General features: G+C 34.0%; 8 protein-coding genes and 1 pseudogene across 10 annotated transcripts in view; 2 read left to right on the forward strand and 7 right to left on the reverse strand.

Moving 5' to 3' along the window:
- Positions 1–779: 779 nt before the first annotated feature.
- Positions 780–21,132, forward strand: LOC138329798 (uncharacterized). Its single transcript, XM_069277093.1, has 4 exons — positions 780–866; positions 7,477–7,934; positions 13,628–13,913; positions 17,442–21,132. The coding sequence occupies exons 1-4, from the start codon at positions 780–782 to the stop codon at positions 17,685–17,687; spliced, it is 1,077 nt and encodes a 358-aa protein (XP_069133194.1). The 3' UTR covers positions 17,688–21,132.
- A 527-nt stretch (positions 21,133–21,659) lies between these two features.
- Positions 21,660–37,549, reverse strand: LOC138329737 (glutathione hydrolase 1 proenzyme-like). Of its 3 annotated transcripts, XM_069277026.1 has the most exons (14): positions 37,399–37,549; positions 36,848–36,925; positions 32,894–33,112; positions 32,511–32,608; positions 31,187–31,303; positions 30,239–30,440; positions 29,427–29,587; positions 28,621–28,767; positions 28,071–28,210; positions 27,401–27,588; positions 24,147–24,216; positions 23,731–23,871; positions 22,956–23,069; positions 21,660–22,449 (listed from the first exon to the last, which is right to left on the reverse strand). In XM_069277026.1, exons 2-14 carry the CDS (start codon positions 36,883–36,885, stop codon positions 22,306–22,308), a joined length of 1,779 nt encoding a protein of 592 aa, XP_069133127.1. In that variant the 5' UTR covers positions 36,886–36,925; positions 37,399–37,549; the 3' UTR covers positions 21,660–22,305. The 3 variants fall into 3 exon arrangements, with proteins under 3 accessions (XP_069133127.1, XP_069133126.1, XP_069133128.1); XM_069277025.1 differs by lacking the exons at positions 36,848–36,925; positions 37,399–37,549 and adding an exon at positions 34,028–34,530; XM_069277027.1 differs by lacking the exons at positions 36,848–36,925; positions 37,399–37,549 and having other exon boundaries at positions 32,932–33,069.
- A 6,178-nt stretch (positions 37,550–43,727) lies between these two features.
- Positions 43,728–46,764, forward strand: LOC138329799 (uncharacterized). Its single transcript, XM_069277094.1, has 4 exons — positions 43,728–44,596; positions 44,945–45,456; positions 45,546–45,768; positions 46,563–46,764. Exons 1-4 carry the CDS (start codon positions 43,728–43,730, stop codon positions 46,762–46,764), a joined length of 1,806 nt encoding a protein of 601 aa, XP_069133195.1.
- Positions 46,765–48,576: 1,812 nt separating this feature from the next.
- On the reverse strand, positions 48,577–52,575 carry LOC138329801 (uncharacterized). The gene is made up of 5 exons (XM_069277095.1): positions 52,490–52,575; positions 52,256–52,398; positions 51,783–51,878; positions 50,383–50,491; positions 48,577–48,649 (listed from the first exon to the last, which is right to left on the reverse strand). The coding sequence occupies exons 1-5, from the start codon at positions 52,573–52,575 to the stop codon at positions 48,577–48,579; spliced, it is 507 nt and encodes a 168-aa protein (XP_069133196.1).
- A 12,121-nt stretch (positions 52,576–64,696) lies between these two features.
- Positions 64,697–68,045, reverse strand: LOC138328826 (uncharacterized). The gene is made up of 5 exons (XM_069275556.1): positions 67,688–68,045; positions 67,263–67,405; positions 66,777–66,872; positions 65,572–65,680; positions 64,697–64,844 (listed from the first exon to the last, which is right to left on the reverse strand). Exons 1-5 carry the CDS (start codon positions 67,756–67,758, stop codon positions 64,781–64,783), a joined length of 483 nt encoding a protein of 160 aa, XP_069131657.1. The 5' UTR covers positions 67,759–68,045; the 3' UTR covers positions 64,697–64,780.
- Positions 68,046–79,882: 11,837 nt separating this feature from the next.
- LOC138328828 (uncharacterized) lies at positions 79,883–83,189 on the reverse strand. The gene is made up of 5 exons (XM_069275557.1): positions 82,867–83,189; positions 82,442–82,584; positions 81,970–82,065; positions 80,766–80,874; positions 79,883–80,038 (listed from the first exon to the last, which is right to left on the reverse strand). The coding sequence occupies exons 1-5, from the start codon at positions 82,935–82,937 to the stop codon at positions 79,975–79,977; spliced, it is 483 nt and encodes a 160-aa protein (XP_069131658.1). The 5' UTR covers positions 82,938–83,189; the 3' UTR covers positions 79,883–79,974.
- Positions 83,190–121,081: 37,892 nt separating this feature from the next.
- On the reverse strand, positions 121,082–124,204 carry LOC138328833 (uncharacterized). The gene is made up of 4 exons (XM_069275561.1): positions 124,130–124,204; positions 123,900–123,941; positions 123,629–123,694; positions 121,082–121,499 (listed from the first exon to the last, which is right to left on the reverse strand). The coding sequence occupies exons 2-4, from the start codon at positions 123,911–123,913 to the stop codon at positions 121,082–121,084; spliced, it is 498 nt and encodes a 165-aa protein (XP_069131662.1). The 5' UTR covers positions 123,914–123,941; positions 124,130–124,204.
- Positions 124,205–132,680: 8,476 nt separating this feature from the next.
- On the reverse strand, positions 132,681–134,035 carry LOC138328830 (uncharacterized; annotated as a pseudogene).
- A 2,561-nt stretch (positions 134,036–136,596) lies between these two features.
- The window catches only part of LOC138329898 (uncharacterized), a 20,434-nt gene continuing 12,851 nt past the window's right edge, over positions 136,597–144,179 (reverse strand). Inside the window, exons 6-7 of the mRNA XM_069277185.1 lie at positions 143,590–143,897; positions 136,597–143,351 (exon numbers count right to left, since the gene is read on the reverse strand). Coding sequence (XP_069133286.1) covers positions 142,784–143,351; positions 143,590–143,897 — 876 coding nt within the window. The 3' untranslated portion in view covers positions 136,597–142,783. The remainder of the gene's footprint in view (positions 143,352–143,589; positions 143,898–144,179) is intronic.

The following is a 144,179-nucleotide window of genomic DNA, read 5'->3' on the forward strand; positions in this document are numbered from 1 at the left end:
CAATAAAAACTTGTACTCTTGTACTCTTCATTTAGCTTTCCGTCTTACATATATATTGCCTTCTTCGTGATAAGATAAATATCGAAACCTTTCACCTTTAAGTCGCGAGTTCGAATGCTATGTGGGGCAGTGACGACCACTGGTCGGTGGGTGTTAGGTATTGGCTGTTATTTCAAAGTTAAACAAAATTTTAAAAATATATAGAATTTAAAGGGTTTCCATCATGTTGTAAATGTCATATTCATCAAAATCCATAAATAATTAAGAATCGTCAAGATTCGCAAAAGTACAAGAAACAAACCTACCGCAAGAAATTGAGTTAGGAAAATATACCTAAAATACAAATCACTAGAAGTTGTGAAACATACATTACAGGTAGTTATAAGTTTCATGGAAGCTGTTTGTTATTTTGATATCGACAGTGCAATCCAATGGCATCACTCGTAATATGTCAACCTCGACTTCTCGAATGGCAGCGATATGGTTATTAGTCATCCGTTTTAATGTTGCTTCTGCAGTGATGACACGTCTTATATACATATGCAGTTCATTAATTAGTATATTGACTAAAAGATTGTCCTCCGCCATATTATGCTTGTCCGTGTAATATTTATAATCAAAATGATTTTACTGTTCCCTTTATGCCTGTTATGCATTTAGATGAAATAAAACATGTAAAACTTGATACACGAGGCAACGTCCATCATGTATTGCAGTTAGTAATTATATCACGCCAATTAATCAAAGTTTCATAATATATATAATATATAATTATATACATGATACACCACAGAGGACAGTCTCAGATCGTACGATCCCTCAGTTCAGCGTATACATCAGGCCCAGAGAAAACTGTCACAAAAAAGGTATAGGCAGTTATTTTTGCTTTTAGACAACGCATCGGCTCTTTATGCGGTATTGTAAACGATGTTGTTTTCACGAGATCTATACAAAGTTTTATGTAATTCTGCGTAAAAGGACCTCTTTCACGAACAATGGAATTTTGCCCATGAACCAATTTTATTGAAATTAAATGTAATATGTAGCAATATAAATGCAAACCCTTGAAATACGTTAAAAAAATTCAAAAGGTCCCAGGGGCCTGTGCTATGGCCAAATTAATGTTGCCCAGTAGAGGTGTATGACAGGGTTCCCTTTTTGATCCAAAATGGTATAAAAATAATGTTTTATGTCATAAAACTGTATTATTTTCTGAAGAGTATAAATAATTACATATTATGATCACAAATATGTAGGCAAAATGGGACAAATAAAATTTTGGCTACATTTTAAAGACAGAAAATATCGAAATTTTGGGTGTTATTTTCGGCCATGTCAATTATTAACAATGGTGATTCACCCACTTCCAGTTTGAGTGCACCAAAAATATTTTCTAAAAAGTTGGCTCATTACCTGAAGTGAATATTATGAAAATTTCAGAAAAATTGTGGACCGGTAAATTTGTTGTTTAAAGGTTATAATATAGCATAGTCTATTTTTAGTAACGTTACATAATGTTAAGAATATGCTTATTTTGGATCATTTATCACGAATCTAATGGTGTCAACATTAATGTATAATCCAATACTCATCTGTAACGCTTGATATGATTTCAAAATGATTTATTTAGTGACACTTTGTAGAAAAATTAAGTTTTACATAATCAAAATTACGAAACATTTGGGTGTTTTATGACCACAATAAGCTGTTTTGCATTTGAAGTATCTTCACTAATATGTCCTGTTCTAATGATTTATTTTGTAATAATAAAGCATATTTACAGTGAAGAGAGTGATTAAAATGGGATTCTGTAACTGTGTGGTTTGAGAGGGAAGAGTTACCAGGTTACAGGGTCATGTTACAAACCTACAGTAGTTCAATTATTTGCAGGGCTAACACTTCTGATTAATATTTATGTTGATTCATGCTAAAAAATGTAAATCTCATCACTTTAACATATCGTTTTAGATTTTAAGTTTATTTTTTTCGGGAAACTCATTGATGTATCATTTCAGATTTAGATACATTAATGGCATATACTTCTTTAATCTTGCAAAATAACTAACTGAATGTAGCAGTTTTAATAATGAAAATAGACATTACCTGTAAGTAGATCATCAAAACTTGATTTATCATTATTGTCAATAATCATATTTGAATTCCATGTTAGTATTATTATATAATTAGAAAATTAAACAGCTTTACTGAGTAATAGACTCAAAAGAAAGGCTTCGATCACAGTACATGAACATGGTGTATATCCCCGTGGTAAAGAGTGTGTGGCGATGAAACCGTTTTATTCAATACTATATAAACTGACTTTGAGTTTAAAATTATATGAGTTTTATAAGTAATTGTAAAGTAATCCGTATGGACAAAAACATCTCTAAAAATCTTAATTGGCGGATATGGTATTAATCGTACAGAGATAATGGAGAAACAGTCAAACAGGAAATGAGAGTGTCTGATCAAACTGGAAATCATTTAAACGCAGTGTATTGCATATACTTTATGTTACTTAGCTTTGTGTCACGTATAAATTTATTTATTTGGATCCCCCTGACATGTATAATTCATGTTGTGATAACCAAATTTCTTATAAAATCATTTTTTTTTACCTGAAATGATAAACCTTATGCCATTTTGATTGATAGTATGATGTGTTTACGATACACAAAGCTAATTATGAAAAATAAAACTGTGGACCTCAAAAACTTTTGACTGTTTCATTAACCATAAAAGATGCTGTTATTTTTTTATCTGAAAAAAAATTCTTAGTTAACTTTTATGGAATTCATGAAAATTCTAAAGAAAATTAAAAAAAAAAAACTCGAAATCAAAATTCAGTTGATTGATCACAAAATGTTCTGAACAATCTAAATATTAAACTGCTAAGAAATACTTATATAGTAAAATTAATACATTTTTGAACGAAAAAAAAATCATATATCAATTTGTCTATGTTTTTTTTAAACAAAAACTTGTAATGGTGTGATTTGATGCCAATGCCAACACTTTGAAAGCACAATATTTTGAAAAAACAACAATCACTGTGGGTACCCGTACACCGGATATTGGTATCGACGAGGCGAGGCCTGTCGCAACAAGGATACGTTTTACAATATTTGCACAATTCTAATGTAATTAATGTATCTGTAACTATTGTCCAGTTCAAGCTTATTATGTATCGCGTCCGTATGCGATCTGTCTACCCCCAGCGTCATATATTTATTGAGGAATAGACAGGAATCCAGGGTCACCTGTAGGGGGTACCGCAATGAAATCGACTGTGAACTATTGTTCGTGATATTGAATAACTAGCTTGTTCCAGGTTACAATTTTTGGGTTGTATAGACGGGTTATGATGGGAAGTTCATGTTGAGGCCAATTTCGTACTGTCGTGGCCACGGATGTTTCAACAAGACGACTCAAAATTTAGCTTGTGTACGGGGGCTTGTTAAACTAGTGTACGGGGGCTTGGTTTATGTGATAAAACTGGTGTACGGGGGCTTGGCATAACTAAAATGACAAACTTAACAATATGTTTAAAACAATTAGCGTCTAGTCGTCCAAAAGACAGATGTAAAGTTTTCCTTTGACGTCTAGGTGTTCGTAGATCTCGTGTAAAGATGATGAATGTTGGTTAGTCTGTAGATTTTGTATACAATATCAGTTTGTTTGTTTGCTGGCAATTTTGTTAAATTCTTTAACGGAGGGGATCATTTTGAGGGAGGAATGTACTCGTATTAACCATGTAGCGCAATAAGAAATACAACTTCACCTGGTGGAAATGTCATAATGTAATAGTAATAGTAAATTTTACTATTAAATTGTAAACCATGGCTAAGAATACGTATTTCCATTTTTTCTTTTCGTTTACAGGTGCTGGCCGTTTACATTTGTTTTTACTGTCCGGAAAAATTTCGATACGTTCCGTATGGCTACCTGCCACCTGATTGAATGTCATAGTGACTTGACATTAGAGCTACGTCGACGGGAAAATAATAAGAAGCGCGTGCATACTCATCACACCCGAGCTCTGTAGAGAGGAGGGCAAAACAATACCTGTTATTGACAAGGTCGGAAAAATCCACATTTCTAGGAGAGATGTTGTACCGAAAGATAGCCCATTCAAGAAAGATATCTAAAGATAATGTTTAAAGATGCTCCACCGCTGACAAGTGGTATATTTTCACTATGAAAATCGGGAGCAGACGATTTAGTATTTTTCTTCAGTTATAAAAGTTACTTACTTTACACCATTACCACCATTGAAAAGTTTGAGCTTTTAATTTTACTTCAAGTTAAAAATATGAAAAATAATTAATTGTTTCCCGAAAAAAATCCGTGACACTATATTCTATATGGAATGAAGTACTGATTGCGTATGCACCAAAGGCGAAATAAATTATTTTATATTATTTTTTTGTGTTAATTAGGCATATATAAACACGATTAAATACCAGTTATTGTTCAAATGATGAATGTCATTTATGCTCTGTCGGCGGTGGAGCATATAAATACTTTAATACTTTTTGTTGCCCAGGCTTAAATTAATTGAAAAGAGCAGTTTTTTGCCTGAATTGATCAAAATCAAAATGAATAATCATTCTACATTGCGTATCGTTTCAATCAGTAATTTGATTAATCATATAGAACGTTATATATTGCTATTTAGAAAGAAATATTTGACTTAAAAAGCTGCGTTTCTCAACTCATCAATCAATTTTCCGTACAATCGTCAACCAAGCTGCCGTACAATCAACATCCAAGCCCCCGTACACTTGATTTTTAACAACAAGCAAGCCTCCGTACACAACGTGATTTTCACTTATTTATTTCGTAATCTTCATGACCTCAAATTTGTCATCGGGGCGTGAGATGCTTTCATATGACGTGAATTAGCCATAGAAAATGAATTCCGTTATCAGGAAAGCATTAAATATCTATATCAGTGATTTATTTTAAACCGTCTTTTTCACTGCGGTACCCCCTACATGTGACCCTGGATTCCTGTCTATTCCTCAATAAATATATGACGCTGGGGGTTGACAGATCGTATACGGACGCGATATGTAATAAGCTTGAACTGGACAATAGTTACAGATACATTAATTACATTAGAATTGTGCAAATATTGTAAAACTTATCCTTGTTGCGACAGGCCTCGCCTCGTCGATACCAATATCCGGTGTACGGATACCCACAGTGACAATATACTACATATATGCACTAATATACGGCATGTGTGAAAATTGGTAAAAACTTAATTCTCTTACATAATAATCTACTCCCACCCATTTTTTTCTAGATTTTGTTATTATTTTACTTTATATGCCTTTCAGCTGTAAATAAAAATAATATTTCTGAGAATGCAGTTGCAATCATCATCTAGCTTGAAAAGTGAATGATAATGCCCTAAATATTCCGAAATACTTTGTTATTGTGATTCAATATTTTGACTATTCTACAATATATAGGTTATAAAATCATATATTAATTAAAATTTAATGTAACTAATGAGTATTGAATAAGATTAAGAAATTAGTTTCTTTGTTTTCTCAATTTTATGATTGAAAAGGGCCGTGGTGCAACCACGGTGTAATACTGCTAAAAATAGACCTTGCCTCATTAAGACCTTTAAACGACAAATTTACCGGTCCACAATTTTTCTGAAATTTTCACAATATTTACTTCAGGTAATGAGCCAACTTTTTAGAAAATATTTTTGGTGCACTCAAACTGGAAGTTGGTGAATCACCATTGTTAATAATTGACATGGCCGAAAATAATACCCAAAATTTCGATATTTTCGATCTTTAAAATTTAGCCAAAATTTTATTTGTCCCATTTTGCCTACATATTTGTGATCATAATATGTAATTATTTATACTCTTCAGAAAATAATACAGTTTTATGACATAAAACATTATTTTGATAACTTTTTGGATAAAAAAGGGAACCCTGTCATACACCTATACTGGACAACATTAATTTGGCCACAGCACAGACCCCTGGGACCTTTTGAATTTTTTAAACGTATTTCAAGGGTTTGCTTTAATGTTGCTACATGCAACATTTAGTTTTAATAAAATTGGTTCGTGGGCAAATTTCCATTGTTCGTGAAAGAGGTCCTTTCAAAAGTAAACTAAAATGTTTCGCGAATAATTGTGCAAAGCGTAATAAACATATTTTATTGCAAAATGTGCAATGGGATTGGGCACAAGTTATACAACTTATATAAAGCCCGTTCCCAAAAATAATAAAACATTCAAATTACAGACAAGATGGCATTTACAAGAGAATATATACATAATATATAAAGTTGTATTTGAGATAGAGAGAGAGGGAGAGAGTGAGGGAAGAACGAGAAAGAGAGAGGTGGGGGAGGGAGAGAGCTATTTTATAACCAGTATGCTCCTCAAGATGTTAGTTTCAACTCGTAATATACTATTATTTTAAAATCTAAAATCTACCCCTCCGATAAAGACGACAGAAGTTCTAAACCACTTTTCTTAACTTTCGACTTCTCAATGTTCATATCATCCTGTCTTCGGTGAAACATACTTAACATTGCTTGATCGTGAAGTTATCTATTCTTCATGAATATATTGAAATTAACAAAGACTGTCAAAATATACAGTATATCAATTTATATACGCGAAAGTTAAAGTTATATGTGCCGTAACTGGGCGATAATTTTGACATGCTATTTTTTCGTCATTAATTTATTAAAAACCATAAGGTTTGATGAATAAAGCTGTAAAAATCATTCAAATGGCTTCAGATGACTTATAAACGTTAGTTATAACACAGAAATTTTGTACTGTAAAATTGTTGTTTTTATGCCTTAAATATGTTTAGATGAACATACGTGCAGAAGTCACTTTACAATTACTAAAAACATTGTAAAAATGTGTAATGAAATTGTAGACCACAATTTGGCTTCATGGTCTCACCGTATGTACTCATTTCACTTCACTATTGATGTAAATAAATGATTTTTGGCAGTACTGCCAAAAATCATTTTCAGCTCTTTTTTGTTCATGTAAAATTAAAACCTATGCATTGAAAGCACTGTAATTTTCAAAAAGTTGGTAATTTTTGGTGATGAATAACATATTAAAAGCTCACCTTGATCCGTGAGTATGAAAAATACGGCGCATATTACTTTAACTGGTTAATGGCATGTAAATGCTAAAAAGAAAGATCATGTTTTCATATCAGTAAAGGAAAGCGAAAAACAAACAAAAAAATAACTTCAGTACGGACTTTAATATAATTCAAATGTATAATGAATATGTGGTTAAATCATGTTTGCTTGTATTGTATCAATGTCTTTTTACACATTTTTTTTTAAAAAATACACCTAATGAAACAAATAACGCTGCATACAAGTAAATAAAAAATCCCCTCCCCCCGTCTGTTATCTTTTTAATCAGTATCTACACAGTTGTTATTTTCCTATTGTTGAAGGAGTTTCGTGGATGGGATGTGTGTACGAGACCTCATTCTGCCGATAGCTCTGGATACCTCAAGTACACCTCTGCCGAGACACGAGACATGATGCGGAATAGAAGCCAGTCTGCATGCGTGAAATTTGGCAATAAACGAGAGAAAGTTTTCATGAGCAAAGTCCAGATTTCCGGACCTCCTCGTGCTCAGTCGACGGTACTCAGAACTTACCAAGACGTGTCCGACGCTCGAGATGCTGTACAAAGCAAGTGGCATTTTGACCATACACCACGCGCACAGTCCACGAGACACCATGGTGATGACCGAACTGTTGAGTCGCCATCTCACACATCGGCAGGCGGAAGTTCAAACCATAATATTCCAGTACCGTGTCCATATGTCAGTTCCAACCCAGCCGACGCTATTTCTTATGAATTTGAGCATTCCTTGCTTGCACAAGACCACACCAAGAAATACAGGTAACTATAGCAAAACATCAACCTTTCGTTTTGTAGTTATCGTTGCTAACGTAACTCCTATCGAACCATGATAAAAAAAACCAATAAATTTTGTTGGACACGTTACTGAACATGTTTGGTCAAAACTCATTTAATAGACTATTGTTGTCATTGAAAAGTGTGAGCTTCTTATTTTATTTCAGAATAAAAGTATCCTCTCTTGCAAATTTTCCATATTTCTACATATTATTACTCTCTCAATTCTTTCACGAAATTAAAAACCATCCAATATAGTAACTTTATACTTATTTATATATGCCTTATTGCAAGTATAAATATAATTTCAGTGAAAAGACTTTTCTTAACCTTTTTTTTTTCAATTGTAAGTTTTAAATCTTTGTGTTTACAAGTGTGACCACTTAAGCATTATTTTTATACAGTGTCTTGAAAAGTCTACAATATCTGCATAAATATTGAATATAACAAAAAAGGAAATGTTAATATATAAAGTTAGAGTTTTGATATTACAGTAGATAATGATATTGCTGGTATAAATAAGGGGAGGTAACTCCTTCTACACAAGGTGAATTGGTAAATAAGGAGACAACTCCTATATGACAAAACCGTTATTATACCTTCCTCTCATTTTCTCATGTCACTCTCTATTCATACCGCAACTGAAGTTCTGTACATAGTAGTTCAAATTCTATATATAGTATAAATAATTCAGAAAGATTATGATATTTTGACTATGCTATGGCATTTGATAACATTTTGTACAGTTCCTTTTTTCTTGAATTTTGACATTTCAAATAATTCCCAATATTTTCTATAATAATGCTTTTAAAGATAATAAGTGCAGATTGGACACTTATATTCTTGTTTTGGTACTTCACAATATTTCTAACTTTCCATACTGTAAATTTAGTGCTGATAACAATTGTTTCCAATAAATCTTTCTCTTCATCTTCATAATTACCTAGCAGAAATTTTGCTTCATTACTAAATATATCAATAATTTTCTGTTTCCAAGTGATTTGATTAGAAATATTGTGTTTTATACAAGACAAGAGATTTTGGACATAATTACATGTATAAAATAAATGACACAGTGTTTCAGCATTTTCACAAAAATGACATTTTCCATCCGATCTATTCATTAACTGCAATTTTGTTTCAGTAAAAATGATTCTATGTAATAAATTCCACTCAAATTGTTTAATTTTTTGTGAAATAGCAATATACTGAAATTTTGTCCATATTATTTGCCAATTCTTTTTATCTAAATTACTGTTTTGGAAATATTCTTTCCATTTTACTTCTGCAATGGGTTCACAATCCGGCATCAGAATTTTTTGTATATATTTCTCTTTTAGCTTTTCAGAAGAAATTAGTGTTTCTTTATTCAATTTGTTGTTTTTAATAATTATTTTTAAATCAGAATTTATATACTGTTCAGTATCTTGAACATAGTTATCTCTGAGTATTTGTAAAAAATTTTGTGGAATTGAATTTTTAATAATAGTAAATTCTGCTATCCAGTTATTTTTTTTTGTGTAGCTTTCTTAGAAGTAGCTCACTATCAATGAACTTTTTTTCATCTTCATTCCAAATATCTTTAATTTTTGTCAGCTGTGACCGTAAAAAGGATTTAAAACATTGTGATTTACCATTTACCATTAAATTGGTATTTCTAAAAAGGTTTTGGTTCATAATTTCATTTTTACTAGTGGCAGGGATTTTGGTTCTGAAAGTTGACCATGCTTTGATACATTTTTGATAAAAGACAGGTATTCCACTTAAATCTAGTCCTTGTAGATTGGAGCAATTACATATAAAATATTTTGTGTTATGTATTTCATCAAACTTTTGTAGGAAGTGTTTCCCAAATGCATTCCAATTATCCAATTTTGACTGCAGTATCCTGTATGTAGTCTTCACATATTTACTTAATATAAAAAACATCAATATCTACCATATTAATTCCTCCTTTATTTTTATTGTTACAGCACGTTTTTTCTATTAACAAGATTAATTTTGCTATCCCATATGAAATTCCATACAATCAAGTTAATTTCATTTTTGTACTTTTCTGGGATACCTCTAGCTTCAATTTCGAAGCTTATTGTAGATAATATTAGAGACCTGATAATCAACACTTTACCTCCAATACTAAGGTTTCTAGTTTTCCATATTTGCACACAGTTTTTTATTTTTTGAACTTTATCCTTCCATAGATTGTCTATATCAATATTATATCCATGATGTATACCTAAAGTTTTGACAGAATTTTTTGTCCATTTTATCTTATCAAATACTGGTTTCTTATTTTTCCATTTCCCTAGATATATAGCTTCAGTTTTATCATAATTTATCTTTGAGCCTGATGCTCTCTCATATATTTTCAAATAGTTCAAAGGATTGTGTAATAGATTCTTCAGTTCTGTGAAAATGTTGCAGATCATCAGCAAATCCATTTAATTTTACTTCTGAATTATTGGTATTTGGTAATTTGATTCCTTTAATATCCGAAGTTGCTCGTATAGTACATGCCAGTGGTTCTGCTTGTAAAATGTACATTATTGGCGCCATTGGGCAACCCTGTCTCGCTGATTGATATAACTGAAAATATCTTGAAGTAAAACCATTTGTTTCTATACAAGTTGTAGCATTACCTACAAGCATTTTTATCCAATTACAATATTTAGGTCCAAAATTAAATTTTTCAAAGCAATGAAATATCCAATCCCATTCTATTCTATCAAAGGCTTTTTGTTGATCAATGAATACAATGGCTCCATTCTCTTCCTCAATATCACAATATTCAATTATGTCTTGTAATTGTCTGTTGGCATTCATGATATTTCTTCCTGGCACAAAACCCTTTTGGTCTGTATGTATAATTTTAGCAAGAAGAGGTTTGATTCTATTACTGATAACCTTTGCAATAATTTTATAGTCTGTATTTAATAGCGTTAGAGGCCGCCAATTTTTTATATCTTCTCTTTCACCCTTTTTGAATAGTAGCTTCAGTATTCCCTTCCCCTGAGATTTAGACATAGTATTATATTTAAATACATATTTTATTACCTCCAGAAATTCTTGCTTAATTATTTCCCAGTATTTTTTTGTAAAATTCTGCTATAATTCCATCCTCTCCTGGAGATTTATTGTTTTTAAGAGTTCTTATAGCTGAGTATATTTCTTCATCTTCTATATCTCTGTCTGTTTTCTCTTTATCATCTTCACATATTTTATTTTCAATGAATTGAGTTAAATATTCTGCATTCTCTTTATCCCATCCTTCTGTTTTAAAAAGTTTTTCATAGAAATTCACTTGTTCTTGTAGAATATTTTTTATTCCAGTTTTATAGTTCCCATCTGCAGATTTTATTCTATACCACTGCTTCTTCTGTGCATTATTTTTCTCTAAATTAAAGAAATAAGCTGTTGATTTTTCGTTTTCTTCAAAGTTTTGTATTCTTGACCTTATCCGTGCAGCATTAGCTTTGTTAGTGTAGTGTTCTTTAATACTTTTTTCTAACTTTTGAATATCTTCTCTGAAACCATTTTCTTCCCTTAACTTTTCTAATGTTTTCTCATCCTCTTTTATTATCTTATCTTTTGTACTTAGAATTTTTCCAATTTCCATAGACAACTCCTTTATTTGAATTTTAGTCACTTCCCACCATTCCAATATGTTTGTATATTTATTAATATTAGTAACCCAGGATCTCCAACAGTTTTTGAAAGCTTGTGAAAATAGTGTGTGTTCTAAAACTTTAACACTCATCTTCCAGTTTCCCGGTCCACGCTCTATTTCTTGTGGTAATAATTTAACTAATATCATATTATGGTCACTATATGGACAAAATTTTATACAGGGGTCACTGAAAAGGTGTCGCATCTTAGAAGGAGTGAACATATTGTCAATTCTTGATTCTGAATGACATCTCTTAAATGTAAATTTCTTCTTAATAACATATTGAGAACGCCATATATCCTCAAGATTTTTTTCACTAATCAGGATGCTTAATTCTCTTTGTCCTATATCTTGTTTGTTAAGTGCTGGTTTTCTATCTATGCTATTATCTTATTAAAAGTATCTTAATAAAATAATTAATTGTATCCCGAAAAAAATCCACGACACTATTTCCTAAATGAAAGGAGGATTTTATTTTTGCATTTCGTCTGTCATACCATTTGTTATTGTAGTTGGAGGTACCGGTATTAGAACTGGTGCCACTGTTAACATTGCAAATTCTATAAGTGAATTAATATAAACCACGTCATCTTCGCGTATACAATTGACGCGTTTTCTTTATATTCAACATATTAACATAAATTCGTGATTAAGGGTTCTTATGGACAATCGGACATTATTATTTGCGTTCGTATTCTGTCGCAAAATTACGCGAAAATTTGTATCCGGGAAATAAACTGGTTTATCTTTTATTAGAAATTAATAATACAAATAATATTACATAACTTTTGACACATTTGCATCATTTTAGAATTATCAGTATTCTATACATAGAGGTTACACAATGAGTGGTTGTTGAATATTGAATTTACTCCACATGAGTGAGTTATTTTTTAAAAGTTACAAAAGACACTCGCTAAAGCTCATGTCTTTTGTAACTCAAAAAAAATAACTTACGAGTGTGGAATAAATTCAATATTCAACAACCACGAGTAGTGTGACCTGTTTCTACCACAATCATATTCGTTTTTATCCCATAGAAATACGCAAGGATACGGTAACGTGAATTTACCGAAATATGCAAATAAGGTGTAGTAATATTTTCATTAGCAAAAAGACACTAATTAGTATTCAAAAGCCATCGCTTGGTAAAGAATCTATCGATGTCAAAATTCTTCTTAATTATTTTTGGAACATCTTTAGGGTTAAATAATACTAATTTAACGTCTTATTGAGTTCAAATCTTCATAGTTGCTTCCAGAAAATAAAACTCAATGTCGGACTGCATGCATACATATTACGGCATCGTCTATTACCCGCCAGATAATCATCAGGCCAAGATCAAGTTCGTGTCATACAGGTTAAATCTACGAAAATCATCAGTAAAATTCTTGTGCGTCAAAATGTATTATTAGACTACTTAAGGTCAATTTAACATATATGAAAACGTCACGTATTTTGACACAAGGACCACGACGCATACGCTTTCCAACAGCAGTCGGCGATCTCAACATAGAATGACGTCATTTGATTATTGATGACGTTGACAATGATGACATGACACTAAAGAAATAAGTAGTTCGGTCAAAGTTCACTGTGTCAGCCAATAAGAATGCGTACAGAGTTTATACCACGTGTGCATGGTATAAACAAATTGTTAATCAACAGCTGCAGTGTTTAACCCCCCTATGGTGGTAGAAAAAAAAGTTAATCGATGGCAGAAATACAGTGACGTCAGGATGATTCTTATCTGTCCGTATAAGAATCTTTGTAAAATGTAACATTATCGGCTGATACTTTAACAACTTCAAGATACCTTTAAAGATTGAGATGAAACTGCCTCGCCCCATAACTGAACATATTTTATCAATCCTCTTATGACTGAAATTTGAAATCATACCCCCGAATTAAGGACAGCTCTTCGATATTGCATGGGTGTGAATAGCTGGATGGATAAAATGAAATACTAATTAAGTTTGCCATGATTTTTGTTTTTGTTTTTGTCGAGTAGGGAGGACTATACCTATCGTAAACTGGAAGCGATCAGAAACATGGCCGCTTGTTCTAGTGTATTACGAATGAACGTTCCAAGTTCGTGTATACCGATCACTGTCCCAGTGTTCATGTCCCCGAACCAGGATAACAACAAATCTAAATCGCCTGTCGAAACGCCTCCAAACCGGAGTCCCAGTCCAAAAATGTCCACCACTACGGACGAGTGTACAGAAGAAAAGAACACACGTATCGGCATTAACTGCAAGAAAGCAATCATAAAGAAGCGCTTATCGAAACCTCAGGTATGTATTGTGCAAAGTATTCAAAACAAAAGTCACTTCATGACGATGATAATACAGAAAAATATTTCAATTGCGTCAGCTTTCAAACTGTTGGCGGGTTAGCAATTTTCGCTGTTTGTTCACACAAAAAGATTGGAACGATGAACATATGAGAATATGAAATTGTTGATGATTATGCGCCTAAATAAATTTGTGATTTAACGAAAGCAAAATAAATGTAATAAACAAAACATGAAGGTTTTCGAAGTAAAGGTACATTGTATTCATTTTAGAAAAAAAAAAAACCCCATTTGTAACTTATGGTATAATTGTGGAAATGATTACTGAAGCGTTGACTAGGTTCCATGGTTTTATTAGTCACCCGCTAGTGAAAATTTTGAAATAACATAATTTGTTCAAAGTTCATACAACAAAGCAATAACTAAGCGATAACAATAACTTGCCATAGAGTAGAAAATTGACGACAACACCTACTGTAAGCTTGTTTAATTAGCCGCATCCTTAGTAAATGTATATTGGATTGCGGATGGTTTAGTCCTACATATCGTAACGGAAATTTCAATAACCCCGTCTTCTAAAATACACTTTCATAAATTGGTGTCCCTGTTTCCGTGTAGAGGATTGGTGTCCTGTGTGTGGATGTAGTGAAGTGCGTCCTATAGGTGGGTGTCGCGGAGTACTCCTAAATGGGCTAATCACTTTCGAAATCAACTGTCTGAATATCAGTTTGTATATTATACAATTATATGTACGTGTTGTGTGTGTATCATCATACAGTGTCTGTGCAATTACTCTAAATAATTTTGATAAAAAGTTTTTTGTTATGTTACATTTGAACACCCCCTTCCCATTTTTAGCTGCAAACAGTTTCTTTATTCCCCAAAAATGTTATACATGAATGACTGCTTGGGTTGGGTCCCCGGATTCAGCATCCGTACACAACTGTCCTTTTACAAGAGGGTTCTCGTTCAACATTCACATATTCATATTCCGATATATTTTCTAACATTGAGATCAGACCCTGGGTTCAGTATCCGTACACAATTAGATCAGACCCTGGATTCAGTATCCGGACACAATTGTCCTCTTGCAAGAGTTCAACATTCATATATTCATATTCCGATATATTTCTAACATTGAAATCATTTAACTATTCATTTTTGATATTATTCATTGCATTTGTGATAATTTCAATCTGTTTGTCATCCGTACTGCAACAGCTGATGTCAGCATTTCTTCATTTATATACGGAACGTTTTGAAATATATGTAGCGAACAAATGTTTAGAACATTTCCGGCAATACCACATTGAAAAATAGATCTATATACAGTTGTACAATATCTTACTTTTGCGATTTACAAAAATGACACTTGCCATTTCAATGACCATATCAATTTTTTTTGATTCTGTATATATACAGTTATTTTGAATATGTTTCCATAATAATTCCCAATTAAACTGTTTTTGTAATTAGATTTCCCGATTTATTTTGCAGCTAGGACCTTCCTCAGGTTTACTATTTCTCGTTATCATTTTTGGTTTCAGACTTTTGTATCCTATCGGTTTGTTATCTTTCCCTATAATATTAAGATTGACGTCTATACTAGAGTAAACAAAATCTATCGCCCTCGTATTAATTCCTATGGGAACGTTCAATTATTGTATCGGACATTCGATTTTAAATCTTGCTTAAAAAGTTACACGATAAGTTTATTTTGTCTGCTAACGTGTTATAGATTTGGAAATTCTTTTCAAAATTATTTCTGCGTTCACATTATAAATATTTTATTGCAAAAATATTACTTTTGAGAAAATAAGGAAAGCAATTGGCTGTTTTATTGTATTGGGTGAAATAATTTCCGAAAATAAGCTGTTTTAGTATTCTGTTTTTGTTGAGAGTAGAGTGGCTGTTTTAGTATACTGTTTTTGTTAAGTGGTAAGAGTGGAGTGGCTGTTTTAGTATTCTGTTTTGTTTTGTTAAGAGTGGAGTGGCTGTTTTAGTAAACTGTTTTTGTTAAGTGTTAAGAGTGGAGCGGCTGTTTTAGTATTCTGTTTTTGTTAAGAGTGGAGTGGCTGTTTTAGTATTCTGTTTTTGTTAACAGTAGATTGGCTGTTTTAGTATGATGTTTTTGTTAAGTGTTAAGAGTAGAGTGGCTGTTTTAGTATTCTGTTTTTGTTGAGAGTAGAGTGGCTGTTTTAGTATTCTGTTTTTGTTAAGAGTAGATTGGCTGTTTTAGTATGATGTTTTTGTTAAGTGTTAAGAGTGGAGTGGCTGTTTTAATATTCTGTTTTTGTTAAGTATTAAGAGTGGAGTGGCTGTTTTAGTATTCTATTTTTGTTGAGAGTAGAGTGGCTGTTTTAGTATGATGTTTTTGTTGAGAGTAGAGTAGCTGTTTTAGTATTCTGTTTTTGTTGAGAGTAGAGTGGCTGTTTTAGTATTCTGTTTTTGTTAAGTGTTAAGAGTGGAGTGACTGTTTTAGTATTCTGTTTTTGTTAAGTATTAAGAGTGGAGTGGCTGTTTAAGTATTCTGTTTTTGTTAAGTATTATGAGTAGAGTGGCTGTTTTAGTATTCTGTTTTTGTTGAGAGTAGAGTGGCTGTTTTAGTATTCTGTTTTTGTTAAGTGTTAAGAGTGGAGTGGCTGTTTAAGTATTCTGTTTTTGTTGAGAGTAGAGTAGCTGTTTTAGTATGATGTTTTTGTTGAGAGTAGAGTGGCTGTTTTAGTATTTTGTTTTTGTTAAGTGTTAAGAGTGGAGTGGCCGTTTTAGTATTCTGTTTTTGTTAAGTATTAAGAGTGGAGTGGCTGTTTTAGTATTCTGTTTTTGTTGAGAGTAGAGTAGCTGTTTTAGTATGATGTTTTTGTTGAGAGTAGAGTGGCTGTTTTAGTATTCTGTTTTTGTTGAGAGTAGAGTGGCTGTTTTAGTATTCTGTTTTTGTTAAGTATTAATCGTGGAGTGGCTGTTTTAGTATTCTGTTTTTGTTGAGAGCAGAGTAGCTGTTTCAGTATGATGTTTTTGTTGAGAGTAGAGTAGCTGTTTTAGTATGATGTTTTTGTTAAGTGTTAAGTTATTAGGTCATTGGTGTTTGTTGTTGGTATCCTATTACATTTGTTATTTAACGTACAATTTCACTCTTCTTCTGTTTTCGGCAATGCTATTCAGAAGTAGTTTTCTCTTTATACATGTTTTTGATGCGTATATACTAATCATGCTGAATAATGATACGCCATTTGTATTGATGCAACATTCTAAATATCTATAATCTCTGTCACGTTTTGATTCAGTGATATACATATTGATCGTTGATTTAGTCAATACCGCTCTTGACGCAGACGTACCATTATTTGATATAATCCCATTCCCAACCAAACTCGTCCATTTTTACCCCATGTATATTCATCTGCTTTATTACAGTTTGTTTCCTTTTAAACTGTTCCAGTGAATTTCCCTTTTTCTTGATAACCACAAGAAAAAAAGAGGTTTTAGTATTTAGCCTTCATGAATGTCGACATGTTTTTATCTATTTTAGGTTGGAGAAATAGGAAGAAAGGTTCCTCATTATCTCCTTACTCAAAATGGTTCTCTGAAGATGGAATACTACAATAATCCAATGACGTTCGAAGTCCAGGAAAATGATAGATCTGCCACCAAACCACCTTCCCCTATCGTCTGTCGAACGCGCCCCACCATCCCTAGCAACGCCCATGGTAACATTTATCCCAGTTCTACCGATACTCACTCTTACGTCATCAAACGTCGTCAAGGTATCCAATGATGCCTGTAGAATATCCTACATATGTCTTTATTATTCTTGGATATTATTGATATTATTACGGACAATGTTCGATTTAACAAAAGGTGATAGATTTATAGAGCCAGCAGTGTAGCAAGAACGTACGAGTACTTCTGACTGTTTATATCCCTTGATGATTTTCTTAACTTTGTATTTTACGTGTTGAAAAATCCCAATTAGTTTTATTTCAATAACGCAAAATACATACAACTGTATCGAAATCTCATGACTTAGTAGTATTTAGGATTTATTCTTGTGCTAAGATAAGTGGACGTCAACGTTGATGTGTTTTTTGTATTTTACTATAATTGAAGAAATAGTTGTTTTTTATTGTTCACTGGTGTATGAACGGGATATTTTGGAAGATATTTTAAATAGTGTGACAGTGCATCATGCTGAAAATTCTGTCAAAAATGCCATTGATTCACTAGTGAACAACAGGATATGCATTACAATAATTGTAATCACAATAAGATATACTAGAACATGTTATAGATTTTACTCTATTCGTACGGATTGGATATTCAATAGCCGTTACATTCATTTTAATTATATAGAAATATTTTTGTTAATATTTATTTGTTAACAATAATGACCATTTCATAAAAGTCGACTTAACATAATGATCAAATTGGTGTAAACGATGAAATTGTTACGTTTTAGACAATAGATTATACATGTGTTGAAATTGAAGATGGTCACCATGTTGAAGAAGTTGACTAGTTACTTTCAGTAAGCAATAAAATAAATAAATTTTGAATTACAATTGTTAATAACTTTTGCACTTTGTAATGTGTTAATGTAATGCTGATAACATCAAATATACATGTTGTAAATCATATTAATCAATTATGTTTGATATTTTGTCCAATATTAGTAATGGATTTGTTTTCAATGGCAACCTTTGGATGGTTGTAATAAAACAATAGGTCTTCAAGATATTTCGAATCCCGATAATTTATTATGATAATTGAGATATGTCATTATATACAAATGCCAAGTATCTAAAGATGCTCCACCACCGATTGAGCAAAAACGATACTTATTTGAACAACACAACTAATACAAAGCTGCATATAAAATACTTCATTTTTGCTTTTGATGCATGTATCATCAGTTCTTAATTCCATGTATGACACAGTACCATGAAATTGTTTCGGGACGCAATTATAAAACAAGAAACTTTTCAATGGCGGTAATAGTGTAAAGTAAGTAAATTTTGCAGTTGAAGAAAACTACTTATTCGTCTGCTCTTGTTTTAGATAGAGAACATACCATTGGTTGGCGATGGAGCATCTTTAGTTATAATCACTCTGTCAATTCGGAACATGGCTGGTTTGATAGCATGGTGATTTATAAAATGCCATTGGTATCTTTGTTATGCCTTGATAACATAATTATTTTTGATCTTTTGTAAATGTATTGCTATTTATAAATAAGACTGATATATTTGTTACTAAAGAGACTAACCCATACAAAAATGTGTTTCCACTGCAGTGGTATATTGTTCAAAGTGAATAATTAACAATAATACAATTTTAAAACATTGATTGTTACCAAAGTGATATACAGTACTTAATATTTCTTGTTATGTGGCATTTCAGTTTGATATCAATAGTTTTTTCTAATCATAACCTATTTTTTCGCTTTTTCGTTTTTAATAGGTAAGGCTATTGTAGAAATACTATAAACGTTGGTATATGTTTTTAAGTGACATACATATACTACTGTGTATATCGATTTATTATATGGATTTATCATTTGATATTGGAATTCTTGTAAACATTGATTTGAACTTGATCCAATGCCGTTATGAAATATGTTCATAAAGTGGCGGAATGACTTAACTTCACACTTTGTCCCTACGGAATCATCAAAGTACTATGACTCTATTTATTTTTGGTGCGACGAATTGTCGACCTTTGATGCAAAATGACTTTTCATAGCAATGAAATATAAACAGTTTCTTGGATTATAACTAACAACTTCTAATATTTGCGAATTTAATCTTTCTCAAAATTAAATACCTTACGAAAACATCATATTGATTCTCGGTTCTGTTTTGAATATTTGTACAAGTATATGTTTATTGATTGGCCATAAATGAGGAACGATAAAGTTAATAACAGCAATGTAAAATTCTGTGAGTATTACTGCTGCTAATGATGTTCCATCAGACATACAATATCAAAAATAATACAATGATATACCCGCTATAAAATATTTCGCGTACATTGTATACCGTTATATTGTTCTTCTATGATCTATGTTCAACTGTTGGTAAAATTAGACAACAATATTGAAGTACACGAATCTGTCGGAATATTAGTTTCTTGCTTTAGATGAATAAATCCTATTGTAAATGTGTAGAAATAAGACTTGATAACGATTTGGAAACTTTTGATGAAGCATGTCCCACTTTTAAACCAATCCTTGTAGAAAACCTGACTGCACTGACCTCTTTCTAAATGAGTCATGAACTCTACATTGTTCAGAAACAATCGTACAACAATCATAACATCAAAAGCGGCCAGATTAAATGAAGACATACTTACAAACACCGAGATTCAACAACTGCTGTACTTATACTAAAGTGTCAGAAATCGTTACATATACTTTTATTCTCGATGTAACTACATCTACACATGATATATTAATATCTGACGCTGATTTTATTTGGAACTGCCAGTTATGTAACAGTACATTGTTTAAGTTGAATGTATAATCAAACATTTTATTTCACAAAATTTTTCGTTGTTCTCTTTTGTTAAAACTCTTAAATTAAACTTACAACATGCATGGTACCAACAAACAAAGAATGATCAAATAAATGTATATATTTACATATGCCCCTATAAAGTCAATGGGAGGGGAGTTGCGTTCGAATTAGCGTAATCGCAACTACGTATGAATACAAACGCAGTGCAGGTTCGGACTACTTCTAGTTCACGTCTCGATAAGATTTTGCGTCATAAGTTGACTGATTTCAAAAAGACAATAAAGAGTTTTTATTAGATCCAATTAAGTATGTATTTGACATCAAAACAAAAGATTTGTTCAAGCATTGTAACGGTAATAAACTACAAAATGAATCGCTGGTGGGGGCTACAACCGGGCGGAGGTTTTTTTTCTCATGAATGTTCGGGGAATCCCATAGTTACGTCAGATGTAGGCCTACATGTGTGTACGGTCACTCATTTCACCTAAATATACAGAACATCTTATTGTCGGTGAACAATTCTGGGAGCGTCTAAGCGAACAATAGGTTAACTGATCATATACAGGTTTCCAGAAAAAAAAAAAACATTACTGTAATTTACAGGTTAGCCTATCCGAAACAGTATCATCAGTTTTAAATAGCTCCATCTCATGGTCTTTGCATTCAAAATAGGCCTACACACACGCAAACACTTGTCTATCCTCCATACAATAAAATAAAAGTCATGACTATGAAGAATTTAGTCTAAATCGCGTTCTTAGACCGATACATACTTGACAAACATTCAGCAGCTCAACGGTCATACCATCAATAGGCTATATCACAGTAACTGTCCTTGGTTGAAAATCAAATATGGCGGCTACAACGATAAATACCGGTAGTCATTCCGCCTCAGTTATCTCTTTTTTATTCGAAATGGACATTATTGATATATTATCAAATTGAAAGAAAAAAAATAATTTGAAAATAATTGAAACGTGTCATTGTTGTATTTCAAACTAAACTGCAGCTACATATGTATAACATTCAACAATCGGAACTATATCTTCGATCATCGTGACTACCGTAGTTACCCAACTTAGCAACTATCACTGTTTTAAATTTGACGTAAAAGTGGATTTATTTATGTAAATATATAGATAGAACAGTGTTTTGATTGCGTTAAAGGTGGTATGAACGCAATGGGATACATACATTTTCTACATGTAGCGCTAACGCGCTACATTGAATATGTCTGTATCCCATTGCGTTCATACCACCTTTAACGCAATCAAAACACTGTTCAATCTCTATTTAATGTTGTTTTAAAGAAACATCAACCATCAATGTACATACAAGTAACTATTGATTGAGCATGTTGTTTCCATTGCATGTTTGCCGTTATTGCAAAACAGCATGTCTGCAGTGTACTGTAAAATAATTCTTCGGATAGCAAATTGTTTTTATCAAATATTTCCCTGAGTTATATAATACTTTGCCAAAAAGCTAAAGCAGTTTGTGCTGATGACACAGCGTTAAATAATAATTCATGTTCTCATGAGTGCAAATGGGGGCTTTTAAGGTTATATATAAAGGACTTCAGTTCAAATATGAATTTCCGGTAATGATAATTATTGTTCAACACTTTTTCGTACTCATTACAATGCAACAAATGACTATAAATTTTGCAGGATAGTACCAATTTTCCGCCTAACACTTTTCAAGCATTTCAATGTCATATTGTTCTTAGCTTAACGTCATGTACATGTACTACGCCATTGCTTAACTTGTAAATAATCGGATACAACATAGTGTAAGTGTTTGCAGTATTTCACATTCCGAAATGGATTTTGTCACTTGCATTAGTGTGACGAAACAATAATTTATTGTATCATGATAAATTTAAAAGTATATTTTTCTTTCGTCCGGAAACTCGGTGATTTGTCCAGTGATGGGATTTCTTTCGATTGCCTGCAAAACTGCCATATATCTTCCGAACTCATTGATGTCGTGTCCAAAGTTCAATGAAAGGGATTGAAGAATATCCTAAGTAAAATAAAAATGCCAACGCCCTAATTTCTTTTTATAAATAAATAATCATTGATCTATATCACTAAGATTATCTAAACAAGTATAACTCATCAAAAATCACCTCTTTTGTAAAATACATAAATAAATCAATAAAGTTAAATAAACGAAAAATAAAAAAATAAACTAATCAACTAACTGGCAATAGATTCTGATTTCCATGATTTCGCATGTAATACAATGTATGTAATTTTATAATACAGTATTCCGTCTTTGTATATTATATCAATTGTGAGGTCGTTGTTTGTTTTAGCGATACTCACGTTTTCTCTGAAAAGTATGACGTTACACTCGCACAAACATGACGTTACAATCAATATGTACTAGCAATGGCAAATAGCTTCGTTATATGCAGATACAAATTAAATTCTTGTTAGAAATATCCACATTTACATTGTGATCATTTGAATATTTTTTCCATTAATGAGTTATTTTAATTTTATAATTTTATAGTTGACTTTTACCTGTGGGAATCCAATTTCGTAGAAGAGTAGATTATTTTCAAGCTGGTGGAAAAATCGCTTCCGTCGCATAGCTTTTGCAAGGCTATCACCCATGAATAGTACATGGGCGGAAACCTAACAGGTAGTAGTAAAAACAACATTAAAAAAAATTAGAATGTGAAAGTGAATATTAATGACAAATTCACATTAAAGTGACAGCTGGAATCAGCAAAGATATATCTCTGTTCAATTATACTATATAATAAATAATTATAAACATAAAATCTTGTTGTCTATTATTTGTCTCCAGTAACAACATTTTATTAACATTGCATATCATCTATCTTTGCGTTATCGATAGATGCGAGAGAAATGGAAACACCAGGGGGAAATTGATTACAAAAACCCCAGCCAGCATAATCATGTTTTTATTCATAAGCTATGTAAATTCGATAAATAAAACATGTTTGGTGAGACGTTTCGTTTTCATAACCTGAAATACAATCGATACTAGTACGGGGAAATATAATAGAATATGAACGGTAATATTCCTTGACGCCTAATTTATTTAACAATGCTTTCAAATTTTGTTATATCTAACATATCACAACACATCATAAAATAACTATATGAAACGTATTCTCTATTAGACAAGAATATGACATAAAAATACAGAAAAGACAAAATTCGCGAAAATGAAGTAAAATAAAATTAGAACCATATGATTTAGCGGTTTATCTCTCTTCTAAATGATATAAAAAGGCATGCATATTTGTAGGCATAAGTTAAAACTTACCTCTGCTACCACTGGTGTTATTGCCATACCACCAGCGCCACCTATGATCAGTCTCACATGACCCGTTTTATCCACAAATATGGAAGGTGTCATGGATGACAAGGGCCGTTTTCCGGGTTGAACTTGATTTCGTGGATTATCCTTTAAACACCAGAATTGACAAGGTGAATTAGAATCTAGCCAGCATATTATATAGAAGAAATATTTGTTGTAATACACCTTTGTAGCTCTTAACGTTATGCTGTTTTTGCGTTGTTTACGCATATTCGTATATAAATATGGCGAATAGCTCTGAATCAGATGCTATTTATAAACCATGTTTCGGTTATTCATTTGAAAGATGCATGTACCATGCTTCAAAAATGTTGGGACATCTATTTCATGTTTTAAATCATATCAATATGAAGTGTTCATACCATAGAAAAATCTGTCATTTGGTTGTTCCAAATTATTCCCGTTGATTCGGACATTATTGTGGAGCCGTAACTAGCAAATAGAAAGAAGAGTAATTCCACAATGCTATACATGTATATAATACTTTATGATTATCAACAATATCGGCTTGGAATTGATGTTCTTATGTCATGAAGACAAAGGCATAAACGTAATATACATATATTTAATAATACTCCATGCACCAAATATGACGATAGTTTTAATTAGAATTAGTACGTTAACATTAAGGATGGAATGCGTCATTGTACTTATAACACTAACACTAACGATAGTTTTAATTAGAATTAGTACGTTAACTTTAACATTAGGGATGGAATGCGTCATTGTACTTATAACACTAACACTAACGATAGTTTTAATTAGAATTAGTACGTTAACATTAAGGATGGAATGCGTCATTGTACTTATAACACTAACACTAACGATAGTTTTAATTAGAATTACGTTAACTTTAACATTAGGGATGGAATGCGTCATTGTACTTATAACACTAACACTAACGATAGTTTTAATTAGAATGCATGGAAAATAAAACTTAAGGATGTACTCCTCTGAGAAGTCAAAATTTTCTTGTATTAAACTTTTTTTCTCATATAGATTTTTGGAAATAGGAGTTCATACCATAAAAGAAAATGGAAGAAAAAACATATGTCCGTGTGCTCGTTTTTGAGCTATTGTCACTCAAAGAGACCTAGTTGACAAAATCTTGGATTTTATGGGAATTTTGCCGTTTTGACCATACACACGAGAGATTAGAGCCATAATTTCCAAATCAGGTGTGTGATATTTATGGATGTTTGTAGAATTTATTTTCTAGTAGTCTTCTTTAAAAAATATACCAGTTTTGATTAATAAGACTCATATTTTTTTTGAGAATAACAACATATGCTACCCCTACCCCTTAATTTTGAGCAACAAAATACACCATTTTCAGCCATTTTTGCCAAATTTAACCATTTATAGAAAAAGTTCTGGTATTAAACTTTTGTTAATATTTTGCATATCAATAGGGAATGGGTTTGTCTTTCTAAATTAGGCAGAAAAATGGGGGGTCCGTGTGCTTACTTTTTTGCCCCATTTGAATATTTGTTATTTTTCATTATTTTAGAGTAAAAAATAAAAGTGCTCAAATTACTATTCAATGTAAAAATAAAGTGACAAAAGCGTATAATTTCACGCATTAATGCTCAATATTTTAATTACCACGAACCTAGTAAAGATTTACAGCAAAAATTAGCTCGATACAGCTAAAAATACTGGCGCAGTGATGATTTAAGTAAAAGCAATTTAAGCAAAAAATGGTAAAACTTTGACTCTACTCAAAGCGAAAAAAGGCACATTTTCAAAATGGCCGCCAAATGGACCATTTCTTAAAATCCCTGTATAAAAAAATCTACTGAAAATACAAATGTAATTTTTTGACAAAATTTGCATCTGGAAACTTGCTACAGATATTGATAAATTGTATTTGAAAATCTCATAACTTCTTTGATCTTTGTCGAAACGAGACTTCAACGGGACTGAAACCTCAGAAGAATACATCCTTAATCAAGTGTTATTACGCGCTTACTGAGTATAACACTAACACTAACGATAGTTTTAATTAGAATTAGTACGTTAACTTTAACATTAGGGATGGAATGCGTCATTGTACTTATAACACTAACACTAACGATAGTTTTAATTAGAATTACGTTAACTTTAACATTAGGGATGGAATGCGTCATTGTACTTATAACACTAACACTAACGATAGTTTTAATTAGAATTAGTACGGTAACTTTAACATTAAGGATGGAATGCTTCCTTGTACTTATAACACTAACACTAACGATAGTTTTAATTAGAATTAGTACGTTAACTTTAACATTAAGGATGGAATGCTTCCTTGTACTTATAACACTAACAATAACGATAGTTTTAATTAGAATTAGTACGTTAACTTTAACATTAAGGATGGAATGCGTCATTGTACTTATAACACTAACACTAACGATAGTTTTAATTAGAATTAGTACGTTAACTTTAACATTAAGGATGGAATGCTTCCTTGTACTTATAACACTAACAATAACGATAGTTTTAATTAGAATTAGTACGTTAACTTTAACATTAAGGGATGGAATGCTTCCTTGTACTTATAACACTAACACTAACGATATTTTTAATTAGAATTAGTACGTTAACTTTAACATTAAGAATGGAATGCTTCCTTGTACTTATAACACTAACACTAACGATAGTTTTAATTATAGAATTACGTTAACTTTAACATTAAGGATGGAATGCGTCATTGTACTTATAACACTAACACTAACGATAGTTTTAATTAGAATTAGTACGTTAACTTTAACATTAAGGATGGAATGCGTCATTGTACTTATAACACTAACACTAACGATAGTTTTAATTAGAATTAGTACGTTAACTTAAGTTTAACATTAGGGATGGAATGCGTCATTGTACTTATAACACTAACACTAACGATAGTTTTAATTAGAATTAGTACGTTAACTTTAACATTAAGGATGGAATGCGTCATTGTACTTATAACACTAACACTAACGATAGTTTTAATTAGAATTAGTACGTTAACTTAACTTTAACATTAGGGATGGAATGCGTCCTTGTACTTATAACACTAACAATAACGATAGTTTTAATTAGAATTAGTACGTTTACTTAAGTTTAACATTAGGGATGGAATGCGTCATTGTACTTATAACACTAACACTAACGATAGATTTAATTAGAATTAGTACGTTAACTTTAACATTAAGGATGGAATGCGTCATTGTACTTATAACACTAACACTAACGATAGTTTTAATTAGAATTAGTACGTTTACTTAACTTTAACATTAGGGATGGAATGCGTACTTGTATTAATCATTAAATGATTAATTCGAATATTCTGTGTTATGTTATGAAGATATAACACAAAAACAAAGTGTATAATAAATAAATCGCAAATAGGTTCAGGAGAATTCATCATTCAAAATCTTTAATATAATTCATATGATTCAATCTTATTCTATGGAATTGCATATGTTTTGAAGGACTCTTTATTCTAGTGTCCTTTTGTTTCAGCCAACCAGAGATTGCGTTACAAAAGTCGACGCCATTTTTTACGTTATGAGCTGATAACATTATTTTTTAAGCCAATGAAAATGTTTGTTGTAAGCAAGATTGAATTATTATAATACGCACTTACAAATAGTCAATGCTACTCGTCACAGCAACAGCACTTCCGTCCGGAGCCAGAATAGAGAAATGCGCAGTTCCATGGTCGTACGCCTGGTATGACATGTTGGTGTAGAATGACGTGTTATGTGTCCTGTGTTGGTCTAGACGACGTCTGACGTCATCGGCAAATTCTCTTGACGTCATTTCGTCAACAATCTGGAAGTGTTGTAATGTCACATGAAATGTAAAAAATAGTAATAATAATAAACATCACAAATGCCGACGTAAGGAAACGTATAAAAAACTTAAGGTAAATGTAGGCAAAATGTGGGTTTACATACACATTTCTGAAAAAAAAATAAAACAATGATGTTTGGAAGTATTCGAATTTTCTGTGTCATTGATGAAACTGATATTCAAATACATGCCAATTCCGAAAAAAACTAGATACTCAAATAAAAATCAGATGGTATATTGAAATAGACAATTCACGTACAGAACCATAAAATGTTGCAGTCGTTACTGATTTTCATTTTATTTTGACATTTGTTTTATGTTCCGTTTGCAATTCAATTGAATAAAATGCCAGGGCACCTTTCCTTCATAAATTAAAAAAATGAGCTTTATAAGATGCCACTTAATTAGTCAACATCTACGATTAAGCCCCTCACGATCCACGAATCATAAAGTCAACTCACCTCTTTTATATTCGGTACAAAGGCTGGGTCGCCAAGCTGCCATCTTTGTCCAAATGCAAATTTAATAGCTTCAATGATAATGTGTAACGTTTTGGCATATGTTTCTGGGGATGACAACGCATCGGCAGAAAAGTTAAATCCTGAAACAACGGAAGTGCAATTTTGAGCCTTTGAAATTCTTTCGAACCATTACGAAAGTAGATACATTTAGTTATATTTTTATCCCGGCAATAAATAAGATTATATTTTATAAGTATTTATAGCTGGAGCGAAGTTACTTATATCTTTGTAATGACTTCTGATTGTTCTTTCTTGAAGAAATGGATATTTTTTTTACATTTTCTGTAAAGCATATCTTTTGTACAAATACTTTTTATTGTGGATATACACAGTCTTTTGACCATGCTTCATGTCGAATAGTACTAGCCAATTATATAACTTCATCTAGTGACAATTTGACGGAAGTGTACATATTTACTTTAAGCAGTAATTTATAATAAACGTTCTTATTTTAGATAATAATTATCGTATATTAGGTACCACAGCCGACCTTGTAGTATATTGAGAATAAGTCCAAGAACAGGCCCACCGCTAGGTGCTCCCATAGTTAATAATGTGACATCACCGAGATCGATGGACATGCCTTCCTCAACCACAGGAACATATTCAGCTAGGTCTTTCTTTGTAATGACACCGCCTGGAATTCATTTAAACATGTTATGGTACATTGTTTAATTAAAAGAGGATTAAGGTTGAAACGGATAATTACAAATCAAATACAAATCGCAAAAACATATTTTAACCACGTGCACAACTTAGTAATTTGTTTTTAAAACACAAAATTAAATTACAGTAGGCATGTCTTCAGGAATGGAAACGAAAAATATCTTCACTGAAAAAAATATTTAGTTTTTAATGTATGTTATTTTATAAATTGGAAATACTAAATCATAAGTCCAAGTCTTCAAAAAAATCCGTAGAAAAAAAATTACACGCAAAATGACAAAGACATGCTTAGTTTTCTGCTAACGAGGTATATCGATGTTGAAAGCTATGTTATTGTTAAGCTGACACATTCATATTTTAGCACATTTTATTTTATATCTTAAACGTACTAATCTTGGCGCTTTCAGAATTTACAGTAAAATAGATCTTGGCCATGTTAGAGCAATAGAGAATTATCGCTTTCACCACATTAGAGCTACTTAAATGATAAACAGTTAATACAATTAACACAAATAAATTTTAGTGCAACCTTTCCGGCACAAAAACGCTCAAAAATTACGTAACAGTAACTGCGATTAAAGGTTTTGACAAATTGTATACGTGATTAATGTTTTATCCCTGGTATTTTACCCTTTGATTGTATTTCACGAGCAATGGTGTCCGCCACCGGCCCCTCGTGTAGATAAGCGGGTCCGTGATCTGCTAATCCTCTTAAGGTCTTGGCCAGTTGAGGCCTTTTGATGACAGCTCCTTCGGGGGCTATCTTTCCCTCATCATCACAGTAAACGTTACTAGTAAGACCAGCAAATAAGCAAATAGGATTCAATAAATAAATGGATGGCTTTTTAAGAATAGTAATCGTAATGTTATTACATATCATACAGTGGCTTTCTTAAAAAAAATACGAATCAATATTTCACGACCATGCTCAAAGATTATATCTCACCAACCAGTCACTTATTATTTCAAAGATTGAATTACTGCAACCTCGATATCAACATTCTAATTAAAATTAGACTAAATTCCACTCCATTACGATACTATACGATTTATAAGTTTAATTGTTTAATTTTATTTACATTAATTTGGAGTTTTAATAGAACAAATTACGAATGACTGTTTTAATATATGCAACAATAACGATTAGCTAGGGGAAATGACATTATACAAGTAAATTGTTGAAACAAAAATACTTGATATATATAATTGATATGAAAGAATGTCAGCTTATAGGATGATATATATGTACATGTTACCTAGTGAAATTACAATACGGAAGTACATTTTAATGGTTCAAATGGATTATGTGTCTGATACATAAACAAAGGTTAGCCTACAATAACCACAATACAAAAGTCTGTGCTGTTTAAGTAAGGCATAAGTATATACATAATTTATATGAAAAATGGCTATTTCAAAATTAAACACGAAATAATGCTTACCAAAATTCCGTATTCTGGGATAAATCCACATCCTCTCGGAGTAAGTAATCGAAACATAGTCTAGGAGTATGTGCCAGGTAGTGGCCGTTTTCAGCAAGGTCGATGGTCGGTAGAAAGAGGTCTTTCCACGGAAGACGTCCATACCTGCGATGCGCCTCCCAGAAGCCCATAACCTCACCAGGAACGCCAATAGACAACGCATCTGTCATGTGTGAAGGATATTACCAAAATGTTTGATATCACATAGAACTAACAACAAGTGTAGAGTTTTCTAAGGTAATGGAGGTTATCAAATCTAAACAAAAAAAGCTAAAACGAGAGGGAAAGGGCAATTTAGAAAAGAGGGCTGATGCTGTTTCAGACAAAGACATAGATAAATTGTATGACGTAGGTCAACTTGGTTCACACAACCCTGACAGTTTGTTAAGAACAGTTTGGTTTCTAAATACTGTGCATTTTGGCATGCGAGGTGTTACTGAACACAGGGATATGTGTTGGGGGGATATTAAGCTTCAGAGCTCGCTAAAGCTCGTGTCTTTTGTAACTTTTAAAAAATAATTCACTCGAGTGAAATAAATTCAATATCTAATAGCTGCTCGTTGTGTAACCTCTATATATACGTCCATGTGTTTGACAACAATTGACTTTAATGGATACTGTTTATTTCCCTACTTACTACGGGATTAGCATTATGTGTAAACGGTTCTAAACGCAACTGCATTCCACTGTAATATATTGGTGCTACATGTTCTCTTTATATCTTTCTTCACACACACATACAAAAAAGTCATATTTTAACAATCATCATAACACTATTTTAAAAAAAAATCAAAAGTTTCAAATTAAAAACATCTCCCTTTTCACGTTGATGGACATCGTAAGATTTATTCCTAATACTGTTTTTATTTTTTATCACATTTTACTAAAGACTGACTCTATTATACTCACTATGATTTGGCCCCTTCTTGTTATTGAGCTCCAAAGTTAGAGCTTGTGGCGCCGTCTCTCGGGCGTTTATCGTCAGAGTTTTCTTTGTCTCAGCATCATATATTACCATAAGGTGACCTGTCGTTCAAACGTTCAATGGGCACTATTGTTACTTATACATGACAATGACAACAAAGAATGGACATCATTGCTACTAAAACAATGCTGGATATGAGTTTCACTAAAACAATGTTGGATATGAGTTTCACTAAAACAATGTTGGATATGAGTTTCACTAAAACAATGTTGAATATGAGTTTCACTAAAACAATATTGAACATGAGATTCACTAAAACAATGTTGAATATGAGTTTCACTAAAACAATATTGAACATGAGATTCACTAAAACAATGTTGAATATGAGTTTCACTAAAACAATGTTTAATATGAGTTTCACTAAAACAATGTTGAATATGAGTTTCACTAAAACAATGTTGGATATGAGTTTCACTAAAACAATATTGAATATGAGTTTCACTAAAACAATGTTGAATATGAGTTTCATCAAAACAATGTTGGATACAAGTTTCACTAAAACAATATTGAACATGAGATTCACTAAAACAATGTTGAATATGAGTTTCACTAAAACAATGTTTAATATGAGTTTCACTAAAACAATGTTTAATATGAGTTTCACTAAAACAATGTTGGATATGAGTTTCACTAAAACAATATTGAATATGAGTTTCACTAAAACAATGTTGAATATGAGTTTCATCAAAACAATGTTGGATGCAAGTTTCACTAAAACAATTTTGAACATGAGATTCACCAAAACAATGTCTAATATGAGTTTCAGTCACTAAAACAATGTTGGTTATGATTTTCACTATATATAAACTTTATTTATTTTACATCGATTGAGAAACAAGTTATACAACTTATGTAAATCACTCACGATGGCCCGAATGTAAGCGCACGAGTGGTCTTAGTGTGGGAGGAAACCGGAGTGCCATGAGAAAACCCATGTGATCGGGCAGGTGACCCCTGACCTTTACACGTCCGTGCCGGGGATCGAACCCCGGCCGGCTAGGTGAAAGGCGAGCAGCTTAATCACTACATCACCCGACCAACCAGATTGAGTTTCACAAAAAAATTGAATATTATTTTACTTAAACAATAATAAGTGTTGATTTCCATAATTACTAAGCTATATGAATGTTACATAACGTACATCCCAATATCCTTACATTTTAAGATGATATCCAAATATTACGCATCATATTTTCTCCTATCCGCAGACTATGAGGTTAAATTTAAATGTGATGTGATATAACATACCTCCTCCGATGCCCATACTATGGGGTGACATGAGCCCGGAACACAACAGTGTAGCTATTGTTGCGTCGACAGCGGATCCTCCTTTCGTAAATATGTTTCTACAAAGTTGATTTGCTTAATAACTTAATACCAAGGTTGATTAAGTTAGATGCTTACCTCTCTTGCACTTAAAAAAATCTTCATTGATTTATAATTTTTGTTTGAGTTGTCATCTTTTGATGAAACGATTTGTTTCAAATTTCTTAAACATATATTTAGTTATTTTTACTACCATGAGACAGGTTAGTATCAAATGATTGTATCCTATGATAATATCCATGCTGACATTTCTTAAACATCTTATAAGATGAAGTAAAACCAACATCTATTTTCAATCACGTTACCTGCCAATCTCTGAACATGTTTCGTGGTCAGAACTTACAGCTCCTTGACCAGTAGTCAAAGGCTCGTAGTTGTGGCTACTGTCATGACCCTGGATTGCTAGTACGATTCCCAGGGTCAGTGCTATGGTATAGACAATCACAAATACCAAACATATTCCGATGACCGTCAATGGCCGGCTAGTAATGCACTCTAGAAAACCGCTGTCCTTCGGCAGAGGCCTGTTGATAAATGAATCTTGCATAAAATAAAAAGGATAAGTCCTGTTGACAAATTATTTTTTGTTATTATATATAGTTTTTCTCTCACCTCTTTTACTCTGATATATTTCTTTGTTAATAAGTTATTTTGATAGCATCATTGCCATTCTTCCTCCTTTTTAACTCTCAGTACAAATTATTTTGTCATCTCGCTTAAATGACTGCAAAAATATTCCATTTTCTCAATATCTCTTCAATACTATGTCAGGGTACAATTCAATACAGCAATATTTTAAATTAAACGACGAAGCAAATCATTACACCTTTATATTGTTCTACATCCCTTATGAAATATAAAGCAAACAATATTCTCAAATCCAACGTTATTATAAAACGATTTTAATTGATACAGTTGAAATACCAATGTATACCCATCACATCCGACACTCAGTCAATCTCATGTTATATTTAACAGTACAATGGCCAAACCAAGACACTGATCCTATCTCTTTTTACGCGTGAGCAGACCACAGCTAAAAAGTCTGTTCACCTAGGCCTCAGACCTTAAGTTGTTGATAAGACTTTCTCGGCAGAGTTCTTTACTAAATTATCTCACAATAGTTTTAAACTTAGGATCGAACATGTACTAGAGAGCCAAATTTTTGGTGTTGTTTTTTAATATTCCAGAGACTAGTTTTTCTCTCACTAGCCAGTCTAGTTATAACATGATACTTTTTACATTTTAGAATCGTATCGGTACCGAAAACAGAATTTCATAACCACCCATGCATGACCCGTGTGTCTAATGTCACCTTATAAACACCTAATCACACTGGTCAGACATGATCATATATATCTCATAATACATGTACATATACATACAGTTCGACATATACATACAGTTCGACATATACATACAGTTCGACATATACATACAGTTTTTTCCCTCCGTCGCCTCCGGTAGATCGAGAATGTCGCTTCCTCATAGATGGCATATTAATAGTCAGGCCTGTGTGTACTTTGAATATGTCCCTTATCCGTTAATTCTTGTATTCGGCATGGTCAGGAAATGTCACAATAACACAATGTCAAGTCATGAATGCTGAAGGTCTGATAAGAATGTCCGTGTCAGGTTGCATATAACATTAGTGAGTATTCACTCTCAGGCTTGTTGTGTGCATTTGTATTTTTTTCTTACAAGCGACTTCGTGTCACGTCACATCTTCAAGGTCGGCTGATCTCATACAGTAGTTACACATAAAGTAACCCACATAGGGGCCATACGGACATATGTAACAATTTTAGCAGTGAATATTGTAATCTCTTGTTCTGACTGAACGATTAGTATGTATATTTATGAAAACATAAAAGAGGTTCCTCCTCAAGTGACCGTTGTTTATCATATTTTTCAAACTCAAATAGTTACATTGTAATTAGATATTTCAACAATGAAGCTAACTACCCCATGACATGTCATTCCATTATGAAGGGCATCCAGTAGGATTAAAATCTCAAGAGTCAGTGACCCTTAGCTCTAAAATCATGAGGGTCAAATCAAATTCCTGAGTCAAAATATTAAACTTGAGAGTCAATAATTTATCGCGTCAAAGTTATATTTAAATATTTCTACAAGGCAAATTTAATTACCAATAAGATTGATAGTGTTTAAAAAAGTAAATATGACTATTATGTTTCTATACAATAGGTAAAGAAAATTAAAAAAATAATAATTATGTAAAATTTTGATTTAACTACAGTAATAAAATTTCATATTAAGTTATTAATTATATCCAATTATCTAAATTCTGGAAAATTGAAAGGACATTTGAATTATAAATTATTTATTATATTATTTAATCAATCACGTTTTTTTAAATGTTTTATTTATCATAGTCACTACTTCTATTTTTTGTTTGAAATCAAAATGTTATTAATTCAGCAGTATTTCTAAAACGATCTTTTAAAAATAAATACAATATTCTAATTTATTTTGTGTTTTTTTCCATGTTAATCCTCTTTTCATATTTGCCGCCAAAACAAAATAAATGCGGTAAGAGGAACGACTTACGCTTCTCATACTCCAAAGCTGATGGTTTGTGGGTAATGTACATATAGGGTTATTCAGGTTACTAACAAAATGGCTACTGCAGCATGTATCAACTATCTACGATCTCAACTCTGTTGTATACCACATTGCAAGTTATGTAACTTTAATTTATTATAATGGGAATATAATATAGCTTTGATAAAAATATGATTGCTGATAACAATGTGCAGTTTTAGTGGACTGGAGGCGGGTAGGTACTCAGACTCAGTACAGGTGTGACTTCTTTACCTGTGCTCTAATTGGCAGATTACGGTCGGACTATGTCACAGTTGAGTGAATTTTCAATTGGCGTGGGGTGTTCTACCAATTAGTGTCACTGACCCTTGCTAATGTACACTTTATTGAGGACTGGACATCACATAATACACTCATACACAAGTCTGATGGGCAGTGGTAGTAAAAATGTGAAGCGTCAGATTGACGCACGGCATGCAAAGATCGTGCGTCAAAATAAATTTTGCTGCGTCAATGTCCCGAGGTCTCGGGTTAATGGATATTAATACTGTACCATATTGTTCCTAAATAATGACCCAATATAAACCATAATGATATGATGAATAAGAAACAATTTCTTATAATTGCGATCTAAATGAAAATGCGTCATGAAAAGAATTACACATCGAAATAATCCATATGTAGCCAATAGGAATCAATATAAATTGGAGATGACCAATGAGAGGCGCGGTAAGTATTTACATACTGGGATTTGTAAATATGGACGATAAGCAAATGGGATTTATCTAATAATTTTGCACGGTCATGGTTGCTCTGTAGATGACTGTATGTAAGGAGAGCGGGCGGAACGATACACGAGGTTCAAACTGTGAACACCAAACAAGAACGTTAAACACCAAACAAGAACGTTTAACATCAAACAAGAACGTTAATCACCAAATAAGAACGTTAATCACAAAATAAGAACATTAATCACCAAACAAGAACGTTAAACACCAAACAAGAACTTTTAACACAAACAAGAACGTTAATCCCCAAACAAGAACGTTAATCCCCAAACAAGAATGTTAATCACAAAATAGGAAGACTGCGATGTGAAAGGTCTATGACCAAAATGACTACAGATAATATTTTTTAACACTTTTTATGGAGAAATTTCTTGCGGTGATATATCTTAATTATGTAAACTCAGAAATACAGTGTATGTAAGGCATGCTTGTTGTTGACATTTTTCAATAATGTTAATTATACATTATCGTACAGTTCTTTACGGTTATAGGGGAGTTAGTATTTAATGGAGAGGACAACTAAGTGTCTTCTAATTTTGTGGATCAATAGCAAGTATGAATAACTTCTCAAACTTAAAAAAATGTAATAAAGAAATAAAATGGCACTTTCTACAGTACCCCACGTAAATATCAAGAGGTTTTAATGGTACAAACATATCGCCAAGGTAATATTTAGACTTGTATGAACTAGTAACTTACATTTGTATCAGGCACATCAGTTAGGACACAATAATGCCATTAGAGTTTATAATAATTAACGGTATCTGCCGAAACTGATCCTTTTGTTACAAGCCGAGAGTCGTGTGATTTCCATAAGGATTAATATAAACTGTTAAGTACAGTTGAAGTATACTAGTGATGAAAACGAATCCTCGTCATATAAGTTTAAAAAAACATATTACTTACATTGGAATGTTTGCTTCATTATGTACATCACTGTCCATCAGTCAATCTGCCACACGTTTTTCGTTTTCTTAAAAAGATCTAGGAAGCGAAAAGGTTCGATATTTCAAAGTTGAATATATTCTGTATTTACATATAATATAAGGTTCGATATTTCAAAGTTGAATATATTCTGTATTTACATATAATATAGTTGGGGTGAAATCAATTTTTGTCTCATTGGTTCGTGCAAACATATTTGTCTTGTCATGAGCAAAAACTATCACAAAAGTGTACAGTTATAGTAGTAGAACATAAAATATTCGTGTGTAATTTATTTAGTGTTTTAGGGCTTTAAGTTCGTGGGCACAAATATTCGCGACTGACAAATGTGACAGCGATAAACGACTTAATTGTTTTTCTTATAATTATGAAACGACGAATGTGTCCACGCGTTATATATTATAAAAGAGCTTTATGTTTAAGTTTGATGTATGTGTGATAAGCCCGCGCACTGTTACTATACAGACTACAAATATAAACAAAAGGGGAACGATAATACACATGCTACTTACTGCGAATTCCTTATAAAGTAGAGATCCGATTGTAGTTATTATACCAGTAATCTCCTGTATTTGCTTTATACTATCGCTTTAACAACGTAAATTACGTATACACGGTCAAGCGTATTTCCATAGCCTTTATGCATATGTAGTGGAAAATGTAGTGTTTTCTCCTTTTGTGTTAGACAGATGATAATCGAGACCACATGTGAATGGAAACAATGCATGTAGATGCTTGTCGGCCAGGCTCGCGTCAAGAATGGTTAGTATAATTACAAAGTTATAATGACAATACACATCTGTATAGAGATATATTTCATCAGCTGTCAAACACGTGCGAAGGAAATAGAAATTGTTATTTTGAGAATGATATGTCTTTCCTGATCTTTGGCTAAATAAGCATTACTACTGATCTATTGACCTCCTGAACTTTGACCTGTATCATTTGAACAGCATACTTTCGTGTGGGTATGGGTTCTTACTGCTGGTTTCGGATGCAGATACTTTTTTTTGGGATTTCTCTGGTAACGAAAAATACATCCGGGACAAAATGGTACTCAAATTATTATTAAGATAAATGTATATAATTTTAAGTGATGTTATGTCATGTTTCATAAACTTATATACAGGGTGTCTCATAAATCAGGTTACACTTTCAAAATGTTATTATTTTTGACATACATGAGCAACAAAAGAGATATTGTCTTATATAAAAACATGCAATCAAATGTTTTATAATATGCATAATATAAAATGATAATTTGATTCTGCTAAGATGATGTTTTCATTTTCTTCGATTCAAACAAATCACGGGTTTACATTATCATTTCTTTCTGGTTTGCATGATAGTTATCATAATAAACAATTTATTAAGCAGCTCAACGTATGAGATACCAAACATTTTAATGTCATCCTTTGGTGCTACAGATACAGATACAGAAGCTGTTTCTTGAATATAGTGAACTTACAACATACATGTAGGCTCAGGAGAGCTTGTATGTCGACAAAGAATTGTATAAAAACAAGTTAAACACATCACAAAGCAGACATGCATACAAATATGGAGCAAACAATATTGAAAACAAATATCATAAACTACTTACAATAAAAAAAACACTGTTACGCCGTATGGAAATGACCCCGGAACTAGGTATCCCCTGAAGCGAGAGTGAGAAAATCAGGATTCGAACAGAGCTACGATTGTCGCTTTTATCTGCATTTTGAGATGTTTTTGGATACTAACATTTGGTACACGTGATTCCGAATGTATCAGCCACACAATAATATATAAATGGTTTTCGAGAAGTGTCGCAAAAAAAACTTGCCAGATGTAAACATGCCACCACACCAAGGGAGGTAAAGATGCATCCCAGAGGTGGAGGGCTTGTGGAAATATGTCGGGACATCATAACCACTCGGCCACCCGAACCGGGCCTTGAGACAAGTTTTCTTAGAGATGCAAATGACAAAACTCAGTTTAGTTTACAAAATCGAGAATAATTTAGCACCAAACTATCTCCATTCACTTCTTCCTCCAAAAGTCACTGATACTAATAATTATGATTTAAGAACTAATAGCAATTATAGAATTCCTCTTCACAGATTTTCTCTAACTAAATCTTCTTTTATTCATTCTTCTCTGCATGTATGTGAAATGACTTGGATGAAGCGATTAGATCTTCACTTTCATTAGCAACTTTAAAATAATATATCTGATTCGTGTAATTCTGATGAATAAGATCCAACCTTTTACAATTTTTGGTGACATAAACACAAATATTGGACATGAAATGTTAAGACATCGATGCAAACAGTTAAACTTGTGTCGTACAAACCTCACCAACAGCCTAAATTGTATCTGTGGTAAGAGTGCCAATCATTTTTTCTTTCAATGTAATAAATATGTGAATGGCAGAATGATTGTATGAAATAACTTATGGAACTTGAATGATGATATAAATTTGAAAGTTCACTAACAAGCTGCTATACGCTGATCATATAAACCAATGTATTTTCAGACACGTGCATCAATTTATAAAGTCCAGCATAAGATTGGGGTTTTATAAAAATGTAAATTCTGTATTTAATGTTATTAATATTGTCAATGTCTATTGTCTCCTGTTTCGTCACTGTATATTACGAGAAGGGTATTCAAATTTGTATTAACTTTTGCCTGATCTCTATGTCTTTTAAATTGACAATAAAATAAAAAATATGTTTAAACCAAAACGTTTCAACTTTCTCAACATTCCTATCTTTTACTATCCAGATAGCAACGTATATACATGCATATAGACGTATTGTCGGGAAATTTGTTCTAAATTTGTTGACGTTGTATGTCATTTGATTGAAAAAGATATGTATATTCATCAGACAAAAATCATCTATACAATTTTAACCTCATTTTATTATCTTTATGATAATTACCGATATCGAGGTCAATATGAGCCTTACACCTCGTTTGCTTTGAGCCGTACTCCAGTCAAATGAAATATCAGCTATGAGCCGTACACCACGGTGATTTTACATTGCTCCCATAATCATACATAAATGGGACTGAGAAGTATTTTTCTTGTGAATCTACCCTTATATATCATAATGGAGTAATGCAGTACTAAGATATGTATTTATGGGTTATGGAAAGTTCAGCATCTGTTTTAACGACAGGCGATTTACGTGGGTACGCTTCTTGAAAACCATTTATATATCATTGTGTGGCTGATGTATTCAGAATCGCGTGTACCAAACGTCAGTATCCAAAACATCTCAAAATACAGTTAATAGCAACGATCTTAGCTCTATTCAAATCCTGATTTTCTCACTCTCGCTTCCGGGGGTACCTAGTTCCGGGGTCATTACCATACGGTGTGTTAGATTAAGCTAAATATCACTATTGAAACCTTCATCTAAAAAAAGCAAAGCTACGCTAATTGGCACACTCACGCGTTACTGAAAACATGGTATTACGGACAGTAAAAGCATAATTAATGATAATTAATTAATCCATATTTAGGCGGCTTCAATTCTAAAAGGTTTCAGGCAATACCTAGTTGTATTCACCTGTGAGATTTCTGCCTGTCTTTCTCTTCAAGAATTATAAGAAGAAGCTTTAAATCTTAATAAGTTATGTGAATAATCAGGACAGTCCTTATTAAGAATTTTGAAAGCTACATTAGCGATGGTTTGTATTCTATTGACATGCAAGAGTTTAGAATTTGTTTGTCTTAAAATCATAGCTATTGGAGAGTCATAATCTTCTGTATCGAAGACACCTTTCTTGTATGATTACTACAAAATTGCCAGGACAGTAATTGACGTTCGAGAGTACAAAACAGTTTGAAATCATTTTACGTCCCTAGTTCGTAAAAAACATTCCAATTCTCTTTAAGACAGACATTTGTCTTGATGCCTTTTTACACATAACTGTGACATGGTCGCCAACTTTTAGAAAGTTATTAATCCTAATAAAGTAGCATTCTTGTCATTATTGAGATAATTGGATTATTGATTTAATGTGTATATATTGTTTTCCCCACTATTTTTGCATACCTTCTATTGCTTACCTCTCAGCGAAAAAAATAAAGCGCCAATGCAATTAAGATATTCGTGTGCAAATACAATGTGTTACAGATGACCTCTGTGTTTCCATCATTGTTAATTATTCTTATGAGGCATCTTAATTACATTGTCACATTTCCTCACTGAATTATACTACATGTACCAAAGTCGCCAAGGTTCACACACTATCAAATCATAATCACTAGATGTCTCTGGTCATAAGGAAACATTCAGCTCGATTTAGGTAAATTATATTATCTTTCTAACAGAAGACAAAATGGAAATAGAAATAATGAAAATAGTAATTTCCCCTTTATACTTATGTAGCTGAAAATTGTATTCAGGAAGTATTTGTTAATAAAAAACTCCTCTTCTCATTTAGGTTCTATGAGGCTGGAGTGCTTCAAGGCACAACTCTGTGACCTTTATTATTTCGTATTTATACAAATGATGTTACAGACACTTTAGATGCAGTTACACGACTCTTTGCTGAAGATACATCTCTCCTTTAGTCTTCATATATTGATGTCAAGAAATTGAACAATTTGTAAACAGAAAACATGGTATCGGTCAAAATGGCGCTGAGGGCGGCGGACGTATATTTTGTAGCTCTGCTACTTTTCACGATCTTGACTAGATTCCGACCGCCGCAGAGGTACGTGATTGAGCCACTTGCTTCACCAAACATATCCGACTATATTTTAAGTGAAAACTGGAACTTTTGTCGTTTTGGTGGAGATAATTTGATACTCTCACGATTCTCGTGTCCAGTGAGCACTACTCACGATCAACAGACGTTGAGACACACCAACTCGAACACCTCTTCCAGCTTGAATAATGGTCTTAACTCAACGATGATTTTAGTTTTACTTTTATCTGGTGATGTTTCGTTAAACCCAGGACCAATACGATTCCCCTGTGGATACTGCGGTAAACAAACCAGGTCCAACCAACAGGCTGTACAATGTGACGGATGTGATACTTATTTTTATGTAGGTTTTTTTTTTGTGGTTTGTTGTTCGGTTGTACATATATATGTAATTGGTCTATATAGCTGTAGTTGGTTCTGAAATAATAGTCAAGCCATCAATAAGGTTCAGAGGTTTATTGGTCATGATGTTTCATAATTCAAAACATACAATCAAAATTAATAAATCATAATTTACATTGTAGTAGTTCAATACAAATTATTTTCTAAGTAATATAAACTGATTACAATATTGAATAAACAATTCTTTTGTTCTGGGGAAATACTCATAAAATGGGGGGAAATAATTATTTTATGGTAGAGTACATAATATACGCTTTGCGTGAAAGGAGCCGACGGGAAAATTAACAATATTAAAATCTTAATTATAAGTAATTCAATAAATTGACCAACTACAGATTTTAGCAAAACAAGATAATTTCTTAATATGAAATAATCAAAGCAATAGCAATGAGCATGTAATGACATTACTTCCGAAGATGACAACATCACCGATGCTCTTAATTATAATAACATACAGAAAGATTTATGAGTAAATATGCTAATTCTAAAGACAATAACCTAGTTATGGCTAACAATTCCATGACTACAACATGTAATAATTTCATATTTACAACAAGTATTAAAAGCAAACAGGTCACGGCTGTTGTTTCAAAATAATCATTTCTGTTCAAAAAGATTTATTATTTAAATCCTAATGATCTATATTCCTACAATAATTAACATATGCCGATATTATTATAATTAAAATGATCATATTTACAAAGATACACCATTATAATTAACCTGTAAAGTTAACGTTACACAGTGCAATGTAAAGAGACGTAACTCAATAGGTTTAAATACAATATGGCGGTCTCCGCTTTGCGGGACCTTATCAAAGATGGTTAATTACAATTATATTATCGACTTCCATAATTAAGATAGATTTCTAACATATAAGTAACTTTGGACGATAATAAAATTAATTAACATCAATTCCAATTATTTACTTTTGAGTTTGAAATACATTTTACAATCATAATACCTGATTAATCGCATTGTGTTATTAAGTACAAAAATAATAATTAAATCAATGAATAATTGACAATTTGAAGATATACAGTTAATAAGTAATCATAATAGTAAAAATAGGTTACAAACAAATGTATACAATAACATAGAATTTCTTACCTGAAATAATAGTCAAGCCATCAATAAGGTTCAGAGGTTTATTGGTAATGGCCAGTTAACCCTCTCGACTTATATAGGCACTAGATGGCTTCAGGTGTTAAGCATAGGTAAACCGGCTTTTTCAGCTAAACTTTTGACAGCCGACACAAATACAATGGTGACCGCCGTACGGTGCCAAAGGGTAAAAAAACATATTCTATGACAATAAGATAGCTTCCGCTATCACTTAAGTAATCTACACATTACGTGTGATTTCCTTTGATTAACAATTTCAAGATGACCGAAACATCCGGAAGTTAATCTCCCTTTTGAATTCATACGTGTCGGTCAGAACGATTTATTGACTTCAAATATATTGATGGCTAATTGATAAGCCGACACATTTTTCTCATATCAATATCTAAATGAAATATGTTACAATCACAGGTAAATATATATATACACAATATACCTTAGCTATAAAATTATACTTTTGAAAGTTCAATGTATTTACAAATAATCTTTAGTTTCATAAGGGTAAAATATTCCTTATGATATATGGTTCCATAGAAAATGTATTGACATGTCCATCTCAGAATACAATACCCTATCTGAGCTTCTAAATCGAGACTGGTATTGTACGATGTGTACTTTGCCAAATTTTACTGACTCATTTTTTAATATATCAGATGATCCGGATCTTGAGGAGAGTCAGAGTGGTCTCCCCTCACTTGATTTATCTTCCGGTTCTATTGTAAACAACCCTGACGGTACCGGTGATGTTACTGACGGAGATCCTTTCCAGGAACTTTCCGATACCCGAGGTATATACCCTAAAAATGTGATAATGTCTTACCTGAACATAAACAGCTTAAGATACAAGTTCAGTGAACTGTCAGACATTCTTCGTCAAACTTTGGTTGTTATTTTAATAGTTGGCGAAACAAAGTTGAACGACATTTTCAACCAGTCCCTGTTTGATGTTAGCGGCTATCGCTCATACAGGAAGGATAGAACGGGGAAAGGTGGAGGCCTTCTGTTCTATATAAACTCTAATATTCCATCTAGGAGAAGAGAAGACTTGGAACTTAGCCTCGTCGAGAGCATTGTGGTGGAAGTGACAGTAAATGATCGTAAATGGGCAGTAGTGGGGATATACAGCCCACCAAGTAATAACAAGAATGCTGTTTACGATGATCTCTGCTCCAACCTCGACAAAATTAGTATTCATTACGATCACATCATGGTTGTAGGAGACTTAAATGTTGACATGAAAGATGAGACTGAAAATATCCTAACAAAATGTGATGTTTTTGATTTTAAGAATTTAATAAGAACACCTACTTGTTTCATGAAGAACTGTACCCCATCCCTAGTGGATGTGATTTTATGTAATAGTAATACTCTTTTATTCAATACATTTTGTTTTAACTGTGGACTTAGTGACTGGCACAATATGATATGTACAGTTTTTAAAGGTAAACTCACCCAAGTGCCCAAAGAAAAGAAAAGGTTTAGATCTTTTAAAAACTTTGACTCTAAACATTTTAGTGGTGACATAAACAAAATCCCTTTTCATTGTACATATGTTTTTGATGATATAGATGATATATACTGGGCACACGAGAAACTGCTATTGGAAGTCATTGATGAGCATGCCTCTTATCAGGAATGAAGTGTAAGAAAGTATAAATGCCCATTTTTCAACTCAAGTCTTCGTAAAGCAGTTTATAGAAAGAGAATGCTTTTCAACAAATACAAAAAATATAAAACTGCTTATAATTGGGATCTATACAGAAAACAGAGAAATCATGTTACCAAAATAAAAAAACAATCTGTAAGAAACTATTTCTTTGAAAGGTGTGCTGGTGGCCCAAAATCGAAGGATTTTTGGCCCACCATCAAACCATTTCTATCAAACAAAGGTAAATCTGGTCACAATAATATTATTTTGAAAGAAAATGATGATATTGTCAGTGATCAGACTGATGTCAGTAATATTTTCAATGAGTTTTATGTAAATGTGGCCTCTGACATTGGCAATGATGAAAACGGAAATGATGAATTTGTCCTTGCCAATATCAGAGAACACACCAAATCTGATGTAAACAACCAATTTCATTTCAAGCCTGCTACACCTGTCTCTATTGAGAAATGCATCAAAAGTATTAGCCTGAAGAAAGCAACAGGTATAGACGGGGTATCACCTAGGCTGCTTAGAGCCTGCTGTGAACAGGTGAAGTTCCCCCTATGTAACCTATTTAACCATTGCATACGGGAAAACTCCTTTCCTGACCGGCTGAAAGAGGCTCAGGTGGTACCCGTGTTCAAAAAGAAGGATCCTTTAAACAAGGAAAACTATAGACCAGTCAGTATACTGCCCTGTATTTCTAAATTATTTGAGATGGTCTTAGGAATCAGCTGTCTGACTATTTTAACAATATTTTTAACTCTTTTTTAGCAGCTTTCCGACCAGGATTTGGATGCCAGTCGACTTTAATGAGAATTGTTGAGGACTGGCGTAAGGCCTTGGACAACCATGAGTATGTCGCCGCCATTCCTATGGACTTGTCCAAGGCATTTGGTTGTCTTCCTCATGACCTGCTGATTAGGAAGTTGGAAGCCTATGGACTGGGTGATGGTGCTCTGAAGCTGCTGTCCAGCTACCTGACCAGCAGGAGCCAGTAGGTCCGACTTGGGTCCAAATGCGGTGACTGGTTGGAAGTGCTCAAAGGGGTACCACAAGGCTCTATTCTGGGACCACTCCTGTTTAATATATTTGTCAATGACATGTTTTTATATATTAAGTCATCAAAGCTCTACAACTATGCTGATGACAATACTATAAGTGGCTCAAATAGAGATTTTGATGAACTAAAAACTTCCTTGGAAAGTGACTGTATAGCTTTGATTCAATGGTTTAAACATAATCAAATGAAAGCCAATCCTGAAAAATTTCAATCAATCTGCATTGGTAAAAAATCTATTGAAAACATTCATTCTTTTGATACAGGTGATGCCTATGTAAAACCTGATAATGTTGTTAAACTTTTGGGAGTTCCTTTTGATTCTATGCTAAACTTTGACACTCATATTTCTGAAATTTGTAGAAAGGCATCACAACAGCTTTCTGTACTAAAACGCATTGGCTCTTATCTGACTATGAAAGGAAGAAGTGAAGTGTTATTTACCATTCTTTTATTATCTCAAATTCTAATTAGTGTCCTCTTGTATGGCACTTGAGCAGCATGAAAAGTATAAGGAAAATGGAAAAGATTCAGGAACGTGCCTTGAGATTTATATACCAGGACTACACGTCAACATTTAAACAGATTTTAGACATATCTGGAAATGATTTTTTACATGTAAATAGACTTCGAGATATGACCTGCGAGGTTTTTAAGATAGTTAACAAGATCTCTCCTGAATATGTCCAGGACTTGATATCAATCAAACTATCATCTTTTTATAATTTCAGACAAGACAGAAAAGCAGACATCAAAAGAGCTAACACGGTTAAGTATGGTCATAAATCATTTTCTTTTGAGGCGGCTCGGGTGTGGAACAGTCTTCCAAATGAATTCCGAAGAGTAGAAAACTTTTCGGAGTTTAAAAGACTGATCCACACCTGGGACGACCAAATTTGTCAGTGTGCCATTTGTCTGTCTTTTGCAGAATAACCGCTCGTGTTATGCTTTGCTGTCTTGTCATTCTCCTGTGTATAGTTACATATTTCTTTTATCCTGTGTTCTGTATTATTCTGTATTATGCAGCTTGTGTATACACAATATGTATCTGCAAAAGCTTTGTCGTGTTTACGCTTTTTCGTTTATTTATCACTAGTCTATGTTTATGACACTGTGTCTTTATATAATATGGTCTTAATTTTGCTTTTTACGATCTCAAATTAAAATGCTTCCTTTTAACTCACACTATATTAGTGTATAATCTGTAAATTTTTACTTTTTGCTATGTTAGCATATATGTACATTACACTTATCTGATAGTGTTTTAATTCCCACCTTTAGTAACACAGTGTTTGTACAAATTCGAGTGTTCATGTTTAACTAACGTCTTTGTTTTACCCTTTAATTTCTGTGATATATATACAAACCTATTCTTGTGATTTTCCATATTTTAATATAATCTTTGTGTTGTCAACAATGCATATATACTTTTGTTTGTCGCAATAATAACACACAAGAGCTAATGTTATTTGTAAGAAATATGCGAGTTTAAATAAAATTTATTGTATTGTATTGTATTGTAAAAGAAGAATCTTGGAACGTTTGGGCTAAAACTTGGTTATAAATGTAGTGTGAATTTTAATCCGGGCAAAACTGAAAATATTTTTATTGTTCATTCGGCAGAAATTGACGAGGACCTTGAAATTATGTTTTATGGTAAAATTCTTTGATTTTACGGACAATTATATATAGGCACCTTGGGGTAATCAGTAGTTCAAATGCTAAAGTTAAGGATCACGTGGACTCCATATGTTATTCTGCTATAAAAATTAAGAGTTTAAAAAAATCAAAATCATTTTAAAAAGAGATGCTCTACCTTGCATTTACATATCCTTTATCATACCCATTTGTAATATGCATGTGAGCTTTGGGACGGTGTTGGGTAACTGTTTCAGCTTTATATTTGGAAACGGAAATTGATACATTTTGTTCACTAACCAAGAGACGCAAAGTAAGAAAATCTAATTCAGTATATAAATTCGAGAATAATTCTGTCCAAACTATCTCCATCCACTTCTTCCTCCAAAAGACGGCGATACTAATAAATATGCTTTAAGATATATTAGCAATTATGGAATTCATCTTTACATCTTCTTTTATATACCTTCTTCTATTTTTAAGTATTATCCTAATTGGCAACCTTTTTTAAAGCTATATCATATAATTCGGATGAAACATGTCCAGATCATAACAATTTAAGTGACAGAAATAAAAATACTGAACTTACAAAGTTGAGATATCGATGTAGCAAGTTCGACGTATTTCGTGTAACAGTCCAAATTGTATCAGTAGTAATGAGAGTTATGAGGGCCTATCACGTGTTTCTTCCAAAGTAATAAGTATGTGAATGGCAGAATGATCTTACTTGGTACCTAAGGAAACTTGAATGTTAAAACATATTTGAAAGTTTAACCATTTTGTATTTTGTTTTGGCAATAAAATATGTTTAGAATCAAATATTAGATAATAGGGACAGATGAATGGGCCTAAGCTACTGCGTTTTTGTGTATGATGATTTTTATACGAAACAAAAAATTACGTCCTAATATGAGAAATTCAATGGAATGAAATCCTTCTTTTACATATGATACTCCATTTATTCACGTACACATTTCGATGTCATTCAAAACGTCAAACAAAAACAAGAATACTTGGTATCAGGTAATCAATTATGTTTTATTGTATGTAAGCATGTGTATTCATACATTTATTTCCGAAAGATTTGTCAAGTTTTGAAATTTTTGATCATTTCCACGCAGGTAGCGGACTCAGCTTGCAGATTCTCATGCGGAAAACGGAAAGGTCTTGCTCGCATTCACTGTTAATAAACAAGGATTATCTACGACTATAAAGAATTTTACATGGCACAAATACAAAGGGGATATTCATCTCAACTCTTTCAAACTTAACACAGTTGTTTTTGAAAATATGTTAAAAATTGCATCGACATTTAAAGTGAATATTAAATGATTAACAAGAAATTCTATTAATATGAAAAATAGAATAAACGTAAATTGTACTATAATTAATTTAATCTAATGGGTTAGTGGAACACAACATAATTTCGATGGCGTAATCGTATTTATGATCACATTCATGCTAATGTTTTTAAGATTAAAACAATTATCCAGATTCAGTACATCACGTGACAGAATACTGGATTCTGATTGGCTACACACATGGATACTATATTAATTAAAAAGTCAGTCACTGATCCCCTATCAATGCATAGAGGGTCATTACGATTTATTGGGGGCGAGGGCGTAGCCCGGGCCTTCTCTACTTCTTACTGGTCCTGTTTGCCTTTAAAGGGGGCCAGTGAATGACTATATAACGAATTTATCGCATCGAGGACCATTGGTTTGTTTCATTGGGTCTTTGTTTTCTTTGTAAAGAATCTGAAATCAAACGTGAATCATGCTGGCGAAGGATACAAACAATCGCCGCTTTTAAAAAAAAATCAGAAGTAACCTAGGCCTATGTATTTCATTGCAAATATACTGTATACGAAACCTGCAGAATATGTACTCAATTATTCATAAATCAAAATTAATTTCGACATTCCTAGTGCACAGTAATGTAGGCCTAAATCAATATGACTCCAGACTGGCTGTATATTAAAACATCAGAAACAAAACTGACATATTATCCATCCAGCATTTAAACCTCAATCTCCTTGATCATCTCTACATTTCTGCTGAGATAATCATTTATAAAGTATACCTATAGATTGAGTATAGAGTGAGGATTTATCAGAGGCACCTCCATTTGTTTATAATCACAGTCTAGAAAACGCTTGAATATTACGTTTGACTTTCACCGCGTCAACAACTTTCAAACTGGCGTAGGGGAAGCACCTCGTATTTAAAAAAAATCAATTTAATTTGAAGTATTAAAACTATTTAAGTTAATTTTACACAAAAAATAACAAATAGTATACATTTTTACGGTAATGAGATGGTATATTTATATGAAGAGAATGCGTTTAAATTTTGAAACGAGAGCGATAACAGTCATATTTCTCTATAACAAAATTTACTGACCCTCTATAAAGTGTTAGAGGGCCACCACGTGACGGCTTTCAACCAATCATTTGGGGACATTTCTGTCTGAGGTGCGATGATTTACAATAGTGCCTGAAGCAGGTACTAATTACGTGGCACGGCATTGAACGTGACGTCTAGATGGCAGACTGGCAGCGGTGTACGGGGAACTTTGTTGCTTTTATGCACAAGACAATTCGTTAGTTCTATATTGATCTAGACATGTACTTTTATATTCGTGAAACTCGTTTAAAGAAATAGATTTTGCGACAATTGATTTGTTGTACATGTACTTTAAATGTGACAGCAAGACGAGAAAATGAAGTTAGCGTTGGGAGGCGTCCCTTGAAGTGTTTATGTTACGATGAAATGAAAGGGGGCCTTCGAATTGGGCACTATTCACTCCCTCGATAATACTATGAGGCAACAGTGCCCTCTCAACCAGGACATAAGAGATAAATACATAAAGCAACTGTTTTGTTATTTCTATGTCATTATATCTACTTACCCATAGAGGAATTTGCCGACTAGAGCATAACCATCGGGTACTTGAAAATCGAATCCAAGAAGGAACGAATAGAGGATATTTTGATCGAAACACTCTGTTAAGTCGAAACCTGTCAAGAAAATAAAATGTCTTAAACAACTGCCATGGGATTATAGTGAATTATAAGAATTAATCTAAATACCTTTTATTTATTTGAGTTATAACGCAATACTATCTATTACTGAAATAATTTCAGTGGCATTTCTCTGTGCTGTAACTAAAATATTTTAAATATTCTTCAAATGTGCAAAGTTTATCGCCTGAAAAAAACCCAGATATTTGTTAACTGAGTTTGAGATTAACATGTGTTATATTGAACTAGAGGACCAAACTGTTCTGACTTTTGGTAATATTTGATATCCGAGTCGCATCACGTGGATATCCGTACAAATCGAAGCTTCCCAAAGAGCATGACGTTACCAACATGATTGAAATAGATAAGAACAGCTCGGGACCTTTCGAGCTACTTTCAACGTGTACAAAAGAATTATATACTAAATATACAGTTTAATAGTCATGTACATTGTATTGTTAATATTTTTGTAAACTCACGAATATCAAATTGTATAGCGAAATGCTTTTTAATGATCATGTTACCCATATTATTTTGCATTGTGATAAAAATAGCGAAATTCGTGACGAGTAGTGGTGTTTTTTGGTGAATAATGTTGGATTAAAATTCATGTCATTGCTTAGTAATTTACCAGATTTTGATTTATGTAACACATTGTTCGTTAAGGAATTTGCCTATTAATTATTCAAAAAATGATTTCGAGGAGTTAAGATCAGGAAATGTACTTTTTTGTATAGCCACATGAAAGCATGCGATTATTATTCCTACGATTAATTCTCAACTAATAATATTTATATATAATTACTAATTATTAGACTTGAACTTATTGAACTTTATTTTCTTTTTTGTTTATTGTTTTCATGTTAAATATCATTCTTTATGAAATCTTCAAATTTGGGGGAAACAAGGACAATAATACTATCCTAGTAAAAAACTTCACAATACCCGGTTTTCATGAAAAGTTTAGAATTTAGAGAGGCGACGAAAATATGGAGTGCACTACAGGTGGAGGAGAACTTGGCGGGAAATCACTGACTAGTACGTGGTCAGTATCAAACTCGCGACCCAGAAGTGGAGAGCTTATATATAGTAATATGTCGGGACATCCTAACCACTCGGCTACCGCGCCCTCCATATACATATTACTCATCAGAGTAACAATTGTTACTTCATCGACCTACACTGTCACAAACTATGACAAACACGATCTGAGCTACTCTGACATCACATTCTTATAGAGATCGAAGCATTAGTTCAATAGAAATATTGCTTTAGCAAATATACTTACCGGCTGCGAGCTCACAGCAAACTGGCTGCATGCTGTCCGTACCAACCAACACACGTTTACCCGGACAGGTAAATGATTGTGTTTTACTATTGACGGCTACAAAATATCCACATACCAATATATTATCATGTTTTCCAAAACTTTTTGGATTTTGATTAGCTACTACAAATTTTCGTTAGGACTTGTGAGAAGGATGATTGCTTTATAGGATCTGTAATGAGTTCCTTTTCATATTAATTAGATGATATGAATTGAAAATTTTTCATTTTTGCGAGCCTTTGACGAGAAATTAAAAAAAAAGAATCCACACCGATATCACAAATCCAATATGAAGGGAAATGAATTGCATATTCTAGTCATCATATGATTAATATTTTAAAATTAACTAATCAGGTGGAGTATAAAACTACTTATCAGTTACATTCATAAATAATGTGTTATGATGATGAGTTATTAAAATGAGAATTACTTACATACTGTAGTACAATCGTCTGTAATCAGATCTGATTCTGCACATCCTGATTGTAGCCTTCCGACGCTGGGGTCAAACAAACATCTCGTTGGAAGTGTGTCATTCGTGCATCTTTCGGGAAGGAGATTTTCACATCCCGGATCGCTAGGATATATACTTTAAAGAAAGATAATCATTATAAAAATAAAACACACACCCCTATTTATTAAATTGCGTTTAAATAGAAGTTTCACACCTGCTCAATACTAACCTCGAGTCAACCAGGTGAGACATCAATACCATTACCAGCAAAACCAAACATGTTTCTTTGATGGAAGTCATGATGTGAAACTTGATGTTTACAATCTAAATAGAAATAGTTGAAGAGATTATGTATGTGTTTACATTTTTTTCTATTGGTACTAGTAATTACTTGTCAATGATAATTATATATTTCATTTTCAATAAATTTCCTAAACGTCTATTGTCTACAACATTGTCAACACAAAATATCGAGCCCCGGTTAAAAGGGATGGGATTCAATTGGTACAAGTCATGCATTGTTAAGGCAAGATACTAAATAGACTATTTTTCTTATACTATAACATACAGCAAAGATAAAACTTTTACTGAGAAATAGAATAACAAGATTTGTATGCTAGTATATTGACATTGATTCGTTCCTCCCTGACTTACGACAGTCACATAAAATTATCTGCCCAGCCGTCAACATTTGTCATACATAGCAGCTATCTATATGGATATTGACTTTTGTTTTATCTTTTTCTAACCCCTGATTTGTCACCGGTTTTAGCTGTAAGAGATTGTTTTCTGTCAACCCCTAGAGTATGGCAGACTGCTGTAATAATTACGTGACGTTCTGACTTCACGTGGTGCAGCTGTGTTTCGCATTGTCGATGACGTCATCGATTTCGACGTGCATGACTTCATGCGGTGTAGCTGTTGATGATGTCATCAGTATTGATGTGCGGTCGACAGAACCATGTTAATATCGTGGTAAAACTACATCTGTTAAGGCTGATATCTTTTGTTTCTTTTCTATATTGCACAAACAAACATGTCCTACCTATGACGAAGTCACTACAAATCCCTCTGGAAAATTCATGAATGTCCAGTCTTGAATTCATGAATTACTCCTCAAGTTGTAATTTCAATATCATAGCTAGGTAGAGTACGATTCTAGCAGCATTCGGTCATTTCAATGTCGTCTTTTAATTTTGCATTCAAACCTGTTTAAAACGATCACCTAAGGGACCGAAGAAAAACGGCTGCTTACGACAAGTGGTTGCTTAATTAGAGTTCAATATATAGTGTTTTCCATTGTGAGGCCACCATCTGACCGCTCAAGTCAGTGGACCGTTGATATGCCGTTGCCAATAAAGCATGTTCGGCTATAAAGATAATGACTAGAAAACAGGTCTTTGGCTCTTACTGACACCTCTCTATATGTGCAATACTTTGCCAAGGTCTATACATGTAATTCGGCCAGCCATATAACACTACCCAATTTCAGAAAAAGAATGATTATATCTATCGCGCTTAAGGCCTGTGACTAGAGCTTGTCTTTCTCTCTCTGTCTTTCAAGCAATATACTTTATATCGTTTATCTACACTGATATTGGGTTAGGATTGTCTCTCTCCTCCGTGATGTCGATTGTCATCGTAATGCTGTCAGTATGAATGAATATTTTTGTGTATGTCTATCTGTTTATCTCTCCGTCAATATTAGTCGTTATGTTGTCTATCTCTGGATTATTGATATGATTTGTCTATCCCTCGTACTGACAGTCAAATGTCTTCTTAATACTGCACGCCAATACTATTCTATCGTAACGATTACTTAATATTAAGATAATGACGTCAATAAATAATTTTTGAGATGGCCCCTTTATTGGGCTTCTGATCTATGTCTTTATATCTGTGTCAATTGTAATATGAAATAAATTAAAAAATGTAAAAAAAAACTTTCACAAAACTGTGTCCTTCTTCTGGAGACTCTGAACTATCCATTTTATACATATGTATTCAATATTGATAATGTACATGTATCGTAACAATCAAGATCTCTACCTAAACGTTCACACTCATCTATATACAGAGGATTAGGCCTAGCATTATGTCTAAAAATATAAGGTACTTACCTGGAGTCTGAGAGATGTGTTCACACAAGGAATTCAGCTGCAACGATGTTGTCAAACATGCATGTAACACCTTTATTTATAGTTTTACTTTTTAATATCTTACGCAACTGTTATTAATATGCGATAGTAATGAATGTTCATATAAAAACAGCTGTCTCTACCATTAAAAACGATTGCGAATGTTATAATGCAGGGACACACTATCAATTACCTTTTGTATATATCTTTCTTATTCGGAAATTATATAACAAGCACCATGCAAATGTCTTTTTCATAACAATGTATATTTCAAAATAATCTATGCATATTGGATTCTAACCACGCCTAAATGGAAAGTAATACTTTTACCAAGGACACTTCTGCATATTTATTTGTATGCATTTCCCCCCTTTCAACATGACCTGATATCTTCGATTTATTTATGTTGCATATGTCGTTTACATACGGCAATTTAGAGAAACACGTCTTATTGAAAAATATATATAAAGACACATAAATGACAAAAATAAACTTAACTGATGTTACACAAAAAGTGTTCTTTCGATCCAGTAAAATAGTATATTTAAGTTAAAATATGAAAACGACAAATCTTATGGTGAAAAAACGAATTACAAAGAACCATTATAACAATAATTATGACGTGTATTACCTGTACCGAGAACAATACATTTATAAAACAAATTATCATTTTTCTGGATTTTTTGTCACTTCTCATTGGTCAAAAACACGCCACGTGATCACCGATATAAAACTATATTGCACGAATTTTCCGGAAGTGGTTTATAGAAAAAGTATATTGTACGATTATTCTTAGATAACGTTATCGTCCTCGTTACCAAAACGTTTCGTTTTCCTGGCGCTTTGAAACAAACGCTTTGATGACCTGAGTTTGAAGCGTAACCACAAAATATAACAGACGACGTTGATTGTTTCGGTTTCTATCAAATATGAAGATGACTTCCAGCTGAACTACAATTTAAACTTTTAAATTTCCAACATAAACACGGTAGGAGAGTAGGAAATAATCGAATAACATTCAAGCATCTGGAGCCATTGAATAGTGAATACGTTTGATGTTTATTTTTTTAGATTCCACCTAGGCTACATGTAGTTACAACATTAGGTGTAGGCTAATCCTACTGTATGTATACGATTTTTATTTTACGGAATGGAGTACTAAGCATAAGGGAATGTATCTCAATTTCAATCTGAATCTGTTAATATGTGTTTGACGTCGAAGTGGATTATTTCAACGGAGAACAAACTATACATTTAATTGACTGTGTCCGTAAGACATGGAGCTTCAGGTATAATGGACTACATGTACATGTATGCAATTTACAAACACGCATGCACCGGGTGTAATAAAAGCGTGAAGTGCATCAATTGATAATGTTTTCGTACGTTGTTTTTAAATTAAACTTGTTACAAAATCATAAGATTGTATATGCCATCACGAAGCAGAATATACAATGCGATGCATATTTAGTTTCAGACTCATTTCAAAATGTTAAAAATCCAGAAAAATAATAAAACAATTATAGCATTTTGATTTCGGTCAATACATGGTTATATCGACCACAGAAAAAATATCGACCTCGGACTACGTCCTCGTTCCATTTTTTTTCTTATGTCGATATAACCATGTATCGACCTCATCAAAATGCTATATTTGTATAATATCACACATTTATACTCTTACTGATATCAATCCATAATACTTACAATGGAAAGACGAAAGATGTACAACATATTTTATAAATAGATATTAAAATATAGCACGGCCGTATGATATTTGTTGATATTTGGCTTTTTTTGTTTGAATAATAACCCCTGAATAAAAACAAAGGTAGTTCAAGAGCATCATCATTACTACTTTCATTATATGGCACTAAATAAACGATCAGTGTAACATGTTTTGTGGGATCTCTCAGTCTTATTTAACAAATATCTGCAGTTGTTTAAGTTTTTAATGTTATTTTATAAACCAATACCATTTTAGGAAGGAGCACGTTTAGGAAGTCAGGAACACGGATCTGCGGTAAGTTTCAGGTAATTATCCCTCGATAAGTACATGGCAAATGTCTGCTTTTAGAAGCATTTTTAACCGACTCATTGTAAGAGAAATACTGCAATGAATCAAACGTTATGATGATGTTAGCGACTTTATGCATATACGCTGCGTTTCCTGATGACGTTACACAAGTTTCTCGGACAGAGAAATCTCACATGATATCCAGTGAGATATATTTTGTATCTCGTCCGATCTGTCTGGTACCTTCACGCAATTTTGGCGGCATTTTACGTCATTCATGTGATAATAATCAAGAATCGGTGACGTCACACGCTTTTGATAGTCAATATTATTAGAAATATGTACATTCAGCATTTACCAAGCATTATTTGGTTGCTGTTTTCAATTATTAAAATAATATATGGCGATTGATCATCGATTTTCTTTGATATAACCGAACTATAGTTTTACGTGGAATGACAAAATTCAAAGCGCAGATGAAATGGTTAATCGTCCGTGAAAAAGAAGGCCTAAGACGGGATAATTTTACACTCTGAATGCGTATATAGATGTGTTTTATTATATCTTTGAGGAGCGATAAAACATATCTTTAAGTGATCGAGATCGGTTATCTCAGTCTCCGACTGAAATATTTATAGCATCACAACCTCGGCCAACGCTTCGGTTGGGATAATGTTACAAAAACTTAGCCCTCGACTGAGATAACTCGATTTCGATCACTTGCAGTTAGCAGATTTTATTAGCCTAGCGTGTGTCAGGTGTCTAACTTCCCTTGTGTATGACATGGAAAAAAAATTACATTCGGGTGCAGATATTCTTGTTAGCCTATCAGATCTATTCTTTATATATCCCCATACGATAAAATTTTAATTGTTCTATTATAGAAGTATATTTATCGCGCCGTTAGAGACATGTCACAATGTATCGCTATATTAAAAAGGACTAATAGGCTTTCCTAGTGTTACTGTTGTAAATCTAATTCAAGGGTAGAATTTTCCATATTAAATTTTCTAGGTAGGAAATTATCCTTTTTCCGCCCCTGTTATTCACCCAAAAATATTAAAAACTAGAAATACACCATTAAAACCACAAGAATGAATAAATGAAAAGATATCTATTTTATTTTGTCAAAAACATTGTTTAACTTGTTGCACTGTGACTAACAAAACTTCAAACCATTCATATCGAATGAAAACCAGTTCAAATCAGTCTTTACCGCGTAAACATCAACGAAATTTATGAAGGTAGAAATGTTTCCCTCATCGGAAGAGTAGATATCTCTGTCCGATGCGGTAGAATAGTTAGTCAATATCTTTTTCTTCAAACCGTCATTGAGAATAGATCGAGCAAGTATTTACAACGCCATTTGATTGTCTAACGCGTATGCGTTTTCTACCTAATCCAAGTAAAGTAGAGAGTTATCATTTTACTAAAGGTCGGAGCATTACAATCTTAAGCGATCACCCATCGCATAGTCACGTGTCGCAATGGACCCCGCAATCCCTCGCGATCGTAACGCGGTCGGTCACTGAGTGTCAGCACGGACCATCGCGAAAGGCTAAAAACGTACCTGTAATGTTGCTCGTAAGCAGCATCCACACCTTCAATGCCTGTAACTGATTTTTCGTGATTTAGTGATAGGGATTTTGCGAATTATGATTTATTATTTATTTATTTGATTTAAGGATATGTTTACCAGAAATAACGAAAGGATGATAAAATAATGATTTCTATAACGTACAAATCGACATTAAAGTAAAACTGAAATTAGAAATTAACATTATTTTTCTTTTCATTATGCACCATATCAAATATACTGGCTGCTGGTGAAGCTCTTTTGTTCTCCAGGTGTGTTATAGAATACAACATGCAACAGAAACACTAATTGAGGGAGATTATCAATTTATTAATTGGCTAGAATATACAGAACAATACTAGATATACAAACGTGATTGGGGAGCCCCCTATCTACGATTCGTTACAATCCCGCTCAAAATTATTTATAAAAGGCATAATATCTATATTTTAATTGACATCTTTTTTAAAATTCATAGTCTGCAGCGTCTCCTTTTCATAAAAAAACAATGTTTTAGCTAAAAGAGGTTTCAGTGACTCCTCGGTCATACAAAATTAGTGTTACATAATAATTAAACAACCATTTAAAAATACTAAAAAAGTGGAGCTCTAAGACCCGTATATAATTTGCACTCACATAAAAATGGACATCGTTCTGTTTTACGTAAATGTTATAACATGTATAGCAAAATATAAAAGAAAGCAATTTCCGAGGAACTTCAGCACGCGCGTTTCCACAGCTGTTGCTGCTCGGCTGGGGTGTTCTGATAATGAAGCTATCTCTAATAAGCAGCAACATCTTCGGCAAAACGTTCGGAATGTAAAGTTCCCTAAATAATGCTTTATTTGATATAATTCTGCTGTATCTAGGATTCTCAAACGTATTAAATCTCATATCAGACGCATACAGATTAATACGTTTTTTTATGTTTTAACATAAGGCTTTTCACTGACAGAGTTGTCGTTTACGAATTAATTTGAACAGAAAAGATTACTTGTCGATGACCAGCCATACTTGCCGCAGTCATATTCGCCACCTCTGAATGTAAGAGAGAGAGAGAGAGAGAGAGAGAGAGAGAAGAGAGAGAGAGAGAGAGAGAGAGAGAGAGAGAGAGAGAGAGAGAGAAGAGAGAGAGAGAGAGAGAGAGAGAGAGAGGGAGAGGAGTAAGCCAGGTTGCAGGCGTAACTTCGGGTGTTAGGAGATATTCGAAAGCTTTCAAACCTACACAAGGTAAGCTGTAAAATAATCTGGACCTTGTTGAAATATGGAATATATTTATGATTATAATTGTACTTTTTCCAAATTTGTTACGGTTACTATGATTCAACTTGTATTAAGATAAATTAAGGAAATTAACATAGTGTTACCATTATGAAATATATATATATATTTTTATTAATGGTTGATATAGGTAACATATGATAAAGAAAATTAATCGCATCACGGTTCAGTTTTTTTTTCAACTAAAATGTCCAGTTTTCTGTACAGAGTTAAATGTTCGGCCAAGAACACAGTGTCCTAAAATTCTCAGTTTTTTTATCATTTTGTCACTATTACTTGCAGATTATGCTGATATCTTTTGGAAATATCTCTAGGATACAAGCTTATCAAGCTTGACTGGAATAGGTGTCCCTTCCTCTAATTTAGAATTAAGGAATGCTGATAAAATTGGGTTCAAATTGCTTCCTTTTTATGTGGTCTAACATCAGTCATTATGTGTGTTAAAACAGGATTTATGATATAGTAATTCCTTCAATAAATATTTTCCTTATAATTTCATTTATTTGTATATCACGTAATATTCCATATTAGCACTACACATGGAGGAATGTAAACGCATCAGCAACGGATGACAAGGTGGCCGCTGAGTAGGCTACACACACCAGATCAGCTCTGATGAGTTTAGGGATTTTATATTGTTTTTAGACCAAGTTTCTTCTTCAGCTTTTGCGGACACGTGTATAGATAGAGTAGAAACACTTTGAATTTATAATTTTGCTTTGAAAAAAGGTCTTTAATAAAATGAAAGAACTGTGGACTATTGACAAGTGATAGTGGATGACTCTTTTTCTGTCACAGTTCGTTTTGAAAGAAAACAAATACATTTATACATTGTATATCTCTTTTGTATTATCAACAGGTGGTCATATCTTTACATGATAGAGTAGACATGACTGTCCAGCTGGGATTTCCACCATTGTTTACGCGGGTAAAGAAGTGTTATATAGTTGATGTATTTACATTCTGTGTTTCGTTTTCCTGTATATCTTTAGTAGACCCAAATTACAACATGTGTACTGCAATTTACTGTGATGATGTTGACATAGGGATACAGGTACATTGTTACATATAGTTCCGTTCCAGATACGTTCGTTCTTGAGATATTGATTTTCGTTTTTCTTTACTTGGAAGATTAACTGTATATTGGATCACAAAATGATGACTATATTTTTTCGCGCCATTATAAACAAAATTTCATCTAATTAATGATCAGCACCGTTTAATATGACGTTACGGCCAATCTGGAGGCAACACAATTATTTTAGTGCTACTACGTATGTCGGAAACATGTACGGCGGTGAGTATGAGAAACCAAACGGTGCCAGACTGTTCTCATGATGTACCTTGTGTCGTTTGTCAAGTATCCAGGATAGTGTCTCTCTAATAATTCCGGGAAGGACACAATGCTCAATGCTATCCAGAGTGAGCGGAAACGTATTATGGTTATCTGGCTTCAGGGATAAATGGTGATAGGGCTGCTTCCCAATATGTGTGCGTTGATTGGAATGCACAAGCGATCCCCGGCAGAGGTTCGGCAAATGAAAATGGTAAACTATTTTTTGGAGTTGTAGCTAGATGTTGATCATTGCCTTGTCCACCATAAGAGGAGGGGAAGTTTCTCTCTTGCGTTGTGTGTATGACCTGATATACACTGTAATATTGACATGAGCAATAAATCGGCTATTCAAGCCAGTATACTTTGACTTTCTTGTCTATCTTTTCAGTTAATTGTGCATTTCAAACATATTTTTGAATAAAAAAGAAACGTTTTGGTAATGCATCGACGGATCTACAGAATTCGTTTTACTGACGTGACGCTACCCAAATTGGAACACTTTTTGAAGATAATTGTAAAAAATTTCTTACTTGTGGTTGAATCCAGATTTTTTTCTCAACATTCCACAAATAGATGCTTTTATTATTAATTTCATGATTTGTTTACTTGTCAGCAGTGCATATATTTATAAATACAGAGCTTGGAAGCATGCCCGGTCCAGCCCTGTGTTTCAGCAGGTTTGAGTACCAAAATTGGAACACCTCCTAAATAAAGTTTGATTAATAAATACCCAGGCATGATAAAAAAATGTTTGAATTCATTAAAAGAAAGTTTAAACATTTTTTAGTTTATTCAAGTCACATGTCTTTCAAAAAATATTCCATTCAGCATTTATTTTTCTTATTTTAAAATGTATGTTTTTTAGGGCTGTCGCACGACGTCGTTTCCCGGAGTTTTTTTTTCAAAATTTCATTATTTTCATTTTTAAATACAGATAATAAGCAACTGGAAAGAAAATGACATATTGAAAATGTCAAAGTTGTTAGTCAGCATCTTAGTTTTTGTTCAGGACTGTTATTGTTAGTTTAGATTGTAAACTGAAAATTCTGTATCACATATTTTAAAAGTGTTTCATTTTGGGTAGCGTTCCAAATTGGGTAGCGTCACGTTATACATTCTGTGTTTAGTTTTACATAACCTTTATTATATCCATGTAAATAAATATTTATGCCAAAATTTCAGGACTCAAAATAAATAAAGGAAAATCCCAGGTTATTTGGATAGGCAGTAAAAAGTATAGTAGTGATACACTTATTCCGAGCTTGAACTTGCAATGGGGAGTTACTAAATTTACACTTCTTGGTATTGACTTTCATGTTGATCTTCATAAAATACCAAAATTGAACTTTGATAAAAAATTATGTAAACTAAAAAATTTAATACAAACATGAAACAAAAGGAAAATATCTCCTATTGGTAGAGTGTGTATCATAAAATCTCTCTTAATTTCTCAGTTAAATCATCTTTTTATTTCACTTCCAAATCCAGATGAAAATTTTGTAAAACATCTTAACACAGTTCTTTTTAATTTTCTTTGGAATAGCAACTCAGATAAAGTTAAGCGAGATGTAGTTATCCAGAATTATATAGATGGAGGTTTGAAAATGATTCCTCTTTCATCGTTTATAGACTCGTTAAAGATAGGGTGGATAAGAAGAATTTTTAGATCAAATTGTAAATGGCAAATGATTCTAAAAACTAAAGTAAACTTTCTTTATTTGGCAAACTGTGGAAGTGAATATCTGAATAAAATCTTATCTAAATGTAAGAACGATTTTTGGAAGGATGTATTTACAGCATTGTTCAAACTAAGGTTAAAGGATAATCAATTAGAAGCGGAAAAACGCTCTGTTCTTAAGACACCAATTTGGTACAATAAATACATTATTGTTGGAAATAAAACGATTTTATACCAATCATGGTTTAGAAAGGGAATTTCAATTATACAAGACCTGTTAAAAAGTGTTTCTCCATGTTCATTCCTTACATATGATGAATTTTGTAATATTTATGGTGTAATAAGTAATTATCTTCAATATCATGGACTGATATCCAGCATTAAAAAGTATCTGAAGAATGTAAATTTACCAAATGAAATACTATTTTATCCAACTATTCCTTTTAGTCTTGAAATTATACTGAAAAACATTTGTGGAGTCCAAGATTTTTATAGAGCACTTGTCAAAAACAATACTGTAATAACTGGTCAAGCTAAATGGGGAACCTCTTTTGACTACGATCAAGAAACATGGAAAGATATATACAATATACCCTTCATCTCTACCAATAATACTAAACATCAGTGGCTTCAGTTCCGAATTTCCATTTATATACTAACAACTAACACTTATCTTTGTAAAATTGGTCTCTCTAATAATCCTTATTGTTTGTTATGTGCTTTAGAAAGGGAGACAATCACTCATCTATTTTGGGAATGCTCTGAAGTTCAGAACTTTTTAGCTAATTTTGAAAGTCTTTTAGATATTCTGTTTATACCATTTGCAATTAATAAAGAAACTATGCTTTTCGGAAAACTTAATCATAACGGCATATATCAAAGAATAGATAATGAAATTGTTCTTTTTATCAAACACTATATTTTTAAAACAAGATGTTTACATGGTTCTTTAAATGTGATGGCTTTTTTAAACTGTATTAAAAATTATTATTATGTTCAAAGATACATAGCTTATAGAAAAGGAGAAAAAAACTTTTAAAAATATTACCAAAGATTGGAAAAAATGGATAAAACTATTAGAACTCACAAATCCCTGATAGTTGCACATATCTTTTACTAAAATAGAATATATATTTATTTGTCATACATACATGTGCCATGCTTGCTTTTGATCAAGATGTTGAGCAGTAGTTTTTAATTCAATTGTAACTATCAAATATAGAATGAGTATCTAACTTTTTTTTTTTTTTTTTTTTTACTTTTTTTACTCATGTTTTCATTTAGTTGACTCATTATTCTTCATATAAGAATATATCTACATTTAACTCTTATTCTTCACTATCTCTCGTTTCTAGTTCATCCCATTATCCCTTCTTTCCTTCTCAATTCTTTGTTCTTTTTTATTTTATTTTTTCTCTCCCTCCTCTCTCTCTATAAAAAATCAAATAATTATAATTATAATGATGAATGAAAGAACAGCAGAGTGAAAGATGTGCATGGAAGATAGCTATTCAATATTTCATGTGATTAATGTAAAACTGATGTATTGTTTGACGAAAAATAAAAAAATTACAAAAATAAAAAAATTACAAAAAAAAAAAATACATTTGAGCTTTGGGACGGGTGTTTGGTATCAGATTCTACGAAATTAGAAATATCTCAACGTCAGGCCGTGCGAATTATTACTGTACTGGTGTACTTTCATATGTAACTGTTTCAGCTTTATATTTTGAAACGAGAATTGATACATTTTATACACATACAAATGTACCAAGCTACGCATATTAAGAAAACCTAGTTTAGTCTATAAAATCGAGAATAATTTAGCCTAAAACTATCTCCATTCACTTTTTCTTCCAGAATACGGCGATACTAATAAAAATACATTATTATCTAACTACAAGTATGGAATTCATCTTTACATACTCCTTTGATACCTTCTCTTCGTAAATGAAATGACTTGAATGGAGCGACTAGATTATCATCTTCTTTCCAACTTTTTAAAAAGATATATATCATATAATTCTGATGAAAAATGTCCAGATCATTACAATTTTAGTAACAAATATCGTTGCAGTCCGTTTTTGACTTATTTCCTAAATATTTTCAGGCATGTGCATTAATAATAACATCCAGTAAATTGTGTATAAGGAAAGGGGTTTTATAATTGTCCGATCTTTTTTTTAGAAGTAAAAAGTAGATAATTGGGGCAAGGGATTGGGCCTAAACTACTTTTGAATATGTTGATTTTTGTACGAAACAATAGATTATATACTTTTGTGAGTAATTCAATGGAATAAAATCCTTCCGTTACACATGACACATCGATTATTTACGAACAGATTTCAGTGTCAATCAAAACGTCAAACAATAACAGGAATAGTTGGTATCAGGCAATCAATTATGTTTTATTGTATGTAAGCATGTTTGATCATACATTTTCTTCTAAAATTTTCAAGTCTTGAAAGGTTGATCATGTCTACGCAGGTAACGTCAGCTTGCAGATTCTCATGCGGAAAATGGTAGGGTCTTCATTGCATTCTCTGTTAATAAACAAAGGTTAATTACGTCTATAATAGTTTTTATACATCACAAATGCAAAGGAGATATTCATCTAAAGTCTTTCAAACTTAAAACTGTGAGAGTTGTTTTTACATTGACATTTAAAGTGAAAATCAAATGGTAAAAGGTACCCAACCTTTCGAAAACTGCTTTTAATTCTTAAAATGGGAGTGTAAAACGAGATCGATGATTTCGTATAATGGCCAAAGTTATCAACTTACTACACTCATCATAATCTTCTAAATAGTTTATTAAAATAATTAAAATGTTAATTTTCATATCGCTGGTCGTAGTCCTAAATATCGCGTGGTAGTTGATATTACTGCACCAGACAGCAAAACAGCAAAATTGATCTCTACACTTATCATATATTACGCAGGAACTCTTGAATTTGTTTGATGTTGTTACTTCATCTTAGGCCTTCGATATGTATTTTTTATGGTATTAATGATTTTAAGACACCTTTAGATTTTGCTCCGGAAAGGTAGTGGGCCTTTAACAAGAAAGTCTGTTAATATGAAATAAGAGAATAAACGTAAATTTTAATATAATAAGTATAATCTAATAGGTTAGTGGAACACAACATATTTTCGTATATGTAAACATATTTATGACCACGTCCATGTTATTGTCTTTAAGATTAAAACAATTATCCGGAAACATTTAAAGCAACTGTTTTGTTATTTCTTTGTCATTATATCTACTTACCCATAGAGGGATTTGCCGACTAGAGCATAACCATCGGGTACTTGAAAGTCGAATCCAAGAAGGAACGAATAGAGGATATTTTGATCGAAACACTCTGTGAGGACGACATCTGTCGAGGAAATAAAATGTCTTAAGCACTTTCATAGTCATGACCAAAGCCTTATTCAATAGCAAATAATCCAATCCAAATTGTAATTGACTTATTAAAATGTGTATCATATCGCAATATCAAAATTTTGGATAACAACACCGTCGTTTGTAGAGTCGTTTCAAATTGGTTCTATAAGTGTGATAATTTCAAAGAAAAAAATCTTCATAAAATGTCATGGGATTATAGTGAATTATAAGGAGTAATCTAAAAACATTTTATTTATCTGAGGTATAACGCAATACTATCAATGACTAAAATAGATTCAGTGACATTTCTCTGTGATGTAACTAAAATATTTTACATATTCTTGAAAATGTGCGAATTTTTTCGCCCGAATAAAACCCCCAGATATTTGTTAACTGAGTTTGAGATAAACATGTGGTAATCTTTCATATCCGAGTCGCATCACGTGGTCAATATCGGCGATATCCGTATAATATCGGAGCTTCCCGAAATGCATTACGTTACCGACATGATTGAAATAGATCGGAACAGCTCGGGACCTTTCGAACTACTTTCAACGTGTACACAAGAAAATATATAATAAATAAATATATGTACAGTAAAGTAGTCATGTACATTGTTGTTTGAATATTTGTGTAAACTCACGATTATCAAATTGTTTATAATTATGTCAATATGATGTAACGATCATGTTACCCATATAATTTTGCATTGCGAAATTCGTGACGAGTATTGGTGTTTTTGGTGAATAATGTTGGATTAGAATTCATGTCATTGTTAAATAATTTACCAGACTTTGATTTATGTAACACCTTGCCTCATATGGGATTTAAATTCGCGACCCAGAAGTGGAGAGCATAAACGAAGTAATATGTCGGGACATCTTAATCAATCAGTCACCACGCTCTCCATATAAATTTTACACAGCAAAGTAACAACTGTTTTATTGACCTACACCTGTCACAAACTATAGCAAACACGATCATAGCTTCATATATCTGAAATCACAATCCTATAGAGATCGAATCATTAGTTAAAAAGAAATATGGACCGACGCCAGATTGTACATTCCTTTAGCAAATATACTTACCGGATTCGAGCTCACAGCAGACTGGTTGCATGTTGTACGTACCAACAAACACATGGTTAACCGGACAGGTAAAAGATTGTGTACTACTGTTGACGTCTACAAAATATACACATACCAATACAGTATCATGTCTTCCAATCCTTTTTTTGTTTAGCTGCTACAGAAAAAATACATTTATTTATTTCTTTGGGACTTGTGAGAAGGAAGATTGCATTATAGGATATGTAATGAGTTTCATGATATGAATTAAAATTAAAAAAAAAAAAAAAAAAAAAAAAAAAAAACTTTTGCGAGCCTTTGACGAGATTTTTTTCTCTCAAATCCAATATGAAGGGAAATTAATGGCATATTATATTCATCATATGGCTAATAGTTGCCTATATAATACAGTTCCTTAACTTATCATGTGGAGTATAAAACTACTTATCAGTTACGTTCATAAATAATGTGTTATGATCATGAGTTATCAAAATGATAATTACTTACTTAATGCAGTACAACGGCCTGTTATCAGATCTGATTCTGCACATCCTGACTGTAGCCTTCCGACGCTAGGGTCAAGCAAACATCTCGTTGGAAGTGTAAAATCCGTGCATCTTTCGGGAAGGAGTGTTTCACATCCCGGATCGCTAGGGTATATATGTTCAATGCTTTGTTCATACAGTATGCAGAATACAGAAGCAATCATGCTAATATACGCTTGTGTCTTTATACTATTATAAAGGATGGTATTGCCACCAAGGAGCATATATAAAGATCATCATCGGAGTGCAGTTGTGACTTGAAAATTAAAATTTAAACCATCGTGTATGTGAGGTTATTAAAGATAAATACTTTAAAGAAAGATAATCATTATATAAATAAAACATACACCCCTATCTATTAAATTTCCTCACCTGCTCAATACTAACCTCGAGTCAACCAGGTGTGACATCAATACCATTACCAGCAAAACCAAACATGTTTCTTTGATGGAAGTCATGGTGTGGAACTTGATGTTTACAATATAAATGGAAATAGTTTTAGGGATTATAATTTTGGTAATAGTAAGTACTTGATAAAATTATATATTTCATTTCTAATATCTTTCCTAAACGTCTATTGTGTCCAACATTATCAACACAACATATCAAGCCCCGGTTAAAAGGATAGAATTCAACTGCTACAAGTCATGAATCGTTATAGCAAGATACTAAATAGACTATTTCTCGTATATTCTCGTATATTATAACATATAGCAAAGAGAAACTTTTTACTGAGAAATAGAATAACAAGATTTGTATGCTAGTATATTGACATTGATCCGTTCCTCCCTGACTTACGACAGTCACATTAAATTATCTGTCTAGCCATCAACATTTGTCGTACATAACAGCTATCTATATGGCTATTGACTTTTGTTTTATCTTTTTCTAACCCCTGATTTGTCACCGGTTTTAGCTGTAAGAGATTGTTTTCTGTCAACCCCTAGAGTATGGCAGACTGCTGTAATAATTACGTGACGTTCTGACTTCACGTGGTGCAGCTGTGTTTCGCATTGTCGATGACGTCATCGATTTCGACGTGCATGACTTCATGCGGTGTAGCTGTTGATGATGTCATCAGTATTGATGTGCGGTCGACAGAACCATGTTAATATCGTGGTAAAACTACATCTGTTAAGGCTGATATCTTTTGTTTCTTTTCTATATTGCACAAACAAACATGTCCTACCTATGACGAAGTCACTACAAATCCCTCTGGAAAATTCATGAATGTCCAGTCTTGAATTCATGAATTACTCCTCAAGTTGTAATTTCAATATCATAGCTAGGTAGAGTACGATTCTAGCAGCATTCGGTCATTTCAATGTCGTCTTTTAATTTTGCATTCAAACCTGTTTAAAACGATCACCTAAGGGACCGAAGAAAAACGGCTGCTTACGACAAGTGGTTGCTTAATTAGAGTTCAATATATAGTGTTTTCCATTGTGAGGCCACCATCTGACCGCTCAAGTCAGTGGACCGTTGATATGCCGTTGCCAATAAAGCATGTTCGGCTATAAAGATAATGACTAGAAAACAGGTCTTTGGCTCTTACTGACACCTCTCTATATGTGCAATACTTTGCCAAGGTCTATACATGTAATTCGGCCAGCCATATAACACTACCCAATTTCAGAAAAAGAATGATTATATCTATCGCGCTTAAGGCCTGTGACTAGAGCTTGTCTTTCTCTCTCTGTCTTTCAAGCAATATACTTTATATCGTTTATCTACACTGATATTGGGTTAGGATTGTCTCTCTCCTCCGTGATGTTGATTGTCATCGTAATGCTGTCAGTATGAATGAATATTTTTGTGTATGTCTATCTGTTTATCTCTCCGTCAATATTAGTCGTTATGTTGTATATCTCTGGATTATTGATATGATTTGTCTATCCCTCGTACTGACAGTCAAATGTCTTCTTAATACTGCACGCCAATACTATTCTATCGTAACGATTACTTAATATTAAGATAATGATGATAACTTTTGAGATGGCCCCTTTATTGGGCTTCTGATCTATGTCTTTATATCTGTGTCAATTGTAATACGAAATAAATTAAAAAATGTAAAAAAAACTTTCACAAAACTGCGTCCTTCTTCTGGAGACTCTGAACTATCCATTTTATACATATGTATTCAATATTGATAATGTACATGTATCGTAACAATCAAGATCTCTACCTAAACGTTCACACTCATCTATATACAGAGGATTAGGCCTAGCATTATGTCTAAAAATATAAGGTACTTACCTGGAGTCTGAGAGATGTGTTCACACAAGGAATTCAGCTGCAACGATGTTGTCAAACATGCATGTAACACCTTTATTTATAGTTTTACTTTTTAATATCTTACGCAACTGTTATTAATATGCGATAGTAATGAATGTTCATATAAAAACAGCTGTCTCTACCATTAAAAACGATTGCGAATGTTATAATGCAGGGACACACTATCAATTACCTTTTGTATATATCTTTCTTATTCGGAAATTATATAACAAGCACCATGCAAATGTCTTTTTCATAACAATGTATATTTCAAAATAATCTATGCATATTGGATTCTAACCACGCCTAAATGGAAAGTAATACTTTTACCAAGGACACTTCTGCATATTTATTTGTATGCATTTCCCCCCTTTCAACATGACCTGATATCTTCGATTTATTTATGTTGCATATGTCGTTTACATACGGCAATTTAGAGAAACACGTCTTATTGAAAAATATATATAAAGACACATAAATGACAAAAATAAACTTAACTGATGTTACACAAAAAGTGTTCTTTCGATCCAGTAAAATAGTATATTTAAGTTAAAATATGAAAACGACAAATCTTATGGTGAAAAAACGAATTACAAAGAACCATTATAACAATAATTATGACGTGTATTACCTGTACCGAGAACAATACATTTATAAAACAAATTATCATTTTTCTGGATTTTTTGTCACTTCTCATTGGTCAAAAACACGCCACGTGATCACCGATATAAAACTATATTGCACGAATTTTCCGGAAGTGGTTTATAGAAAAAGTATATTGTACGATTATTCTTAGATAACGTTATCGTCCTCGTTACCAAAACGTTTCGTTTTCCTGGCGCTTTGAAACAAACGCTTTGGTGACCTGAGTTTGAAGCGTAACCACAAAATATGACAGACGACGTTGATTGTTTCGGTTTCTATCAAATATGACGATGACTTCCAGCTGAACTACAATTTAAACTTTTAAATTTCCAACATAAACACGGTAGGAGAGTAGGAAATAATCGAATAACATTCAAGCATCTGGAGCCATTGAATAGTGAATACGTTTGATGTTTATTTTTTTAAATTCCACCTAGGCTACATGTAGTTACAACATTAGGTGTAGGCTAATCCTACTGTATGTATACGATTTGTATTTTACGGAATGGAGTACTAAGCATAAGAGAATGTATCTTAATGTCAGTCTGAATCTGTTAATATATGTCTGACGTCGAAGTGGATTATTTCAACGGAGAACAAACTATACATTTAATTGACTGTGTCCTTAAGACATGGAGCTACAGGTATAATTGAGTACATGTACATGTATGCAATTTTCAAACACGCATGCAACGGGTGTAATAAAAGCGTGAAGTGCATCAATTGATACTGTTTTCATATGTTGTTTTTAAATTAAACTTGTTACAAAATCATAAGATTGTATATGCCATCACGAAGCAGAATATACAATGCGATGCATATTTAGTTTCAGACTCATTTCAAAATGTTAAAAATCCAGAAAAATAATAAAACAATTATAGCATTTTGATTTCGGTCAATACATGGTTATATCGACCACAGAAAAAATATCGACCTCGGACTACGTCCTCGTTCCATTTTTTTTCTTATGTCGATATAACCATGTATCGACCTCATCAAAATGCTATATTTGTATAATATCACACATTTATACTCTTACTGATATCAATCCATAATACTTACAATGGAAAGACGAAAGATGTACAACATATTTTATAAATAGATATTAAAATATAGCACGGCCGTATGATATTTGTTGATATTTGGCTTTTTTTGTTTGAATAATAACCCCTGAATAAAAACAAAGGTAGTTCAAGAGCATCATCATTACTACTTTCATTATATGGCACTAAATAAACGATCAGTGTAACATGTTTTGTGGGATCTCTCAGTCTTATTTAACAAATATCTGCAGTTGTTTAAGTTTTTAATGTTATTTTATAAACCAATACCATTTTAGGAAGGAGCACGTTTAGGAAGTCAGGAACACGGATCTGCGGTAAGTTTCAGGTAATTATCCCTCGATAAGTACATGGCAAATGTCTGCTTTTAGAAGCATTTTTAACCGACTCATTGTAAGAGAAATACTGCAATGAAATCAAACGTTATGATGATGTTAGCGACTTTATGCATATACGCTGCGTTTCCTGATGACGTTACACAAGTTTCTCGGACAGAGAAATCTCACATGATATCCAGTGAGATATATTTTGTATCTCGTCCGATCTGTCTGGTACCTTCACGCAATTTTGGCGGCATTTTACGTCATTCATGTGATAATAATCAAGAATCGGTGACGTCACACGCTTTTGATAGTCAATATTATTAGAAATATGTACATTCAGCATTTACCAAGCATTATTTGGTTGCTGTTTTCAATTATTAAAATAATATATGGCGATTGATCATCGTTTTTCTTTGATATAACCGAACTATAGTTTTACGTGGAATGACAAAATTCAAAGCGCAGATGAAATGGTTAATCGTCCGTGAAAAAGAAGGCCTAAGACGGGATAATTTTACACTCTGAATGCGTATATAGATGTGTTTTATTATATCTTTGAGGAGCGATAAAACATATCTTTAAGTGATCGAGATCGGTTATCTCAGTCTCCGACTGAAATATTTATAGCATCACAACCTCGGCCAACGCTTCGGTTGGGATAATGTTACAAAAACTTAGCCCTCGACTGAGATAACTCGATTTCGATCACTTGCAGTTAGCAGATTTTATTAGCCTAGCGTGTGTCAGGTGTCTAACTTCCCTTGTGTATGACATGGAAAAAAAATTACATTCGGGTGCAGATATTCTTGTTAGCCTATCAGATCTATTCTTTATATATCCCCATACGATAAAATTTTAATTGTTCTATTATAGAAGTATATTTATCGCGCCGTTAGAGACATGTCACAATGTATCGCTATATTAAAAAGGACTAATAGGCTTTCCTAGTGTTACTGTTGTAAATCTAATTCAAGGGTAGAATTTTCCATATTAAATTTTCTAGGTAGGAAATTATCCTTTTTCCGCCCCTGTTATTCACCCAAAAATATTAAAAACTAGAAATACACCATTAAAACCACAAGAATGAATAAATGAAAAGATATCTATTTTATTTTGTCAAAAACATTGTTTAACTTGTTGCACTGTGACTAACAAAACTTCAAACCATTCATATCGAATGAAAACCAGTTCAAATCAGTCTTTACCGCGTAAACATCAACGAAATTTATGAAGGTAGAAATGTTTCCCTCATCGGAAGAGTAGATATCTCTGTCCGATGCGGTAGAATAGTTAGTCAATATCTTTTTCTTCAAATCGTCATCGAGAATAGATCGAGCAAGTATTTACAACGCCATTTGATTGTCTAACGCGTATGCGTTTTCTACCTAATCCAAGTAAAGTAGAGAGTTATCATTTTACTAAAGGTCGGAGCATTACAATCTTAAGCGATCACCCATCGCATAGTCACGTGTCGCAATGGACCCGATGGACAATCGATCCCTCGCGGTCGGTCACTGAGTGTCAGCACGGACCATCGCGAAAGGCTAAAAATGTACCTGTAATGTTGCTCGTAAGCAGCATCCACACCTTCAATGCCTGTAACTGATTTTTCGTGATTTAGTGATAGGGATTTTGCGAATTATGATTTATTATTTATTTATTTGATTTAAGGATATGTTTACCAGAAATAACGAAAGGATGATAAAATAATGATTTCTATAACGTACATATCGACATTAAAGTAAAACTGAAATTAGAAATTAACATTATTTTTCTTTTCATTATGCACCATATCAAATATACTGGCTGCTGGTGAAGCTCTTTTGTTCTCCAGGTGTGTTATAGAATACAACATGCAACAGAAACTTTAATTGAGGGAGATTATAATTTATTAATTGGCTAGAATATACAGAACAATACAAGATATACAAACGTGTTTGGGGAGCCCCCTATCTACGATTCGTTACAATCCCGCTCAAAATTATTTATAAAAGGCATAATATCTATATTTTAATTGACATCTTTTTTAAAATTCATAGTCTGCAGCGTCTCCTTTTCATAAAAAAACAATGTTTTAGCTAAAAGAGGTTTCAGTGACTCCTCGGTCATACAAAATTAGTGTTACATAATAATTAAACAACCATTTAAAAATACTAAAAAAGTGGAGCTCTAAGACCCGTATATAATTTGCACTCACATAAAAATGGACATCGTTCTGTTTTACGTAAATGTTATAACATGTATAGCAAAATATAAAAGAAAGCAATTTCCGAGGAACTTCAGCACGCGCGTTTCCACAGCTGTTGCTGCTCGGCTGGGGTGTTCTGATAATGAAGCTATCTCTAATAAGCAGCAACATCTTCGGCAAAACGTTCGGAATGTAAAGTTCCCTAAATAATGCTTTATTTGATATAATTCTGCTGTATCTAGGATTCTCAAACGTATTAAATCTCATATCAGACGCATACAGATTAATACGTTTTTTTATGTTTTAACATAAGGCTTTTCACTGACAGAGTTGTCGTTTACGAATTAATTTGAACAGAAAAGATTACTTGTCGATGACCAGCCATACTTGCCGCAGTCATATTCGCCACCTCTGAATGTAAGAGAGAGAGAGAGAGAGAGAGAGAGAGAGAAGAGAGAGAGAGAGAGAGAGAGAGAGAGAGAGAGAGGGAGAGAGAGAGAGAGAGAGAGAGAGAGAGAGAGAGAGAGAGAGAGAGAGAGAGAGAGAGAGAGAGAGAGGGAGAGGAGTAAGCCAGGTTGCAGGCGTAACTTCGGGTGTTAGGAGATATTCGAAAGCTTTCAAACCTACACAAGGTAAGCTGTAAAATAATCTGGACCTTGTTGAAATATGGAATATATTTATGATTATAATTGTACTTTTTCCAAATTTGTTACGGTTACTATGATTCAACTTGTATTAAGATAAATTAAGGAAATTAACATAGTGTTACCATTATGAAATATATATATATATTTTTATTAATGGTTGATATAGGTAACATATGATAAAGAAAATTAATCGCATCACGGTTCAGTTTTTTTTTCAACTAAAATGTCCAGTTTTCTGTACAGAGTTAAATGTTCGGCCAAGAACACAGTGTCCTAAAATTCTCAGTTTTTTTATCATTTTTGTCACTATTACTTGCAGATTATGCTGATATCTTTTGGAAATATCTCTTGGATACAAGCTTATCAAGCTTGACTGGAATAGGTGTCCCTTCCTCTAATTTAGAATTAAGGAATGCTGATAAAATTGGGTTCAAATTGCTTCCTTTTTATGTGGTCTAACATCAGTCATTATGTGTGTTAAAACAGGATTTATGACATAGTAATTCCTTCAATAAATATTTTCCTTATAATTTCATTTATTTGTATATCACGTAATATTCCATATTAGCACTACACATGGAGGAATGTAAACGCATCAGCAACGGATGACAAGGTGGCCGCTGAGTAGGCTACACACACCAGATCAGCTCTGATGAGTTTAGGGATTTTATATTGTTTTTAGACCAAGTTTCTTCTTCAGCTTTTGCGGACACGTGTATAGATAGAGTAGAAACACTTTGAATTTATAATTTTGCTTTGAAAAAAGGTCTTTAATAAAATGAAAGAACTGTGGACTATTGACAAGTGATAGTGGATGACTCTTTTTCTGTCACAGTTCGTTTTGAAAGAAAACAAATACATTTATACATTGTATATCTCTTTTGTATTATCAACAGGTAAACACAACAAGGGGTCATATCTTTACATGATAGAGTAGACATGACTGTCCAGCTGGGATTTCCACCATTGTTTACGCGGGTAAAGAAGTGTTATATAGTTGATGTATTTACATTCTGTGTTTCGTTTTCCTGTATATCTTTAGTAGACCCAAATTACAACATGTGTACTGCAATTTACTGTGATGATGTTGACATAGGGATACAGGTACATTGTACATATAGTTCCGTTCCAGATACGTTCGTTCTTGAGATATTGATTTTCGTTTTTCTTTACTTGGAAGATTAACTGTATATTGGATCACAAAATGATGACTATATTTTTTCGCGCCATTATAAACAAAATTTCATCTAATTAATGATCAGCACCGTTTAATATGACGTTACGGCCAATCTGGAGGCAACACAATTATTTTAGTGCTACTACGTATGTCGGAAACATGTACGGCGGTGAGTATGAGAAACCAAACGGTGCCAGACTGTTCTCATGATGTACCTTGTGTCGTTTGTCAAGTATCCAGGATAGTGTCTCTCTAATAATTCCGGGAAGGACACAATGCTCAATGCTATCCAGAGTGAGCGGAAACGTATTATGGTTATCTGGCTTCAGGGATAAATGGTGATAGGGCTGCTTCCCAATATGTGTGCGTTGATTGGAATGCACAAGCGATCCCCGGCAGAGGTTCGGCAAATGAAAATGGTAAACTATTTTTTGGAGTTGTAGCTAGATGTTGATCATTGCCTTGTCCACCATAAGAGGAGGGGAAGTTTCTCTCTTGCGTTGTGTGTATGACCTGATATACACTGTAATATTGACATGAGCAATAAATCGGCTATTCAAGCCAGTATACTTTGACTTTCTTGTCTATCTTTTCAGTTAATTGTGCATTTCAAACATATTTTTGAATAAAAAAGAAACGTTTTGGTAATGCATCGACGGATCTACAGAATTCGTTTTACTGACGTGACGCTACCCAAATTGGAACACTTTTTGAAGATAATTGTAAAAAATTTCTTACTTGTGGTTGAATCCAGATTTTTTTCTCAACATTCCACAAATAGATGCTTTTATTATTAATTTCATGATTTGTTTACTTGTCAGCAGTGCATATATTTATAAATACAGAGCTTGGAAGCATGCCCGGTCCAGCCCTGTGTTTCAGCAGGTTTGAGTACCAAAATTGGAACACCTCCTAAATAAAGTTTGATTAATAAATACCCAGGCATGATAAAAAATGTTTGAATTCATTAAAAGAAAGTTTAAACATTTTTTAGTTTATTCAAGTCACATGTCTTTCAAAAAATATTCCATTCAGCATTTATTTTTCTTATTTTAAAATGTATGTTTTTTAGGGCTGTCGCACGACGTCGTTTCCCGGAGTTTTTTTTTCAAAATTTCATTATTTTCATTTTTAAATACAGATAATAAGCAACTGGAAAGAAAATGACATATTGAAAATGTCAAAGTTGTTAGTCAGCATCTTAGTTTTTGTTCAGGACTGTTATTGTTAGTTTAGATTGTAAACTGAAAATTCTGTATCACATATTTTAAAAGTGTTTCATTTTGGGTAGCGTTCCAAATTGGGTAGCGTTACGTTATACATTCTGTGTTTAGTTTTACATAACCTTTATTATATCCATGTAAATAAATATTTATGCCAAAATTTCAGGACTCAAAATAAATAAAGGAAAATCCCAGGTTATTTGGATAGGCAGTAAAAAGTATAGTAGTGATACACTTATTCCGAGCTTGAACTTGCAATGGAGAGTTACTAAATTTACACTTCTTGGTATTGACTTTCATGTTGATCTTCATAAAATACCAAAAATGAACTTTGATAAAAAATTATGTAAACTAAAAAATTTAATACAAACATGAAACAAAAGGAAAATATCTCCTATTGGTAGAGTGTGTATCATAAAATCTCTCTTAATTTCTCAGTTAAATCATCTTTTTATTTCACTTCCAAATCCAGATGAAAATTTTGTAAAACATCTTAACACAGTTCTTTTTAATTTTCTTTGGAATAGCAACTCAGATAAAGTTAAGCGAGATGTAGTTATCCAGAATTATATAGATGGAGGTTTGAAAATGATTCCTCTTTCATCGTTTATAGACTCGTTAAAGATAGGGTGGATAAGAAGAATTTTTAGATCAAATTGTAAATGGCAAATGATTCTAAAAACTAAAGTAAACTTTCTTTATTTGGCAAACTGTGGAAGTGAATATCTGAATAAAATCTTATCTAAATGTAAGAACGATTTTTGGAAGGATGTATTTACAGCATTGTTCAAACTAAGGTTAAAGGATAATCAATTAGAAGCGGAAAAACGCTCTGTTCTTAAGACACCAATTTGGTACAATAAATACATTATTGTTGGAAATAAAACGATTTTATACCAATCATGGTTTAGAAAGGGAATTTCAATTATACAAGACCTGTTAAAAAGTGTTTCTCCATGTTCATTCCTTACATATGATGAATTTTGTAATATTTATGGTGTAATAAGTAATTATCTTCAATATCATGGACTGATATCCAGCATTAAAAAGTATCTGAAGAATGTAAATTTACCAAATGAAATACTATTTTATCCAACTATTCCTTTTAGTCTTGAAATTATACTGAAAAACATTTGTGGAGTCCAAGATTTTTATAGAGCACTTGTCAAAAACAATACTGTAATAACTGGTCAAGCTAAATGGGGAACCTCTTTTGACTACGATCAAGAAACATGGAAAGATATATACAATATACCCTTCATCTCTACCAATAATACTAAACTTCAGTGGCTTCAGTTCCGAATTTCCCATTATATACTAACAACTAACACTTATCTTTGTAAAATTGGTCTCTCTAATAATCCTTATTGTTTGTTATGTGCTTTAGAAAGGGAGACAATCACTCATCTATTTTGGGAATGCTCTGAAGTTCAGGACTTTTTAGCTAATTTTGAAAGTCTTTTAGATATTCTGTTTATACCATTTGCAATTAATAAAGAAACTATGCTTTTCGGAAAACTTAATCATAACGGCATATATCAAAGAATAGATAATGAAATTGTTCTTTTTATCAAACACTATATTTTTAAAACAAGATGTTTACATGGTTCTTTAAATGTGATGGCTTTTTTAAACTGTATTAAAAATTATTATTATGTTCAAAGATACATAGCTTATAGAAAAGGAGAAAAAAACTTTTAAAAATATTACCAAAGATTGGAAAAAATGGATAAAACTAATAGAACTCACAAATCCCTGATAGTTGCACATATCTTTTACTAAAATAGAATATATATTTATTTGTCATACATACATGTGCCATGCTTGCTTTTGATCAAGATGTTGAGCAGTAGTTTTTAATTCAATTGTAACTATCAAATATAGAATGAGTATCTAACTTCTTGCCTCCTTTTTTTTTTTTTTTTTTTTTTACTTTTTTTACTCATGTTTTCATTTAGTTGACTCATTATTCTTCATATAAGAATATATCTACATTTAACTCTTATTCTTCACTATCTCTCGTTTCTAGTTCATCCCATTATCCCTTCTTTCCTTCTCAATTCTTTGTTCTTTTTTATTTTATTTTTTCTCTCCCTCCTCTCTCTCTATAAAAAATCAAATAATTATAATTATAATGATGAATGAAAGAACAGCAGAGTGAAAGATGTGCATGGAAGATAGCTATTCAATATTTCATGTGATTAATGTAAAACTGATGTATTGTTTGACGAAAAATAAAAAAATTACAAAAAAAAAAAATACATTTGAGCTTTGGGACGGGTGTTTGGTATCAGATTCTACGAAATTAGAAATATCTCAACGTCAGGCCGTGCGAATTATTACTGTACTGGTGTACTTTCATATGTAACTGTTTCAGCTTTATATTTTGAAACGAGAATTGATACATTTTATACACATACAAATGTACCAAGCTACGCATATTAAGAAAACCTAGTTTAGTCTATAAAATCGAGAATAATTTAGCCTAAAACTATCTCCATTCACTTTTTCTTCCAGAATACGGCGATACTAATAAAAATACATTATTATCTAACTACAAGTATGGAATTCATCTTTACATACTCCTTTGATACCTTCTCTTCGTAAATGAAATGACTTGAATGGAGCGACTAGATTATCATCTTCTTTCCAACTTTTTAAAAAGATATATATCATATAATTCTGATGAAAAATGTCCAGATCATTACAATTTTAGTAACAAATATCGTTGCAGTCCGTTTTTGACTTATTTCCTAAATATTTTCAGGCATGTGCATTAATAATAACATCCAGTAAATTGTGTATAAGGAAAGGGGTTTTATAATTGTCCGATCTTTTTTTTAGAAGTAAAAAGTAGATAATTGGGGCAAGGGATTGGGCCTAAACTACTTTTGAATATGTTGATTTTTGTACGAAACAATAGATTATATACTTTTGTGAGTAATTCAATGGAATAAAATCCTTCCGTTACACATGACACATCGATTATTTACGAACAGATTTCAGTGTCAATCAAAACGTCAAACAATAACAGGAATAGTTGGTATCAGGCAATCAATTATGTTTTATTGTATGTAAGCATGTTTAATCATACATTTTCTTCTAAAATTTTCAAGTCTTGAAAGGTTGATCATGTCTACGCAGGTAACGTCAGCTTGCAGATTCTCATGCGGAAAATGGTAGGGTCTTCATTGCATTCTCTGTTAATAAACAAAGGTTAATTACGTCTATAATAGTTTTTATACATCACAAATGCAAAGGAGATATTCATCTAAAGTCTTTCAAACTTAAAACTGTGAGAGTTGTTTTTACATTGACATTTAAAGTGAAAATCAAATGGTAAAAGGTACCCAACCTTTCGAAAACTGCTTTTAATTCTTAAAATGGGAGTGTAAAACGAGATCGATGATTTCGTATAATGGCCAAAGTTATCAACTTACTACACTCATCATAATCTTCTAAATAGTTTATTAAAATAATTAAAATGTTAATTTTCATATCGCTGGTCGTAGTCCTAAATATCGCGTGGTAGTTGATATTACTGCACCAGACAGCAAAACAGCAAAATTGATCTCTACACTTATCATATATTACGCAGGAACTCTTGAATTTGTTTGATGTTGTTACTTCATCTTAGGCCTTCGATATGTATTTTTTATGGTATTAATGATTTTAAGACACCTTTAGATTTTGCTCCGGAAAGGTAGTGGGCCTTTAACAAGAAAGTCTGTTAATATGAAATAAGAGAATAAACGTAAATTTTAATATAATAAATATAATCTAATAGGTTAGTGGAACACAACATATTTTCGTATATGTAAACATATTTATGACCACGTCCATGTAATTGTCTTTAAGATTAAAACAATTATCCGGAAACATTTAAAGCAACTGTTTTGTTATTTCTTTGTCATTATATCTACTTACCCATAGAGGGATTTGCCGACTAGAGCATAACCATCGGGTACTTGAAAGTCGAATCCAAGAAGGAACGAATAGAGGATATTTTGATCGAAACACTCTGTGAGGACGACATCTGTCGAGGAAATAAAATGTCTTAAGCACTTTCATAGTCATGACCAAAGCCTTATTCAATAGCAAATAATCCAATCCAAATTGTAATTGACTTATTAAAATGTGTATCATATCGCAATATCAAAATTTTGGATAACAACACCGTCGTTTGTAGAGTCGTTTCAAATTGGTTCTATAAGTGTGATAATTTCAAAGAAAAAAATCTTCATAAAATGTCATGGGATTATAGTGAATTATAAGGAGTAATCTAAAAACATTTTATTTATCTGAGGTATAACGCAATACTATCAATGACTAAAATAGATTCAGTGACATTTCTCTGTGATGTAACTAAAATATTTTACATATTCTTGAAAATGTGCGAATTTTTTCGCCCGAATAAAACCCCCAGATATTTGTTAACTGAGTTTGAGATAAACATGTGATAATATTTCAAATCCGAGTCGCATCACGTGGTCAATATCGGCGATATCCGTATAATATCGGAGCTTCCCGAAATGCATTACGTTACCGACATGATTGAAATAGATCGGAACAGCTCGGGACCTTTCGAACTACTTTCAACGTGTACACAAGAAAATACATAATAAATAAATATATGTACAGTAAAGTAGTCATGTACATTGTTGTTTGAATATTTTTGTAAACTCACGATTATCAAATTGTTTATAATTATGTCAATATGATGTAACGATCATGTTACCCATATAATTTTGCATTGCGAAATTCGTGACGAGTATTGGTGTTTTTGGTGAATAAAGTTGGATTAGAATTCATGTCATTGTTAAATAATTTACCAGACTTTGATTTATGTAACACCTTGCCTCATATGGGATTTAAATTCGCGACCCAGAAGTGGAGAGCATAAACGAAGTAATATGTCGGGACATCTTAATCAATCAGTCACCACGCTCTCCATATAAATTTTACACAGCAAAGTAACAACTGTTTTATTGACCTACACCTGTCACAAACTATAGCAAACACGATCATAGCTTCATATATCTGAAATCACAATCCAATAGAGATCGAATATTTAGTTAAAAGAAATATGGACCGACGCCAGATTGTACATTCCTTTAGCAAATATACTTACCGGATTCGAGCTCACAGCAGACTGGTTGCATGTTGTACGTACCAACAAACACATGGTTAACCGGACAGGTAAAAGATTGTGTACTACTGTTGACGTCTACAAAATATACACATACCAATACAGTATCATGTCTTCCAATCCTTTTTTTTGTTTAGCTGCTACAGAAAAAATACATTTATTTATTTCTTTGGGACTTGTGAGAAGGAAGATTGCATTATAGGATCTGTAATGAGTTTCTTCATGATATGAATTAAAATTAAAAAAAAAACACTTTTGCGAGCCTTTGACGAGATTTTTTTCTCTCAAATCCAATATGAAGGGAAATGAATGGCATATTATATTCATCATATGGCTAATAGTTGCCTATATAATACAGTTCCTTAACTTATCATGTGGAGTATAAAACTACTTATCAGTTACGTTCATAAATAATGTGTTATGATCATGAGTTATCAAAATGATAATTACTTACTTAATGCAGTACAACGGCCTGTTATCAGATCTGATTCTGCACATCCTGACTGTAGCCTTCCGACGCTAGGGTCAAGCAAACATCTCGTTGGAAGTGTAAAATCCGTGCATCTTTCGGGAAGGAGTGTTTCACATCCCGGATCGCTAGGGTATATATGTTCAATGCTTTGTTCATACAGTATGCAGAATACAGAAGCAATCATGCTAATATACGCTTGTGTCTTTATACTATTATAAAGGATGGTATTGCCACCAAGGAGCATATATAAAGATCATCATCGGAGTGCAGTTGTGACTTGAAAATTAAAATTTAAACCATCGTGTATGTGAGGTTATTAAAGATAAATACTTTAAAGAAAGATAATCATTATATAAATAAAACATACACCCCTATCTATTAAATTTCCTCACCTGCTCAATACTAACCTCGAGTCAACCAGGTGTGACATCAATACCATTACCAGCAAAACCAAACATGTTTCTTTGATGGAAGTCATGGTGTGGAACTTGATGTTTACAATATAAATGGAAATAGTTTAAGGGATTATAATTTTGGTAATAGTAAGTACTTGATAATTATATATTTCATTTCTAATATCTTTCTTAAACGTCTATTGTGTCCAACATTATCAACACAACATATCAAGCCCCGGTTAAAAGGATAGAATTCAACTGCTACAAGTCATGAATCGTTATAGCAAGATACTAAATATACAATTTCTCGTATATTCTCGTATATAAAGAGATATAAAGAGAAACTTTTGTACTGAGAAATAGAATAACAAGAAGTGTATGCTAGTATTTTCACATTGATTCGTTCCTTCCTGACTTAAGACAGTCACATAAAATTATCTGTCCAGCCATCAACGTTCGTCGTACATAACATCTATCTATATGGCTATTGACTTTTGTTTTATCTTTCTCTAACCCCTGATTTGTCACCGTTTTTAGCTGTGAGAGATTTCTCTGTCAACCCCTAGGCTATGGCAGACTGCTGTAATAATTACGTGACGTTCTGACTTCACGTGGTGCAGCTGTGTTTCGCATTGTCGATGACGTCATCGATTTTGACGTGCATGACTTCATGCGGTGTAGCTGTTGATGATGTCATCAGTATTGACGTGCGGTCGACAGAACCATGTTAATATCGTGGTAAAACTGCATCTGTTAAGGCTGATATCTTTTTTCTTTAGTATATTGCAAAAACAATCATTTCCTACCTATGAGGGATTGACTACGAAACTCCTCTGAGTAATTCACGAATGTCAAGTAGGGAATTCATGAATTACTCCTCAGGTTGTAATTTCGATGTCGTACTCTCTAGGTAGTGTACGATTCTGACAGTATTCGGTCATTTCAATGTCGTCTTTTAATTTTGTATTCAAACCTGTTTAAAACGATTACCTATGGGACCGAAGAAAAATGGCTATTTACGACAGGTGGTGCTTAATTAGAGTTCAATATATCTGACCGCTTAAGTCAGTTGACCGTTGATATGCCGTTGCTAAAAAAGCATGTTCGCCTTTAAAGATAATGCCTAGAAAACAGGTCTTTCGCTCTTTAGAAATACGAACACCTCTCTATATGTGCAGAAATTTGGCCAAGGTCTATACAAGAAAAAGAATAATTATTTCTCTCATACTTCGCAGGGATATACCGCGGTTGCTAGGGAAAATATATCTCTATCTTACACAGGGGGGTGTAAGACAGCTCACACGCGCTAGACAATAACGTGACGTCATCAATACATGCGGCGTAACTGCGCCGCGCATTGTAGATGACGTCATCAATTTTGACGCATAACGACGTTCTTGCGATAATGGCGCGATGAAAAACTTGAAACCAAGTGGAATCTCATCATTTTTTCTACTAAGTATGGGAGAAAAAGAATCTTACATGGGTCTGTGAAGTGGACAGGGATATCTTAACTCTCGTGAAAGATTTTGGTCGTCAACCTTCGGCAAGCCTCGGGTTGACCGGCCAAAATCTTTCACTCGGGTTGAGATATCCCTGTCCACTTCACAGACCCATGTAAGATTCTATTAATCTATCGAGCTTAAGGCCTGTGACTAGAGCTTGTCTTTTTCTCTCTGTCTTTCAAACAATAGACGTTATATCGTTCATCTACACTGATATTGGGTTAGGATTGTCTATCTTTCCCCTCCTTGCTGTCGATTGTCATCGTAATGCTGTCCATATGAGTGAATATCTCTGTGTTTGTCTATCTGTTTATTTCGCCGTCAATATTAGTCGTAATGTTGTCAGTCTCTGGATAATTGATATGGTTTGTCAATCCAACTTACTGACAGCCAAATGTCTTCTTAATACTGGACGTCAATACTATTCTATCGTAACAATTACTTTATATTTAGATAGTGATGTTTTCATATCTGCATCAATTATAATACGAAATGAAATTTAAAAAAGAATTAAAAGAACCTTTCACAAAACCGTGTCCTTCTTCTAGAGACTCAGACTATCCATTTTATACATATGTATTCAATGTTGATAATGTGATACATCGTAACAATCAAGATCCCTTCCTAAACATTCACACTCATCTATATACAGAGGATTAGGCCAATCATTATGTCTAAATAAGTAATGTACTTACCTGGAGTCTGAGAGATGTATTCATACAAGGAATTCAGCTGCAACGATGTTGTCAAACATGAATGTAAAACCCCTATTTATAGTTTTGCCTGACTAATATCTTGCTGAACTGCTATTAAAATGCAATAATAATGAATGTTCACATAAAACAGCTGTCTCTACCATTAAAAACGATTGCAAATGTCATGATGTAGGGACACATTTTCAATTACCTTTTGTATATATCTTTCTTATTCGGAAATTATAAAGCAAGCACCATGTAAACGTCTTTTTCATAACAATGGATATTTCAAAATAATCTATTCATATTAGATTATGACCACGCCAAAATGAAAATTAAATACTTTAACCAAGGACACTTCTGCATGCATATTTTTATGCATCTTTTTTGCCTTTCAACATAACCTGCTTTATTGGATTTATTCACGTTGCATTTTTCGCTAACATAAGGTAATTCAAAGAAACACGTCTTATTGAATAAATATAAAAAGACACATAAATGACAAAAAAAAAATAATGAAATATAAAAGAAAGAAAAAAAAAAGGAAAAAATTAGCAGAAGTTACACAAAGAGTGTTCTTTTGATGCAGTAAAATAGTTTCAGTTTGAGTTAAAACATTGAAAACAACAAATCTTATGGAGAAAAACGAAATACAAAGAAGCATTATAACAATAAATATGACGTGTATTACCTGTAACCGAGAACCAATACATTTATAAAACAAATTTATACTCTTACTAATATCAATCAATAATACTAACAATGGACAGACGACAATATATTCTAAAGATAGATATTGAAATAAAACACGCCGGTATGATATTTGTTGATATTTGGCTTTATTCATTTGTCGCTTTGATTAATAAACTTACAGTGCAAAGGAAGTTTTTTTTTTAAACCGAACAAAAATACTAATTTGTCTGTTGCTATTTTTAGTAGAAAAAAATACCGTTTGTCAGCGGTGGATCATCTTTAAATCAGGTGTCGTTATCGTTATAGCAACAGGCAGTGACAAACACGTGTGTGTCTGAACACCAGTGTAGCGGGATTGGACTGGGTCGATCATCGGTGACCAGGTAGCTCAGTCTGTAGAGCACTTGGCTAGTATTCGGAGGGTCCCGGGTTCGAATCCCGGTCTGGCTGCTACATTTTCTTCTCTCCTGTTACACAAGAATAATAATTATTGAAAAAACTAACAACATATTGGCCAGTCTGTTGTAAAAGTAAGACAAATGTCAAACAATTGAATAAAACATGAATGACACATTTCCTCTGCCGCTGATTTGTGTGATTTTCGAGATGGTTTAATTATCCGATTAGTTGATCATCCAGCACACAGGTATATGATATTGAAAACAACTTTAGGGGTTCCAAAAGTAATTAATACAATGTCAATGCTTTAACAGGACATCAATTACGTCTGATGAATAATTAATATAATTGGATCATATGAGTTATAAGGCTAATGATATATCTTAGTATGGAGCTATTTGATATCAACACTGACATAAAACATTTCCATATGAATAGTATAATAGTACTGTAACGTGACTACAGTAGAATAAAACATTGACATACCGTGGATTGGGATATTGTGGCGTCGGGATATTTTGGCGTTTTTTGTAACAAAATAGGGTAGTTAAATATTGGTGCGTTTTAATTTGGCGTTTCGCTATGCCTTGAAAATTGTTGGGGAATATCTTGATCTGAATGGAAGATAAACATTCTGAAGACTTACTGTCTTAAATCTACGTGATTAGTTTTGAAGCCATACCGAAAAGTTGTTTTGTTCCTGCTGACAGAACATACATTAAATGTATGTTTAAATAACGTGATTGATAATTGTACTTGAGAGTGCGTACAGTGTATGCGATTGTATGTACTAATCGCTATATACAAATAAACGTAGGCCAAATGTTGGTGTGTTAAATTTTGGCGCATTGTTGCCTAACGCCAAGTAAGCCAAAATATGACCGCATCCAAAATATCATAATTTATGAATAAATTGTTATTCTGACATTGTTTCTATCATTTTAAAGCCAGACGACCAACCATAACAACTTTAAAAACAATCATATACTTCGCGAGAAAACATTAGCATACATTCAGAAAGCTCGATCATTTCATTATCTATACAAAAACGATTGATTTAGATTCCTATTAAAAAGTCAATTTGTATACAAAAACAATGTCAACAATACATTTAATCTATAAAAAATATTAATTGAATTATTGATTACATGTACATATACATCTTTTTTTCCTAGCGTAGGAATGTCTCTCATTCATGAACCGTTCTTACATAATTTACATTCATTAATATTTTTCTCTCTTATACAATTTCGCATTCGTGCATTTGTACATTGTTGTCATTCACGCAACCAGAATCCAGGCTAGTTTACTTGATACAGAGGGAAATTAGCCGTATGATTTTAAGAAACAGCCATCGTATCATTTATACACGTGTCGTCATCTGAATAACAACGGTGAACTCATCTTGATTTGCCGATGTAAAATTACTGTACAAATAGTTATAAAATATATGTTTTTCAAGAAGAACTAAAATACAACAATGCCCTTTCTGTAACTAGTCCCTACTGAATATATGTTGTCAGGACTCTTTAATAATACCTTTCATAATCTCATATACACGTCATTTGACAACTCATAATGATTTAGAAATTTTAAAAGTGGAGTTTCGTCCAAAACCGTTCTCTAATGTTCCATTCGACATCTAATTCCGGTCTGATCATACGACCTTATCAATTTAACAAATCAGATCAAACCGAAGTCGATAGCACTGATATTACACTACTTCACTATGTACATGTATCATTGGCGTATACAGATTGATTTCAATACTGGTCTAAATTATCAAAGAGTATGTTGTTTATTGCTGTTATATTTCTGCTCTACGAATCACAAACTGTTGAACATTCCAGAATCTTCCGTGTAAATCACTATAAATGTGCCGTCCACGTATCATTGTTTCAGTTGGAGAAGGCTATATCACACTTCCACTGACATCATGAACATGAACATTTCCCCTACATAGGGACGCCGTGAATATAGTGTGAAGCGTTTCGTCATTGGAATCAAGGGATGTAAGCGATATTGTTGATAATAATTCTTATCGTTTGTCTATACAGTTTATTTATTCTTTTAACCCGTCACCCTCTGAAACCACATTATCTAAACTCCACTACGCTCCGTAGACAGCAACCTAGTGTATGTTGATTTCGTGGGGAAGTGACGATTATACCCATTGTACTAGTAGTGAACTACAGTTCACTACATACAAACTACAGTGCACTGAGTGAACTACTTCAAGTGATGCTCACTATTGATCAAAGTAAGGGACATAAGGTAAAAAAGAATTGGACGAATACACCCAGATAGGTGATGAACATCAAAACCCCCATGCAGATAATTAGTCAAATCTATATTGTATCTGTATTTCACCTTTTCTTTATGATAGTTCAAAAGGGAAATGTTTTAATATTATGAATAGGGAAAAGATTAATAGAATCTTTCACCCTAGTGGGGGAGGAGAAATATGTTCTCTTGTACCCGTTTGGCAGTTTTTCGAAACATGGTTTTTTAGGACCAGTATAATGTCTAGTTTCATTTTATGCTTGTTGCCATTGACAACTAATGTCCCATGGGGGTCATATGGCGGCCATCTTGGATTTCACTTATCAAAAATGGCCAAAATGACACATTCGCATACAGGGGGTCGAACGTGTCTTGGTATGCGAATGTGTAATTTGGTATGCGAAGCAAACATGGCGTCGAAAGCTCCGCTTCGAGTGTCAATAGTGACTGGGAAATCACTCATGCCTCTTCTATGCTTCATGCAACACTCTTATAGATGTTGCATTTCGGTGACAAAATGATCCCAGTTTCTAAAATTACAACATATAATTACTGTCCTTACTTAAATAAAAATCTATTAAAGAAAAACCACGCGATTTTCACGCTAAAAACAGCACCTGGGCATGGTAAAGGACTTCGTTTGGTTGAATGTGAAATTGTAGTTCGTTAGAACAACCGTTTGATAGACAGAATCCTGTAAATTAACATATCAAACATTGTTTACCCTGTTTCCACTGTGAAAAATAGCTGAATTTACAGTACTGATCATTTTATTTCGGTGTACGTAATCATTGGTATGCGTAGTCGTGGACACCACCAGTTTTGGTATGATGGATTTTAGTGTTTGACTACTAAACTCTATTATTTCCTATCATTTTACAAACACGTTATTTACCAAGAACTAATGCTGTTATTATAACAGATGGGTAAGATAAACTAGTTCTGGTCCAACAAACAATAAACCTAGATTGTTACGTAGTATCTTAGCAGATACTTAGTATGTTCCATTTTTTTAATCATCCCCCCGCACTTTATACACGCTACACACCCCATACATGACGCTGGCTGTTACATTAATAAGTCATTAATTTAATCAAACAAACAAAAAATGTAATCATTCATAAAATCGTTGTTGTGTTTTTATCGTTTTGCATAACTGGTTAGTTTAATGTTCTGGTAATTCGATCATTCACCTTACTGAATAAATTTTAATGATTTCTGTTTTATTAAATCATAAACGGCGTTTGCGTGTGATGCATTAAGATAGAGTTCCATAAGCTGAATTCGTGAGTTACTAAGTTTGTTTATTATACATATTTGATATAATATACCTGTTTCTCAGCTCAAAATAGTCGTCTGCTACAGCACTGTCCCGTCTCTATGCACGTGAAGGCTGCTTATACCTGTGTCATGCTTGAGTGCATATCCCGACCATAGGGCTTCGTTTCTAATTGAGGACATATTGAGGTGGCGTCTATTTACATAATATTACATATATAATGTTATGAGGCCCTGTGTCTCGACCGAGATTGTATAGATTTTTGTTGGTTTTGCTTACACAAGGGTGCGGATAACTTGAATTTACCGCATAGCTCCCTAGTTTGATTGGGGTTATTATTGAATGTATTGTCCGTTGCTATGCACGAGCACAGATAATTATAAGTATTTGAAATCTAACCTGTTTCGAACACGTGCGCGAGTTAATATTTGGTTATCAACCCCCATCCGTACATAGCTGTAGGGTATGGAACATGGCTAAGACCACAGCGGTTATTGATCACTGGGGCACATAAAATCAATAAAATAAAAAAAAAATATTACTATTTACAATTGCGTGTTTAAAGTCGTCAGAATGGAGTATTTAATTTATGCCCCCATCCGTAGAACGAATATACATACCCGGCCTACTATATAGGCTAAAGACGACACAATTTGCTGTCTAGTCTACAATATTGCAGGTATTGCAGGTACCCCCCCCCCCCCCCCACACACACGCACGCACCTTCCATGTGTATGTTCGTTCCTTCCCGTCCGATCCTGTTCCGCCTCGAGTCAAACATTTACGTTGTGTCTTTGACATTTCTATTTTCACACTGAACGGATGTACAGGTCTAAAATCGCTTATTTCAAAATATTGAAGTGTTTTTTTTTTAATTGAAATATTTAATTCAGTTTCAGTGATCATGGATCAATATGATGTGAACGGAAAATCATAATTTATGGTGTTACAGTTGGTAAAAAACATATTTGTATTTTTTTGCGTTTGAGCAATTTTACGTTTTATTATGGATATTTAAGCAGTTATACCACTTTCCAAATATCTACATAACTTGTATGTAAACAGACCACATCATATCATACCAAAACCGGTGGTGTCCACGACTGCGCATACCAATGATTGCGTACACCGAAATAAAACGCTCGATTATGTGAATTCAGTCATTTCTCACAGTGAAAACAGGGCAAACATGTCTGATATAATATTTTACAGGATTCTGTCTATCATACGGCTATTCTAACGAACTACAATTTCACATTCAGCCAAACAAAGTCATGTACCATGCCCAGGTGCTGTTTTTAGCGTGAAAATCGCGTGGCTTTTCTTCAACAGATTTTTGTTTAAGTGAGAACAGTAATTATATGTAGCATTTTTAGAAACTGGGATCATTTTGTCACCGAAACGCTACATCTACAAGAGTGTTGCATGAAGCATAGAAGCGACATGAGTGATTTCCCAGTCACTGTTGACACTCGAAGCGGAGCTTTCGACGCCATATTTGCTTCGCATACCAAATTACACCTTCGCATACCATTCGACCTCCTGGCATATACGCGCATAGATAGAGAACCAGATAACATTCAGATAACACCTTGTAACAGTCATTTCGAATTGCACCAACCCAACACATGTGTACAATAAAAAGATAGATCGCATCAATGAGGTCGGAAAAAGAGAGGGACCCCCCTCCCCCCCGAAAAAGTTATCAAAAATGGCCAAAATGACACTTTTGTATATACGCGCATACATCTCGAACCAAACAACTAGGCCATGGGCTAGGAGGGTCCCACATGCACCCCCCCCCCAAACCTCCGAACCAATATTTTTCTGAACCCTTATGACCCACTGATCACAAATCAAAATGTAAACATTGCATAAGTTGGGATGAACGTCCGGTTATGACGTCATCAAGATGGCCGCCATCTCGAATTTGACTAAAAATTAAAAAATAGTCATAACATTGACATTTTTCAACCAAAGTAGACAAATGAGGTATCAAAATGACCACAATAGAACAACAAATACATATCAGGACCAAACAATCCCAGATATGTAGTGATTTCTACGTAGGAAATGAAAAAATCTGATTTTAACCTCAAAAATGGAGATTTTTCAGCATTTTTTTTTTCATATTTAGCTTGACGCACCAAAAATGTTTCCCAACAGCAAACTATTATTTCTAATAAGTTTTTTGACCACTTATCAATCAGTTTAAGCAATAAAAATAACAAAAACCAATGATAACATCATATAAATTCCGGTTATGACGTCATCAAAATGGCCACCATCTCGAATTTCACTGAAAAATGCAAAATAGTTATAACACTGATATTTTTCAACTGAAGTAGACAAATGAGGTATCAAAATGATCACAATAGAACAACAAATACATATCAGGGCTTAATAATCAATATATGTAGTGATTTGTACGCAAGAAATGAAAAAAATGAGAATTTAAGCTCAAAAATGGTGATTTTTCAGCAAATTTTTTATACTTGGCTTGACGCAGCAAAAATGTTTCCCAACAACAAATTATTACTCGTAATCAGTTATGTAAACTCATATCAAACAGTAAAAACAACAACAACAACAACAGAAATATACAGGAATGCAAAAAAAGAATTATTGTTATACCCTCAATTGTGTAGATTAGCAGCGCCTCAAAAATAATTATTATAGCACAACGCCTAATGATAAATGTAACCTAAGCTAAGCTTGTGTTTCCGTTAATATCATTAACAGTTTCCAAAGCGTTTGTGTCTTTGAAAATGAGCAGATTCATTGTTTATTTTCTATGCATAGCATAAGCAAAATATAGGATGGTTACTACAGTGTCACATATGTCTTTCACTGGTTCTCAATGATAATCATTATCATTGTGCGTGCTTTCTCGCCTCACTGCACTATCCACTGAAGAGACTCGGCATATCTGGTAGCTGGCACATGCAGTCCGAATCAGAGTAATCGAGATATCGGTATCCAATTCGTTGAAAGTCAGAGCGTCGTCTTCGATGTCGATGAGCTGATGTGACACTACATTGCCAGTGTTGTTCTAGCCTGTCTTCTTTTATGACCCATCCAAGGCAAGAGTTCATATCAGGAACAACAGGTTCAGGGATGTGGGATCTCTTTCAGATTCTAACATATCGTACAAATATGCTGTTTCAGACTTCCCTGGCATAATGGGAATTACACCAGATCCACATTCATTAGTTCTCCTTAGCGCATAGCTCCATAATTCGTATGAGGTACTATTCATCAATCGTGTGGACCCTCGTGCAACCATAAATGGCACAGGTGATATCATCGAGGTCATTAATGAGGCCATAAATGTTAAATGCTTTTCATTGGTCTGACTTTTCCCACTCCCTTGAAGGTGCTGGTTGTGTCACATCTGGTGTATGCGTAAAGAGAACATTGAAGACTCTCAAGAAAAAAGTTCTCTACACTGCTGTCCAGACTTGGCAAAGAGTGAAACTTCACTGCAGACCTCATCTATGACCTCAAAGAATCCACCTGTGCCACCTATGGTTACTGAGGTTTACAAGAATGAGGAATTGTGCTTCATAAGAATTAAGGAGAACCAACCCAATCCTCCGCAGAATGTGGATCTGGTGTCTTTTCCATAATGCCGGGGAAGTCTGGAACATCATATACGATATGTGAATCTAGGTGAAACTAGGTAGGAAAGAGGAAGAGCTTCAACATCCCTGAATCCGATGTTTCTGATGTTATATCATGGACGGTTGACAAGTTAGAACCACGATGGTAACCCGATAATGTGAAGTCACATCAGGTCATCGAGGACGAAGAAGACGACACTCAGGCGAGAAAGCACGCACAACGAAAATGATTATCATTAAGAACTAGTGAGAGAAATATGTGACACTGTAGTAACCATCTTATATTTCCTAACGTTATACACAGAAAGCAAAAAATGGATGTGCTCATTCTAAAAGACACAACACGTTTCGAAAAGTGTCATTGTATTTGCGGAATTTTAATTTGATACCCTATAGCTATTAGTTGGCGGTTTACTGTAATAATTCAGTTTGAGAGGCTACTAGTCTCCAATATTTCGAACATGAAAATGAATTATTTTGAAGTCCTACTTAGATATTCAGCCAACTTTAAATTCAAATTTGTTAAGATATAAATCGTCAATAGCCAATGTTATATTCAGGAAATTCCAAGACACCAGGAAACTGTAGTGTCAGTGGTTTGGAAAAAAATAACAATCATATGCCGCATCCGGTGATGTTTTGTAAACCAAATGATGGTATAACAACAATTCTCTTTTGCATTTCTATATATTTTTGTTGTTGTTGTTGTTGTTGTTTTAACTGATTGATATGAGGTCAAATAACTGATTACGAATAATAATTTGTTGTTGGGAAACAATATTGCTGCGTCAAGCCAAATATGAAAAAAAATGCTGAAAAATTACCATTTTTGAGCTTAAAATCGTATTTTTTCATTTCCTGCGTTCAAATCACTACATATATTGGATTATTTGGTCCTCACATGAATTTGTTGTTCTATTGTGGTCATTTTGATACCTCATTTGTCTACTTCTGTCGAAAATTGTCAATGTTATGACTATTTTTCAGTGAATTTCGAGATGGTGGCCATTTTGATGACGTCACAACCGGATTTTATACGATGTTAACATTGGTTTTTGTTGTTTTCGTTGCTTAAACTGATAGATAAGTGGTCAAAAAACTTATTAGAAATAATAGTTTGCTGTTGGGAAACATTTTTGCTGCGTCAAGCTAAATATAAAAAATATGCTGAAAAATCTCCATTTTCGAGCTTAAAATCAGAATTTTTCATTTCCTGCGTAAAAATCACTATATATATTGGATTTTGTGGTCCTGATATGTATTTGTTGATCAATTGTGGTCATTTTGATACCTCATTTGTCTACTTCGGTTGAAAAATGTCAATGTTATGACTATTTTTCAATTTTTAGTCAAATTCGAGATGACGGCCATCTTGATGACGTCATAACCGGAAGTTCATCCCAACTTATGCAATGTTAACATTTTGATTTGTGATCAGTGGGTCATAAGGGTTCAGAAAAATATTGGTTCGGAGGTTTGGGGGGGGGGGGGTGTTTGGGGGGGGGGGCTGCATGTGGGACCCTCCTAGCCCATGGCCTAAACACACAGAGGCAAATAAACACATTTTATAATATGATTGAAACATGCTGAATATGATCAAATCATAATAATGACGTTACGTCTTCTCAATTTTGTAAAAAGACGGGAAAATAATGAATTTTTCAGCTTTTCCCCTAAAAAATGTCCTAAATTTCATCACAAGAAAAAATGATGGACAAAACATCTTGTAACAATCATTTCGAATTGCACTAACCCTTGTGTAAACACATGTATACTTTTAAAAGATAGATCGCATTAATGAGGTCGGAAAAAGAGAGGGACTCCCCCCCCCTCCCTGAAAAGAAAAAGAAAACTTAAAATGAATAAATTAGAACTCCAAATGTTCTGGAAAAAAAAATATTGCAACAGTTTTACTTAATTGATCTGACTCTTGTCTAAACATATGTGTATTTTAAAAGGATTTTATCTTTTTTTAGCACAAGGATCGTGGACACCCCCCTCCAAACACTACTCATAGAGAAAAAAATCTCATAATCATTATTACATAAATTACATATACCCTGATCTATGATTCAGACAGTTCCCAGCTTGTGGTAATATGTCGAGACATCATACCAATCGGCCACCGTGGCCCCAACTACAACTAGAACGTGGTTAGTATCGTAAAAATCCACTCTCTTTTAGTGAACAACTGGAAAACATATTTTTTTTCATAAATTATCGGCTTGTGCAAGAACGAAACGTACAACTGTGTTCTAAATATTAACTTTATTTTTGTCCTGAAGACAGAATGGTATAGCACAGCTCATTACCACAAAACTAAATCCTTTCGGTCTCACAACTGTTCCTTTGGTTTTCACAAAGCTGCTGCAGGTTGGCGTAGGATTTCAGCACTCCAGGAAAATAAATGTTCACATCCCTCATGCTCCACCTAGTCTATAAATCGTTGGAGCGGAACGCCCGTCTGGTCCTGAAACGTTTGCTCAAAAGCGATTTTATTCAGTCTAGAGAGAAGGTTTTTGTTCTCAGGACTTTGTCTTCCTGGGTAACCGTTTCAACACAGTTCGAGGTATTGCCCTACCATTTTTGGAGAAGTTGCGAGAAGGCCTATGATCTTGCTCTGACCTGCTCTCGACTGGTCATTCGTTCAGCGTTGGTTTCTCAGTTGTCTGGATAATATCAACCCCCTAGGGTAACTTCATATCAGACCTTTATACATGTTCCTTCTCGCAAACTGGGTGCTTGCCAGCAGAGAATGGGATGTGTGGCTTCCTCTCAACCAGTCCACGAATGAGTTTGCTCGGTGGTGGACTCTGAAAGATTATGTTCTCCATGGGTTCCGTTGTCCAAGTTAGCTCCCACCATGACCTTGTTCACAGATGACAGATTGATGGGGGGGGGGGGGGGGGTCCCCCCCCCCCCCACCTCGACGGCCAGTCGGGGAAGTGGTCTGGGGATCAGATCTCCAAGCACATCAACGTGCTGGAGATAAGGGCTGGTCGGTTGGCTCTGCAGGCTTTTCAGAAGATTCTGCATTCCAAGGTGGTTTGTGTGGCTACGAACAACTCTACAGTTGTTGCGTACCTGGAGAGAGTGAGGGGGGGAGGGGGCAAAGTACCACGTCCTTTGTGCCTTCGCCATTCGTGCTATTCTCTTCTGTCAGGAAATGCAGTTGACTATCTTAGTCTAGCATCTTCCGGACAGGTTGAATTTTCTGGCGGATACTCTTTCCAGGGGCCTCAAGCCGATTGTGACAGAAATGCAGCTCAATTCGAGGGCATTTGCCAGGTACGGAACAGACCTCATATAGACCTTTTCGCCACTTCCCCGAACAACTAGCTGTCCACCTTTGTTTCTCCGGTGCGAGACCAAACTTGGGCTGTGAACGCCCTGTCTCTAGATTTGGAGGGGATACATGCTAATGTATCCCCTTCCATTCAACCTGGTGGGCAGGGTTCTAATTGAAGTTTCGGGAGCATCATTTTCCCTCCTTCTGATAGCGCCCCTGTGGGCGAGACAATCCTGGTTTCCGGAGCTCTTGTCGTTTTTTGTAGGTGATTATTCCCCTGGTTTTCCCTCTCAGAACCAAGTTCATACGCCACCCTCGGTCCCGGAAGATCCCTTCGCGAGCGTGAAGCTATCTCAGGAGGCCTCGCTCAGTCAGGGTTTTCTTAAGACGTGTCAGCTCGCATCGCCCGATCAATTAGGTCTTCCTCACCTGCCGTCTACCAGTCATGGAAGATCGTCTGTGATCGATGTATCGACAGGGAGATTGATCAGGTCAAGGCCTCTGTCCAACTGATTGCGGATTCCTTTCTCTATTTGTTTAGGGGACGCAAACTTCCCTCTGGTACTTTTGCAGGCTATCGCATGGCTATTTCCAGTGAACTGTATTTTCATGGTAGACCTGAGTTAGGGTCTTCCACCTCTTTGTCTGTTTTGATCAGGGAGTTCAGTCTTGACAGGCCTAGGTTACGGCAGTTAGCTCCATAGTGGAATCTAGCTCCTTATGAGCCTTTTGTCTCTTCATTAAGGTGTTTACTTTTGACTTTCCGTTTGCTCTTGCCTCAGGCCGTAGGAGGAGTGATATCCATCTATTCACTTTTTGTGCTTCGTTGGGCCAGATATAGATCTAGTACCCTATTCACTGATCCTGCCTTTTTGGTCAAGTATCAATAGTGTCTCTATTGAGTCTAAGGAGAATGATCGGCTGCTTTGTCCCTGTCGGACACTTAGGGACGATGTACTATGCTTGCCCATTAAACAGGGTCAGCAGGATTTCTCCTCCCAGAACATATCAGGATGGATATATCAGGTGATCAGGATTGCTTATGAGCAGTCTAATTATCAATCTGGGTCGAAATACAAAGAGATGACCAATGAGATTAAAGCCCTTGCGGCTTCTTTGGCTCCCCATAATGGGTCCTGGTTCCAAGACATCATGGCTTCTGCGTTTTGGCGTGGTCAGGCTACTTTCACTGACTTTCGCCTACGGTCCATGTCCTCTCATTCCGATGAACTATCCTAGAGTCCTCTGGCGGCCCAATCTGTAACTGTTCCTCCTCAGCAGATATTACATATATTTGTAGTTTTACTGTATGCGAGAAGGCATCACAATGATACACCTTTTTCATGAGGAGGTATATCCAAAATTGAAGGAGAATAATTCGAACACAGTTGTTTTCACTTAAATGAATTATTATTAAAGAACAATTATTATGGTTATTGCGAACTGCCTGAATTATGGATAAAACATTTGAACCAGCCTTTTGATGTTTACTGGATCCGGGAATAATATTTTTTTTAATTATGGGGGAAGGGGGTGGGGATAGGGGTGGGTTATCTCGCTTCTTCTGCTAAAAACGATAAATCTATCCTTTTATAATGCACATATGTTTAGACAAGAGTCAGTCCAATTCAGAATGTTACAACTGTTACAATGTGTGTTGACAGAACATTTGTAGTTTTATCTTTTTTTTTTAATTTTCTGCATTTTCTTCTCGGTGGGGGGAGGGGTTCTCTCTTTTTCCAAACTCACTCATGCGATATACCTTTTTATAGTACACATGTGTTTACACAAGGGTTAGTGCAATTCGAAATGATTGTTATAAGGTGTTTTGTCACTCAAATTGTTTCTTATAATGAAAATTATGACATTTATGGATTTTTAGAGGAAAAAATGAAAATTTCATTATTTTCCCGTCATTTTACTAAACTGAGAAGACTTAACGTCGTTATTATTATTTTATCGTATTTAGCATGTTTCAAGCATATTGTAAAATGTGTTTATTTGCCACTGTGTGTTGTTTGGTTTGCTATCTATGCGCGTATATTCGAAAGTGTCATTTTGGCCATTTTTGATATCTTTTTCGGGGGGTGGGGGGGCTCTCTTTTTCCGACCTCATTGATGCGATCTATCTTTTTATTGTACACACGTGTTTACACAAGGGAAAAAGGCTGAAAATTTCATTGTTTTCCCGCCAATGAACAAAAATAAGAAGACGTAACGTCATTATTATGATTTTTTCGTATTCAGCATTTTTCAATCATATCACAAAATGTGTTTATTTGCCTCTGAATGTTGTCTGGTTCTCTATCTATGCGCGTATATGCGAATGTGTCAGTTTGGCCATTTTTGATACCTGAAATCCAAGATGGCCGCCATATGACCCCATGGGACATTAGTTGTCGATGGCAACAAGCATAAAATGAAACTAGGCATCATACCGGTCCTAAAAAACCATGTTTCGAAAAACTGCCAGAGGGGTACATGGGAACCTATTTCTCCTCCCCCACTAATAGGTCTACAATGTATATGTAAGGTATGTTTTTGCTTTGAATACATAAAAGTACACATAAAATTTAGATATATAGTTAGGCTGATTTTTTCAGTAAATCAGATGGAAAAAAAAGTTATATAATTAGTGACATGTAGGGGAATGCCCATTAGACGGATAGAGATTATAACTAGGTACATGTATATATAGGGAATGTCCATTAAACGGATATACACTATAACTAAGGATATATAGGGAATTTCCATCAGACGGATATATATTATAACTAGGGTTATATAAGGAATGTCCATTAGACGGATATAGACTATAACTAGAGATGTATAGGGAACGCCCATTAGACGGATAGACATTATAACTAAGGATATATACAATGTATAGGGAATGTCAAATATTGATATAATGATAAAAGAAATACACGTACTTACTTAGTCCGCTAAACATGCCTATATTATTAGTTTTTCCCTATTTTTTCCTTATTATAAACTCTATATATGAGGCCAAAAAATTAAAAAGTCTAATAATATTGGCAGGTTTAAAGGAATAGTACCTAATATCACGACAAATCCAAATAAAATAACGGTTGAAGTAAGTATAAAAACATATAATATAATGAAAACTTTTCTTTATGGCCGCAAAAACCTGTACAGTATAGGATTATTTACACTTAGAAACTGTTCACAAAACTTCTGCATACGTTTCAACGTTTATTAGATTAACACATAAATCAGGAACCTGTAGTCGATAAATTTGTTTTTTCAGTCCATAGCAGATATATCCATTAGACAGATGAGATTTCCTTCAATCGGATGTTTTGAATGTTAACGCATCGCGCATGCACATATGGGTTGTTGACACTCGCCGAAAGATAACAATATGGAATAGTGACTAGGTCGTTTCTATTTATTTTCAATTTTTCTCCATTTTGAACAAAATTGTTATACAAACTTTTAAATTTTGTTATTAACACAAAGTACACAACTTTTACAATTATTTTTAGTTCTATAATTCTTTTTATCTTTTATTACATGATTTTTTAACGATTTAGTCCCTTTAAACGCAAGCAATGTCCATGTAAACAACACAGCATAAACAACCTTTATTGTAAGAATCTAGTAAGCGTTTTGATGTGGAAAACGTTATTTCACTTTGAGTTGATTGGATGCACATGGGAAAGAAATGTATGATTTGTGATATATGAAATAGTATTTATATAAAATAGTTTATCATTTCATTCACTCAATGGCTTGTATGTTTGAGTACCTTGTCTAATACGTGGGTTTTGAGATCCCAAAACGACGTGGGTAAAGCACTATTTACCGTCGATTAGTCCACCTTCCGGTGATTATGACGTCGTCATTTGTCTAGCCTAGTGCCCTGGCCTACCCAGAATGCTCCGCATAATGCGGAGCATTCTGGGTAGGCCAGGGCACCAGGCTAGTCATTTGTCGTGATTTTCGTGACGTCATAATCACCGGAAGGTGGGACTTATCGACGGTAAATAGTACTTTACCCACGTCATTTTAGGATCTCAAAACCCACGTATTACACACGTGAACACGACTAAATAGCGGACAGGAGTATGATATGAGAAAGCGGTGGATAAACAAATCAATCATTGTGTGAAATTAAGTGAGTGTGGGTCATAGGAACACGACAGAAAATTAACATAATGCATTCCCCTGCATGGCGATACAAAATAGCCTTGTTTCCACCCAAGGTATAACCGACTGATGACATAGAATGGTGCATGATGCATACGACGTTGATTATATTGATTGTTTCATAGATTCAAAATGTATCTATTTACTTAGACGTTACTCAGACTACATTCAAAACACACAAGATTAAATATCACAAGCAAAGTTTAAACACATATATTTGACATTAAAAAATCAATGAAGTAACACATTATTCATTAAATTGTCACATACAAACCTACAGACTAACAAAACAACGAGGCACCTGATATATATCTAGACAGCTAAACTCCACATTAGTTTTTAACGGGTAGTGATACTTAAATATGTATATTTCAATATGGGAAATGTAGACTATCGGATATGGATTGCAGGTAGATATCATTTCCAGTTGGTTTTTATTTACATGTATCTGTTTATTATCATTTGAACTGTTTAAGTAAGACAATAAAAAGATTAATGGTTTTAATTGTTCAAAACCGTACACGAACACATTGTTTGCTATTCTAGTTTGTTTTCCCGTTTCCTGTGGAAAACAAATTGGAATTCAAAGTAAATTATTTAGTTTAATGACATTTTTCAGAATGAAATATAAGGTTATGCGGTGAATATATATGTGACATTTATAGTGAAAAAATTGTTTAAGCGAAAATACCATTTTTTGAAATATCAAACCTCCCCAATGATATATTAATTGCATTTTGTCTATTAATTTTCATTTTAATTGTGTGAGCATGGATGTTAGATTATATATTATTAGATTATCTTGGATGTTAGTTTCCTCCAAATTTGTGTCGTGTGTGTGAAACTATATTAGTATGCGGGAAAACCGCGGCTAATTGAAATGCATGTACTTCTATCAGTTTAGACCTTAATTAGATCGCACTCGTGAAAAATATCAAAGTTTCCACCCCACTCGCTGAAGTATAACTATTATTCATGAAGAAACAAGAAACATCCTCTATATCGTTAGCCTTTATATTCATAAAAGGAAAACAAAGGTTTAATGTCCTATTAAAATGTGTCAAAATATACACTGTTAAGCTTAAATACGAACCAGATGCTTCAAATAAGAAACAAAACTAATATATAATTTTGTATAATTGTTGCGTTTGTCAAATATTAATTGTTGACAGGTTTTTCGAAACGTTTGAAATCAACAAAAGTATCTTGGGTCGATTGGCAAATGAATACTATGTGAATTATAAAATGTGTATTGAAGGACAAAGAAGAAGAAAACGAAAACAAAAACGATGAAACGGGGAAAAAAATGAGGAGGGAAAGGAAGAAATGCAGCAAAGGCATGGCTGATACATCAATATGTTCGGAGTTTAAAGTATGTTTTGACGTATATCGAACTTTGTGTACAGTCAGAAATATTTGCAGTATGAGTACATCTAAGGGATCCTGAAGGAGTAGAAGAAAGCAAGGGCACCTGTTTATTTTGTAAATATCAGGAATAGGGCATTTACAAATAGTAGGTAAATTCTATTTTTCTCAACTCTTTGTAAAATTGTACAATTCAAAACAACCTAAGACTATGTTACGCATTTCGGAAAATATAATGATTAAATTGACACTTATGTTAACATTAATTTTATCCCTTATATGCATCTACAAAATCTTAATTCCAAAAAATCAATAAAAAAACACCGGATAACTGACAAACATACATACAATATTATTTTGAAATACGAAAAGAATTCGTATACGAATTTAGTTATAATAACCAAGATTATGAAATTTTAATAATCTCGTATTCAATAAAAAAAAACTTTTAGCGCAGGTCTTCATTTTAAAGTGTTGAAATACGCAATTCGATAAGAAAACCTGTGAGAAGACCCTTTAAAATCCTTACATAATCAATCAATCTCTACAGCAAGGAGAGTTTAGCTAGTACAGTCTTCACACAGGGGAGGTTTTAACCCCCTGTTGATACTACAATCAATGATTCAACGACATGGTTTGTCAATAACCAGAGCGGTTATAAAACAACGCACAGCGATACTAGACGCAGGTCTGTCAATTTTGCCTTCTTTCATCATAAGTTAAACATAATTGTATAATTACTTTTCTTATATTAATACGATCCTAATTCCAGAGAATAACATAAATCCTGTATTTTTAATAAGTCATGTCGGTCGTTGTGATAATGACATTGTGCCATATAATTCAAGACTTATGACTATGTTATAATATTTATAATGTACATTAATAGGCAAACAATTGTCTCTACCAATATTAACTTTTTTTCTTAATTCGTATTTAGTGCATTTTACGCCCGATGTTTACTTTTCACGTCCCTGGAAGGACATAATGTAGTATACATATCCGAATTAATACTTCTGCAAAACATTCAGAGATTAGTGCAGTTAGTACAGTCGAAAAATGTACTGAAACCTAACGTTCTTTTGCGTACGATTTATTTTCGCGGATTTCGCGACGATTAAGGTAAATTCGCAAAGGATAATTCCCGCCAAATCAATATCTTTCACAATTTTTGCACAGTAAAATTGAAATGAATTTTCAATCAATTTCAAATCCGCGAAATTTCATCTCCACGAAAATACTTGGAGACGTTAATGGTGAAATGTAGTAGCCGCTAAAGGAAGTTTGTTTGAAGTAACAAGTGTATGTCATATACTGTTTTGGGTTGCGGAATAATCCTCAGCGATATCAATTCAAAAAATAATTGGCCATATTCAACGCAGATAATGGTTCCAAATAAACGTCATTCTAGCACACACATCCAATAAACATACATCGTAAAGTTTCACAGCAAATAAATCTTGATGCACATGCAACAAGGTCAAAATATTAAGATCAACCGCTCGTTTGCGTATCCATAATTGCAATTTGACAATCAAAGTTAAAAACATGTATTTGAGTTTTAAAAATATATTGTATGTAGATATATAATGTATTTTTTTTTCAAAAATCGTGTATTCCAGGATATTGCAGATATTGTAGTTGGAAATGTGTGGACATACTGAATTTCTACTTGGATTTTTCTTCACTTGAGTGAATACTTTATCTTGAGAAACATCTAAATGATATCTCAAAAGAGCTGACATGTCTTCTTCCTAAAACAAGCCCCATGCAGCTTAACCGTGCTTCGTTTACGTCTGCAAGGTGTATGTGTGCATATATAGCCTGAGCGCATGTATAATCTACGGCCGCAATTTTTCTACCAAGGTAAAAAAAAAGACTCGATTAGTATGATTTTGTAAAGTCGCATTGGGCCAATCCATCGTTCCTACTACATGCTATACACAATAGTAAACATAAAAAATGGCATGGCTATTTGGTGACAGAATTATGTACTGAAACGTGTGAATTTACAAGACTGAAATGTACTGTACATTATTTGGCCTATGCTGCCAAAATGTTCAAACAATTTACGAGTCCTACACCTAAGAAGTGATATATTGGCATGCAAACAGTCACAAGTTTAAATGAGGTCTTAAAACTTAAGGATGTGCACCTCTGAGAAGTCAAAATGTTCTTGTATTAAACTTTTTTTTTCTCATATAGATTTTGGGAAATAGGAGTTCATACCATACAAGAAAATGGAAGAAAAAACATATGTCGGTGTGCTTGTTTTTGTACCCATCTTATATACATTATCAGCCGTATACGGTCCCAGGCAGTGGGAAGACGTGCTCGTGCACGACTTTTGAAGGTGGCTGCCATCTCAGTGGTTCCCATGGAACATTCCATAGCAATCTAATTAGGATTGAAATAGGAACGTACCTTCAGCACTCTGGGGGAGAGTGGATCCCTTACCAAAAACCCCATCTTATATACATTATCAGCCGTATACGGTCCCAGGCAGTGGGAAGACGTGCTCGTGCACGACTTTTGAAGGTGGCTGCCATCTCAGTGGTTCCCATGGAACATTCCATAGCAATCTAATTAGGATTGAAATAGGAACGAACCTTCAGCACTCTGGGGGAGAGTGGATCCCTTACCAAAAACCCCATCTTATATACATTATCAGCCGTATACGGTCCCAGGCAGTGGGAAGACAGTATCAGCCTACCAGGAACCGAGTCACTATTCAGTGCGGTGCTTAATCTTCTATGCACAGGGGCCATTTCAAAGGTGTAATTTTTAATGAAGTTGAATATGTTCTTGTATAGGGACCATTTCAAAGGCGTAATGTTTCATGAAGTTGATTATGCCCCATATAAATTGTCCTATTTGATCTGAAAATCCGCTCTCCGATCCAGAGCTCAATGCACGAGAATGTCTTCCCACTGCCTCGGACTTTACACGGCATATCACTGGTGAAGTTAAAACTCGTTTTGGGGTTATTTTCACCAACAACTTTGACTGGTTTTTCAGTTTGTCAAGATTATATTCAGTGTTGCTAGGTTACATTCAGTGTGGTCAGGTTATAATAAGAACTGTAACCGAAAACTCAGTGTGTTACATTATATTCAGTTTGAAGACCGAAAACTCAAGTGTATGTTTAAATTCAGCGTGTCAGATTATTTTCAGTGTAAATATCGTAAACTCGTAGTGTAAGATTAAATTCAGCGTGTCAGATTCTTTTCAATGTAAAATTCGTAAACTAGGAATGTAAGATTATATTCAGCGTGTCAGATAAAAAAATCGTTAACTCAGAGTGTAAGATTGAATTCAGCGTGTCAGATTATTTTCAGTGTAAAAATCGTAAACTCAGAGAGCAAGATTAAATTAAGCGTGTCAGATTATATTCAGTGAAAAAATCGTAAACTCAGAGTGAAAGATTATATTCAGCTTGTCAGAGCTTGTCAGATCCGGGAGAAGGCTAATATAGGCATTGCCTGTTACCCAATACTGATTGTAATATTACAATAACAATATTCTGAAATGAAATGAAATGTTAGGTTATATTCTGTGCGAAAATAATAAAAATCATATTTTTGTAAAATTCCCGTAACCCCATTACAGCAATACATTTATGTTCGCCTTTGTGCTATAATTCCATTACCAAACAGCTCACTGCCGTTGTCCTCGTGACGTCATATCCGGCTATTCCCCAAATTAGCAGTCGACGTACAGGTAAAAAAATCGAATACTTCGTAGGGCGGTATCTCGGTACTGAAGTGGCCGGTTTTGATGCGGTTTTCAATATTCTTGTTAGATCAAACAGAATAACGTAACAAAATATAATTTCCGTTCCGTGATAACGTTGTGTCTGTTTTAAATCATTTATGTGTAAAATGTATATTTCATGCAATTTTCATATATATGGTGAAACAGATTCATTAAAGCAACAAAAACCTGTGAGATAGGCGGAAACATCCGATGAAAGATTATGCATTTGAATGAACCGCCACAGAACAAAGTCATGCTCAAATTATTCGGGTTATACCGGAAACCCACCAGTTAGCACCACGTGACCTGCTGAATCCCATCACTTAATATATTGGAGTAGATCGGAACAGCTTAATGCTAAGTTGAATGGTATATGAGACAAAGCAAAATATATACTAAATTATCGTAAAACAAATTAACGTATTCTAATTTACAAAAGTCGGTAAATAAGAAAAAAAATGAATATGTAAAACACAATAAATGTTTTTTCGATGGCAAAACGAGAGCTGGTCATAGACTATACAACTTAAGTTGTAAAATAAATTCAGTAGGTTTATCGTTAATATTTGCAACGTGTACAACATATTAAAGATTTGCATACAGGTGTAAAACTCGCATAGTCCTCCACCAATGACCACCACCTTTGATCGATTTGAATGAATCTATAAGCACATGCAGCGTTCGAAATTAACGCCTGTCCGTCTGCCCGAGACCGACAAATTTACAATCTATCGGGCAAACATTTTTGTCCATGTAGCTGGTCTTTTGACCAGCAACCTAATTGTGAAAAGGTTGAAGATCAATCTGTACAAAACAAATGTCCGGAATATTCTGGTTTTCAGTCAACTTTGTTGATACTAATATGCGGATATATTTTGTAAGTAAAACTTTTACTTTGCTAGTACATTTTTGTAATTATGTAACAAAATGTCTTTCATACCCCGATGAAGTTAAAAAATATTGATATCAATGCTTAAATAATTTGTTTTCATACTAAATCCGAGATTGATTTAGAAAAAAAATACGTCATTGGAAAAAAGATTAAATCGTATGTTTAAACATATTTTATGTTATCAAATAGTCTGAAAAATCAATTATAAGCATTAATTAAACTATATTTTAACTTCGTCGGGGTATGAAATAAACTGAAGAGAGTGATGCAAACAGTTACGAGACGCGCTATATACATGTGCAGTATGTAATGTTTTCCCTTTATAGTATCGTTTTTATCGAGTTTAACGTACATGTATATATGCAATAACTTCTGGTTGATATAAATTGAAGTACAAAATGATATAATTATAAGTAATATGATTTTTATAATTTTCCATCTGCGTGTAATAAATTCAGAAAAAATCCTGGATAGCACTTGAAAGAACTTGCTTAACAAATAATTATTCCAATGGATGTCTATATAATAGCTAGAATTTGCGTAAAAGTTGACTATAATGAATTCATAATTATATAATCAAATTAATGTTAAATGACATTTTCTTATATAATGTATGACATAATAGGCCTAGTGTGTCCAGCGTACGCGTTGTGGACAAAAATCCCGATAAATATTAAATTTTGACGCTTTAAATCAACACGGTCAAAGGGCATTTTATGTTGTGTATGCTGTGTGTGCGCGAGAGAGAGTCACAACCCTTTGATATTATATAAGTCCTATCTGGTCCAAGTGCGGTCACCTTGACAGCGGGGGGTAACCGATTGTTTTATGGGCGACTTCGAATTCGGCGATGGTTTGGTATAGTCCATTACGTAATCACCTTGGTGACGGTGGATATGTCCTGCCCCGATTTAGGCTGTTAGTGCGTCGTAGTTCAATGGTCCGCAATGTCCAGTCTTGACCCAGATACTAACATGTACATGTACATATGTTGTATATATGTTTCTGCTACTTGTATCAAATTGATGACATGCGAGTTAATTAGCCTTAACATTCTATTATGCTTTGATATATTAGCAATATATTTTATATAATTATCAAATTAGACACAAAATGTCGTGAAATTGGTCACAATTTGAAGCTATACATGTAGTTCTCCCTATACATTCTGTGTATTTTTACATTTTTTCTTAGATTTTTCTTGATCTCATCTAGCCGCGGATTTTAATCAAATTTGGCATACTTGTAGAAAATTATCTACACTTTCAGGTAATAATATTTCCATAATTTTCTTTTATGAACTTTTAGAGAAAATCTTATTTCAATACCACCCAAAACTTTTTCGTTGCCATTTTGGTAAGAACAAAGAAGGAAATGACGTCATAAGTTTAAGTGGTGCACACACAAAAAAAAAAATCATACATATCTGAAAACGTCAATCGTTGCAAAACTGAAGCAAATAAAGAATCTTAATATGAACCTGATTGGCCGTGGTCAGTGTCTACCTAATTATAAGAAAATTATTTTAATTATTATTAATACAATACACAACCATATATACTTTATATACTTTTTTCACATTACGTTTTTAATATACCAGTTCGTACGATCATTGAACACATCTTTAGACAGTCATTGCCATCGCTCACAGGAAATTAATACGTACACAAATCGGCAAAATTGACCATATTGGCGTGCGAGCGCCGAAGGCGCGATTATTTAGGTATTTTGGGGTCCGGGGGGACGTTTTAGGAAATGCGCCGCAGCGGAAACTTACGTAAAATGTTTAGAATATTTCAATCGGAGAGTTGGGTCAAAAAGACATTTGCTCCCCCCCCCCCTATCCCCCGCTTCCTACGGCCCTGATATACATGTTGTATCTGCGTATAAACTGGGGCCGTTATGGCCGTTTTAACCGTACTCCGTCTAAATTGCTTTGTGGTTAGTGAGGCACAGTGAAAAAAAATACAGGTAAGTTTATAAGTTGATAGCTATCGACACAGAAATATCAGCGGAATTTAAAGGACATTATCTCCATTTTATTGTATGCCATTTAGGGAGGCATTGTAAAAGACGTTTACATGCACTGATATTGTATTTTTAATGATGTAAAATTACTCATAACATATTCAGTGGGTTTATCGTTAATATTTTCTACATGTACAACATAATAAAGATTTATATCCAGGTATAAAACTTACATAACCCGCCACCAATCATCATCACTGTACACCATTACCACTATTGAACAGTTCGAGCTTATAATTTTACTGCAATATAAAAATATAGGGTCATGGGCCTCTTGGTATTTTTAGTCTGACATCGGTTTGTGATCACTTATGACCTACTCAACGTCCATGTTTTACTTCCTATACCAAGCCACCTATTCTGTGACTGCTCTGTGTAGAATACACAACTTGTACATAGAATAATCAGCTCCACCTAATATATTTACCTTACTCTTTGAATGTATGTTTATATAAAAATGCAATCTATGTTCACTGGTAATTCATGCATCTAAATTACATAATCTCTGTTGATTATAATACACATTGGACATCCGATACATTTCTTTACAGATGCTCCACCGTTGACAAATGACATTTTTTGCTATCAAAAACAGGGGCAGACGGATAAGTGTTTTTATTCAGTTACAAAAAGTTACTTATTTTATACCATTACATGGTATCACCAGTGAAAAGATTGAGCTTCTAATTTTACCTCAACATGAAAATATCAAAAATAATTAATTGCACCCCGAACAAAAGACGTCGGTTTTCAATATAAATTACAAAAGTAAAAACGAAATGATTTAAGATATTTTCCAAAATTAACCATTCCATATGAGAATTATTGTAGCATATCTTTATAAATCTAAGGTCAAGGATCTGTAAAATTTTTATACAAAAAAAATAGAGTAAAAGTTTGCTGATTATTATGAATTAAATTCTTAGTTTAACGATGCCGTAAACCTATTGCATAATTATCATTATTATGGACTCTATAGAGAGAGGAGTAGAGAGAGAGAGAGAGAGAGAGAGAGAGAGAGAGAGAGAGAGAGAGAGAGAGAGAGAGAGAGAGAGAGAGAGAGAGAGAGAGAGAGAGAGAGACAGACAGAGAGATGAATTAAATTTAATATTAATGAGATATAATCTAATTGTCTGTCTGTAGTTTTGCAAAGCTGCATTTTCATATATTTCATGCAAAAATACATTTTGATAGTAATGTTAACACGATCATGTACCAAAACATATGGAAATACATGTAGATGAAAAAACTTCACTGAACTTGAGATTTTACCAGGTTAAGAGTAGTTTACTATTACATAGAAAATGATAAATAATTCAAATAACCATGAGGCCTATTACAGGAAACTATGACTATAGAAATGAAATGTCTGGGGGGGACATTTTGCTTATAATATGGGTATTTATTATGTTTTATTTTCTTAATGTATGCAAATTAATTCTTATCACATGCATCAAGCTTTCAGTACTTTCAGTACTTTGATATTTTTTGATTATTTTTTTCACAATAAAACCCTTTTTATTCTTCTTTCTTACACCTTTGAGCATAAATCATTTCCTTACGTCCTTGTTTCTTTCATTTTCCGTTTGTTTGTTTTTGCCACTAAAATAATCTTTTGCTTAATTGCATTTACAATGTTATATTTACATTTCCGTTTTCACTTTCCTATATAACCTTACTAACCAGGCAATCGTCTACACTTGCGTAAACGTAAAGGGGCTGCTGCGCAAGAACACAAACCAAAACACTGACTTCCGGCCTTATGTGAATGCGCATCCGGTTAGGCTAAAATATATGCCATTACAAGGGTTCGATATCAACATCAGTTTGAATGCAATGGGAAGCATTGTGTTAATATTAAAAAAAATGAAATAATATGGAATAAGGGATTAAAAACGATAAAGTTATTGTGGAACTATATTTTATTTACTCCCGGAACTTGACACATGTTCCCGCCAAATTGGAGCCAGCTGTTTCGCGATTCCATCAATTACTCAGCTGTTCCATCAATCGTTTAACGTTGAAAGATCAAAGGTTCATTTCACCAGAACACTAAATTGAAATGAAATGGTCGGTCGAAATGTAAATATAAGGAATGTTTTTAATTTTTTGTTGTTTACTGGTGTGTAAACTGCATTTTTTGTACATATATTTCAACATGACGCGCTGACGCGCGTCATTTAAAATATATGTACAAAAAATGCAGTTTACACACCAGTAAACAACAAAAAATAAAAATCATTCCTTAAATTAACATACTCAATATAACTCATACATTGACGCGCGAAAACTAACCTACCTACTTCAGTTACACGTAAACAGACACACACATAAACTGATGCACACACATTTAGATTGAACCTTTTCAATGAGTTACACGTTTACTCTTTTAAACAAAAGAAAGCATTTATCGAATTTTACACCCTAGATTGAAGTAGGATATTTTCTCCTCAAATAAAAACTTCATATTAGGATTGAAATAATGTACACATATACTAGCGCTAACAGTAACTTCATGGAATGTTTTACTGAAGATCCATATTTAAAAATAAGCAAAGTTTAGGATACTGTTATCCGGATTGGAACTATGTATCCGGATGTGTCATCGTTATAGAATAATTAAACCACTAATATAAATCACAAGTACACCGTCGACGACTTTTCTACTATATACGTCAATAACACAATGATTAAAAATTATAACTTGTTGGATATACATCAGTAAATACTTTGCTATTGATTACTTTAAAAAGGACTATACTCACAAGGTAGTAGAGAAGTTCAAAATAGAAGTTCAACATAACGTTTGGGTCCCAGCATTTCAAATAAAAGTAAAAACTCAATATCAAATGACATCCGTTTGCATGTATGGGTATAGAAATAATCAAAGTGCTGAAAGTGCTGCAGTCCTAAAGCTTGATTTTATGAGTTGAATGGCTTCAAATTTTTGCGATGATGTTAGAATTGTATTATGTCATAGCATGTAGTAATAAGTAAACTGCAAAATATTGCTATATATACGTATACGGCTGATAATGTATACAAGATGTGTTTTTTTTGTCTGGGTACCCTCTCTAAAGGCTCATTCCCGTTTCAATCCTTATCAGATTGCTATGGAATGGTTCATGGGAACCACTGAGATGACAGCCATTTAAAAAGTCTTGCACATCTTCCAACTGACTTGGACCATATACGACCATTTAACTTAAAAAAAGATGTGTTATTTGACCAGGAGTTACAGTTTCCGACCTAGAGCTCAAAACTCGTTCCGCTATCAATCCTAATAGGATTTCTTTGAAATGTTCCATGGGAACCACTGAGATGGCAGCCACCTTCAAAAGTCGTGCACAAGCACGTCTTCCCACTGCCTGGGACCGTATACGGCTGATAATGTATATAAGATGGGGTTTTTGGTAAGGGATCCACTCTCCCCCAGAGTGCTGAAGGTTCGTTCCTATTTCAATCCTAATTAGATTGCTATGGAATGTTCCATGGGAACCACTGAGATGGCAGCCACCTTCAAAAGTCGTGCACGAGCACGTCTTCCCACTGCCTGGGACCGTATACGGCTGATAATGTATATAAAATGGGATTTTTGGTAAGGGATCCACTCTCCCCCAGAGTGCTGAAGGTTCGTTCCTATTTCAATCCTAATAAGATTGCTATGGAATGTTCCATGGGAACCACTGAGATGGCAGCCACCTTCAAAAGTCGTGCACGAGCACGTCTTCCCACTGCCTGGGACCGTATACGGCTGATAATGTATATAAGATGGGGTTTTTGGTAAGGGATCCACTCTCCCCCAGAGTGCTGAAGGTTCGTTCCTCTTTCAATCCTAATTAGATTGCTATGGAATGTTCCATGGGAACCACTGAGATGGCAGCCACCTTCAAAAGTCGTGCACGAGCACGTCTTCCCACTGCCTGGGACCGTATACGGCTGATAATGTATATAAGATGGGGTTTTTGGTAAGGGATCCACTCTCCCCCAGAGTGCTGAAGGTTCGTTCCTATTTCAATCCTAATTAGATTGCTATGGAATGTTCCATGGGAACCACTGAGATGGCAGCCACCTTCAAAAGTCGTGCACGAGCACGTCTTCCCACTGCCTGGGACCGTATACGGCTGATAATGTATATAAGATGGGGTTTTTGGTAAGGGATCCACTCTCCCCCAGAGTGCTGAAGGTTCGTTCCTCTTTCAATCCTAATTAGATTGCTATGGAATGTTCCATGGGAACCACTGAGATGGCAGCCACCTTCAAAAGTCGTGCACGAGCACGTCTTCCCACTGCCTGGGACCGTATACGGCTGATAATGTATATAAGATGGGGTTTTTGGTAAGGGATCCACTCTCCCCCAGAGTGCTGAAGGTTCGTTCCTATTTCAATCCTAATTAGATTGCTATGGAATGTTCCATGGGAACCACTGAGATGGCAGCCACCTTCAAAAGTCGTGCACGAGCACGTCTTCCCACTGCCTGGGACCGTATACGGCTGATAATGTATATAAGATGGGGTTTTTGGTAAGGGATCCACTCTCCCCCAGAGTGCTGAAGGTTCGTTCCTATTTCAATCCTAATTAGATTGCTATGGAATGTTCCATGGGAACCACTGAGATGGCAGCCACCTTCAAAAGTCGTGCACAAGCACGTCTTCCCACTGCCTGGGACAGTATACGGCTGATAATGTATATAAGATGGGGTTTTTGGTAAGGGATCCACTCTCCCCCAGAGTGCTGAAGGTTCGTTCCTATTTCAATCCTAACTAGATTGCTATGGAATGTTCCATGGGAACCACTGAGATGGCAGCCACCTTCAAAAGTCGTGCACAAGCACGTCTTCCCACTGCCTGGGACAGTATACGGCTGATAATGTATATAAGATGGGGTTTTTGGTAAGGGATCCACTCTCCCCCAGAGTGCTGAAGGTTCGTTCCTATTTCAATCCTAATTAGATTGCTATGGAATGTTCCATGGGAACCACTGAGATGGCAGCCACCTTCAAAAGTCGTGCACAAGCACGTCTTCCCACTGCCTGGGACCGTATACGGCTGATAATGTATATAAGATGGGGTTTTTTGGTAAGGGATCCACTCTCCCCCAGAGTGCTGAAGGTTCGTTCCTATTTCAATCCTAATTAGATTGCTATGGAATGTTCCATGGGAACCACTGAGATGGCAGCCACCTTCAAAAGTCGTGCACGAGCACGTCTTCCCACTGCCTGGGACCGTATACGGCTGATAATGTATATAAGATGGTTTTCTTCGTAAGGGGATCCACTCTCCCCCAGAGTGCTGAAGGCTTGTTCCCCTTTCAATCCTAATAAAATTTCTATGGAATGTTCCATGGGAACCACTGAGATGGCAGCCACCTTCAAAAGTCGTGCACGAGCACGTCTTCCCACTGCCTGGGACCGTATACGGCTGATAATGTATATAAGATGGGGTTTTGGTAAGGGATCCACTCTCCCCCAGAGTGCTGAAGGTTCGTTCCTATTTCAATCCTAATTAGATTGCTATGGAATGTTCCATGGGAACCACTGAGATGGCAGCCACCTTCAAAAGTCGTGCACGAGCACGTCTTCCCACTGCCTGGGACCGTATACGGCTGATAATGTATATAAGATGGGGTTTTTGGTAAGGGATCCACTCTCCCCCAGAGTGCTGAAGGTTCGTTCCTATTTCAATCCTAATTATATTGCTATGGAATGTTCCATAGGAACCACTGAGATGGCAGCCACCTTCAAAAGTCGTGCACGAGCACGTCTTCCCACTGCCTGGGACCGTATACGGCTGATAATGTATATAAGATGGGGTTTTTGGTAAGGGATCCACTCTCCCCCAGAGTGCTGAAGGTTCGTTCCTATTTCAATCCTAATTAGATTGCTATGGAATGTTCCATGGGAACCACTGAGATGGCAGCCACCTTCAAAAGTCGTGCACGAGCACGTCTTCCTACTGCCTGGGACCGTATACGGCTGATAATGTATATAAGATGGGGTTTTTGGTAAAGGATCCACTCTCCCCCAGAGTGCTGAAGGTTCGTTCCTCTTTCAATCCTTATTAGATTGCTATGGAATGTTCCATGGGAACCACTGAGATGGCAGCCACCTTCAAAAGTCGTGCACGAGCACGTCTTCCCACTGCCTGGGACCGTATACGGCTGATAATGTATATAAGATGGGGTTTTTGGTAAGGGATCCACTCTCCCCCAGAGTGCTGAAGGTTCGTTCCTCTTTCAATCCTAATTAGATTGCTATGGAATGTTCCATGGGAACCACTGAGATGGCAGCCACCTTCAAAAGTCGTGCACGAGCACGTCTTCCCACTGCCTGGGACCGTATACGGCTGATAATGTATATAATGTATATAAGATGGGGTTTTTGGTAAGGGATCCACTCTCCCCCAGAGTGCTGAAGGTTCGTTCCTATTTCAATCCTAATTAGATTGCTATGGAATGTTCCATGGGAACCACTGAGATGGCAGCCACCTTCAAAAGTCGTGCACGAGCACGTCTTCCCACTGCCTGGGACCGTATACGGCTGATAATGTATATAAGATGGGGTTTTTGGTAAGGGATCCACTCTCCCCCAGAGTGCTGAAGGTTCGTTCCTCTTTCAATCCTAATTAGATTGCTATGGAATGTTCCATGGGAACCACTGAGATGGCAGCCACCTTCAAAAGTCGTGCACGAGCACGTCTTTCCACTGCCTGGGACCGTATACGGCTGATAATGTATATAAGATGGGGTTTTTGGTAAGGGATCCACTCTCCCCCAGAGTGCTGAAGGTTCGTTCCTCTTTCAATCCTAATTAGATTGCTATGGAATGTTCCATGGGAACCACTGAGATGGCAGCTACCTTCAAAAGTCGTGCACGAGCACGTCTTCCCACTGCCTGGGACCGTATACGGCTGATAATGTATATAAGATGGGGTTTTTGGTAAGGGATCCACTCTCCCCCAGAGTGCTGAAGGTTCGTTCCTATTTCAATCCTAATTAGATTGCTATGGAATGTTCCATGGGAACCACTGAGATGGCAGCCACCTTCAAAAGTCGTGCACGAGCACGTCTTCCCACTGCCTGGGACCGTATACGGCTGATAATGTATATAAGATGGGGTTTTTGGTAAGGGATCCACTCTCCCCCAGAGTGCTGAAGGTTCGTTCCTATTTCAATCCTAATTAGATTGCTATGGAATGTTCCATGGGAACCACTGAGATGGCAGCCACCTTCAAAAGTCGTGCACGAGCACGTCTTCCCACTGCCTGGGACCGTATACGGCTGATAATGTATATAAGATGGGGTTTTTGGTAAGGGATCCACTCTCCCCCAGAGTGCTGAAGGTTCGTTCCTCTTTCAATCCTAATTAGATTGCTATGGAATGTTCCATGGGAACCACTGAGATGGCAGCCACCTTCAAAAGTCGTGCACGAGCACGTCTTCCCACTGCCTGGGACCGTATACGGCTGATAATGTATATAAGATGGGGGTTTTTGGTAAGGGATCCACTCTCCCCAGAGTGCTGAAGGTTCGTTCCTCTTTCAATCCTAATTAGATTGCTATGGAATGTTCCATGGGAACCACTGAGATGGCAGCCACCTTCAAAAGTCGTGCACGAGCACGTCTTCCCACTGCCTGGGACCGTATACGGCTGATAATGTATGTAATATGTGTTATTTGACCCGAAGATCCGGTTTCCGAGCTGAAGCTCAGGGCTCGTTCCCCGAGTTAGTTATATGCTTCAAATGAATTATATATGTGTTAAATTCTTAATTTTTCACCTCTGATGCATCGCAGATAAAAGGTAAATAAATATGAGCGCAACTGAAGATATGTTATCAGTAAAATAAATTATAATCGACAGTAAAGCTCTCAGATGGCTTATAAAGATGTGTGCTTTAGATATTTACGTGAAAACTTCGAAAGATTACAGTTATTCCAAAGAATTAAACAAAAAAAATGACTATATATAATTTCGCTGCATCCGTCAAAACAGGTGACACTTGAATAACGAATAACTGTCTAACTTTACTTTACCCGGCCGAAGTAAAGTTAGACAGTTATTCGTTATTCGAATAACGAATAACGAATAACGAATAACTGTCCAACTTTATCTTGCTTGCAAATGAAATAAGTTGACAAAATCTTTTTGATTTTTTTTTGTGATTTTGCTGTTTTGACCATATACACAAGAGTTTAAAGCCATAATTTCCTAATGAGATGTTTGATATGTATGGAAGTTTGAAGAATTTATTTTCCTGTAGTCTTCTGTTAAAATATATAAGTTTTGATTAATAAGACTCATATGTTTTTCTCAACATATGCTACCCCTACTCCTTAAATTTGAGCTACAATATACATCATTTTCAGCCATTTTTGCCAAATTTAACCCTTTATAGAAACAGTTGTGGTATTAAACTTTTGTTAATATTTTGCATATCAATAGGGAATGGGTTGTTCTTTCTAAATTAGGTAGAAAAATGGGGGTCAGTGTGCTTACTTTTTTGCCCCATTTGAATGTGTGTTATTTTTCAGTATTTTAGAGTAAAAAATAAAAGAGCTCAAATTACCATTAAATGTAGAAAATAAAGCGACAAAAACGTATCGCTTCATGCAATAATGCTCAATTTTTTAATAACAACGAACCTAGTAAAGATTAACAGCAAAAATTAGCTCGATACAGCTAAAAATGCTGGTGCAGTGATGATTTAATAAAAACAATTTCACTAAAAAATGGTTAAACTATAGCTCTACTCAAAGAGGAAAAAGACACAATTTCAAAATGGCCGCCAAATGGGCCATTTCTTAAAATCCCTGTATAAAAAAATCTACTGAAAATAAAAATGTAATTTTTTGACAAAATTAGCATCTGGCAACTTGCTACAGATATTGATAAAATATATATTTAAAATTCTCATAACTTCTTTGATCTTTGTCGAAACGAGACTTCAACGGGGCTTAACTACTATTATTTTACCAAATATTTATATCATTGTGACGTGTTACTGGAAAGTAACATACCGTTTTTAAAATAGGGTTAATGTTGTGTTAATAAACAATGAACGAAGAATAATAAACAATGAGTTACTTCCATTTCGATTGAAACCCTATTGCATGGAAGTTAATGATAGTAATTGTTTGTATGCAAGCTATCGGAAAATATTCAACCTTTCGACAAAAAATCCCCCATACGTTCTGCCTCAACGGACGGATATCCTGATAAGAATTAATCGTTTGATAAGAAACATAGCCCAAACCGTAGTATCCATGACGCATGACAAAAATCCAAATTTATTTTTGTGACTTTTTTCACTTCTGTACAATCATTATGGAGTTGTCTTAGCCATCAGACTCGACTTCAGAAATGACGACGCCATGAGCTAATGAAAAAATAAGCTAATCCACAGTTTCGTTACAAGCAAAAAAGCACATCTAAGTCTGCCTACGGAGTCATGAATATCCCATTTAAACACAATAAACCCTGTTTCATACCAAGTAAGTGTTCTTACGGAGTCTTGAATTTCCCATTTCAACACAATTTAACCTTTTTTTCAAGACCATTTGGATATTGACCTGCATAACGATAAGTTTAAAAGTCAGCGATCTGGGATTTGGTTGTTTTTACTTCCTCTTGTTTTGGGCCACACATTCAAATTCATGTAGAGTTCAGAGTTAAAATATGCGGTATGTAACAGCCGTTTTGGTGGAGAATCAATTTCATACTGAATGATCCCAGATTCAGATTTTAATCCCTTGCTTTTGACAATCGGGAAATGGTTGAATATTTCCGCTGCATTCCGATCGTAGTACATAAAATTGCTGTTGACCGGAACCTCAGGTGCTGGCCTTACTCTTCCGTGTGTAGATACTGTGATTCTAATTCGGCTAAAATTTGGTAATAGATACAGACGGAGATACAGTATTCCTCAAATAAAATTGTTGGGGTCACACTTCAGTTGTTCTACTCTCTCTTTTAATTTGTTCTCTTGAACAATCTCAGACCACAAATGAATTTAATCATCGACATCCTTCAGCAAGAAAACCAAAATTCTGCAGTAGTCTTCACTCAAACCATGTGTTTTCCCAATCAATCTAGTTAGGTTCCTTTCGCGTTTGCCGCGGGTTATCCACCTCTGTTATGGAATTGAAGATTTATTGTCTTTTTATACCATCACACCGGTTCAAACATCTCTCAGAATAAAGAATAGTGTAAGCATTAAGTGTAATTCTTCACTTCTTCAATGAACCTTTTTAACCTGTTACACCCTTAAATATGGAACGCCAGAGCTGCCTTAAGGCTACATACACTACATTAGCCTGTTACCATCCAATATCACAAATACAAATACACAAGAAATCCAGTTAGGTTGGGTTCATTGGGATCGCAGAGAGCTACCAGAGATCTGATAATGAATTGAAAGATTGTCTTTTATGCATTCGATCCAGCCCAAATCTTTTCTATGGGTAAATATTAGTGTAATAAGTTAGTTAAAATATAATTCCAATTCTTCTTTACTGTAAGGAACCTCTTTATCTTGTTACGTCCTTTAAATGACCCTGGTTGTTATTGGGTCGCAAAATGAATAAATAAATATAATATTAAAAAAAATAATAAACGGCCCCTTCAATGAACCAGCCGGTCTGTATAAATGATAGAACCAGGACAAACTTACCCTGAAAACTTATCAACTTCCACCTCGTATATCTGCTCGTCATTCGCATCTTCTGTCACCACTCTAGATACTTTAACATTTTCCATTATCTCTAAACTACCATTGTCGTCACAATGGAAATAGTAGATTTCGTGGGAGACGTCTTTGGCTGACACAGTATCTAGTCTGAGGCGAAGTTTCACCTTCTTTTTGAAAGGCTGTGAGTGATGAACATATACGATGTCTGATAAGCCTGAAATGATACACTCTTCGTCGGACGTAATATTTGCTACTCTCTTCTTCTTAGTTTCACTTTCAACGGACAATGCCTATTATGATAAAACGATAAACAATTTTAAAACACAACTCTCATTTTGCATTTTATTTCCATTATAAAAAAATAAACGGAAAGATGATTTAAATCATAGAAAATCCAAGACAGTCTAGTAAGGTAAGAAATAATAATGTTTACATCTTTCCTTTTTATACGACATTTTACTTCTGTTCTTACCAGCTGAATCCTACAAAGCTTGGACTCCAGCTTCAAAATGCTCAAGGATGTGAACTGGGTAGCGTTATATATAAACCAATAAATATTCGGCAGATTAAAAAATATTAGAGATTGTTGGTTTTCATACATGGTGTCCAGATTATTAACCTGTTGGAAAATAGCTACAATTTAGATTTAGGGAAAAAACCCTGAAAGAACATGTTTCTGTCAAGGTCATTTTCGGATATCTCAGTCCCTAGCTTAATTAGACGAGGTCAATGTGACGTTTTTATAAATGTACTGACCCGAATGAAAAATATATTATTTTTTTTACATTTACATGAATAGATATGAAACATCTTTATACTGAAACTGAATCTTCCTGGCAATGTAGTAACATTATCACACCACAATTAAATAATTCAGCAACATAAAAATAAAATTATGGGTGCTATCATTACGTACGCTGATAGCTATTTTGGTATCTCCTTGGACAGCTCCTTCTGGAAATGATATTCGCTGATGGGTACAAAAGTCGCTTCTATACTCAAATCCATTCCTAGTTACGGTAATATCCTCTCGCATGTAGCGCATGGTGAAGTAAATGGTACGTGTGGTAAAAGGGGCGTACACATCGACATCAACTGTGTTGCATCCAACCTGTTTCAATTGAATAGAATGTTAAAAGGAATTACGATCCGTGATAATGCGGTTCAGATGCCAACTTTCTGCTTTATCAACGTCTTCACTTTGTTTTAAACCAGATTCTGCCCATAACGTTGTGCTGAATGTTACAGTAGGAATTAATGTAACTACATAGTTCCTCCATTAAAGAGTAATATTTTCATTTTTACCTTAATTACCTTATATCAAATATTTTCTTATTGACAAAAAAAACCCAATGCAATAAATATATATATAAATGTAAATACATAAATAACTAAAGAAAGAAAGCAAAAACATATTATTCAATCAGCTAGTAATGTTTCTATCTAAAAAATCTGTCAACGAAAGGAACAATTCAATGCAGCAAATTGTCACGTAAAAATAATGAAGTTAAATACTATTTCTGAAATAAGGGAGAAAATAATGCAGATAATTTCATATTGGTTATTTCACTTTACAATGTATATCATGTAAACGAACCTTTTGCTCGATTTCAGTCATCGTCCATGTCTTCCCGTTGTATTGATGGAAAGTATATATCACCAAATTTTTGAGGATTTCCACTGTTAAAGACAGTTTGATGTAGTCTTTATTCTTTGTATCGTCTGTTTCATCTACATCAGTATAGATACATGCAGTCGTCTCAAGACCTCGACAATCGTAGTCAAACAGCACAGACCTATCCGGCTTTACCATATCCTCTGTCGCAGACGCATCATCATCATCATCATTCAGTTCGAGTTCTTCTATTTTGATGTTAAATATGGTTGAAACAAACACTTCATCCTTGTTTACTTTTAACTCTGAAAATCGTTTATTTCGTTCTTGGTTATCCCATGGAATGATGCTCACAGCTGCTTTTCTAGAAAACATATAAACAGTCAAAACATGTATTTGTTTATTTTTTTTTTGTTTACATAAAGATATAATAAAGTATGCAAATAAAGGTGCGCTTACAATAGTATACAACGAACAGATTACAGGTTTGTGCATGGATCTGAACAATAAACCATACCGAGGTTTGATTTTCTTACTTTAACACCTAGATTTTAGTACTTTTCCTTTGTAACACAATGGAGGTTAAAATTGAATAGGAGTTTCTGTTTGTTACATATAACTTAAACCTCGCTACCTTAAACCAGTGAGTCAACTCATTGGGTGGTTTCTTCAAGGCAAAGACTTTTTAGATTATAAATTATGAAAATGTGTTATAAAACTAACAGTCATAGTAACGAACTCTACATATACTACTTATTATTTTGTATATTTTGTTTTCAATTGATGAGTATCATTATATATATATTATATTTTTGCTGTGAAATATAATGTTTTATGGTGAAAATATACGTGATTTAAAATATCGATATTTTCATTGACTGTAACCAGTCGATATGGAGCATTGACAGTGTAAATATAACTTTGATTGTTACGTCATAAGTTTACACTTACAAAATGACGTTATATTTTTGTGTTGAAATATGACGTAATGCTTATAAAATCGACCTTATAATCGCAAGGGCAATTGACTTTGCAAACTACAAGAGCGAATTAATCTTTGGCTGAACTAGTAGTGATGGTCTTCTGTTAATGGAAGCAAATGCAATAAATAGAATATTACTTGTTTTGTGATGAATAAAAGTAACATTTCATCTGTCATGAGGTGGAAACTTTGATATATTTCACTCGTGCTTCACACTCGTGACTCGTGGAAAATATCAAAGTTTTCACCTATCGTGACGATATATAACTGATATTCATCAAGTAACAAGGAATAACCTCTATATATTTTATGAAGTTTTCCAACGAACGACGTTGTACAGACAACGCATAAAATCTCTTCAAATGGCCCGGCTGTTCAACGTGTTCTCGCTGAAGTTTCTACCAAATACCTCAGCAGTGTTTGATTGGATATTTAAAACCTACTTTCTTCCGCGGCTTCTGCATTAAGTGCTTTCCTTTTCAAAGCATTTTCACAGAGAGTTAGTTTCGCCTATTAGAGAATCTATTTACTTTAATTGTGCAATCATTGTGAAGGATATTGACTTTGCAATTTGACATTTCCGAAAGAAAGTTGGCTTGAAGTATATTATCTTTAATTATATTGTTCTTCGGTTCAGGCACTATTCTGTCCCTTGACAATACTATGAAACATTAGTGCCCTCGGACCCAGGCCATAATAAAAAAAAAATCACTAATTGTTAATTAGGAATAATGGTTTGGTTATTAACATATTTATCACGAATATATAAAAAAACGATATGACTTAATCACCTTTGTATGCATTCGGATTTCCTTTGTCGATCATTAATGGTATTTTAGATTGTAAAAAATATAAGGTAAATGATTATGTTAAACTGATGTAAAAACTAGCATCGTTGAAACAGAAGGCAAAATCAAAACACCCGTGTCGAGTATCACTGTGCGTTATTTTATAACCGTTCTGGGTATTGACATGCAATGTCGTTTAATCATTGATTGTAGTATGAACAGGAGGTTACATGTAATACCGCCCCTGTTTGAAAACTGTCTAGCTAAACTCTCCTTGCTGTAGATCGATTGATTATCAAATGATTTCAAATGATTCTCTCGTTGTCGTATCAAATTGTGTATTTAAATATTTCAAAATACCAGACATGACAAACAAAGATAATGCTTTATAGATACAAGATTATAAAGATTTTATAGGAGGTTTTTTTTCTAGCTAACATGGCGTGTTAATAGTTCTCACTAATCAGTATTATGTTAATATTTTGTAAATAAGATATTTTAGATAAATATATGTAATAAAAAGAATCTTTAAATAAGTGTTAATTAATTTATATATTTTCTGATATACCTCCCATATTTTAAGGTGAAGGCTAGAAAAACTGAATATTTACGTACTTCTTGTAAATGTTTTGATATTTGAATAAAACACAAAGTTATTTAAATGTTAATATACAAGTAGATGTACGTCAAAACAAATTTTAAAATCAGATGTATCAGCCAAACCTTTGCTGTACTTCATCCTTTTCCTCCTCTTTTTCTTCTTTTTTCTTTTTTTCTTCTTCCTTCGTCCTTCAATATGATTTTAAAATTTACATATCTTCGGGCTATCTTTGCAAAACATATACTATTTATTTCTTAATCGAGCCAAGGTACCGTTTGTTGATTTCAGCTAAACAAAACATGACACGCAATTGATCATTTTGACTAAGATCAAATATTATGAAATAAGATATCATAATAGTTTTGTTTTTTATTTGACATTTAAATTACTTACGTTGAATTTCCCATTGTTTGCTACAACAAACAGGTAAACGACCTAGAAGAGACAAAAAGTTTTTTGTGTATGGATTTGATCTGTTAAAATCATAAAGTAATTATTTTCTTCATTAAACAGCTCAAATGTTAATAAACAGATGAAAATCAACTTGAAATAGCTATCTACATGTAATTCGTCACCGATAATCTACGTTTCATATTAAAATACATATATATTATTATCGCTATCTGTTAAAAACTAACGTCGATGTACTTTAGCCGTCTCGATATACACCAGCTGCTTCCGCCTTCGTTAGAACCCTTATCATACAGGCAGTTGTTATGCTAGCCTGTCGGTTTATATGTGGTATCTAATAATTGATTACACAAAGCCAATCAACGCAGTTACATTGAACATAGTTTAAATGCATGCACTAAGTTGCAAAGCCTCGTGTTTGACAACTCAAGAATCTTAGCCCTCGGGATGAGATTCTACTTTCTCACCTCAAATATGATAACGATTCTGTTAGTCAACCCCTGGGGTATGACAGATTGCTAAAAGCAATTATATGCCACCATCGATTCATGAGGCGAGGCCATGGCACGCATTGCCAATGACGACATTAATATTTACTTACATACGACGGAACCATGTCTATGTCGCAGTGAACATGTTTCTGTTAAGGTTAATATCTCATCTGTTTTCCTTTGTACATTGGATAAAAAAATGTCTCCTCCCTCGAAGCCCCGAGTTTGACGTTTTTAATTACCCCTCGGGTTGCGATTACTATGTCACATCCTAGTAGGAAAATATTATATAAGTCTCAAATTCTCACATCCAACAGTCATCTCAATGCCGTTTGTCTATATATAGTAAATAAAACCTGTATATAACGATCACCTAAGGGACCGACGAAACATGGTCAATAACGACAGGTGGTTGCCTAATGAGGGTTATATATACAGTTTTATTTTCGTTTCGTTATTTGACTGACAGTTGACTTTATATAAGGTGGCTAATTTGACTCCACGGATAACGACTATAGCCTGTCCTTCTATCTCTCTGCCTTCCATTCAATTGTCTCAATACCGTTTCTTTCCACTAAAACTGAGTTTGTCTTTATTTGTGTATGTTCCAGTCAATACTAGTTTTAATACCGTTTATCTACACTGACATTGGATTATGGTTGTCAGCCTTAATGAGCATTTTATCTAACCGTTCTTATCTGTTTGTCTCAATGGATGATTAATTGATTTAGGTTTCTCTCTGTCTCATCATCAAAATTAGTCTCAAAGTCGTATATCTCTATGATTGATGTGGTTCGTCTATCCCTCTGACTGACCATCAAAGGACCTGTTACACCTACCATTGAATTTTGCCCACGAACCAGTTTAACTAAACCCAGGTACAATTTGTTGTACTATGACGGAGAACCTGTAAGATACCTTATAAAAAAATCATAAGGCCCCAGGGGCCTGTGCTAGGAGTGATTTAATGTTGCCATCCCTAGGTGTACACCAGGATTCCCTTATAGGTCCAAAACTATATCAAATTAATGTTCAATTTCGAAAATCATGTAGATCATGATTTCAAAAGTATACATTACCGCAAATTTTTACTAAACATATGTAACTTAAAAAATTGAAATAATTTTTTACAGGTTCTTGAAACCAAAAAATGGCCAAATTTGGAGATCTGTTTTTGGTAATATCAAATTTTCACTAATATGGTATATACGGAGCCCGCGAAGGGACATGGAAATATATTTACTAATCCGTGCACATGGTTTGTGAATTCGTGCACACGGTTTACTAATCCGGAGCTAGTATTAAGGATTACACGGTCATAAAAGGTAAGGGCATGCTACTTTCTCTTATCTAACCTTTATGGTCAATTCTTTGCATTATTTTGTTTGGGAGAATAGCTGATTTCTACTTCTGACTTCCTGGTGATATAATTAAAATGTTATGAGAAAACATACCAGGTGTACAATTGTCACGTTTTTCTTCGAGTTTTAACAACGTTTTTATTCATTAAATCACTGCTTATAAAATGCTGAATATAGACAATATGGTTAGAAGATAATGGCTTATAATCAAATCCAGATTTCGGGATACATAAAATGTGGTATTACAGTGTACTGTCTGTAGTTTATGCAAAATTTTGTATTTTTTCTGTTACAGTTATGGATGATGGATGTACATGCATGCCATCGGACAAGCGATATTTCGTCAAATATATCCATAAAATCGCTTGATTAAAAATCATAACTTCAGTTTTGATGTGGAATAAGCAAATTGAGATAAATACTTTAAATCCTTTTAGCAACCCACAGTTTCTGCAAGCTTAAAATACCCCTATAGATATTATCCACGGTGATACAACGGGCTTAATAAACTGTTAAGATTAATGATCTTAGTTCCCGACCAATGAAGGGACTAATTTCACTGATAAACTTAAAATAATTGAAATGCGACGTATTTAAATTTAAAGCAATCCTGAAATTTTGTGTAAATACAAGTGAATATAAGACATCGTTTTTAATAGATCGAACAACGTCTTAGAATGTGACGTGACAGTCGGGGAAAACTGAGTAAATGTACATGTACCTTCGATATATGAGTAGTGCCTTATTATGCCATAGCCATCGAAAAGCAAGTTTCGAACTGGCAATTTATATAATTAGGGGCAGCATGCCAGCTGACGCCTGATTCACAGGGATATGAGAATTAGTTACACTTTATATAACCATGGACACACCAGAGTGCCCACAGACCATTTTAGATGTTTTAGTGGCTAGATAAAAAAAATAGGTAAAAATCATACTCTATAGTTTGGTATCAGTGTCATAGTAACTCGGGCTACCTTGCTTGTCGGGACATTACTCGGTTGTCTGACCGATTGGGGGCCCTACGCTTTATGTTGTCATTATTCAAGAATGCTACATATGTAATATCAATACATATATAATCATTCTAAAGTTAGCGTAGCTATCATATTATTTCTAAACGAGTGCACAATACAGGAGCCTAAGAATTAGTTAAAGGAGAGTGGCCAAGTGGTTCAGATGTCCTGACATATTACCACAAACCCCTGGATCGCGAGTTCAAAACTTTCTTCCCTATGTATACAACTGTATACAGTACAAAGAGGTATGATTTTTACCGATTTCAATCTAGACCCTTAAAACATATAATATACATTGCCATCCAAAAAGTCTGTTACAAGTGTCTAAATTCTGTATAAAATAGTTTTGACAAAAATCCATGTGTAACAAAACTTTTGGAGGGCAGTGTATGTCCAATATTACGAGTTTAAGTACATATGGACCATCAAGTCTCTGTGGTCAAGGATTACGTACTTATAGAGAACAACCAACTAAATAATTTTACATAGACCACAGTGTAAAACAGTGTAAAACTTTGATAACGTTTTGTACTGTATTATTAAAACAAAGGAATATTAGTTACTATTGAGTTCTATAATTAAAGTCTAGGTTCTCATATAACACTAGATAGAACAGAAATGGGTCCTTCTGCTCAAACTCCAACCAGGGTAGCTATATTGAAATCAGGCGCATTTTGGGTAAAAATAAAAAAAATCCGGAAATTCTAATATTTTACCTATTCATTATCAAAATTGATATTTTGAATTTAAATCTCAATATGAATTTCCAAATTAATATCATAGTTATCTAGGAATAATTGCCTGTCAGAAAACATTTTTACTTTTGAAATTCATAATTAGCCAGCCAATCAGCGGCCGGGTTAAATTCTATCCTGGGTTCCTATACACAGGGGCCATTTCGAAGGTCTTTTTTCATTTAGTTGGTTGTTCCCTACTGTCGTTCACAACGTGTACAAGGGAAATCGCTGTAGTGTGTGGTGTATAGATAGGAGGCTGCGAAGAATCACTTGACGAAATACAAGCACGAGTCATGTTTTCCCATTATTCAGTCAATATCCTATCCTTTAAAAAACACAATAACTTATCAATCTTTACTCATCCTCGATAACCCAGGGGTAAATATGACTGTTTTTATATCGACCGTGGGTATATAGTCAGCGAAAGCAACCCATGGAGTATCGAGGATGATCGCCCCTCACTGAGCATCCTTTTCTTGCGCTGAACCATGCAAGTAAATTGAGGTTCTTGGAATTCTCAAAATCTTATATTTTCTCCCTTTAAATGTTTTTGCATATACAGCAATAATGACCATATAATAATGTAGAAAATGTCATTTACTACCGCTAACAAACCAAAACCAAAGCTGACGCCGACGCCAATGTGATTCCACAAAACAAGGAATGTGTACCTAAATACTCTATGGTGTTTTACCAAATTCTGTAAAACATTGCTGCACACAACGATGTGTATGGTACATGTATATATTAAAAAAAAACCATATATCTGTGCCTTTCTGTGCTAAGTCATATGTACCTGTATATAAAGAATAACACAGTGCTTGGGATTTTGAGCACAGGTATTCGTCACATCTCCTCTGTATTCGCCAATGTTATCCACTCCTACTTGAAAGAACTCGCACCTCATGTTTCGAAATTTGTTACAACGCTCAGCCGAATAAGTTCAAAGAATACAAAAATAACCTTGAAGCTAGTCCGAACTGTCTTTATACCAAACTTAATATCGTCTTTAGACGTCACAGTGTCAGATTGGTTCCCAGTCGTCAGTAAGCTCAACACAGGGATCTGATAATTAGTTACAGTTTATAGAAATACAGGTTGCATGAGTCGTTGTTGTTGAATACAGAATATATATCCCACAGGGTGAGTTACTTGTTGAAAGTTACGAGCTTGAACTCGTGTATGGAAAACATTGTATGACCTGTGTCTACCACAATACGTTTTAAAGGTCTAAATCTTACATTTGTATTATATATGTATACCATGTTGAGTATGATTCCAGCCGATTTATTATATAAATCAATACAACGTCTGAAAATGGTTATACATGTATATAAACTAATTAATTGCAGATGCCTTTGAGCTCCAACGTTCGGACAAGGACAACTGTACAATTTTAAAAGTGAACGAATCCATGTACAGGTTGATGTTAAGAAAAAACAATATATTGTGTCCATTTAATACTAGATTATTATACATGTATTTCACCACTATATGAAGACGGACCATGTTACAACTCATTTAAATATTACTAATGTAAGTATTTTCATGTGTACAGATCAGCATACATACACTGATTATAACAAAAATGTGAAAAAATAGCTAAAACAAATCGATTTACTGTGATAATCAATCAACTATCATTTGTAAAATAATGAGATACATTTGTGTATCATTAGTCAGCGTATATACATGTTTTTTTCGTTTTTTTTTTATTAAAGTCAACAATAAATCCTTGGAAAATATCCCGTTTGACATAAAACCCCACAACATGTACCTTTTCTAAACACCTTTTAATTAAAAAAAATAGGAATATAAAACGAGACTGATAATTTTGTAGAGTTGCAAAAGTTATCAACACTACACTTACCATCTATAAAATTTTCACCTTCTTAACACTGGTCGTGTTATGCTTTCCGCCTCGTCCTAATCATCGTGGGTTAGTTGACTATCACTGCGTCAGACGACAAAACAGCTCTATGAATCTTTTCTTCACATTTAGTTTTAAAGAAACTTTTTTTTGGGGGGGGATGGCAGTGTTTATTGGTCTTTGGTCCGATTAGTGACAGTCGCGCGATGTCTTTCACTTTTGAGTTCGAAACCTATGTGGAGTGGGGCAGTTGTCAGCATTTTGAAACATATCGATGGTTTTCTCCCAATACTCTGGCTTTATTTTATCTCTCGATAAGACTCGTCCTTACATAGCCCTGACTGATCTTATCCTTGATCACCAGACGAGCGTGACATTATTTTAAGGACTATTAATAATATGGTTAACTAATCAATGTCAGATTTTAGATAGAGCCATTTTAGCATCACATTGAAACACAGTCAACATGTATTTTTCTTAAAAATTTGGTATCGTTTTACCACCAGTATGTCGTCTCTCCGTTGAGTTACACAATAATATTTGACTACTTTTTCGCGTAATGGAAGCACGTGTCTTTGTTTTTGAATTGCCGTCAACTGGAATATAAAGTAGAAATTGTCTATTAGATGAAGTATATACACACATGCATTGCGTATATTCTTTTTAATATTACTCTTTACTCTGTGATCTAATTATTTAAAAAGTTAACATCAACTTCTAAGCATTGGAAATTCGATTAACATGTACTTATAACAGGTCGTTTACTTCATACTTATAAATTGAAAATAATCAATCATCTGTAGGCATCAATTAAAAAGCACATTAAACGTCTTGTAAGATACATGTTTATATGTCTCCATTGTATTATCCATTGATTAAAACTATAGATTTCCTTACCTCATGTTGCCGCCGTGCCCTCTAAAATCAATTGACTCGAAGGTAGTCGATGGTTCAATGTTCAATGTACACGTCACGGTTTGATAATATATCAAATAGACAAACCGTGTGCACGGATTAGTAAACCGTGCGGACGGATTGACAAACCGTGCGGACAGATTCACAAACCGTGTGCACGGATTGATAAACCGTGCAAACGGATTCACAAACCGTGCGAACGAATTGACAAACCGTGTGCACGGATTGGTAAACCGTGCAAACGAATTCACAAACCGTGCGAAATGATTGACAAACCATGTGCACGGATTAGGAAACAGTGCGGACGGATTGGCAAACCGTGTGCACGGATTGGTAAACCGTGCGAACGGATTAAAAAACCGTGTGCACGGATTAGTAATCCGTGCGAACGGATTGACAAACCGTGCGGACGGATTGACGAACCGTGTGCACGGATTAGCAAACCGTGTGCACGGATTCACAAACCGTGTGCACGGATTAGTAATCCGTGCGAACGGATTCACAAACCGTGCGGACGGATCGGCAAACCGTGTGCACGGATTAGTAAACCGTGTGCACGGATTATTAATCCGTGCGAACGGATTGACAAACCGTACGGACGGATTCACAAACCGTGTGCACGTATTAGTAATCCGTGCGAACGGATTGACAAACGTGTGCACGGATTCACAAACCGTTTTCACGGATTGATAAACCGTGCGAACGGATTGACAAACCGTGTGCACCGATTTATAAATATATTTCCATGTCCCTTCGCGGGCTCCGTACCGTAGAAATGTAATTATTTAGTGAATCTCAGTTAAAAATATCTTATTTAAAACCTCAAAAGATAGGGTTGTTTATAGAAGATACCACAAAATGTACCTGGGTTTAGTTAAATTACGTCGTGGGCAAAATTCAATGGTAGGTGTCACATTATCACTGTAACATGTCACTATCATTAAAAACGATTGCGAATGTCATAACATAGGGACAAACTTAAATTATCTTTCTCAAATGAATTACGTAACAAGTACCCTGAAATGTGTTTTTTCATATCGACGATTATTTCAATATATATTCCTATTGAATATTACCACACCTAAATGAAAAAGCGATACTTTAACCAAGATAATTTCTACATGCATTTGTGTATGCATATTTTTCTCTTTTCACACGAAGTGCTATATTCGATTTATTAATGTTGCATATGTCACTAACATAAGGTAATTCATAAACCATGAATAATCATATGAAGACAAATAAAAAACCCAAACAAGCACACAAACAAAAGACAGGCTTATACCGAGTTTACACATAAAGTTTTTTTTCCGATTGAGTAAAATAAAAGTTATTAAAAAAACACTTGCTAAAGCTCGTGTCTAATATAACTTAAAAGGACTTACTCGTGTGGAATAAATTCCATAACCAACGATCGACCACTCTATCTCTCATATAGCCTCTGTTTATATCCCACTTCTGATTAACTCCGCTGTAGCCGTCCCAAGCCCGTGTTGTGAAAGGGGGAGGGGAGGTCTCGAGTAGGGGTTGTAACCTAAATCTTGACCTAAAACATCCAACCAAACCAAACCAAACCACTTCTGATACATTTGAAATATTTCTCTTTATCTATTCTCTATTACGGTTCTTTTTTCTTCTCAAATTTCTGACACCATTCGATAATTAAGTTCTTGAATGTAAATAAACAACATACACGGTCAAATAAAGTTCATTCACTTTTAATTAAGTAATCATTATTCATAGTACTTGCCAATAACAAACAGCTGAATCTCCGAAGTAAATAAGTAGTAAAGGAGTATTAATATCCATGTTGCAAATAATCTAAGGACACTAATTCCTTTTAGGCATAAGAAGTTAATACTGTACCACAAAATGTTGATAATTAATATATATATATAAACTTAAGGTTCTAAATACTCTTTTCTTTCAAATTGGTATATTTATGTATTAAATCATTCTGACAATACGTATCATCTAAATGGTTGTTATAACTTACACAATGCATCTATTTAGCTTATTCAGAAATACATTTTGCTATTTGTGAAAATAAGACTTAAATATGTTAAGTCAAGTGTAAAAATTAAATGTTTACTTCACAAAATAACACATCTGCATGATCATTTTTTGAAATAAACAATTCAGTATTACACTTGACTCTTTTTAAGATTTCAAGGTATTAAAGTCTTCTTTTCAAGAATGTCACGATGTATTTCTAAACAAGCAGTACAAATGCATTGTGTATATTATAACAAACATTTTAATAAATGATTCCTATTGTCAGAATGGTTTAATACATAGATTTACCAATTTGAAATAAAAAGTTATGTAGATTTTTTTCTTGCACATGTACGCTCTTCACGATCAGACGAATAACGTCAAGGTTTGAAGGGTGTCCCATAATATTCATGATATGAATGTGTCAATGTCGGTTAATCTTATCGCAAGAGTGTACCAGTGCTGTAAACATTTCATCAGCATCTGCCATGCTTTCAATAATGGGAATTTGGTCTGGATGCATACCACTTAGATGTTGCAAAACTATTCCTAAATCATAAGAACAACCATGTGTGTTGGCAATTCTTCAGTAAATTCGTCCATTAGTTCATCAACTGTTTCCTCTGAGCAAGGTAACTCACAAGAAGAGTCTGAGGTTCCAAACAATTCAGGCTGATGGTATAAGACATTCGGTATGCCATGAATGTTTCTTACGTCACGTTGTGATCTTAATCGATGCGAGTTCCAGGTTTGCATAAACACATCCAGCTGGTTCTGAATTGTATTCATGTAGCAGTACCTAAGACATTCAATATGAAGTACATTGCCTTCATCAAATATACCCATATCCTTCATGCCCTCAAATTTTGCTTTCCAAAAGTCGGTGAAAGAGAGGCGCAATGTTCCCCATAACCTTTCGATCCTTTGGTTACCACTGGACCTTCCAAACAGGAAACTGTTCACGCCTCTATAATGATCTCTGTGGTGCATACGGAGACATATTTGCAAGTCGCGAACAAGCACATTTTCAGTTCCTCTATCGCTCCTGATCATTGTCGGTAGTTTCTTTGTACTTTTCAGATATGTAAGATAAAAATAAGCAATATATTTCGGGTTATTATTCGATAAACCAGATTTTAACCAAAGTATTTTCCGTGAGAATCCGTCAATAGCACCATGTATCGCTACCCCGAACGGTTTTAACTTGTCATATCCGTCAATGTGCATAAGGAAATTAGGTCCTTCAACACTGTATTGCCTTCGGTGTAAATGCCTTCTTGACCTCCGGTAAACACCCTGTTCGTCAATTATGGAAAGACAATTACGGACGGTTTGTTGTGTAGCACGTATTCTATGAAATACATTCAGCATACGCCACATGGATCTGTATCCGAGATTTGAATATCCTTCTTTACGCAACATTAATATTTTTCTACAATCACATCCAAAGGACTTTCATACATATTTGTTTTCAATCCCAGTCGTCTTTTGATGCGTTTTATGCTTTCAAGACTGACAATAACCCCATGTGTGCATAACAGAAATCCACATATCTCCTTTACCGTGTACATTAATCCGGAATAGTATCTAACTAAATCGTCTACGTTTGCATCGTTCCCTGGAGGTGGTAAAGCCATACTTTGATGCAGGATGCATGTTACAGCCAGTGACTGAAAGAAGTAATCAACAAATGTATATTATTAAACGTGTACATATTTCCAAATTTCTTATTATATTGAGTTCTGAAATCGTCTGTAGTATATACACTACATGCATTTATAAAAAAAATCGTAATACAATAGATCAAAACAGATAAGTACACAGAAATGAAAAGTGAATATTCTTACCAATGATATCAGACTCAAGATTGGTGACTGCATAGTGGATGTCCTAATGTCTACAGCTTCCAACTATAACATGACATGGGAAAAACACGGCGACGGTTTATCTGACATGTTTACTTAACTTAATATAGACATGTTTAATTTCATTGGTTTGACATATTCAGGTAAAGTTGACATTTACTTGAACTAATCAATCTCAATAACAGGAAAGTCATCAAGCTCACTTTCTTCGTGACAAACCGTAGATAAATAACTGTGTTATGTTTAGAAACAACTCAACAAGTAAATGATTTTCAAGTTGTCTTTTTTATAAACAAGTAAGAAAGACAATATTAAAATAAAACGACTTGTTTTAAAAACTGTAACGACACATTCTCTTTTGTCGACATGTGAAATTAATTAGGCTGGACGGAACAACGTAAAATCGGTATTTCTAGTTCAACGTCGAAATATGAGAATGTTGAAGAAGTTGATGTCATTTTGTTCTCAACTTTTGCAAATGTAAAAGTCGGTTTGTTGACAAAAATATCGACAAGTCGTAAAATGTTAATGCGTCAAGGTCATATCTAATTCGGAAAGTAGACTGGTCTACAATGCTACTTCTAGTTATTAACTTTACAACAGGTGACCAATATACGCTTCCATAACTAAATACAAAAGAATTATCTCGTTTTAACGCGTAAGATATCTCGTTCTAACGCGTAAATTATCTCGTTTTAACACATTAGTAGTAATTGCGTTTAAATGATATAATTATCTGATTTTAGTTATGTCATTTTAATTAGATAATTATCTCGTTCTAACGCGCTAGTAATCTTGTTTAACGCATAAATTATCTTGTTTTAACGCGTTAGTTATCTTAAAAAGACTTGCTTTAACGCGTTAGTTATCTTGTTTTAACGTGTTCATTATCTCGTTTCAACGCGTTAGTTTCCAAGTTTTTACGCGTAAATTATCTCGTTTTCGCGCGGAAATTATCTCGTTTTCATTCGTTAGTTTCTAGTATCTCCTTTTAATGCACTTTTAAAGATGTAATATCAACAGGATTTTCCAGATGACACGGGATACCATCAAACGTAAGTCTGTAGGATACGAATTACTTCAAATGATAAAAATGAGACAAAGAGGTAATTCCAACCGTGTGGACAAACAAATGGTCAAATTTACGAGGCGATTTGCCCCTTTATCAAGACACACAAAACGAACGCGTTTACATAATATGACACGAACAGTATAATATATTTAACGTATTATAAACTGCGTGAAATGCAGTCTGATAGCGATCACCTCTGTATTAGACAACTTGTTTAAAAAAGATCTCTTTCACAGGGTCTCAAATGATCGATTTCAACACTGTGTATAATATAAAGATCACTTGACTATGAAGTCCGAGTATACTTGATTCCTTGGGAAGTTTGAGATAACTCGGTAGATTGAATCTGTCATAGTTTATCTCCCAGTTCATTTGTAAGGAGTCTAAATAATAACAATATAAATTCATTTTGGATGCTTGGTTAAGAATATATTTAGACCCCCATATCGACCACATGTGGGTGCCCTATAGTAACCCAGTCTCGATTATCCCGGGATTATTATTTCTGTCGTTGGCATCCACTGGGATATTGAGGATGTATATTTATATGTCCGCAGATCCGCCCTTTTTTGTGTAATTACGTTGGATACGTTGGATGGGAGTGAAGCATCGTTCTAACATTTGGTGCGATGCTCCATATATTATGTACGAAATACACTTGCAAATGTATGTGCAAATAAAACGTTTAAAGAGAAAATATTTGAGTAAGTCAAATCTTAACCTGGTCTGTTATTACTCTTCTACATCCCGAAGAATGTGCATTGAATAAAAGATTAGTCAGTCCATTTTGGCATCGTATATAGCTTACTGTTTTGTAATAAGTTTAGTAAACAAAGTTGATAAATGGAATTGACGGAGAGGGGTCAAGGTCAAAAATGCACAAGAGTAAATATTGCTTTTCTGATTAGCATTATCTTAACACATTCATTATTTAAGTAATTGTGGTTTTAGGCCTAGATATGTCAAAGACAGTGGGTGACAGGTCCTCGGATACATCTGTAACCATCTCTGATTTTAGCATGAAAAAGCACGTAGCTTCTTATTGATAACATTTGTGACATGATTTTGACACTATTCAGAAGTAATTCTTCAGACTTCATGGAGTGAAGTTATTTGAATTCAGCAAGAATTTCATTTAACTTGTTAACTTAATGTGTAAAACAGTTCAATTTCATATTGCATAACAGAGACTTAAATTTGTTTGCGAAAGAGTCTGATTCCATGGTGGATCAGTCATTTTGCGAGGCCTTTTTTCTTTCTTTTTAGTATTCTTGCTCCTTCTTGCATATATATGTTAACAATAGAGATTCCCGAGAGACACCGTAATCATCAATTCATACGCATAGACTTCTTAGGTATTTAAAAAATAGCCACAGTTAAAAGTATCGCTTAATACAAATAATACTAACGCATTAAAACGAGATAATTAAACGAGTAGGACTAGATAATAAACGCGTTACGATTATCGAAAAAAATATGTAATTTATTTTTAAAGTGACACTAAAAGGCTTTCGTAGGAAAGACATACATGTAGTACTTGGTGTACAATTTCAAAATATGAAAAAGATATTACACAATATAATTGAAAGCTTGTCCTTACATTACGACCTTCGCAATCGTTTTAAAATAAGTGACAGCTGCTTACCAATGTTTACGAACATTCATTATTATAGCATATTGATAGCAGCTGCGTAAGATATTAGAAATGCAGTCTATAAAGAAGGGTGATATGTACACGACAAACACCATTTGTGGTGATGAGTAAGTTGTGTAAAGCCATCACTCAGACTTCAGGTCTTGTTCGTAAACATATTAGCCACAAAGTTATTCTGTATGTAGATATGTGTCAATGTTTAGATAGGGTTCGTGAATGATCTTGTACAAACATTTTGTTAAAATTCGATATACAGTGGACATTTCGTAAGTGATTGTACATATTAAAACTTTTAAATTCCGTAATATGTAGAAGAATGAACGCAGATAGCTATCAAGGAAAGGCGTGGTCGTCTTAAAACTATTGATTTATCGACAGTACTATGCAAATGTGTTAGTATTGTTATGCTAGTATAGCATTGACGTACACCATTAAGCCGACATTTGACGTACAGTCAGATGGATAAACACACCTAATCAATTAGCCATGGCGCATAGATGTAGCAACCATTGAGACGACTGCTGATTGGGAGACGGGGAGCAAAAGACATGCTCTACGCATTATCTTAAAAATGAAACCTGCATTGGCTTAGTCGAGACGCTGTTTTAATGTGTATGTCTGGGATGGAAGGTGATTACAGCAGGGGAAACTAATTAAAGTACTCAAAGTCCTGCAAATAGAACGAAGCAGAAACAAAAAAAAAAAAAAATAGAATGAAATCGAATGAATTTCCGAAATCAAAATATATAAATATATTTTTTTCATAAAAACATCAAACTGTTAAGCAGGTATGCCGATATGAACACTAGATCCTAGTTAGTATATAAAATATGACTACGCAATATCTATAAATCCACTTGGGTAATGCGGTAGAATACTAGCATCTGATATACAAACTGGATCAATTATTTTAAATTCCTGGAACTTCCTTCAGGTTGTTTAACGAAATAAACAGAAAGGGAAGTAGCATGTCATTTTAACCCCTGGCAAGTAAGGTCTATGTAAACAACAGAACATGAACAACCTACATTGTAAGAATCTAGTAAGCGTTTTGACGTAGACAACTTTATTTCACTTTGAGTTGATTGGATGCATATGGGAAAGAAATATATAATTTGGGATATATGATATAATATTTATTTGAAATATTTTATCATTTCATTCACTCAATTGCGGATTTGTTTAAGTACCTTGTCTAATTACACACGTGAACATGGCTAAATATAGCTGACAGGAGTATGATATGTGGACGTCGTTGTCAAAACAGATCAATCATTAAGTGAAATAAAGTGAGTGTGGATCATGAGAATACGACAAAAACACATTCGTCATACCAAATTCATTACATACAAAAATTTTCTTCGAATTCCAGTGGTTACTTTCACTAATGTGATATCCACCATCGGAGTGTGCCGTTATGGTAACGCACGACTGGGTGGTCTTTAAAGTTTACTTTATGAGACCAGACAATGTATCTGGCAAGTTGGTGTTTGAAGATGTCGTTCCTCACTAGTGGTCTTCAAATGGCAGCCCAGTAGGCCTGTTATTACTTCTCGGGCGTGATCGGACAGGGGACTCCTGACCTTTACACGTCCGTGCCGAGGATCGATCTACGGCTGCTAGGAGAAAGGCGAGTGGATTAACAAGTACACTACCCACTTTTCTGTTTTGCTTTGAAATGTTTCGTCTGCAGTGTATTCGATATGAACACTAACTCCTAGTTAGTATACAAAATATGACTACACATTATTGATAAATCCACTTGGTTAATGAGGTACAAGTAGAAAAATAGCATTTGATATACAAACTGGATTACTTATTTAAAAATCACAGGAAAATTATTCAAGTTGTTTAAAGAGTTTAAAGTGAGCGTGGGTCATGGGAACACAACAAAAAATCAACCTAATAAACTGACCTGCATTGCGATACAATAGGTCCGAAATAGAACCGATTGATGACGTAGATTGACACCACGACAGTATGCAAACGATTTATATTCGTTGAGTATATTGATTATAGGGGATTTAGGGGTTCTATATCGATGTACTTTGATTTCCTTCTACATTGAAAACACACACAAAATTAAAGATGATAAGTAAAGTTCAAACGCATACATTTGAGATCTAAAAATAATAAAGTAAAACACGGGATCGAACACGTTCATTCTACTTATATAACTGTTTTCAATGTCACAGCATTGTTCGTGCAATTAATCATTAAATTGTCACATACAAACTAACATAACAAAGGATATAGCTGACATATGTCGAGACAGCTAAAGTAACTCTACTTTTGTTTTCTAAGGGGAGGTGATATTAATATATGCATATTTCAATATTGGAAACGTAGATTGCATGAGTTAGTTTAGGCTTCCTTTTAATTATATAGTCACGGCCGAAGTTGTAATCACGGTTTTCGGTTTTTCTAATAACAGTGCCTAAAATGGTACATGCTTCCTTATTGATGTTGTCTTCATCTGAGTAATCAGTTACCAAAACAGTGTTTGATTTCAAGTGATGCATTTTCAATCTTGACTAATAGACGATTTTGTGTCTATAATTTTTTACTAACTTTAGGTCAGACCTAAATTACGCCCTTTATCGAAACGCAATTTAGTCGGAAAGGTAGTGTAGTCTCAAAGTTAGTCCCGGCTAAGCTTAGTTATTGACTTAGGTCGCTTTGTTAAACGGGTCCCAGATGCTTAACTACGAATAACACTTATAGGATAAGTTTTAGTTTTGGCTTAAAGGTTGGTTTCGCCCAATCAAATATATATATATTTTTTTTGTAAAATCCGATAGACGGAAGAAAAGATGAAAAAAACATATCAAAAACACCTCAATTTAATTTCTCGATGTGTACGAGATTAAATAAATGTGTCTTGAATACAAAAATGAAGGACATCCTTGATTTATTACTATTGCGATAGATTGCGTTGTCGAAGTTTCGCGCATGCGCATTGTTATGCACTAAAAGTAAACAAAATGGCTGAACGAAAGCGTGTGAGAAAAACAATGTATTTGAATCTGAATTTTTTAACAATCAAGCACCATAAAATTACTATTTTATATTGTAAACTGAAAATTCTGTATCATATCTTTGAAATGATCCGTATTGGTTGGCCTCACAGTAAACGTAATATAAGTTTCAACAACTGTTTTTGTAGATAAGTATGCATGCTCTTTATATTCTTAATATTTATTTACATCAATATACTCTGAAACGTTGAAACGAAAATTATCTGTGTGTGTCAGATAGGCTACCACTAAATACATGCCGAATCTCTCACATCCCCCTATAACACTCAGGCAGTCAAATTAACAAGTGAAAGTGATCAAACATTATAATGTCTTAAGTTAGGAATCAAACACGTATAAAATTACCAAAAGACAGCGGTTGATTTGTCAAAAAGATAATGTTCTGCTCGATGTCATGGAAATCAACTCAAACTATAAGGTAGCAAATTATGTGTACAAGTCTAAAATACGGTTCATTGTTAACGATAAGCAATCATCCCATGACAAATGTCAAAGTAAGGTCGAATAAATGAATACTACTATTATTTTACCAAATATTTATATCAGTGTAACTTTTTATATGACTGGTAAGTAACACATCGTTTTTTGTCTATGGTTCGTGTTCTTGTTAATAATATAATGTCTGACATGACTTTCGATCGAAACTCTATTGGGGTCAACATGCATGGAAATCAATGATAGTATTTATTTGTATGCAAGCAATCGGAAAATATCATACCTGCAGACAGATAATCCGAAATAAATTCTGTCTCAACGAACGAATATCCTGATGAGAATTAATCTTTTGGGAAAACACAACCCAAAGCCAAATGGAAATATAACAATGATATATTAGATATGAAAGCAGAACTTAAAAAAAAAACAAAAAAAAAACAGATGATATTTGATTACCTAATCTAAGATATTACCACGGCGGTAATTATAGATACCATAGTGAACAAAAGTGTATCCATAACTTACAAAAAAATCCAAATTTATTTTTCGACTCTCTTTTCTGTGCAATCATTATGAAGTTGTCTTTGCCATTCAGAAGCGACTTTAGAAATGACACGGCCATTTTTATGTTGAGACAAAGTATCCACTATGTCTCCACCTCTTGGGATCATATCTACCGGAAGTGTACCAGAATTCATGTGAACTCATGTATACATGCTCGAAAGAATGAGGTCCTGGGTGTATTTAAAGTAAAAAAGTACCAGGCATGATATGTCGAAATATTACCAGATATGAAATGCTTAATAGCATGTCTTTTTACATATAAATTGTGATCTTAATTTTATAAAATTGGTATCACAATATTAAAAATAATTGGTCAGAAGCAAGGAATACAACTGTGTGGCGAGTATGAATACATTTTGTTACCATAGTGATATGATTAACAATGCTCTACACCAGCCTAAACCTTAATGTTGTTTATTGTCTTGATAACTTATAAGGTTGAATAACTAGGTTCTGGGATCCAGGTTTCTATTGAGACCGAATGACTTTGTCAGCGTTACAGGGGAAATAAATGACAGAGACTAAATAAGACAATATAAGTGACTTCAGGTACATTGAATATAAACATAAATGGGATCTACCAAGTCGTAACAGGAGGATGTATACAAACGCGCAAGATATATACTGTATTTTAAGTTATATATCCATATAGCAAACCTGTTGCTAATAAATACAGTAGATGTGATAATAGCTTTCTCGGCTTCTCTAGCCAACGTTGACATCTGAAGCTGGCCTCTACACCTTATCGCTGTAATTTTGAGGGGCTAAAACCTTAATGAGGAGACCTAGGAGATCGAGGGGGACAACCAAGTGTTAGGTGTTCGGTAGGGAAGCTTAAGTCAAAGCCAAATTTAATGCAGGCGTTCAAGCTCCAAACTTACCCAAACTTACATAAAATACCTGATATTATTGAAGATGAATAAACATGGGTAGTAAATCCTTAAATATCGTCCCCTTTATTGAGATACTACAATAAAAGCCTACTTTTATTATGAACTAATGCAACTTAAATGTAAAATCTAAGTTTTTTACACTTGAAAAGCAAAGTGTAAGACACTGACATTGATAGTTTCAATCTAAAATAGCCTGAATGAACGTCGGAATATATGCACAAGTGCTACCAGTCAACAGGTGACATAGGTAGTTTGGTAAAAGAAAATACGTAAGATTAATCAATATCTCTCCACGATTTTACCTCTTACAACAATACTGACCAATGAGTTATCTTATCTAATTCAATTAGATATCATTTGTATACGCTTGGCAAATAGTGATTTTTGCTCAAGTTCCTATGAAATACCATAGGATATTTTGTTTATAATTATAACCAGAATATGAATTTATTCTACATTGTATTACGAGTTTTGTCTCAATTTACTTCATTTTAAACATCTTTGTTTCACATTCCTTTAATTTCACCAAAAGGTTTTATGAAGTATCCTCCTTTTAGTACATTGATTACTTTGATATCATTTGGATTTTAATTTTAAGCCAATGAAAAGTTTTGTTACAAGCAAAGCAAAGTTTTCTTACGGATTATTTGATTTTCCATTTCAACACAATTTTCTTGTTTTAAAGATCACATGCAAAGTAAGTGGTCTTACGGAGTCTTAAATTTTCTTGTTTTAAAGATCACATGCAAAGTAAGTGGTCTTACGGAGTCTTGAATTTTCTTGTTTTAAAGATCACATGCAAAGTAAGTGGTCTTACGGAGTCTTGAATTTTCTTGTTTTAAAGATCGCATGCAAAGTAAGTGGTCTTACGGAGTCTTGAATTTTCTATTTCAACATAGTTTAACCTGTTGTAAAGACCAGTTGCATATTGCCCTACATAAACAATAAGGTAACAAGTCAGCGATCTGGGATATGGCTGTTTTTACTTCCTCGTCGCTGTGTACCATCGACCATCCGTTTTGCTGTTTTGGGCCGCAAATTGATATCCATGTAAAGATCAGAGTTAAAATATGCCGTATGTAACAGTCGCTTTGGTGGAGTATCACTTTCATACTGAATGATCCCAGTTTCAGATTTTATTCCCCTGCTTTTGACAATCGGGAAATGGTTGAATATTTCCGCCGCATTCCGATCGTAGTACATAAAATTGCTGTTGACCGGAACCTCAGGGGCTGGCCTCACTCTTCCGTGTGTAGATACTGTGATTCTCATTCGGCCAAAATTCGCTATAGATACAGTCGGAGATACAGTATTCCTCAAATAAATTTTGTTGGGGTCACACTTCAGTTGTTCTTCTCTCTCTTTCAGTTTTTCCTCTTGAACAATATCAGACCACAAATGAATTTGATCATCGACATCCTTTAGCAAGAAAACCAAAATGCGGCAGTAGTCTGGACCCAAACCAAATGTTTTCCCAAGCAATCCAGTTAGGTCCTTTTTGCGTTCGCCGCAGGTAATCCCAGCTCTGTTAAGGAATTGAAAAGATTTTTTTTGTCTTTTATACCATCACACCAGTTCAAACATCTCAGAATAAGGATAGTGTAATTAATAAGAGTAAGATATAATTCAAACCCTTCACTGCTTCAATGAAACTTCATAACTTGTTCCGTCCTTAAATTACCCTGGCTGTTAATGGGTCGTAGCACAAAACATAAAATAAATGGCAGGTCTGTGTATAAAAGATGGAACCAATACAAACTTACCCTGAAAACTTATCGACTTCCATCTCGTATATCTGCTCGTCATTCGCATCTTCCGTCACCACTCTTGATACTTTAACACCGTCCATAATCTTTAAACTACCATCGTCGTCACAATGGAAATAGTAGATTTCATGGGATACGTCTTTGGCAGACATAGTATCTAGTCTGAGGCGAAGTTTCACCTTCTTTTTGAAAGGCTGCGAGTGATGAACATATACGATGTCTGATAAGCCTGAAATGATACACTCTTCGTCGGACGTGATATTTGCTACTCTCTTCTTCTTAATTTCACTTTCAACGGACAATGCCTATTGTAATAAAACGGGAGATAAATCTTAAATCATAACATAATTCTGCAGAGGATTTTCATCATAAAAAGCAAATGAATGGAAAGACGATTAAAATAATAAAAAATCTAAGGTAGTGTACTGTATAGTAACTAATATTCGCGGGGTTTTAATCTCGCAAATTAGCGGGTCAATCCAAAATGGCGAAATTTAATACCTCGCAAAACTTATCAAAATCATGGTTTCACGTATTACAGTCTTTCATAAGAATGCGATTTTAAAATGCTAGTAAAATAACTCGCG

Source organism: Argopecten irradians, chromosome 8, assembly GCF_041381155.1.
Source record: "Argopecten irradians isolate NY chromosome 8, Ai_NY, whole genome shotgun sequence".
In the NCBI taxonomy this organism is placed as follows: domain Eukaryota; kingdom Metazoa; phylum Mollusca; class Bivalvia; order Pectinida; family Pectinidae; genus Argopecten; species Argopecten irradians.

Excerpts from the sequence above, each read along its gene's own strand:
- LOC138329798 (XM_069277093.1), top strand. The coding sequence starts at position 780 with ATGATACACCACAGAGGACAGTCTCAGATCGTACGATCCCTCAGTTCA. Across the intron at positions 867-7,476 it reads AGAAAACTGTCACAAAAAAG|GAGTTTCGTGGATGGGATGT; the intron begins GTATAGGCAGTT and ends CTATTGTTGAAG. Across the intron at positions 7,935-13,627 it reads GACCACACCAAGAAATACAG|GGAGGACTATACCTATCGTA; the intron begins GTAACTATAGCA and ends TTTGTCGAGTAG.
- LOC138329737 (XM_069277025.1), bottom strand. The coding sequence starts at position 34,086 with ATGCCATCTATGAGGAAGCGACATTCTCGATCTACCGGAGGCGACGGA. Across the intron at positions 27,589-28,070 it reads TTGTACCGAATATAAAAGAG|ATTGTTGACGAAATGACGTC; the intron begins GTGAGTTGACTT and ends CAACACTTCCAG. Across the intron at positions 23,872-24,146 it reads AAATGACAGATTTTTCTATG|GATAATCCACGAAATCAAGT; the intron begins GTATGAACACTT and ends TGGTGTTTAAAG.
- LOC138329799 (XM_069277094.1), top strand. The coding sequence starts at position 43,728 with ATGTGTACTTTGCCAAATTTTACTGACTCATTTTTTAATATATCAGAT. Across the intron at positions 44,597-44,944 it reads GTGCCCAAAGAAAAGAAAAG|GTGTGCTGGTGGCCCAAAAT; the intron begins GTTTAGATCTTT and ends TTTCTTTGAAAG. Across the intron at positions 45,769-46,562 it reads TACCTGACCAGCAGGAGCCA|ACAAGACAGAAAAGCAGACA; the intron begins GTAGGTCCGACT and ends TTATAATTTCAG.
- LOC138329801 (XM_069277095.1), bottom strand. The coding sequence starts at position 52,575 with ATGACTTCCATCAAAGAAACATGTTTGGTTTTGCTGGTAATGGTATTG. Across the intron at positions 52,399-52,489 it reads TCGAGGTTAGTATTGAGCAG|CGATCCGGGATGTGAAAATC; the intron begins GTGTGAAACTTC and ends TATATATCCTAG. Across the intron at positions 48,650-50,382 it reads GTCGGCAAATTCCTCTATGG|TGAATGCGAGCAAGACCTTT; the intron begins GTAAGTAGATAT and ends GTTTATTAACAG.
- LOC138328826 (XM_069275556.1), bottom strand. The coding sequence starts at position 67,758 with ATGACTTCCATCAAAGAAACATGTTTGGTTTTGCTGGTAATGGTATTG. Across the intron at positions 67,406-67,687 it reads TCACACCTGGTTGACTCGAG|CGATCCGGGATGTGAAACAC; the intron begins GTTAGTATTGAG and ends TATATACCCTAG. Across the intron at positions 65,681-66,776 it reads CTGCTGTGAGCTCGAATCCG|ATGTCGTCCTCACAGAGTGT; the intron begins GTAAGTATATTT and ends TTTCCTCGACAG.
- LOC138328828 (XM_069275557.1), bottom strand. The coding sequence starts at position 82,937 with ATGACTTCCATCAAAGAAACATGTTTGGTTTTGCTGGTAATGGTATTG. Across the intron at positions 80,875-81,969 it reads CTGCTGTGAGCTCGAATCCG|ATGTCGTCCTCACAGAGTGT; the intron begins GTAAGTATATTT and ends TTTCCTCGACAG. Across the intron at positions 80,039-80,765 it reads GTCGGCAAATCCCTCTATGG|AGAATGCAATGAAGACCCTA; the intron begins GTAAGTAGATAT and ends GTTTATTAACAG.
- LOC138328833 (XM_069275561.1), bottom strand. Across the intron at positions 121,500-123,628 it reads AAGGATGAAGTACAGCAAAG|AAAAGCAGCTGTGAGCATCA; the intron begins GTTTGGCTGATA and ends TATGTTTTCTAG.